At 41.8% G+C, this 144179-nt stretch overlaps 11 protein-coding genes across 11 annotated transcripts; all 11 read right to left on the bottom strand.

Moving 5' to 3' along the window:
* Window positions 1-26435: 26435 nt before the first annotated feature.
* On the bottom strand, window positions 26436-44939 carry ints4 (integrator complex subunit 4). Its single transcript, XM_080731338.1, has 24 exons — window positions 44802-44939; window positions 43495-43689; window positions 42808-42928; window positions 42084-42190; window positions 41827-41941; window positions 41285-41370; window positions 41105-41155; window positions 40884-40972; window positions 40286-40406; window positions 38636-38707; window positions 37587-37761; window positions 37004-37209; window positions 35993-36135; window positions 35251-35366; window positions 34165-34298; window positions 33172-33341; window positions 32234-32327; window positions 31506-31586; window positions 30843-30973; window positions 30589-30648; window positions 30102-30261; window positions 28320-28463; window positions 27803-27923; window positions 26436-26783 (listed from the first exon to the last, which is right to left on the bottom strand). The coding sequence occupies exons 1-24, from the start codon at window positions 44853-44855 to the stop codon at window positions 26596-26598; spliced, it is 2934 nt and encodes a 977-aa protein (XP_080587464.1). The 5' UTR covers window positions 44856-44939; the 3' UTR covers window positions 26436-26595.
* Window positions 44940-47239: 2300 nt separating this feature from the next.
* On the bottom strand, window positions 47240-51619 carry kctd14 (potassium channel tetramerization domain containing 14; the record flags this gene model as incomplete). The annotated part of the gene is made up of 4 exons (XM_080731369.1): window positions 47240-47551; window positions 48652-48786; window positions 49045-49269; window positions 51566-51619. 4 exons carry the CDS (start codon window positions 51617-51619, stop codon window positions 47240-47242), a joined length of 726 nt encoding a protein of 241 aa, XP_080587495.1.
* Window positions 51620-53058: 1439 nt separating this feature from the next.
* Window positions 53059-61078, bottom strand: rps3 (ribosomal protein S3). The gene is made up of 7 exons (XM_080731483.1): window positions 61020-61078; window positions 59659-59789; window positions 58621-58714; window positions 57084-57178; window positions 56272-56459; window positions 54002-54202; window positions 53059-53133 (listed from the first exon to the last, which is right to left on the bottom strand). Exons 1-6 carry the CDS (start codon window positions 61047-61049, stop codon window positions 54006-54008), a joined length of 735 nt encoding a protein of 244 aa, XP_080587609.1. The 5' UTR covers window positions 61050-61078; the 3' UTR covers window positions 53059-53133; window positions 54002-54005.
* Window positions 61079-64288: 3210 nt separating this feature from the next.
* Window positions 64289-66273, bottom strand: LOC308289867 (mth938 domain-containing protein-like; the record flags this gene model as incomplete). Its single annotated transcript, XM_080731636.1, has 3 exons — window positions 64289-64429; window positions 65070-65165; window positions 66142-66273. 3 exons carry the CDS (start codon window positions 66271-66273, stop codon window positions 64289-64291), a joined length of 369 nt encoding a protein of 122 aa, XP_080587762.1.
* A 2308-nt stretch (window positions 66274-68581) lies between these two features.
* On the bottom strand, window positions 68582-75409 carry LOC308290187 (pannexin-1-like; the record flags this gene model as incomplete). Its single annotated transcript, XM_080731962.1, has 6 exons — window positions 68582-68652; window positions 70161-70404; window positions 71275-71497; window positions 72095-72373; window positions 74082-74275; window positions 75404-75409. The coding sequence occupies 6 exons, from the start codon at window positions 75407-75409 to the stop codon at window positions 68582-68584; spliced, it is 1017 nt and encodes a 338-aa protein (XP_080588088.1).
* A 9853-nt stretch (window positions 75410-85262) lies between these two features.
* LOC308289898 (mth938 domain-containing protein-like) lies at window positions 85263-87243 on the bottom strand (the record flags this gene model as incomplete). The annotated part of the gene is made up of 3 exons (XM_080731667.1): window positions 85263-85403; window positions 86044-86139; window positions 87112-87243. The coding sequence occupies 3 exons, from the start codon at window positions 87241-87243 to the stop codon at window positions 85263-85265; spliced, it is 369 nt and encodes a 122-aa protein (XP_080587793.1).
* A 2308-nt stretch (window positions 87244-89551) lies between these two features.
* Window positions 89552-96381, bottom strand: LOC308290185 (pannexin-1-like; the record flags this gene model as incomplete). Its single annotated transcript, XM_080731960.1, has 6 exons — window positions 89552-89622; window positions 91131-91374; window positions 92245-92467; window positions 93065-93343; window positions 95054-95247; window positions 96376-96381. The coding sequence occupies 6 exons, from the start codon at window positions 96379-96381 to the stop codon at window positions 89552-89554; spliced, it is 1017 nt and encodes a 338-aa protein (XP_080588086.1).
* Window positions 96382-106235: 9854 nt separating this feature from the next.
* Window positions 106236-108232, bottom strand: LOC308289914 (mth938 domain-containing protein-like; the record flags this gene model as incomplete). Its single annotated transcript, XM_080731695.1, has 3 exons — window positions 106236-106376; window positions 107017-107112; window positions 108101-108232. The coding sequence occupies 3 exons, from the start codon at window positions 108230-108232 to the stop codon at window positions 106236-106238; spliced, it is 369 nt and encodes a 122-aa protein (XP_080587821.1).
* A 2308-nt stretch (window positions 108233-110540) lies between these two features.
* On the bottom strand, window positions 110541-117370 carry LOC308290184 (pannexin-1-like; the record flags this gene model as incomplete). Its single annotated transcript, XM_080731959.1, has 6 exons — window positions 110541-110611; window positions 112120-112363; window positions 113234-113456; window positions 114054-114332; window positions 116043-116236; window positions 117365-117370. The coding sequence occupies 6 exons, from the start codon at window positions 117368-117370 to the stop codon at window positions 110541-110543; spliced, it is 1017 nt and encodes a 338-aa protein (XP_080588085.1).
* Window positions 117371-127243: 9873 nt separating this feature from the next.
* LOC308290362 (mth938 domain-containing protein-like) lies at window positions 127244-129228 on the bottom strand (the record flags this gene model as incomplete). Its single annotated transcript, XM_080732163.1, has 3 exons — window positions 127244-127384; window positions 128025-128120; window positions 129097-129228. 3 exons carry the CDS (start codon window positions 129226-129228, stop codon window positions 127244-127246), a joined length of 369 nt encoding a protein of 122 aa, XP_080588289.1.
* Window positions 129229-131536: 2308 nt separating this feature from the next.
* On the bottom strand, window positions 131537-138660 carry LOC308290183 (pannexin-1-like; the record flags this gene model as incomplete). The annotated part of the gene is made up of 6 exons (XM_080731958.1): window positions 131537-131607; window positions 133410-133653; window positions 134524-134746; window positions 135344-135622; window positions 137333-137526; window positions 138655-138660. The coding sequence occupies 6 exons, from the start codon at window positions 138658-138660 to the stop codon at window positions 131537-131539; spliced, it is 1017 nt and encodes a 338-aa protein (XP_080588084.1).
* Window positions 138661-144179: the final 5519 nt, after the last annotated feature.

Below are 144179 nucleotides of genomic sequence, written 5' to 3'. Positions count from 1 at the left end.
TCTGAACCCATATTTTTCCAATTTACTGAGGAGGATATCATGATTGATAGTGTCAAATGCCTTCCTCAGGTCCACAAAAACACCTATTGTATACATCCCATTATGGATATTATTTATGATTTCCTCTGTTAATTCGATCAATGCCATTGCAGGTGATCTGTTGGCTCTGAAACCATATTGGTTCTCTGTTAAGAGGTTATTCTTTTCCACAAATAATTTTTCTAATATTTTTGAGAACTGCGATAGTAGTGATATTGGTCTATAGTTTGTAAACTGTTTATCCCCGGCTTTGTGGATTGGGATTACTTTTGCCGTTTTCATATTGTTTGGAAATACACCATTTCTGAATGATAAGTTGTATATGCAAGTAAGAGGTTTTATGATGGCATCTATTTTTTTTTTATAAGCAGCATGCTCACGTCATTGTGGTCAGTGGATGTTTTATTATTGCAATTATTGACGATGTCCATGACCTCTTGTTCCTCCACTGCTTTTAGAAACATGGAATTTTGGTTACTGAAACCCCACTCATCAGCTGGCCTGCTTTCCTCCAATGGAGTTATTATTTCATTTGCCAGAGTGGGTCTTATGTTAACAAAGAAGTTATTGAATCCGGTTGCAATATCATTTAAGTTGGTTATTGTTTTGTCATTGTCTTTGAAATAGTGTGGATAATTTGCAGACAATGATCCCTTCTTTATGATTTTATTTAGAACACTCCATAGACCCTTAGCATTATTTTTATGACTTTCTAATAAGTTATTATAATATTATTTCTGATCATGTGGGTTAATTTATTTTTATATCTTTTATATTTACTTTCTGTTTCTTATGTTCTGTGTCTTATAAAGTCCTTATATAAAAGTGTTCTTTTTCTTACAAGCATTTCTTAGTTTAGGCGAGATCCACGGTTTCTTTATTTCTGTTTTCTTATCTTTACATTTACGAATAGGGCAGTTTTTGTCGTAGTACTGCATAAATATGCTAAGAACTGGTGTCATATGGTGTCATATGCTTTGTTTGTGTCATTTTCTCTATATATTATATTCCAGTTCAGAGCCAACAGATCCTGCACTTACTGCCAATTAAAAATGCCCTCGAGTGGCATTAGTGCCAGCCCTCTCCATAGACTTCCATGTAATTTGTAGTGCACAGATCATGCACACCCATGCACAGATCATGCACCATGTTTGTGCAGGCTGTTCACAGCTTTCAAACAAAAAAAAAAGATTAGAAATCCGTTCAGGCATTCTTGAGATAATAGCCATTATGTTTTCCTAAAATGTAAACAAAGATGGCTGCCATGTTTGATAGATGAGGTTGCTATGGGGGTTAAACATGCAATTTCGCGATTTCTATCATGCCTACTACATTTTTTGGGGTCCAAAACATTTTTTTGAAAAAAAATTTTTTTTGAAAAAAAAAGATTTTTTGGTTTTTTTTCTAAGTAAAAGTCGCCCAAAGTCGCTTGGCAGGGAAGCCCATAGTGAGAAAGTTGCTCTAAAAGTCGCCTGGCACTGTATGAGTTAAGGGCCGCTATATGGACTCTTCGGTTATTAATCTCTTATACCTAGGTCAAGGTCAATGTCAAGGTAAACTTTATTATCCCGTTCAGGGAAATTAATTTGGTCCAAAGGTGCGAGTACAAAAAACATAAAAACATAAAAACAGACAACATCCAACATCCAACATTAAATACTGACAATACAATCTGCTGTACTTACTGTAAAAGTGCTTAAAACATGTTCCTACAGGCTATAACCGCTATCTATCTGCTGACTTTTTTATTTAGAAGACCTAGGTACAGCAGCTGTATTTTTATTATCAAAATCACACTTATATATGACAAACACTGGCAGATGGTCTGTAATGTCTATCACTAGTAATCCACTCTCCAAGTTCTTTCCAATTTCATTGGTATATATATTATCAATTAATGTTGCTGTAGTTCTTGTTATTCTTGTTGGTCGGGTTATTAGCGGGCATAAATTAATACTATACATGGTATCAATGAACTCGTCAATGATTTTAAGTTTATGCGGATTCAATAAGTCTATGTTATTGTCGCCGGCTCGCCGCACACAAAGGTCGTCTTTTGGTAGGACGTTGAGAGTTACTTACTTACTTACTTACTTACTTACTTACTTACTTACTTACTTAACTAGCTATCTGTTCATTCATTCCACCCATTTCTGTTAGCTATCTTCACAAACATGCTTTCACAACAAACATATTTGTGTCTTTTGAGAAATTTGATTATTGTTTGTTTGTTCAGAAAGTCATTTTTCCAATACACATGAATGGTGTGTTAAGTTTAACACCTGTTGTCTATTACTTATAGCCTCTGCCTTGAAATGTTACATGTGCACCCCGGTTGGGCCAGGGACCTGCACTGACACTCAGCAAGTCTGTCCTGCTTCCCTGAAATGTGGTGCAATGGTAGTCAGGACATCTGTGGGTATGTAATAAGAGGTAACAAATAACCTTAAACTGCTGTGCTGCCTCCGGGCAACTGATTTTCCCCCTCGGGATAATAAAGGTATCTATATATCTATTTATACCACAATACAGATATACTAATGTTACAAGTAAAAGTCTGGTAATCAAAATTAGCTTGAGTAAAAGTGCAAAGGTATTGGCTCCAGAATATAGCCTACTTACAGTACCAAAAGTACTAGTTATAAATTGTGTAAAAGTCTTTAATTTGCAATGATCTGCTATAGGCCAATCATTTGCAAAAGTAAAATATCGTACTGTTTTGGCTTTGTATAGTATCTAATTGTTTTAAAATGCGGTAATCGGTATCGAATCGTTTTGCAATGTAGATAATCGATTGTATGGAAACTAAGTATTTGTGCCTTGTATTTGGCAATTTTAATAAGAGAGAAAATGAAAAAGAGGGGTCCAATTACTTTTCCATGCCATATAGCTACTCTTGGTCTATCGATAAATGTGTGTAATCTCTTTGTTCATGTCAAGGTGGGTTTGTCCATATGTGTTGAAATATAATGTCCATGTGTCCATGCTAAATAATCACAGCGTTTACTTCCATAATAATGGATTTTTACACGTTTTACAGAGATTTAATTTCTTTGCTAAATAGTTACTATATCGATTTTAAATCATTGAATCGAATTGTATCGCCATGAATTAACCAATATCGTCCATGTATCGTATCGTTAACCATATCGTTGTTAAAATGTATCGTTAGCCCCTATTATCTAGCGTTGTGGGCTTGTATCAATCTAAAAGAAAATTAATATTATGTAAAAGTTCATTTTCTTCAATATAATTTTAAACTTTCATATATTCTAGATTCATTGTGTATGCAGTGAAATATGCAGTCAAAACCTTTTTTGTTTTAATTTAGATTATTATGGCATACAGCTCATAAAAAACAAAAATACATATCTCAAAATATTAGAATATTACACATGTTAATGTATGCATGCACTGGAATACTCATCAATGGGCGTGGCAGGAAAATGGTCAGCCTGTGGTACTGCTGAGGTGTTATGGAAGCCCAGGTTTGCTTTGATAGAGGCCTTAAGCTCATCTGTGTAGTTGAGTCTGGTGTCTCTCATCTTCCTCTTGACAACACAAGACAGATTCTCTGTGGGGTTCAGGTTAACTGGCCTGACCTGAACAGAGAATCTGGTGCTGAGTGCATAAATTATAATAAAGAAGAAAATGAACATTAATATTTAGATTGATCTGTAGATCGGCTATTTTCAAATAGCCAAGTTTATTTCGGGTTGAAGTGTGGTGAATGTGTTTTATTGTAATCAAAATCTACAAAGTAACTAGTAACTAAAGTTTTCAAATAATTGTAGTGGAGTAAAGGTACGATATTTGCCTCTGAGATTTAGTGGAGTAGAAGTAAAAGTACTGGAAATTGCAAAGCACAAATATCCTCAAAATTGTACAGTTCTTGAGTAAATGTACTTGAGGTACAGTATGAACTCTGCATTTAATTTTTCTGAGGCATTAGCAGAACTTTCTAGTGTGATTAATATGTTAGTTGGCAGTGGATAATATCTTGTTTGTTTTTTAGGTGGGATGAACACAGATGTTAACATGAAGTCTTGCATGACATCTTCTGGATGTGGTCTTAGTGGCTCATGGAACTTGGGAAGTGGCACAACACTTATGAGTAGCATGTGCTGCTCCACTGACCTCTGCAATGACCAATATCCCACACGTAAGTATCTATAGTGTAGCCTTGGCCGGGAGGCGAACCCGGGACCCCGATATCCGATGGCGTCTACGTTACCACTCAACTAAAGAGCCAGGCTCGTTAGCCAAGCTGCAACACACACACCGTATAGTCGTCCCCTCTAACTGGAAGCGCGACCGCACGCGCCGGCCAGGGACTAAGCTCGACTGAAACCGGGGGGGTCCGAGCGCGACCAGCGTTGGGGGACTGTCATCGACTACCAGGCTTAAAGGGGAAGACCACCCATTTTCAATATTGAACTATGTTATTAATATTTCTTAGAGGAGTTGTGTGGAAATAGAAAAAAAGTTCCCCCCCTTCTGTGTTGCCTAAAACTGGAAGATTGATTTTGGGGTTTGTATTGTTAAGTACAACGGTGTGATGTCATCAAGTTGTACTTTACAATACAAACCCCAAAATCCATCCTCCAGTTCCTAGGCAACACAGAAGGGGGGGAACCTTTTTTCTATTTCCACACAACTACTCTAAGGTATATTAATGACATAGTTCAATATTGAAAATGGGTGGTCTTCCCCTTTAAGGTCTACAACGATGAGGAACTTACGGAGTACCCACAGTACCTATTTGTACCGCTGCCACCAATGTAGCCTCGGCCAGGATGCGAACCGATGATATCCGATGGCGCGTGTGCGTTACCACTCAACTAAAGAGTCTCGTTAGCCGAGCTGCAAACATTGAGAAGTGTGTATGTACAGACATAGACGGACAGGAGACAAACAATTAAAACAAGATGCAAATTTGAATACTTCAACTGTCAGTGCTTGTATCATGACATAAGGTATTTAACATGCTATGGAAATGTGTGAGTGTTATTTTGGGGTTCAGGGTTGAAGAAATCATCAATATAACAATTTCAAAATGTTAAACTTACAGCTCCTGCCAGCTCTTCTTCTCCCAATGGTAAGAAGTGCTACACTTGCCAAGGCCAGGATTGCTCCAAGGAACTATCCTGTTCTGGGGATGAGGATCGTTGCATCTCAACAAGAGGTAATACGTCTAGCTTCAGACCACAGCCTCTCCTGTTTACCCAAATATTTCACATTAATCAGCTCTGAAGAACGTTCAATAATTTCTCTAGACAAGGAGCATATTATGTACAGACAATAATATATAGTTTTATTTCTGTTCACAGTGGCAGCCGGAGGCAGTGAGATCATAAAGGGCTGCGTCTCAAAGAGCCTGTGTGTGTCATCGGATATTCCAGGCATGCCAGGTGAAGTGAGCTGCTGTGAGGGTGACTTGTGCAACAGCACCACAAGCACTGCCAACGGCACAGGCACAGGCACTTCCAGCGGCACAGGCACTGCCAGTGGCACAGGCACTGCCAGCGGCACAGGCACTGCCCGCCACACAGGCACTGCTGTTAGCCTCTTGCTCCTGGTAGCAGCAGTGGTCTCTGTTGCTCTTTATCTCTGTATGAGCTCTTACTGCTATACTTTAAAATAGGTTATTTCTCAGACGGCATGGGTCCTTGTTGCTTCGCCTAACCCTAACCATAACCCTAACCCTTTGTCATTGTGTTGTACTTTCAGGTTACAATGAAAATATGACATAAAACAAGCCACAACAATGCATTATCAACTTCACAAATTAATATTTCGGCAGTTGTCCGTTTTTGATATGCACCACTTCTTTAACCTGACTCCGCAAGATCGTGGCGGCATTGAGTTCACAAGTTGAGTTCACAAGTTGAGTTCACAATGAGAAGCTGCATTGTAAACTTGACAATGATTTGTGAACTCAATGCCGCCACCATCTGGTGCAGTCAGATTACCACTTAGGTCATTCAAAAAATATATCTTAGAATGCACTGAAGGCACTGAACAGGCACTGTTTCACAATAATACTTTTTTACTGTACCATTTGAGTACATACCTGCATAAACTGATCGCAGTTATTATGCAATAAAATTGTAATAATTACAATTATTAATTACTGTTAACTTGAATTTGTCTTGAAATTTAGATTGTCTACATGCTGGTACATGGTTCTCAGGTTGTATGCCCATGTTGGTTTACTAGATATCTCCAAATCTTCCTCAGTGTGTTACCAGTGGTTGTGTTATTGTATTGTGTTTTTGTTTTTATTGTTTTTAACATGTAGGTCATTCTGTGTGTGCAGGAACCAATATTAAGCATTTAAGCCGCTGAACCCCGTCGACCCAGTTGGTTTCTTGTTACTAATTTTTGTTAACGATAAAACATTTTGGCTGTGAATAAAGTACTGTTATTGACAAGGAGAAATAAACTGGATCTGTTACGCACAAAGCAACACTTTAAAGGCAACGCATTTATGAAAAAGAAAATAATAATAAAGAATAACATTAAATGAGCCTCGTTTTTTGTCCAGCAACAAATGATAATATTCTCGAGAACACCTGGAGATACAAATTAGACTCAAGCAGTGCATTTATTCTCTGCCAATATGAACCATCATATAGGCCTATGTTCGTTGAAGTGTCACCGCTAGGTATATCAATATTTTGGTTGATAAATTCTATCATTCTGCTCACCATGTGTGCAGCTGCTGCAGCAGAGCTGTGTGCATCTTCTTGCATAATGATGGACAGGCTGACTTTTGATTGATTGATTAAATGTTGATTCTGTCCTCCACAACAATCAGTGACCCTTTAAATGTCCATTGTCTTAACAGTTGTATCCAGATCAACGTATGAAATGTGTCTTCAGAATGTGAACAAAGAACTGACACTTTATTCATGAGGACAGAGTTACATACATAGTGGTTTTACATTTTGAATTGTTTTATTTGGATCTTCAGTTCTTCACAGCAAGCGCAATACAGATACATCCAAACACTGATCAGAAGAATGTTCATTATACGGTCATACCAGATACAACTGCTGAACAATTGCTTATTAACACACAGAGGAAAGATAACACTATGATGACTATACACAGAAATTTGACAGATGATTATTTTTCCTTTAGCTACTCAAGGACAAATGAAACATCGTCTTCTCCAGATAAATAGACTGCATGTGATAGCTGAGACAGAACAGTATTTAGCCAACTTCTTTTGCATTTGTCTTTTGCAATCCTCTTGTGCAGGCCACAGAGCACAAGTTTGCGAATGTGGCCCAGACAATATGTTGACAGTTATATCCCAATTAAGGCCATAATACTGTATGTTCCATCAAAGGATGATATATCATAAGCTTGGGTGTAAAACAAGTGTCCATATACAAATCAAATGGGCAGACTATTTTAAAGATAGTAACAGTTTTTCTATTTTCATGAATGAACACACTTTCTGGGGTATTTGGAATATCTTGCAGTGAGTTGACATGTGTGTCATTGTGATCAAACCAGACCAGTCTAGTTTTACAGTGCTGTGTTAATACTGTTTGTTGTCCTTTCCTGTACTTTTGTTGCACTTAAAACTCCTTATTTTCATTTCTCTATCTCTCTGGGTTCTTGTTGTTTTTATGTTTTAGCCTAGTTTTGTGTTGTCAAGACACACTTGAGTCACTCTCTGCCTTTTACCCTGCCTGTCTGATTGGCTGTTGTGATTCTGTTCTTAACACCCCCCTCATATGCAGAATTGCATTTAAAAATCAAACCTCGGTTCGAAGTGGAGCGGTGAATCTGAGCAGCTATACCGTGTAGTGTGTGTGTGTGTGTGTGTGCGTGTGTGTGTGTGTGTCTAGTCTGCACAATAGTGCCATAGAAGCTGTGTGTGTGTGTGCCTGCACAACAGCGCCCCTCCTTTAACTTGTGTGTTGTGTGTGGCCACTCAAGGTATTGCCAGGCTACAGACATACCCAGCCACCCACCCACCCACAGACATACCTGTCTATTGGGAGCGCTTTCACCGCTCCAAAAGGGCTCTAATTCATGGTTGCATGAAGCACCACTGAGCACTCAACAAACTGGATTGAGACAGGCGATTGTATAAGTGATGCACAGAAGCAGGGATTGAACCTGGGGCTCCCACTCGCCAGACCAATGCACAAACCGTCTTGCCAAACCTCCGTGAAGTTGGCACCCCATATGATGAAAAGATATATAAAAATGGTGTCATTCTTTAGTGCTGGATTTGTGCTGAAATGTGCCATACATTGTATAATTTCAATTTGTGCTGGTATCATTTTTGAGATATTTTAAATTATAGTTTTGCTGAGCCTTGCACCCCAAATTCTTTGTCTCCAAATCAGGGAAAAGGGTATCATTCTTTAGTTCTGGATGTGCTCTAATTTGTGCTGTTGAAATCATCAATTGTGTTTTTATATATGTTTATATATATACATATGTGTATGGATATGAATTAGAAGAATTTAGCAGCAGTACAATGTAGTGACCTACAGAGGGCGGTGTAGAGCAGCAGTACTGTACTTAATAGTAGATCAAAGCCATTATCTTGTGGTTGAAAGTGCTCTACTGACCGAGCTACCAGGCCACGAAAGGTTTGCCAATAGTGTCAAAAGTTAAAATATAACTCATTTTCATATATCCGCCATCTTGGACATATGCAAATTAGGTGTCTCCAGACACACCCAATAATATACCCAATAATAATGTTAAGTATTCCAAAATGTTTCTAATTGTCAAACAACTTGAAATAGGCACAACCTTTGCGTTTGTAGATCATCTAGTTCAAAGGTTATAACCAAAACTGTTTTCAGGTGGCAGCCATATTGGATTTGGCCACTATGGTGACTAACACAAAACTAAAATCAAAGCTAGTAAAATAATGCACTTTAAATATGAACTAAAACTGTAAACTGAAACAGAAATTGAAAGAACATGGAGTAAAAGTGAATGTTTGATTCAACAAATAGTTTCTGAGAATAAAATGCAGTGCATGTGGGTCTATAAGCTTGTACTTATTTCCAGTTATTGGTCTGTTTACAAACAAGAATATTCTTGAATCTTGGCACAAAACATACAGAAGTGAACAACGCAGCTCATTTAGGCTCACTTCAATATGAAGCACCATAACTGTACATTGTACACTAGTACAGTATGTCTCTGCTAGTAGTGACCAAAGAAGCAGTTTGGTGTTTGATAGTATGTTATCTCAGCAGTGACTGACTGTGTAAATAAAGGTTGTAGGTTCTGGGTAGCATTGTTTCTACTTCAGATAAATGAAAGTAAAGAAATTGAAAGAAACACACACACACACACACACACACACACACACACACACACACACACACACACACACACACACACACACACACACACACACACACACACACACACTTACCATTTAGACACCACACCCCCTTTGTACACTTATTAAAAGCTGTACCATTTTTTTCAGTTGAACAACAAGATGCATGTAGTCAGACTCATAGTGATCCTTGGGGTTGTGCTTTTCCCAAAAGGTAATTTTTATTTTATCTATTTATTTATTTTACTGATTTTATTTTCACTTTTTTTTATTCGCCCCTTATAATTATATTTACTAACTAACTAACTAACTAACTAACTTACTTACTTACTTACTTACCAATTTGTTCATTCATTCCAGCCAAATTCTGTTAGCTATCTTCGGAAACATGCTTTCACAACATAACATATTTGTGTCTTTTGAGAAATTTGATTATAACGGTTTGTTTGTTCAGTTATGCTTCCAGTACACAACTTCCAGTTTAACACCTGTTGTCTATACTTATAGCCTCTTCCTTGAAATGTTACATGTGCACCCCGGTCGGGGCAGTGACCTGCACTGACACCAAGCAAGACTGTCCTGCTTCCCTGCAATGTGTTGCAATGGTAGTCAGGATATCTGTGGGTATGTAACAATGGTGGGGGAAGTATACCCCAATGCAGATACTCTGTTACAAGTATAAGTCCGGTAATTAAAATGTGCTTGAGTCAAAGTATTGGCTCCAGAATATAACCTACTTATAGTAAAAAAAAAAAAAAAGTACTAATTATAAATTGTGTAAAAGTCTTTTGAAAATAGCAGATCTACAAATACAGATCAATCTAAAAAAAAAAAGTATGTAAAAGTGAATTTTCTTCTGTAATATAATTTTGAACTTTCATATATTTCATTGTGCATGCAGTGAAATATTCAAAACCTTTTTTAGTTTTAGATTTTTCATAGATTTTTATGGCATACAGCTCATGAAAAACAAAAATCCAGATCTCAAAATATTAGAATATTACACATGACAACTCAAAAGAAGGATGTATAATACAGAAATATCAAACTTGCTCATCTGTGTAGTTGAGTCTGGTGTCTCTCATCTTCCTCAACACAAGACAGATTCTCTGTGGGGTTCAGGTTAACTGGCCTGACCTGAACCCCACAGAGAATTAACATAACCTTTCAGACATTTCTGTATTATACATCCTTCTTTTGAGTGAAAAAATCTAAAAAAGGTTGTTAATATTCACTGCATGCACAATGAATCTAGAATAAATTAAAGTTTTTAAATATATATATACATTACAGACGAAATTTTACTTTTACATATATTTTTTAGATTGATCTGTAGATCGTCTATTTTCAAATAGCCAAGTTTATTAAGTGGTAAATGTGTTTTTTGTAATAATAATCACAATCTACAAAGTAACTAGTACCAAAAGGTTACAAATAATTGTAGTGGAGTAAAGGTACAATATTTGCCTCTGAGATGTAGTGGAGTAGAAGTAAAAGTACTGAAAATTGTTAAGTACAAATATCCTCAAAATGGGGACTGAGCATTGGTTCGACCTCCCGTTGGTCTGACCAGGTTAACATTCACCATGTTAGCATTCACCAGCGACTGCAGGTTAGCATTCACCAGCGACTGCAGGTTAGCATTTCACCAAGTTAGCATTCACCAGTGTTAGTTTTACTGAGGTTAGGGTTAGGTTTAGGTGGTCGGGTCGGAATAATGGGAGATCGGAACTATGACATGGCACCCTCAAAATTGTACAGTAGGCTACTTCAGTAAATATACTTTCTAGTAACTTTCTTGTATGATTAAGACGTTAGTTGGCAGTGGATAATATCTTGTTTGTTTTTTTAGGTGGGAACAACACAGATGTTAAGATGAAGTATTGCATGGCATCTGCTGCGTGTGGTCTTAGTGGCTCAATGAACTTGGGAAGCGTCAGGGCACTTTTAAGTAGCAAATGCTGCTCCACTGACCTCTGCAATGTCCAATATCCCACACGTAAGTATCTATAGTGTAGCCTTGGCCGGGAGGCCAACCTCAACCAGAGCCCTATACGGAGAGTTCTGCCACCTACGTTCACTGCAGCGTTATTTGGATTTGCACATGAGTTCTGGGCGAGTTAGGGTTAGGCATAGTTTTACTGAGGTTAAGGTTAGGGTTAGGGTTAGGCATAGTTTTACTGAGGTTAAGGTTAGGGTTAGGGTTCGGCATAGTTTTACTGAGGTTAAGGTTAGGGTTAGGGTTAGGTTTAAGTGATCGCACCTCCGTGCGGTCCAAGCGAACAAAAAGGAGCGCTCCCTAGCGCCAGTTCAGCCAATCAAAAGCTTCCATGGGCTATTCCAAATAACGATTCACTGCATGGGGCGAGTCCAATGGCGGCTCGGGAGGAGCATCTAAAGTGACAAATCTCTGAACGGAAAGTTTGCAAATTGAATGATAGCAGCTGCTCAAGTTTGAACAAAGATTTGCAAATGATATAATTATATTGACGGCCCGAAAGAGCAAAATAATAGTTTTTGAGCCGACAGTATCGTGAGAATTGCTTAACAAGCTGTTAATAACCGTCAGTCTCGCGATAACAGAGATAACATGCCTTTCATTGCCTTACTTTCACCTGCCACTCCTATTGTACATGTTATCAACGACAACGTTATGACGACACAGTGAATAGCCTGTTACAAGGCAACTGTCCGACTTTAATGATCTTAAACCACAAGACTTTAGTTGTCACTGTACAATATTGAAACAAATGTTATTTAAATCGCCCGCTTGTCACTCTCGAGCTGAAACATGGGTCACGGGATCTCCGAGATGTTCAGTGCCACTCTGCCACGCTGCCACCAATGTAGCCTTGGGCGGGAGGCAAACCCGGGACCCTGTTATCCAATGACGTGTGCGTTACTCAACTAAAGAGCCAGGCTCGGTAGCCGAGCTGCAACTCACACACTGTACTGTATCCACAACTTTCCAACATCCCATCGTGCATTGCGCAGAAGGCAAGCGGCATTTCCGGCGCCGCAACCGTGTGTGATCTACAAGCTCACAACGGTTGCATCTGCGACGCGACGTGAGCTTGTACGTATGTCTGCTGTTAACCGGAAGCGTCCTGCAGATAATTGCGGAAACAGGTGGATAGCCTAGGCTACAGTAGAACTTCTAGTCTTCTAATACAGTGGTTCTCAAGTGTGTGTGTGTGTGTGTGTGTGTGTGTGTGTGTGTGTGTGTGTGTGTGTGTGTGTGTGTGTGTGTGTGTGTGTGTTGCGTGCGTGCGTGCGCGCGTGCGTGCGTGCGTGCGTGCAGACATAGACGGACAGGAGACAAAAAATTAAAACAAGATGCAAATTGAATGCATCATACTTCAACTGCCAGTCCTAGTATCAGAACATGAGACATTTAACATGCTATGGAAATGTGTGAATGTTATTTTGGGGTTGTACATGAGGTTCAGGGTTGAAGAAATCACCAATATAACAATTTCAAAATGTTAAACTTACAGCTCCTGTCAGATCTTCTTCTCCCAATGGTAAGAAGTGCTACACTTGCAAAGGCGAGGATTGCGCCGGCATTCTATCCTGTTCTGGGGATGAGGATCGTTGCTACTCATCAAGAGGTAAGTCTATGCTTCAGACCTCTCATGCTTCAGACCACAGCCTCTCCTGTTTACCCACATTTTTCACATTCTTCAGCTCAGAAGAACGTTCATTACATTTTCTAGACATTGTGCATTAAGTACAGACAATAATATATAATTGTATTTCTGTTCACAGTGGCAGTCGGAGGCAGTGAGATCATCACGAAGGGCTGCGTCTCAAAGAGCCTGTGTGTGTCATCGAATATTGACATGATTCCAGGCATGTCAGGTGAAGTGAGCTGCTGTGAGGGTGACTTGTGCAACAGCGCCACAAGCACTCCTGTTAGCCTCTTGCTCCTGGTAGCAGCAGTGATCTCTGTTGCTCTGTTCAACTGAAGGTTCCAGTGCTTGCTCTGTATGATGTCTTACTGCTATGCTGATGCAGAGTGCTTTTCAATGGGTTATTGTTCAAGCCCAAAGGCATGGGTCCCTTCGCCATTGAAATTTCAGCTTTGTCATTATGTTGTACTCTCAGGTTATAATGAAAATATGACATTAAACAAGCCACTTCAATGCATTATCAGCAAGATACCGCAAGACAGTGGCGGCATTGAGTTCACAAGTTAAGTTCACAATGAGAAGGTGCATTGTGAACTTCACAATGACTTGTGAACTCAATGCCGCCACCATCTGGTGCAGTCAGGTTACCATTTCATAGATCATTGAAAAAAATAATCTTTCAATGCACTGAAGGCAGACTGTTTCACAATTATACTTAGGCCTATGTACTGTATCATTTGAGTACAGGTATTGAATTTGTCTTGAAATTTAGATTGTCTACAGGCTGGTACTAGCCTAGTAAACAACCAACTTCCGTTATCCAGGAGGATTAAGAAACAAATGAAATGGTTTCTGGAAGAGGGGCGGGTACGAGGCTAGGCTGGTACATGGTTCTCAGGTTGTATGTTGCGCATGTGTGGTCTAGATATCTCCAAACTTTCCAGTGGTTGAGGTATTGGATTGGATTGTTGTTTTTATTGTTGTTTTATAGGTCATTCTGTTTCTGCAGGAACCAATATTAAGCATTTAAGCTGCTGAGCCCTGTCGGCACAGTTGGCTTCTTTTTCTATGTTATTTTGTTAATTTTTAATGATAAAACATTTTCAAACTACCAAACAATGCAGGCTGTCAATAAAGTACTGTTATTGACAGGGAGAACGAAACTGGATATGTTACGCACAAAGCAACACTTTAAAGGCAAAGCATTTATGAAAATATTATAATAAAGATTAACATTAAATGAGCCTCATTTTTTGTCCAGCAACAAATGATAATAGGCTATTGTACACCTGGAGATACAAACTAGACTCAAGAAGTGCATTTATTCTCTGCCTCTATGATCCATCATATATAATGTATAAAGTACATTTATTTTCTTTTAGTTTTTGTTCTCTTCAAATGTGAGTGTCTTTTTTTTTTTTTGCACATGCATGCCATAAATTCCATAGGGATACCACACATGGTTTTATGACATCATCAACTTGCGACGGGCATTTCCCCTGTTGAGTGAAACATCCTTTAACCGCCAGTTATATAAATATTTTGGTTGATAAATCATTCTGCTCACCATGTGTGCAGCAGAACTGTGTGCAGCTTCTTGTATAATGATAGGCAGGCAGGCAGACTTTGATTGATTGATTGATTGATGTGACACACATACATGTAGTGGTTTTACATTTGAATTATCTTATTTGGATCTGCACAGAAAGCGCAATACAGATAGATCCAAACACTGATCAGAAGAAGGTTACTTTATAGGGTCATACCAGAACCTTAACTGCTGCACATTTATCAATTAAGATCCAGCACTGAACATGCACAGGAACACACAATTGTCTCTGGAGGGGTAACCTTGCGTCACCGGGGACTGCCCATAAGTCCGAAGGTTCATTAGTCCGAAGGTTCATTAGTCCGAATTTAGTTAGGGTTACTGAGGTTAAGGTTAGGATTAGGGTTAGAGTTAGGCATAGTATTCTTAACAAATTCGGACTAATGAACCTTCGGACTTTCCCATAGAGTTATAATAAGAATAGAGAGGACACCAGATATGCCCGCCCGTCCACTTGCATTGAGTTGCTCACCCAGCGCATGAGGCGTTTTCACCCCTCCTTCCGTGTAGTAAAACCGTGACGTAGTGGGGCCACTGTGACGCATTTTTCGTCATAGTTTGTGTTCATGGACGCGCTGGGGCTCAAATTCATGAACGAGCTCTTCCGGTATGAACACGCGTCAATACAAAGAAGCCTATGCGCGTTCATGTGGTTAGTAGACCCAACTGCAGTACCTCAAAATGGCCACCATGTCCATTTGGTTTCAGGGCGTCCCCAGGGTTCTGGGGGCTTGGTCTTTCCACCTTGGAGGAAAGCCTGGTATTCATTTAAAACAGGCCGTGTGATCTGGTCTAGGCGTGGCCTAAAGCAGAAACAGGCAGAAGAAGTGGCGTTGCTTTGTTTTGGTCCCCCCTGTTTGTTTCCCCAATCCCTATTTAAATGCTAGAGAAGTCTTGCCAGTCGCTGTGAGTTGGACCAAAAGATGGACATGCCAATCAAAAAATAAGCAAAACTACACCGCATCAAGGGTTTTATTGGGTAGGCCCTAAAATGATGTCCTTGAGCGCTGGGAATTGAGAATTTAGATGTCTTCCACAATAGTTGCTTACGCAGAATCTGCAACATCTTCTGGCCAAATAAAATCTCAAATGAGGAACTCTATAAGAAGACCGGTAGCTGGCATATGTCTCTTGAGATAAAGAGACGCAGGTTAAGATGGCTCGGTCATGTATTGAGGATGCCCAACGAACGGTTTCCCAAAGTTGCCTTGAGATGGACCCCGATTGGGAAAAGAAAGAGGGGCAGACCAAAGAACACCTGGCGAAGGACGGTGATGACGGAGCTGAAGGAGAAGCGCAGGCCAAAAGCACGAGACAGGGCTCAGTTGCAGTGTATGATTGCGGCCTTATGTCCCATCCGGGACGAAGAGGATAAGTAAGTAAGTAAGTACTGTACAAAATGGGTATTACCAAAAACACATAAAGAGCTTGCCCTGAATGACCGTAACATATCTGTAACTCTGAGAGTGTACACATTTGGTTCCATTTGTACACTCTCAGAGTTATAATATGGGGTCCTTGAAAAAATAAAACGTTGGAGAACCACTAGTACTATTAGTGGACTCATAATGTGACATAGTGTCATAGTAAATCAGAGTCATACCTATTCTGAAGAAAACCTGGAGACTTGACTTTCAGTAATTCGGTCTTATGATCAAAATAAGAACATTATAATGGTTTGTCAAACAGAAAATCAAAGCTTGCCACGGACAAGCTAGGACAAGTCTTTGCCAGCCACGAACACATTTGTCCGTGAACGTAAAACTATGACGAAATTTGCATTGTCTTTTCTGGGTCTGTGACCTTTCTCCCAGTTGAGGGGGTGTTCCTTCTCTGCCGCTATCAGGGTGTTGACACAAGGTGGGCTCTCTGTTTCTCTGAAGTGTCTTCAGAGAACTTCTTGTTCCAAGACAAAAACAGGCCTTCTACAACTCACAGTGTGTTGTCGGTGTCGATCCCTAACCTCCTGCATCTGAAAAGTCACCTACAGACGGCTGCTACTCAAAACTTGTAAACAACCAAGCTCGTACTCACATTTTCTGCTTTCACCTCTGCTTCTTCTGTTTATTCTAATTACCTTTATTTTTTCTGCTTTTGTAATTGATGTTATCCTATGCAAAGTGTTCTATCCGTCTATCTTTTAATGTTATATGAGATACCTGAAGTGGTTCCTGTATAAATAAGACAAAAATCTTACTCTCCTTTTAGTTGACCTTGTACCAGTGATTTGCACTGTCATGTACTTTTTCCTATGCAACCTTCTAATAAATTCTTCAATCAATCAATCAATCAATCAATCAAAGATCTACAGCGTGTTGATATACAAGCTCACAGCAGGTCGATAAACAAGCTCACAGCATGTCGACATACAAGCTCACAGCATGTCGATATACAGTACAAGCTCACAACGTGTCGATCTACAAGCTCACAGAGTCTCTCTCTACAACAGGGGTATTCAACAATTTTTTTTCAGGGGGCCACATCGCCGGGGCCGGCGCCCAAACTAATTAATTGCCTTATTTGATGCATTAACGAGGATCAGCTGGGCCACAGACACAAACACCTCCAAACTGCAGTGCTCTAAACTGAAATGACTGGAGTCTAATTTCTTTCCAAAAGCTCACATTTCATATCGAACAAACCGTACCTGTAACCAGGCCCCCGCACCCACATTTTTTGAAAATTGATAAATTGCTCCAGGCGCCACAAGCACGTCAATCTACAAGCGAGCGTGTCAGCTTTATTAGGTGTGCGGTTAAAATGCCTTTCAGATGGTTAAAATGCCAATTCAATTCAGTTCAAAGGAGCTTTATTGGCATGAGAAAACATACGTTTACATTGCCAAATCAAGTGTCAAAATATAATAAAAACGGGGGAACGTATATACAGTACAGTTGGAGGGGGTACAGCATTGTGTAAACAGATCTAGAGTTATGTCACATTGTGTCGTTTTATACATGATACTTGAGTTCCACACAAGTACAGTAATACAAAGTGTGTGTGTGTGTGTGTGTGTGTGTGTGTGTGTGTGTGTGTGTGTGTGTGTGTGTGTGTGTGTGTGTGTGTGTGTGAAATAAATTGTTATACATTATTACATGATATTACATTTGTACACACATAAAAGAACAGTCTGTACATTGCTAGGCCGGACATTCCACTAGAAGTGTAATGTGACAGGTCGTCCAGAGCCTCAATTAATGGACATGGTCATTAAGGGCTGCACCGAGCGCACGCGCACACACACACACACACACACACACACACACACACACACACACACACACACACACACACACACACACACACACACACACACACACACACACACACACACACACACACACACACACACTGGGCCCCTACTCCCTGGAGCACAGGGCACACACACACACACACACACACACACACACACACACACACACACACACACACACACACACACACACACACACACACACACACACACACACACACACACACACATTTGTTTAGGTTACTGTAGACAGACGCACACACCTCATGCACAAACTTAGAAGATGCATGCATGTGCATAGACACTGGGTATAAAAGCTAGCCCAAATCTCCGCACTTTGGTCTGTTGTAGTCAGCTCTCTGTCTAGCCATAAATTATAACTACCAGGAGATGTCGCTAATATTCGGACGTTATAACGTCCGAATATTAGCGACATCTCCTGGTAGTTATAATTTATGGCTACTCTCTGTCGGAGCTGGGGTCTGTTGCAGCCAGTTCTGTTGGAGCTTAGTTCTGTTGGAGGGTTCACCATGGAAGCTACATCTGTCTAACCCGTACTCCCCGTCTCTTCAATAAAACCAACTATTTATAGACAAAGGACTGGAATTTTACATTTGTTTCTGTGGGCACAGAGAGCCCCCAGCCCCCACAATACACAACGTGTGTGTGTGTGTGTGTGTGTGTGTGTGTGTGTGTGTGTGTGTGTGTGTGTTTTTCTTTTGAGGGGCTTGATTGACAGCGGCACATTGAAAGGCCCCACAGCCAGTGCACTGACTGGGGGCACTGACGGGCTGTTACGTAAAAAAACAGGAACATCAATCATGCTCAGCTCACAACCACACTGTTGCGTAATCCCTCCGGGAGAGGGGCTGTGTGTGTGTGTGTGTGTGTGTGTGTGTGTGTGTGTGTGTGTGTGTGTGTGTGTGTGTGTGTGTGTGTGTGTGGTTGAGTTGTAGCCCAGCCCACTCTTATACAATCTCTCCTGCTCTCTCCAGCATAAAGACAGTGGCGTAGAGTTGATTCCGTGTCTGGCAGCAAAGCATCTGTGACATTAGTGCCAGAGTGTCTATCTGTCTGTGACGTTATTAGTGCGACTACCACTGTGTCTGTGTCTCTGTGTGTGTGTGTGTGTGTGTGTGACCATGGTTGCTGCACAGATGTTTATTGCAGTTGCTGCCACCCTGCTGGCCCTCCATGCCACCCTGGGTGCCACCCAGTCCCAGTGCAAGGATCTGTTAAAACCTCTGGTGATTGACAGCCAAAGCCCTGTGAGTACTGCTGCTGACACACACACACACACACACACACACACACACACACACACACACACACACACACACACACACACACACACACACACACACACACACACACACACACACACACACACACACACACACACACACACACACACACACACACACACACATAAAAATGCAAACACTGCACAACAACAACACACATACACACTGCACACTAACACACACACATACACACAACAATCAAGGGTTTGAAGCTATGTTTTTCTTTTGTTGAAGAATGTAATCCTGTTTTGTTTGTGTTATGTCAAATGTGTGTGTACCGGTATATATGTTTCGCATACATGGCTGCTGTGTTGCAAGACACATTTCAGTGTAAACGGACACTAAAGGACTATATCATATTATCATATCATATCATATCATGTCATGTCATGTACGGGTAAATTGAAACGCTGGAATGTGGTCTGAGATGTCTGTATAAAAGACACCACTCTGAACCACATGAGCCAAGGAGTTCATAAAAATGTTATCAATTAGAGTAGCTGAAGTAATTGTTTCTCTAGTAGGCTTATATATTAGGATAGAAGCATTTGGAATACATAGTATGAAGAAAATGTCCTGTTTGAGTGTGCTTCTCATTCACAAATAAATTCACATTAACATTCGCCATGCAGATAACATAATTTACCCTCCTTGGTGATCAGATCTAACATGACAGATAAAGCATCAGAGAAGTATCGGGACGATTAATGATTTTATCTGGAGGACCAAATTGTCATGTGAAGCTTGACCAATCCTCAATTCTGCATGCACGGGACATGTACGGGACAGACAAAGCCTGTTCATTCTGGACTGGAATGACCATATATGGACATGTACGGGACACACAAAGCCACTCTTTGGAAGCGGCTTTCACCGCTTCAAAAAGAAAATACACTTTAGCTACTCACCAAAACAAAGACGGTTCTAAGATTTTGAAAGTCTACTTTACTTAGTGGGACTACTCAGAGCCCCCACCTCACGTCTAAAATACACTTTTTGGCCAGAAAAGAAAATATTTCACTGGAAGTTTTAGCTGCTTCACACTGTACTCAGATCTTGTCAATAGAAATGTCCATTGGATCAGATTTTGCCTTCCGGTGAAATATTTGCTTTTCTGGCTATGAGGTGGGGAGCTCAGAGTGTTCCCACTAAGGAAAGTAAGCTTTCAACTCCCTAAAGCCGCCTTTGTTTTGGCGATTGGCAAGTATTCTTTATTTTTACTACAGACGAGAGGGTGCGTAGCCTTTCCTGCAGTGCAAGGGCTCATCGGTGATACAGCGTTAAGGAGAGCTCCTTCTAACGCTATGGACCAGAGCTATAGGTATATGGGTACTCTCTGTGTGTGTTTCCAGATCTATGGTAAGTGGGTGTGGAGTGCGGGAGCGCGGGACAAGCCCGGCCTGAAGAATGCAGTGTCCACAGTGAAGAGCTCCTGGGTTGAGCTGTCACCCACCGCTGACCAGGGAGTGATAACCATCCGCTGGGCTGACCGTCTGTAAGACACACACACACAACGCACACGAACACGCTCACTCTCACTCTCACTCTCACACGCACGCACACACGCACATGCACGCACGCACGCACGCACACACAAACTGTCCGTCTATGACAGACAGTTTCACTATAAATTCAAATATCTGCGATATGATTATTGTAACGATAATTACGATTGCGGTCCCATCCCTCCCATGTAATGTTTGTTGTTTAAAAGGTAAATGGTGCATTTATATAGCGCCTTTATCCAAGGCATTTTACAGAGATTGTGCATTACATTCACCCATTCACACACACATTCATATACCGATGGCGGAGGAAACCAACCTGCTCACCAGGAGCAACTAGGGGTTCAGAGTCTTGCTCAAGGACTCTTCGACACTAACTCTGGGGGAGCCCGGGATCGAACTGGGCACCTTCTGGTTCACAAGCGGCCACTCTACCTCCTGAGCCTCTCCCGCCCCTGTTGTTTGTATTATTATTGTTATTAGTATTGCTGTTATTGTTATTATAATTATTATCATCATCTAATGTTTGCAGGAAGCAGGAGAACAAAGAGGATCTGTGTCTGCCCGGCGGGTCCGATATGAGTGTCTCTGGAAGCTCCTATCAAACAACATGTATGTATTCAATAATATAATATAATATAATAAAAACATGTACAGTATGTATTGAATATTATAATATTATGTGACACATAGTGCCTCTTAGCATTCTTGGGTAGACTCCATCCATGGACCTTTCCTGTTGTGCTGTGAGGCTCAATGCAAAATAAGATCTCCTTATCAGCATGTTGCTAAATCAAAAGGGAAGAGCAATATGTGCTATAGAATACCTTTTGCCATAGAAAACATTAACGCTCAATATAACATTGAAACTCCAAACCTTGGCATAAGCCCAGATTCACTATATGCCTGGTAGAAAGTAGCCCTGACTGCCATAAAGTTCTGATTAAAAATCAGTTCCGACTCCACTGTGAGGGTCCATGTCTCAGCCCCATACCGCAGTACTGACTCCACCATGAGGGTGGGGGAGGAGCCTTATCATCATCATAATATTTATGTTGATGTGTACCCAGTCAACATCATATTTATGTGTAATGTGTGATCATATTTATCTCAATAAATCAACAGTCAACATCATGGGCGAAACCTCCACCCATGAGGGGAGATACTACGAGACGTGTGCTGACTGTCTACTGAATGATGACACCACACTGCTACCTAATGGAGAGATCAAGGAACGCTACCTCCTCCTGTTTAGTAAGACAGTATTATTATTATTATTATTATAATAGCGACCAAAACACCCCTGATGTCCATGGTCCTGGTTTAGCTCCAGACTGAGGTCCATATTGTTTAAGTAACTAACGAGTATTTATTTTTCCTCCACTATTTCTTTGCAGCACGAACAGGACAACTAGACACCGCTGAACTGGAGAAGTTCAAGAAACAAGCAGAGTGTCTCAAGATGTATCCTGAATATCACATCACAGGCACAGGAGGTCAGACTCCACTGCTCACATCCTCACCGTCGAACGGTTGACTACTTGGGACGGAAGTCCCAAATCCCAAGTAGTCAAACGTTTGACTAGGGACGGAAGTCCCAAATCCCAAGTAGTAAATCATTTGACTTGATCTGCTATTTTCCCAATATGTATCTGTGAGAACCAAGTCAAATAAAATGTAATGCCTCAACTCCTACAATTCCAAGTGCTCTTCAGGGTGGGGCGTTGTGAGCTTGTAGATCTGCCATTTAGAGAGTGCAACACCCGAGCGTGCCGCCAAACATAACATGTCTTTTAATTCTACTGGATCTCTTCTAAACTAGTCCCTCCGGAACATTTTTGTTTAGTTTCTCATTTGTTGATGAAATTGTCCGTGAAAAAAGGGAGTCAACGGATTTTTTTTTGTCATAGTGTTAGTCGACGAAATCAACACTGCTGCATTAGCTCAAGTGTGAGTTTACTGTTTTTTTTTTCTTTTAGGACGTTTGGTCACATTTGGTCTCAAGATGTCACAATCATAGATATAAAAAGCTAGATACCTCATTCGCCGCTATCCCTTGGCTCTCAGGGGGCCGTGCGGGCTCTGGGCCGCGTGGTCATCGACAATTTACAAAAATGAAATGTACAGTCTAAGTTAATCAAATATGAAAAGCGTGGGCCCCTTGTCTACAGGTGCTTTCTTGACCCACAGATGACCATCATGGCTTAAAATCCAAGCTGGGTAGTGCGCGTCGGGAGGGAGGGGGGGTTATGGTGTGGGGGCCCTAAAAAATGATCGGCCCCAGGGCCCTCGCAGGGGTTAATCCGTCCCTGCTCCGATTGGCCTAACGAAAGTCCCCTTCTGTGACGCATGTGGAAGCGTGCTTCAGAATTCCGGAAGCATGCCTTGAAAAATTGCCTTTTTTACGAGCGTTGTTGTTTAAAGGAGATTATATGGAGATACAGGGTTTCTACCAAACAGCAACGGTATATTGTTTTTGGTCATTTTTAATAGATATTCATAATTTTTCTTTTTTTCTTTAATAGATGGTGAAATTTCATTTGCAAAATAGTTCAGCATTTTGTTTCACTGTTGTTGTTTATTAATTTATTTTCAGACTTGTGTCCGGATGAAAGAGAGGCGGCCTAGGCAGCGGAGAACCCGGAGCAATAAGCCACGCCCCCACCCATCACGTGTCGTCTTGGTCCCGCACCCTTTGAACAACACGTGGAACCCCTCCTCTCCATCACACCACGGCGTTGCTTAGCGACAGCGTCACTACAGTGTTGATTTGTATGTAGTCGTGTTGTGAGCTTGTATAGATCTGAGCTTGTAGAGCTGCAACCAAACATAAAATTACTTGCCTTTTAGTTCTACTGGGTGTCTTCTCCACTAGTCCATCCCTATCATTTTAGTTTGTTTTTTATTTGACGAAATTGTCAGTATAAATTTAGTCTTAGTTTTAGTCAACGTAGCGTAGTTTTTATTTAGTTTTCATCAGTGAAAAAAGGTAGTCGACAAACATTTTTCGTCATAGTTTTAGTCTATGAAATCATTAGTATACATGTATCCACCGGCTTCCGCCAGAATTTACTGTAGAATTATTTGTGGGACACATGCGGTTAACAGCAGACATAAAAGCTCACATCGCATCGCAGATGCAACTGTTGTGAGCTTATAGATCACACTCGTCTGCGACGCCGGAAATGCCAAAAGCCTTCTGTGCAATGCACGATGGGACGTTGGAAAGTTGTGGATACATTTATGGCTTAACAGTTTGTACTCTGTTACTCAACCGTGGTCAAACCTCATTTATACTTTGTCGGATCGCTTTGTCGAATGCCGAAAATGGCCAGCATGCGTAAAAGGTCGACCGCATGTACGTTGCAGTTTTTTGCAGGTTGCTGGTTTTCACCTTAGCACCACCCACCCACAGCTGTTGGCGTATGATAATAAGGGGAGGGGATGATTTTAGTGTGTCACTAAAGCAGTGTTTTTCGATTGGGCTTTTCGATTTCAGCTTTCAGGAAGAAACCAGGAATACACAGGGAAGACATATTTGCATATTATAACCACACCCGGGGGTCTCTATTAGAGTAATGTTAACTCCATAGACACATGCAAAACTGAAAAAAGTACAAAACTATGGCACCCCATCTTTAAAGCTGTGAGTCGTTCCATGATTCAACACGATGAGAGGTGAAGTCTCTCAACAGCCTGTGGTCGTCTCTCCTGACAGGAAAGAGTTGTAAACAAAGTCCTTGTTCAACTCGTTTTAAGGAGAATGGTTTGACTGAATGCCGAGTTCTGTGGTCTCTACTCTCTATAGACTGGAATAAAACATTACATCAAATCTGCTTCTGTGTTTTGTTTCTGCATGTCTTCTACTCTCCTGCACACTGTTGATTCTGACAGGAAATCTTTTCTTTAGTTTTAGCCGTAGTCTTTTGAATGAAGTCACATTTTAGTCATCTGAATAGTTTTAGATTTAGTCTAGTTTTGGTCGACTAATTCTATAGTTGGTTTTGTCGACTAAAATGTATTATGGCGGTGCCTTGATGGCGTTGTAATGGCTTAATCTACAAGTGGTTGCATGCTGAAAGTAGCCGATCTACAAGCTTTTACAGGTGGTCGTGGATCTGCTACTTCTGATGCTGTATGTGTATAAGTATAAAGTATAAAGTGTATACTTTTACTTCTATTCCACTACATATCAGAGGGAAATATTGTAGGACTGAAGTGGCTTATGAATGTTTTGTAATGACAGTAGTTAACGTCAAATAGTAGTGGATTGGACTGTACTGTAGTGGACTTGGTAGCAGATTTCAACAGGAAAACACACATACAGTAAGTGTGTCATTTGTGTTTCCCGTTCAAATCTGCAGCCGAGCCAATGAAAGGCCCAAGCCCCAATTCTCTCCATTATAGACTCACTTAAGTTAAGGCGCTGAGGGCTGGGCTGTAAATCAGCCTCGATTCGATGCAAACTTTGGTTAAGGGAATTACCCACAGTTCATATAGTTACCAGGGGGAATTAGGGGAATCCTCCAAACATTAAGCATGCAAATTGGTCATGGATCGCATCATGAATCATGTCAACAAACAGATTTCTCACTGTTCTGACAGGGAGATGGATGGGAGGAGAGGAAGGAACACCAGATAAGAAATGAGCATAAATATATATACAATTGTAAATGAATAATATTGCAATCCCTAATCTAAACACAAATTAAAATGCACATAAACATAATAATCTACAATCACAATGTTTAGCACTGACTGTGAATAAGGACAGTAAGAGTTTTAAAAGTTATAAGTGTCATGTCATGAATGAAGAAGGACTAATCTTAAAAGTGCTATCCCATTCCTTTTATACCATTTGGAACTCTCGCCAGCCTTTCACCCTCAACCACTTCACATAAGTGAGGGTGCAGCGCCTTAGGAGTTTGAGGGCTTAGGGCGGACATTGGAATTGGGCCAGCTATGGGACACTGAACCCAAACAGGAAAAGAGTATGCCACCTTCCCATGGATATAAAAACCTCATTCGCCACTGCTGTTCATTAGAGCGACCTGTAAAAACAGTAGGGCGGAAATGCGGAAGGCACGCTGCCACTCAAAGTGACTACTGGCCAATCACAGCGCATCTTTTCCCGGGACGTCAGAATCTTTGCCTTCAATTCCTATATCCAAACGCACCCTGGATTACGAAAATACCCACCCCACCTTCCTCTGATTGGCCTACCTAGATCATGCTAGGCCTACCAAAATTTGTTTCTGTGACTCAAATGGACGCTTGCCCTCCCACCCGTGATACAGACAGCCTCAGAGGCGTCTACCTTTTGTCTGTCATTTAATCTTGTATGAGTTGTAAAACCCCAATTTAAACAAGCCAAAAGCTTTCTTTTTATCATTTTAGTTTACCTGCAAACTGTACTGTCCCGTACCTTTTCCTATGCAAAACTCTAAAAGAAAATCTTCAATTAATCAAACGTTTCTATGTGCACCAATCAATAATGATTGGTGCATGTGAACATAATATTATACGCCACACCTCTACCCTGACCTAACTTACCAAAACCCTGATCTGCAGTTATCACTTTTGTATCACATAATTATCTTCCAGGACCTTTTCTTGTTTCGTTTTGTCATTTTCCATGCATCAAAAAAAGAGATGCTAAACCATTTCATTTAGGAGCCATAGATGCAAAACATCAAAGCAAGCACATTCTTCTCAATAACAGTCAATCCAAAACTGGTTTAATACAACAAAGTGTGATCATTATGTCAAAATGTACTAAAATCATATCAAACTAAGTTTTCTCAAATTTCGCTCACACCCAAATAACATAGGAACTCTGAACATACTGTCGCACGTGGCCACCTAGAGGCAGACTGATGAATAGAAACATAATGTCTTGTTATCCACATTTTGTGTCAATAACTAGCGTCTGGCAGGCTTGGGATGGATGAAGACTTTGACTGCCTTGCTGAAGGGGATGGTGCCCTCTATGGTGCCCTCTGGTGGTGGAAGGCTGTCAGTGCTGTCGCCCCAGGCTGGTTTCGGAGAGGAGGGGGAGGAGGAGGAGGAGCTGTAGGCCAGGAGGAGGCTCACCTCAATCTGACTGGGCTCTGAGGATGTAGCATAGGAGGGAGGCTTTAAGTCACTTAAGCTGGGTTCAAACCTGAAGCTATTCCTTCTATTCTAGTCGCTTCTATCGCTTCACTTTGGTCGTGCAGGTTCGCGTAGGTTAAAAAAATAATGTCCCGTAGGCTCCCGTTGGAATCAAGGCGAAACACCCAGAAAAAAGGGAGTCCCAACTCCAAAAAACAAAATCATGTCCGTGTCTCCGGACAACATCAACCAGCTGATTGGCTGTCAGGACGCGATGGGTGGAGTGGTGGTGAACGAAGGTCGCTTCAGTTGGATTTTTCCAAGTGGGGCGAAGATACCGATGCGACCGTTCGCGTCATTCGCGCCGCCCCTTTCGGATTGTTTGCACCGCCCCCAGTTGCGCGTCGTCTCGTCTTTGCATTCACTTTGTATGTAATCGCGTCGCTCGGACCATCCAGATTTGGACGCAGCTTTATAGTTACTTTACCATGGATGGCCAGAGCTGAACAAGGGCTGCACAAGCCTATATTAATATATTAATGGCTTAAGGGAGGACCGGCTGGCCGGCGGGCAACGTCAGACTCATCATGCTTATGTCACTGTCAACTTTCTTGGAACCTTGGTTCATTCTTGCGAACCGGCCACAAACCGGCTTGCGTTTCCACCAGATTGAACCACAAAAAACAAGGATGTTGTCGAAAAGTGCCCTATGACTCAGCCATAACCATATAAGGAGTTCCCAGTGCGTCAATCCTTTTCCACCAAAGATATACATTGTACCAATAATCAAGTAAACAGAGCAGGTTGCACCAAAAATGCCATCATGATCTACAAGCTCACAACATGCCGCAGCACACGCACAGGTGTGTGTGTGTGTGTGTGTGTGTGTGTGTGTGTGTGTAAGATTGTAGGTGTGTGTGTGTGTGTGTGTGTGTGTGTGTGTGTGTGTGTGTGTGTGTGTGTGTGTGTGTGTGTGTGTGTGTGTGTGTGTGTGTGTGTGTGTGTGAGTGAGTGAGTGAGTGTGTGTTCAACAGACCTGTCCATGCGGTGTGTGACAGGTAGACCTGTGTGATGAGTCTGTGTCTGTTGGGTCCAGGCTTCCTGAAGTCTCCAGGTTTGGGTTGGATAACATGAGACTGACCATCTGGATACAGCACCTACACACACAGAGTAAGTTTTACTTTAAACATGCTGTAAATGAAGGAATTCCACATTATGATGCATGCTTATCTTAGATATAGAAAAGGAGTAGAATAGATAAAAACAAACCTGATTAATTAATAACACTGAAACTGTAACCTTCTCTACCAAATGGAATGACATCAGAGTGTTTAAACTGCAAAAAAAATAAAAAATAAATCTGGGGACCCTTTGAATCCCCTCAACAACCTCTGGGGGTCCCTGGACACCACTTTGAGAACCAGTGCTGTAACAAGTCATACATCCACATATGACTTGCTTGGGATTTTGTTTGGTGTAGAAGTGTGATGGAATAAAAGCCTAGCAGCGGTTTCGGGCCCCCAGTAGTACCAGCGATGAGAACCACAACTGACCTGGACTTTGACTGTATTCTGTGGGTCCTGCACGTGTTCCAGCGTTGCGTCGATGTCTAGCGCCACCACCAGGCCAGTGATGAACTTCAGAGGGTTGTCCGACTCTCCCGTTGGCTCGATGATGGTCGCCGTCGCCCGCTGGATCTGTGGGCATTGGGACACAGTGTAAAGGCCCATTGTGTACCGCAAAGCTTCTCAAACGTTTTTGGCTCGGGTCATCCCTGTAAATAATCTTTTCATCCACAGCACCCTTGGATTATTATGGTTACTTACCTTACATTGATGGAATATTAGGGTACATAAATCTTTCGCAAGATGCCACAAGGACATTTTTGAGGACTATTTTACATTAGGACAGTGGGGCGGCATAGCTCAGGGGTAGAGAAACCGTTATTAGAGCACGAAGGGTTCCCGGAAGGGTTCCCAGTTCGAATCCGGGCTCCCCCTGAGTTAATGTCGAAGGGTCCTTGGGCAAGACTCTGAACCCCACATTGCTCCCGGTGAGCAGGTTGGTGCCTTGCATGGTTTCCTCCGCCACCGGTGTATGAATGTGTGTGTGAATGGGTGAATGTAATGCACAATCTCTGTAAAGCGCTTTGGATAAAAGCGCTATATAAATGCACCATTTACCATTTATTGAAAATAATTTTAACCACTTGAACCCCAGCATCCCTTACCGGGGGTGGGGGGGGGTGGGGGGGGGACATTCACCAGAAATAGAAGATCTACAAGTTTACAACGCGTCACATTGTGATGCGTTGTAAACTTGTGCTGTAGATCGTCTATTTTTGGTGAAGAGATTTGATGTAGATTGACCCACTTTGAGAAACCATGGTGTACTGTGCACTCAGTCAGCACCAAGTATATGTATATGGATGGAACCATAAGTCTGCGTTCATTTTGTCTGTCTCGTTGTGCTCATTTTTCTGAGTGCTCCGGTGGTACCTGCTTGACGCGGAGCAGGCTATATTGCAAATGAGGGCCTGACCCTCAATTACAGGTATATCCCAAAAAAATTGAATATTGTGTAAAAAAGCATTGCAGATGCCATAGCACCCCAAATCATAACTGACTGCAGAAACTTCCCACTGGACTTGAAGCAACTCTGACTTCAGAAGGTTGACATTTCTCTATTATAAATCCTTGTTTAGAGTGGTCTTGTGTAATATTGTAATATTTTGAAATATGGACTTTTGGTATATGAGCTGTATGCCATAAAACAAAAATCTAAATTTTAACGAAAAAGATTTGGAATAATTCAATGAATGTGCAATATATCTAGAATATATGAAAGTTTTAAAAAAAAAGAAAATATGAAGGTTTCAAGAAAATTTTCTTTTACACAATATTACATTTTTTGGGGGATAGATCTGTATACTCAGAGTTTAAATAAAGGTTATGAAATGAAATACCACTGGAACTCCTAGGCGATAATGTGGCCAGTGGAATTGTGCAAGTTGGTCAGAATATATAAAACACACCTCCCCCGACTCATTTGTTGTCAGAACAACCTTTAACTGGGAACTGCCCTCTTGGAAGTATTGCTTGACATCCATGTCATAAAGGACCCATGGAAGTATGTGAGCAGTGAGGGTCGCATAGTTTGAAACTGATTCATTTACTGTGCAGAACATTTTGTTTCATCAATGTATTCATTGAACCCATGCTATCCAGGTAGTTTTAGGTGCAGATGATTCCAGTGACTGTGCAGTGCAACCTTTTAACCATGTATCCAAAATAAACGTTTGCAGCCATTCACGTTCGTTCCTTCATACAACTAACCTGTTGGGGCAGCTGTAGGTGCAGCAGGCCGCTCTGTCTCAGTGTGGTCTGGAGGATCTTGACCTGCTCCACTGGCTTACTGGAAGACAGCCGGGGCATCACCTCCAAAAGCTTCTCCACAAAACTGTCCTGAAGGTAGGGCAGCTCCGTCACAAATGACCTGCGAAAGTGGTTGGACAATGGAAAACAGGACAGTTCTTTAACTAGCGGAGAGACAGAGCTGGTATCCATGGCCTCATCTTACAGACCTGAGAAGAAAGTGTTAGTTTAAGCACAAGTGTTTTCAATGGAGTCAGAACGATAAGTGAAAAAGATAACTATAATGATAAGGATGTGAGCATCCACCATGATGAATGATAACAGCTTGTAAACATGTTGGATTTTATCATTGTTTCTATCATTCATCAAATGGTTCCGACAGTGATCCTAACGATCGTCACCACTGTCATAGTTTTGGTGTGAATGGCCCTTAAGAGAGAGAGATTACCTTTGAAAAGAGTCAACCTCCTGCATAAACCTCTCACAGCTGCTGACGAGAGGGTCCATCCTGAAGAAAAGACAGACAACATGAACATCATTGAAGACCATATTCACATGACCTTCCCCAGTGAAGCTCAAGTTAGGGAAAAAAGTTTGAATCTTCATTTGTAGCCGTTTATTTTTAAGGTGTCGAAAAAGGACACCCGGAGGACTGTGTGTTTTGGAGGTGTGTGTACGTCTGTGTGTATTGTGTATACCAACCCTCGCCTGGTGCGTGCAGTAAGGATCAGCTGCAGTGCCTTGGCCTGGAGACGGACATGATGTATCGTTGCCACCTGTCGGCTCTCCAATCCACCGTACAAAAACTCCAGTTTATACGTCTCTTCCAGGATCTATACACACACACACACACACACACACACACACACAAAGAAATGTACACACAAGTTGATACATAGACACGCTGTGAATACACACACACAAGCTCAAAATGACACCGACAATAGGAATAAATGACACAGTTCAAATAATAATTCGATCACAGGCATCTTGGTGGAAAATTGTAATCACAAGGCCAGCGATCCTTCTGAGGGTTCCAGAGGGTCCACAACAAAATGTGTTACTGTAGCATCTGCTATTTTTCTAAGACTTTTGAAAAGTTTAGAAAATCAAAACTTTCTCTTCTTGATTAATTGAATACATATGACCACAATGGAAACGATCCCACTGGGCTTTTTGTGTCATCCTTTTAGCATCATTGTATAATCGTACCACTGCATAATACTAAAGTATTCAATCAATCTCAAATGGGGGTCCCTGGCAGAAAACATTTTCATATCAGGGATCCCCCGACCCCCGGCCAAATGCATATCAATTTTGGGGGTCCTTGACATGAAAAGGTGTGAGAAGCGCTGCTGCTCTGACCTGTCGTGCTGCTGACGTGGCCGTGGCGTTCTGCTTGAGGCACAGAGGGACGGCCATGTTCCACAGCCTCTCCTGCAAGGCCTGAACACATGTGGAGCAAAAGGTATGAGATCACAAATGTAAGCAAACATTCATAACGATCAACGAATATAACGCCGCCGTCGGGCTGAAGCCTCTTATCTCCATATTTTAACTTGCAGTGTTTTTTCATTGGTTAACGCCCTACTTTTATCATACTACAGTGTCACACAAAAGCTTCAAATGTACCAGATCTACAAGCTCGAAACGCAGCGCAAAGCAACATGTTTTGAGCTTGTAGATCTGCTACTTTAGCTATTTTCTCATTTGAATCCTGATAAGTAACAGTTTTGGACGTATGAGGTTTCCAGCCGTCAGGGACTTTAGCACAAACCAAAATACTAGATCACAGACTGAACACATACATACCAGATCAATATTTAAATTAACTATTAATATACAACACACGTGACGTAAAAATATTGTTGGAACATCAATCTCACTTTGGTTTGAAGGGAAATGTACTGTATGTATGTTTGTATGAATACTTGAGGTTCTCCCGTGGACACCGCACACACGCACGCGCACGCGCACACACACACACACACACACACACACACACACACACACACACACACACACACACACACACACACACACACACACACACACACACACACACACACACACACACCCCCCTCTTCACAAACCTGCATGAGCAGTAGCTGACAGCGGAGGTAAGTGGCACAGAAGTCAGCAGCTCCAGCCAGCTCCGTCTGTAGCTCCCCAAGCCGCTGGAGGTCTCTGACACACAGACAGACAGAAACACAGACGGGTGGCGTTGCAGAGTTACATAGTGCTGGGCCATATATCAAGTTATCCACTGTGATAAGATCAACGTAAAATGCAGCGTCCGCAGGAAGAACATTTATTTAACTGAAGACACAGGTAAAAATCCCACAGAACCAGGAACCAGGAAGAAATGAGAAGAGATAAGGAATGTCTGCCTTTGAGGTGGAGGTGTGGAGTTTCATCGGTGTGTGCGTGCATGAGAGAGACAGTGTGTGTGTGTGTGTGTGTGTGTGTGTGTGTGTGTGTGTGTGTGTGTGTGTGTGTGTGTGTGTGTGTGTGTGTGTGTGTGTCTATTATGTCTGTGTGTACCGTTTTTTATGTCTATTATGTCTGTGTCTATCAGACATAATAGACATGTCTGCAAATCTGGTTTATTGGCTAAATTCACAAACTGTCAACTGAACGAAATAAATAAATCATACAAGAACAAAGTAAATAGCTCAACATAAGTAATATTTGTAGTGCTTTTTTTTATTCAATGCTAAATGCCACTTTCACTTTCAATTATTCAACTTTTAATTATACCTGAAAACATCTGTAATCAACTGCAATCGACTAATCAAGGGCTTATATTTAAGCCTAACTAGAAGTTTGTTGACTGTGATTAGAGCACTTAAAAACATGGCTAAGTCTAAGGAATGGTCAGAAAAGTTCAGAGAAGAGTACGGTTTTGAGCATAGTTCACAAGTTCTAAGTCAAAGGAACAGTGGCTACACTAATAAACCTACATTTCAGAGGGGGTTGAATAATTTCAAGCACAACGGTGTGTCTACAGTACATGGCTGTGTTTCCTTACCGGATGGTGAAGTCCAGCAGCTCCTGTGCTCCAGGTGCCTCCAGGTTCTGGATGGTGCTGACCCGGTTCAGGCTCTGCTGCAGGAACAGCTGGGCGGACTCTACAGAACCCGACTCACTGCTGGAGTCCACCGCCTCCAGACCATGATACACCTGCTTTCTGCCCGGTAACTGCAGGAGGAGGAGGAGGGAGAGACCAGAGCTCAAATCACTGCTTCTAATTTGAACAAAGTGTACAATTAGGAAAAGATTCAGGTTTGGTTTAGAATTAAGAATGTACAGAGTTAGGTTTATGGGTTGGGGTTATGGCTTTGGCCTATGCCTGATTTAGTTGCATATGCATACCGTTGTCGCGTGACGACAACCGCTATTTTTGGAGTGCGACACCAGTGTGCATACTACAACTAAGTATAAGCCAGAATTTCGCCATTGTACTACATCGCTTATTCGAGCTACTGACCCTAGAAATGGATCCCCCCTCCCCACCTCTACCACTGGTTAATGGATTGAATAGTGACTTTTGACGGCTACAGCAGATGATAACGGTAACCGGAAATGATCAGCGCTCGATAGATAAACCTGCCGCCGTCGCCGCCGTCTCTACAACACCAGAAGCTCCCTTCCCACGTAGTGGCTGCAACGTCTGCTGCGTATACGCGTCGCCATGGGAACCAAAGGTTTTGTAAAAGGCGTGGGAGTACCCGTCGCCGACAGCTGGTTGCTTAACGATTTTGACCGCTACGGCGATTACGTCACAGAAGCCGTAGTCCCGCCTCGCGTCGTGGTTGTAGAAACGGGCTGCTTAAACTGCCTAATAACACCAGATTACAGTAAGAAAAGCACTAGTCCGACATTGGATCTTGCTGTTTGTATGTGTGTCCTCACCCTCAGCGGGGGTACCAGGTATGTGTGTATGTGTGTCCTCACCAATGTGGGGGTACCAGGTATGTGTGTGTGTGTGTGTGTGTGTGTGTGTGTGTGTCAGACTCCTCACCCTCAGCGGGGGTACCAGGTGGGACAGGCTGTCTCTGAGGTAGGCGTAGTGTCTGAAGGTGTGGTCAGAGAACAGGGCCGGCATGGTGGGACAGGACTTGGCTGCATTGAACACCAGCACCAACACCGCAATGTCTGGGATCAGCAAGCACGGTCAAGGACGGTTAACACATTGAGATCTACGGACCCATTCCCCCTAGATTCAGCATAAACATGCGGATGAATTCTACCATTATGCCATCAAAAAGAGCCATCAAAAAGAGTGACTCCCTTCTTCAAAACCTCCATTCAAGAGCACCTTGCAACTGGACCTAGACAAGTCCTCTGTCTTGATGAATAGAATACACAGGACCACAATGGAAACAAGCCCTCAGGGATGTTTGTGTTATCCTTTTAGCCTTGTTGTATAAACTGTACATCTTTGCACTTTTTGCAAACTGTTGATTAAGTGTTAGTTGATTTATTTAGTCTACTGGTTAAGTTGCTCAAGTCCAGAACAACATGTACAGCACCCCTCCTGGCCTGGGATCCCAAAAAATAAACCAACCAAAACACTGTTAGGGGTCTACGGATGGCACTCCGTCCAAACAAAACTTTGGTCGCAAACAAGATATCTCAAAATAAACTACTGTCTGGATTACCATGGAAATTTGCAGTGCACCGTCATTCTCCCCAGACGTTGAACCCCACTAGTTTTGGTGACACCATGACCTTTCTTCTAGTGCCACCATAATGCCAAAATTCCCACTTGCACATGATAACATCTCTCAAAATGTATTGGGCGGATTGTCGTGGAATTTGGAGCAGCACAACCTCTCTAGTGGCAGATTGCATGTAATTTCTGTAATTTATTTTGGTACTTATTCAAGCCAATGTTTTCACTTTTATCTAGCTTACGTTGCACATTATTTCCGTAGATAAAATGTTCCTGCATTGTTTTTAACAGCAAAGATTATAACATCGATATAATAGGGGATCCGCACATCAGGAGTATATGGAGACAATGGGTTGTTTTGCGTTTACAATGAACACAAACTAGATCCAAATATTTAAAAATGATAAAGCAAATTAGCTGTGTGTAGGATACAGGCTGGGTCGTCCATGTCGGGTTCTGGTGTGTCAAAGTAGGGGTGTGTGCTGAGCAGCTCTGGGACCAGGGGCAGGACCAGGTTCGGGTGACGCTCTCCCACAAACTTCAGACACCTGGAGGAGAATTAGTACGGTAGTATCAATGTGTCCAGACTAGGGCTGTCACTCTTATGACGTATTACTTGACGATTAATTGTCACACAAATAATGAACAATTGTGTTTTTATCATTGAACATTATGAATAAGGCAGATATGACAAATAACCTAAATATTATGCATGTAACAAATTATCATAAACTGATTAAAAAAAAAAAAATTATTATTGCGATGCAAACAGCAGAGGGTGCAATCGAGACAAAGACAAAAAAAGAAGAGACTACAGGATCTTTGTAAGAGAATTGATTTAAAAATGTGCTACTACCTGTATATTGAAAAGATAAGAGAAAACACAGTATTGTAAAACATATATATATTAAAAAAGTAGAACACACTGGTTTTGTGTAAGATAAATAATCAGCCATTTGTCTGTAAAATAATTTTGTGTTTAAAAAATCGTGGTGCGAGTTGAGTAAATTGTTACAAGCCTACTAAATATACGAAGAAATGACTGACATATTTAATAACTTTATACTAAAAAAAACTATGTGGAAATAGCCGATCTACAGATCCAATATATCTCATATTTCCACATTTACATTTTTAACATGAAAACGATGATTGCAAAATAATCAGCACTTACTTCCAGACGGAGTTGCGGTCGGTGGGATACTTGGTGAGGTTCTTGAGCAGCTCCAGCAGGGCCAGCTGGATGCACTCTTTAGTGGAGACGTTGGTGTAACACAGGAGCTCATGAAGAGCCTCCCTGATGTCACGAGACGAATCCTGGAGACACACAAACCCAGGACACATACTAGGACTGTCAAATACTTCAATATGTAATGCAAATTTAACTTTACAAGTCACTCAAAGCATTTGCAGACTTTGAGTTATGTATGGGCAAGGCGTTCCTACGACTCAGTTACAACACACACACACACACACACACACACACACACACACGGTGCAGCTCCAGTCGTTGTCATTGACAGAGAGAGGTTTTTCTCCGCAGCCGTGAGGCAGGTCATCGCGGGCCTCCAGCGAATGCTCCGCGGATCCCAGGTGTGACCGGTGTAATGTTTCAGTTTGTATACCCAAATACTTTTATTGGTTCTGAATAGTAGGCGTGTATATCACAGTCAATTTGTGTTGGGATGAGTGAAAAGAAAGGTCATGCTGACACCTGTCAGAATGCTCGGAGGCAGCTACTGTAGTGCTAGATAAGCCCATAGCACTTACCGTAGCACTCGCCTATCCTCGATGAACATACATGAAAGCTAGATAGCATTCTTAGGTTTTATATAAAGTTTTTACTGATTAGGTGCTTGGTCTACCTACGTTATTTTTTATAGATTGACGTTTCTATGCATTTGATGTATTGATGTTGATGTATTACCTTGCTTATTAAATGCCTAAATTGTAAATGATAGACAAGATGGACCGAATGGAAGGGGAGTGTTTGTTTTGTTTCACCCTCAACTGAATAAAGAATGGTTTTGTATGACCTTTTTACATCACTTGAAAACAAAGCAGGTGCACTGACAGCGAGGCCAAGCCGGTCAACATGTGTGTGTGTGTGTGTGTGTGTGTGTGTGTGTGTGTGTGTGTGTGTGTGTGTGTGTGTGTGTGTGCGTGCGTGCGTGCGTTTGTATACCTCCAACACAGCCAGCACCGTGTCCAGCTGGTCTTCTCGCAGTGTGATGTGAGTGGAGATCTCTCTCAGCGCGTGGATGGACTGGAGTCTCACCTCCTCGATCTCATCGTTGAACATGTCCACCAGGAAGTCCAGGCACTTCTCAGCAAAGCTGGCCGACGAGCGCGCCAGAAGGCACAGGGCCTCCACCGCCGCGATACGAACCTCTACACGGAAGATGGGAAAAATGTATTTCCTTTTTAGGCATTCAGCTTAAAACAAATCACAATCATGTAGCTGACTAGCATTTGGCTGTGAAAATAAATGTGAAAATATCGGTTTTGCAGGTAGGTCTCTCTGCAAGTCGGCGTCATAAGAAGCTTGCTCCGTCATACAACGACGTTGCAGACCAAAAATAGCTGATCTATAAGCGCTCACTGCAGATTTTTGGGTGTTTTTGGACCTGTACATCGATGTCACAATGAAGGCAGGAATGATCCCAATCGTTCACATGAATCCAACTAGGGACACCATGAACCAGCCTGTAGAGTGGGTTGGTTAAGTTAAGAGTTAAGAGTCTTAGACAAACACATATTAATCGTACCATACATCTCATCCTCGAGGCCGTGGACGAAGGCCCCGCAGGCCCCCGAGGCCATCAGGTTAACATTGTTGGTGTCCACCCTCTCTTTGGGCGCGTCGTCAGCCCACTTCCTGCCCGAGGAGAACTCTCCAGAGGTGTACAGCTCCTTGGCACGCTCATGGGCCGTGCGTTTCCTCTGTGAAGAAGAGCCATGTGCATAATAAACAACCACTGAAAGGTCTGGGTAGACAAGTTTAAGACTAAATGTAGCCTTGCCAGGCTTACTCATCTGCGAAGAGAAAAGCCTGGTGACAATATGAGGCAGAGACAGTTCTAGGAGGTGGGACTGAATTTTCCCGGAAGTTGTCTTTTTTCACAGTGCGTGTTCCTGCAAACGTATTCCCCGCTGGAAAAAAATCTGGTCTATGTCTCCTGCTCCGTCGGTTTCGCAGCACTTCCGCTAGAAATCTTGGAACCAAGCGGAAGACTCATATTGTGACCAGGGTGGACTAAATGCAAGGAAACAAAGAAACTAGGAAGGTGCAATTCTGGTAAACTGCAGGTGTGGTTGCACTGACGCGAGTCACGAGTAATCCGCTGGGAAATTAATTCCCTCTTAACATTTATATTACACATTGTGATGTCATGTGAAGCCTGACCAATCCTGTCTGATTAGACATTATATATTGTCCAATCAGAAAAGGGACAGAATAAGTCCATTGAACACAACAGACTTTGGGGGTTTTGGGGTTACAGAAAATATTACAGAAAACTTCCAATGAACTCAATGTACTTTTGAGATTACAGAAACGTTAAATGAAAACAGGTTTACTTTAAGTTTCATAACATTTCTCTGACTTAGAACAATAGTCTGGTTGCCTATAGCAACCACACTAATTATCAAACACCACAATACCAGCCGGTAACCCTGTAGGGCAAAACAATGCCATTGTCAGCCAATACCAATATTTGTATAATGTGTGCCAACTCTAAATTAACATGTGTATTACTACAACTATCCCTCTCTGTCACCACTGATCTCTGTTTATGTGTGGATCCATCCTACTCACTCTGAGGTCAGACATCAGCTTCTTGTCCAGTGTCTGCTCCAGGAAGTGAGGGCTGACTTGCAGCATGGAGCCCTGCACACAAACACACCTTGTTTTAACTTGTTGTTGTTGTTGCACTGCCTCAAGTATAGTTGTGCCAGTAATTATGCCTATGACAATTATTACATAATCGTCTAATCGCAATTATTTGACATAATCACAATTAATCGCCATAATCGTTTCCATGTTGAAAATTTTCATATATCATATCATATCATATACATTTTCAAAAATAGTGTTAATAGCAGATCGACAAGCTCACCGTGACATGTTGTGAGCTTGTAGATCGTCTATTTCCACTATCAATGTACTTTTTTAAAGTACTTTTTTAAAGTTGTCAAATATGTCAGTCATTTCTTTGTATATTTAGGTTATGTGTCATATCTGCCATGTGCAACTTCAACGCCTACAAACCAAACAGAAATATAATTGTCAACGACAAAAACATAATTAAATCGTTAATCGCAATTATTTGAGTGACAATCAATCACCATGTAAAATGTCATAATCGTGACAGCCCTACCAGTAATAATGTGTGTGTGTGTGTGTGTGTGTGTGTGTGTGTGTGTGTGTGTGTGTGTGTGTGTGTGTGTGTTTGTGTGTGTGTGTGTTAGGGTTGGAGGCGGTAACCGCCGTACCGCCGTACCGCGGTATACCGAGGTCTACCGCGGTGTCAGTGTGCTTACCGCGGTAAAAAGACAAAAAAAAAAGTCTATTTTTTATTGGAAAACAAGCGAGTTTTAAAACGGGGGAGAAGCGAGGACCGCATGCGCTCAATGCCGCTCTGCTCTGGGCCGTGTACCACACGTTGGAAGCCACATACGTCACTCAGTCACAGACCCTGCACACAGTGCACATGCAGGGCAGGAGAGTACGGAGCACAACTCTTATGACGGAGCAGCATAAACTTTCTGTAATCCACTCGACACAAGGATGTTAATACATATCTTGTGTTTTTTTATTCATACGGATTACTGGCTGAGCGCGGGCCGCGTGGACTAAAACCGAAAATTAAACTATTTTACTTTTTCCATCGCGTCGCACGTTGTGCCCCCGTCCGTCGCGTCGGCGATTTTATAACCTTTTCTGTCAAGTCTTGTAACTAAAACCTGTATATAGCAGCACTCAATCACTGCGATTTGAGAGTTGAGACGTGACGTGAGTTTACAGAATCACTGTACACGATCTGACTACCCGTCCTCCTCTGGTTTGTTCACACAGCTGTTTGTGTCTGAAAAGCCCAAGTAGCTAGCCTACGTTACTATGGTAACCCGACAGTGCAGATCTAAAAGCTCAGAACGCGTCGCGGATGCGATGTGTTGTGAGCTTGTAGATCTGCTCCTTTGAAAGCCATACCCGCTGTGCTGTACGGAGAAGTATAACTCGGGCAGTCAGGCTGTGGAGCTATTATACTCTATGCTGTGGAGAGGCGACTTTTGGGAAGATGATTGCAATATTTTGGCTTATCGCCGAACCTTAATTAATAGATACTGGGGTGCGGTAATTACCGCAGTACCGACGGTAAATGGGAAGACGGTAATCGCGGTAACAAAATGTCCATACCGCCCCAGGCCTAGTGTGTGTGTGTGTGTGCGTGCGTTGTCTCCTCACCAGTGTTTTGGCCGCCTGCACCCTGACCATCCAGGAGCCGTCACTGACCATGTGACTGATCTTCCCAAACGAGTCATCCACCATGCGGATCTCCTCATTGGACGATGGGATGGGTACAATGCTGATTGGACAGGGGACACCACAAAGCACCAATCAATACAAGGCAAAGGCAGGATGATGACATGGACAATGTCGGATATGAAACAAAAAAGTAGTATTCCTCGAATAAACGCCCTGGGAAGCAAAGGTCTTCACCACAATACTGATGCTAAGGTTTTAAGTGATTCAGAAAATATCTAGGATTAAGGGCCTTATATCTCTGCAGGATTTGGAAAAACTTGTCCATGCATTAATCTTCGGTTAAAAAGTCTGGGTTGGGTTCCAGAGGCTAATCTTCAGTAGACTCACATAGTTACTTGTAGTGGTTAATACCCATCTTTAATTGTATTCAAATAAATTAAAATATCCCTTTATAATGTTTCTTTTGCACTGTTTTCTCATCGTTTTGGGCAAACTTTTGTATTGACTCGTCGCTGAAATGTGCTACAGAAATAAAGTGTACAATTCACAATCACTGTCAGATGTCTTGTTGGCTTACCTTTCTGGGTAGAGTTGGCTGAGCACCCAAACCATCTGTACTGCTGCAGAACGCACCTGCTCATAGTCATCCTTCAGTAACCTGCAGGCCTAAACACACAAACAAATGTAATATTACCAATTCTCAGTTCAAACCTTTTTCCAACTTTAGCTTAGCTGGTGGCGCTGAATCAGAAACGTGTAGAAGTATGGAACAGTGTGTACGTGAAGGGCTGCGGTTACCTGCTCATAGACAATCTGACTTATCTTCATTCCTCTCTCGTGCACCTGCAGCTGAGAACAACAAAAAAGGCACATAGAGAATGAAACACACTGCTAAGACTGCCTGGATGAATGAAACATTTTAGGGTTTACCAGTTCATGAGAGTTCCAGACACTGTGGGTGGCAAGTAGGCGACCTACCATGGCTTTGATGGCTGCTGTGCGGACTCTGGGATCCTGGTCTCCAAAGTAGTCGCTGATGACACTCTGGACATCCCTCACAATGCCTTACAGAACAAATATAACATATATATATATACAGTATATCGTCACTGTTGGGCAGAAACCTTGTATCTTCAAGTTTCAAATTTGTACTTTTTTTTTCGCAAAGCAAAGCACTGCTTCATCACACAAGGCTGTCGCACAAAAGTAGTGAAAACAGCTGATCTACAAGCACACAACGCCAAGCACACAACGAGGCGTTGTGTGCTTGTAGATCGGCTGTTTTCACTAGTTTAAATCATTTTTAAAATATAAATAAATACAAAACAAACGGTTTTGGACATACAAGGTTTCCACCTGACAACGACGATATATAACATATAATTAACCACACAAAACCTGGCATCTTTATTCTGGGCATCTCATAATAGGTGAAGCTGATCACGGTATGCTTAATGCACGGCAAACTGGGGGGGTCCTTGAAATGAAAAAGGTTTGAGAATCTGTGATCTCCAACTCACCAGTAGATGTGCCTGGCCCCTCGTTGTCTTTGGTTAGAGGTCTGTCCACAGTGCCCAGACACCCCAAGAGCTGCAGGCACTTGTTCCTCACCCCAAAGTATGTGTCTGACAGGTGCTGAGAGAGAAAACCACCAAGAGAATACAATTAAATATAATGGCAATAGACTGATGTGAATTATGTATCGCCCAATCCCTCTATAATTGAACTGTAGCTCAAATTGTGTCCAAAAAGCAGTGCGTGTGTGTTTGTGTCCCACCTTACAGGCCACCTCTATGAGCCTCTGCCTGATGGCAGGACTGTCAGGCAGCTGTGAACCAATGGCCAACAGGGTATCCAGCAGCTGGGCAAGGACCTGGTGGGACTCTGAGGATGACATGACATGTGACCGGAGAATGCATGACTTCAAAAACCTCAAACCTCATCACCATTACATCTGTGAATTAAGTGGAATGCGCATTGAGTGACCTTGACCTTTTTTATCCCCTTCACTTCCGACTTAAGCACATGAAACCAGGCGTCCAATGGGGAGATAGTCGTTGAAAATTGGAGATCTACAAGCTCACAAGCTATCCAGGGGTGAACAACTTTTAAAGGGGATCGACGCCATTGTTGCTCTGCTAATAAGCCTTTCCAACCTATTTAGTACTAGTTCAAAAAAATCAAGACAGAGGGGAAAAACAAGGAAAAAGCTTCATAGTGTTAGTCTATGGGACGAGTGGTGGAAGGAGAGGTGGACACGGAAGCGGCTATCTTTGGAGTGGATCGTTGCGAGCGGGCAGAGATAATCTTTCCAATTCCAGGACACCCGTGGACATCTTTGGAGGGGTCCCATGAGCAAATCGAAGCGACGCTGAATATTCTAAAAACCTCTGAAAGTGTGGCAGGGAACGACTCGAAAAACAATGTTAGCAGTCAAAGAATTAAGCTTTGAATTGTCTGTGGGCTTGTATGTTTCTATTCCCTCTATGCATGTGTCTTACTCTCAGTGCTAAGGGTGTTGTTGATGACGTCATCGACAATGCAGTCGGGGTTGAAGCCCTGGGTCTTGGACAGCCGGCCCAGCAGAGAGGCGATCTTCAGCCTCACAGAGCTGTCTGGCTCCTGGCAGAGAAGGGAAGAGAACAGCTACATCAGTTACATTACCTGTAGACAGTAAATATTCAATCTTAAAACTCAACAGTCAATTCCACTTATGAACTTTTACCACTTAAGCTCTACTCAAAAAACATTGCATTGCGAATCGTTGGTATAGGCTTAACATCAAAGACCAAACCAGAAACCACCAAATTAATTAATTAATCAACAATGGGGGGACAGACAGCAGTCATTATCAAAGTGTGAATAGTACAGTTAAGCTTATACTGAATTTAACTGTCGGACAATTAACACTTAAAAATTAAACAGCACGGGAATAGCTATTTTTTTGTTTTTTAAAGGAGAACACCTACTAACAACCGGTTAAAAAGTTTGAAACAACATGATCTGAAGCAGATCATCAAACTTCTTGAATCAAATCAAATGCTTCCATAATTTAGTTTTACATCATCACCAGTAGGGATGGGATGATAACTTTCATTATCGTATATAATTTTTTTTCTTTAAAGGATGAATTAGCTTTTGTTGAGTTGCCCAGTCTGGGACATAATAAACATGACCATGGTGCTTGCCTTGTAGTAGTGCTCCAGCAGCACCCGCACCACGCCCTCGATGCTGTCTGCCTCCACAGGCTTGCGAGCGAACAGGAGCAGGTACTGGAGGGCGTCCGTGGAGTTGGTGGCCTTGCACAGGTCAATGTGCAGTGCTGCAGACTTACTGGGCTTTGACAGCCGCAGCTTCTTGGCAGGGGCCTCATCGTGGGGTATCTGTGTGTTACATGCACAACACAACAGGCTCAAGAGTTGAGAAATAATCTCTGCAGCAAAACATGATCTTCAGCAGGGGTTGACACAAGGTTGCCCGACTGCCCGTGGCAAGTGAATAAAACGTTCAGGCAGGTGGAGTTTTCTTTCAGGTTGCCCGACGGGCAAGTGCATTTGGGGAAGTGGGGAAGCAACTGCCTTTAGTTTGCTATATCAACACAAGATGTCTGTGGTATTTATATTGTATATTAGCTATTGAGATATTTGGCATAAATGAGGCCATATTGCACAGCCACAGAATTCAGTAAAGTAAAGTAAAACAAAACTAAGTGTTAAGAGGAACGGTAATTCAAATTTTACCTATCTATAACAAATGTAATTTCGGTCAAGTCAGTGGACATGACCTGTACTTGCATGGCCCGACAGGCAAGTGCCTCTGAGACCTTAGTGTCAACCTCTGTTTACCATGTCTTTCCCCTCTATAAACCATAACAATTGGTTACATCATCTACTTTATTACAAAAGGACCCCAATTTAAACAAGCCATTGTGCTTTCTAAGGTTTAAATCCTATTAGTAGACCTTGTATCTGAACTGTGCTTTTCCTATGCCAACTGCTAATAAAGTATTCAACCAAGCAATCAAACAGGTCATGTACTGTACTGTACTGTACTGTACTGTACTGTACTGTACTGTACTGTACAAAGACAACATTTCTGTTGGTAGAAAAATAAGAAATAAAAACCTGGATGGGTGGAAAACTAACAGGACTATTAGATCATCTCATCATAATTAGCATTAACCATTAGATCTAAATGACAGTTAATAATATGTTATTCGATTCCACATCAATAACACTGTGGATTACATAGCTAGGTGACACAACATCCATAATAGCCCTCAAGCAAAACAGGAACGTTGTGTTATTCCTATCATAATAAGATAATAAGTCAAATTGTAGTTGACGTATGTTCCCAAAACACAACACAACACAACACACGTATATTGTTGTTGACATGAATGTTAGTTCATTAGCTAGTAACAACCTTTAGTAAATGTGACAGACAACTAACTACATGCTGTGTGGCTATGAATAAAACTATGTCAGTTACTCACCGTAACAGTTTTGGAGAATTCCTCATAAACTCTCTTTTTCAGATGTGCAGCCATTATTTATGAAATATGTGTCAACAAACAAGTTGCTGCTGCTAGCCTGAAGCTAGCCATGTAGCAGTGGAACTGCGATGAGTGTCCCTCTTGGCTTTCCGTAGTGTTTACGAAACGCGATTGTACCAGTGCACTTGATCTGGGATTCCTCTGGAGTTGCATTGGTTCTCAAAGTGGGGTCCTTGAGGGAGTTCCTCCAGAGGGTCCCCAGCTAAATGATAGTTAGGAACCAAATGAAGCCTTATGGTGCTGTAACTCAGAGTCTACAAATGGAACCATGTGTGTACATTGTACAGTATTTTGGGGTCTCAGAGATAGATATGCCATTAAATGGGGGTCCGTAGCATAGCCTAATGCATGCCAAACTGGGGGTCCCCAATTTTCAATTATGGTTTATTCTGGCCTGAAAGGTTTCCAGTTGCTGTAGTGCAGTGCAGCTCAATCAGTGTCTCTCAAACATTTCCATGTCAAGGAAGGACCCCCAAAACTTGATATGTATTTGGCCGCGGACCCCAATATGAAACAAGTTGGTACAGATACCCCCATAAGAGTAGAATTTAAATTATTTTCAAATTTTTCCCAAGATTTATCAAAAAACATTGTTTGTAACTTGTATATCGGCTATTTTTGAATGAGGATTTAAACGTGTGCGACAATATAAAAGAGGAACGGAATGCAGACATTTAATAACATTTTAATTATGCATTCAGCTACAATTATTAGACGCAACATGTTAGACAATTTTGTTCTGACAAAAATATATAATCGATGGTTATTTGAGCTGTAATGCAAGTAGCCTAGTAAACTGACTCCTCCCATCTTCAGTTCGAGGAAGAGAGACTGGTTTACGAGGCTATAATGCAAGTGCCATTATTCTTCATCATATTATGTACCCTCTCGATATGCTGACCAACCATGCAGATAGTGCACACAGCGCGCACACACACACACACACACACACACACACACACACACACACACACACACACACACACACACACACACACACACACACACACACACACACACACAGCTTAGTTACCTTTTTGACACACACACACACACACAGCTTAGTTACCTTTTTTGTCTACGACAACTTGTATTTTAGAAATCATGGATTGGACATACAGTAGGACACTTATACTAAAGTAAGGATGATCCCATTATGAGCCCTTCAATAAACATATAGTAACAGAATATTACCCAAACACTCAGTACACATGTACTATGTACAGATGCACATACATGCAAGTTTGACTTTTTGACTCTTCCACTGCTTTTTCATCTTGGTCATCATCACCACCAGTTCAATATGAGCTCATGGAAGTATTCATAATGGTTTAAATTAGCAAAATAGAAAACATTCCTCATCTGGAACTCTACTAGATAGTAGATAGGAGTAATATGTTAAGTCTATAATGTATGTTTGTATTGTCCTGCTAGCAAAAGTTGCACTAATGTATTGACCAATAATGCTAAAATTGTAAATAACAGCAAGAAAGTGAAATAAAATAAAGTACCATCTTAAAATGAAAAGCCATGGGGTCCCCTTGACCTTTAGTGCCATTTCCTTTTTGCAACATCATCTCCATACCCCCCAGCCCCATCCCAATGCACTAATTATAATCCTAGATTTGAGTGAAAGCATCAGGCTAATATTCTGAGTGAAATATAACTTGACACAATACCAAAAATACAAACACCATCACCAGGTGAGGCTACTACCGATCCCACTACTACTAGACAGCTGCATATTCTTGTCTGAAGGCTTTAGCAACGCCCACCCCACCAGCCACCACTTCTGAACCAATTTACAGCAGTGCGAACAGTTGGTGGATGCAGTCAAGACTCTCGGCTCGACGCGTTGTGAGCTTGTAGATCTGCCATTTTCAGCGTGCAAAAATACATTTTAGTCTGCTAAATCAACTGTAAATTTAGTCAACTAGAACTAGACTAAAAGTAAAACATTTCAGGTGACTAAAACTAAACACAATTTTATAAAAAAAAAAAAAGACTAACTAAAACTATATCAAAATGTGCTCATTTCAGGTGACTAAAACTAAACACAATTTTATAAAAAAAAAAAAAGACTAACTAAAACTAAATCAAAATTTGCTGTCAAATTTAACACTGTTCACCGGGAGCGTAGCGATATTACGACATAACATTTGTTCGAGGTCACATTAGTTCGACGCTGGCGAATGCTAACCTGGTGAAATGCTAACCTGCCGACGCTGGTGAATGCTAACCTGGTGAATGTTAACATGGTGGATGCTACTATGCCTAAACCTAACCTCAGTAAAACTATGCCTAAACACAACTCTAAAATCTAACCCTAGCCCGTAGTCGAAATAATGGGACGTCGAAAAACCGAGATTTTCCCCTGTTCACCACCAGGTGAATATGACTTTATGGAAGTAGTCGTAGCTCTTGGACAGGAAGCCCCTGTCCGTGACGTGAGGCAGGACGGCCACTGTGTAGCCCTTGCTCTCAATGTCCATCTTTATGCAGTCCAGGAGGTCCCTGGCGCTCGGCGCGGCCTTCCAGGGGCCAAAGGTCACCACCGACTCCTTGTCCGCCTCCAGGCTGTTGATGGCGTTGTCGTAGAGGCCGAGGTCCTCCTCCGTCCGCAGCACGCAGATCAGGATGGTGGACTGGCGCGCGGCGATGGCCTCTGCCCGGGCAATTCGGATCAGCACCTGGAGGTTTTAGTGAGGGAAAAGTAGAGGATAGGGATGGGATGATAAGCGATATTATCGTTTATCGTGATAAAAAACACTCACGATAATGGTATCGTGGAGATTTAATTTATCGCGATATCGTTCTCCATCATGAACTGGGTTCAATTCACCTTTTTATTTGCCGAGCTGCATATCCGGTACCACTTAAAACCCTCTATAATTGGTAAAAGCTACTTATAATATACATACTTGATATAGTCTTCTTTTCACTCTCAATCAAATGTCTTTGCCAAAAAGATATACAAGCTCACAATGCGTCGCAAAAAATGTTCCGCCCCAGTAATGGATTTTGATTATCGCGATTTCTTTTGACACAATTATCTTGATATGAAATTTTCATATTGTCCCATCCCGGCTAGTTGAGGAGTTGGTTGGTATGGCTGAGGAGGAGAAGGTACTATGACAATGTTATCCTTTTAACATAACCTTTGACTGTACTACCTGTACTGTTAACAAACCTGCGAATAAAGTAAATAAAGAAGGCACTGGAGGCTAGGGTTGGGTATCGTCGGCGATACTTTTAATGGTATCGATTCGCTGACTCGATACTATCGAGTATCGGTTCACGTAAAAACAAACGATACCTTGTTTCGATACTTTTGAATGCACCCCTTGCCGGTCGCATCTGTAACATTTGGGCCACTGAAAGTTTAATGACTGCTTTAGTAGGCTACACGCTTTACTGTGAAAATAACCGAGAATAGCCTATAATGTTTATTATTATGATAATGATCCAACGTCTATAAAATAGCCCATAGAAAAAGGAAAATAATAATAATAATAATAATAATAATAAATAAAAAGTATCGGAAATGGTATCGAAAAAGGTATCGTATCGATTCCCAGGTATCGAAAAAGGTATCGTATCGATTAAAAGGTGAACGATACCCATCCCTACTGGAGGCTGGAGCAACTTGTTATTTTGATAACAGAGTGAAAAGGCACAGAAACAAATGAGACAATGAGACAAAGTATTCAATCAATCAGTCAATCATAGGAGGTGGTTAACTCTCCCCTCTGACATTAAACCGTTCAACTCAGGCATTGTTGTACCCTACCTCAATGTTCTCCTTGTAGTGGGGGACTCTGGAGAGGAACTGCTGCCTGGACACTGACTCTCCAAACAACTGGGGGGTCTCCTCCAACTGCTTCACCAGGGGTTTTATGTCAAAGTGCACCGCCTCCCTGTGAACCTGGACAAACACATGACATTCAAATATTACATAGGTGCAACATATATTAATCCCATTAACCCTACTGTCTCTGTAGATCAGCTTTCTTCACCAAACTGTTTAAATCCATGCGTTGTTTTAAAATACCTGCTCATTTTTCTTTCAGGTGTTAAATTTCCTTGGCTATAACGCAGTAGAAAAGAAACTAGCAAGACTCTAAGACTGAAGTTGAAGAACAATGCTATATACCGATTCATATAGCTACTGAAATGTACAAACCTCCAGGACATTAGAAGTGGGAAGGCGCTCTGTGCGCAGGAACTCCAAAATGGCTCCGAAGTGTGTCCCATCCCGGTCGATGAAGTACCGTCCATCTTTGTCCGTGCGTAGTTTGGGCTGTCCACTGAACAGTTCAGCTAGCTTGGAGTCTGGGTGTTTCCTTAACGTGTTCAGAGACGTGCTGAAGAGGTGACCTCCAATGTTAAGCTGGACCACAGGTGATTGCTAAGCAGTAAAAAGAAGGTTAAGACCGACAATGCAGTTTAAGTAAATGGTAAATGTTGCATTTATATAGCGCCTTATCCAATGCGCTTTACAAATATTGTGCATTAGATTCACCCATTCACTCACACATTCATACACCGATGGCGGAGGAAACCATGCAAGGCACCAACCTGCACCAACCTGCTCACCGGGAGAAACTAGGAGTTCAAAGTCTTGCTCAAGGACTCTTCGACAACAACTCTGGCGGAGCCCGGATTCGAACTTGGAACCCTTCGGGAACCCTCTGTGTTCTAATGACGGTTTCTCTACCCCTGAGCCAATGCTGCTGTAGTAGTTCACCCAAAAGATTACTTATTTTCTATCAATTACACTGTGCAATACGGACAAAACGACAAACCTTTCTTTTTACCAATGCCCCAATACCGATAGTGATAAGCTATTTTTGCAAATTCTTATGAAGATGGCAAAACATAATATAAGCCATATCACAATATTACGCTACGATTAAAAAATCACAGTCCATTATCGTCGATATAATTTCAATATATTATTCAGCCCTGCTAAGTAGCAAGATAAGTTTGCGAATGAAGCCAGAGACTGTTCTATACACTATCCTAAATAAGATGGGGGAAATCTCAAGTTCAACTTAAAATTGCATCTAGCAATATACAGACAGACAATGTTCTTGGATCCATAAAATCAAACATACCACTGTCCAAATACTGTCCTAATCTACACAATGGTTTACTCAACCTGATAAAAGAACATTCTTCACTGCAATATCACTGAGCCAGGTGCAACACCCAGGCTGAAGGCGTATATCTAGGCTGTAACCATACTGTATGCCATGCTACTGTATATGAATGCCTGTATTGATCAAAGGCTTGTTGTTATTGTACATGGACTGATATGATATCAGACTCAGAGTAGACTAGACTAGTGGTTCCCAAACAGTGTGCACAGGCACACCTGTGTGCCTAGAGTAGACACCCCAAGGGTGTCCCAATAAAATAAAAATAAATTCATTCATTCATTCAATAAGGTATCCCACGCCTAGACAGGTCCAGGTGTACGTGCATTGATTGTGACAACCACACATATGATATGGTTTTGTTGTTTATTCACTAACTGCACCAGTGCTTACTAACCACATCAGTGCTTAATCTGCTTATAGTGCACACTCGTTTCCCAAAACAGGACAATATTATAACCCTAAATCATTTATATTTAACCACTTTCAAGAGCCAGACCATGAGATTTGGGAACCGTTTCCACCCAGCTACCACTCAAATTATAGAAGCAAAGGAGAAAGGAAATAGACAAAATAGGGCGAGTTACAAGCTCGACACATAGTGTGCTTGTAGATCTGCATGCAGGTCCTTGAGATTCTGACTTGCCCACTGATGTGCCACAAAAATTAGAGTCTAGAGTAGTTTTGTTTTTCAAACTTTTTGTGGCACAGCACCAGTGGACAAGTATCAGACAGACTGAGACTGTTATTTAACTTCAATGTAAGGATCTGTTCTATTTTTTTGATGTATTCTGATTTGAAAATAAATATTGGATATTGTTAGGAGTTAGGACAATATTTACAACCATTTCTAAAATGCACATTTATAAAGGATGTGTTATCTTCAAGACAACTCAATCCCAGTTGTCTTTAGTCTATATTTCTGTTGTCTCATTTGGAACTGCAGGATGAGTGACCCTAGATGACACACCTGTTGCTTGCGGTTTACGTAGTCCATCTATGCTCTCAGACAACATTGTGCCCAGCTAAGCCTGGTAGGCGAGGTTAGTGCCCAGCAGTCGTGGAAAGTAACTAGGTAAATGTGTTTGAGGTATTTACTGTACTTGAGTATTTCCAAAAGTTTTACTTCTGCACTCCACTACAGATAGGCCTATTGTAATTTTACTCCACTATATGTATTTGCAGACTTCATACTTACTATTATAGTAAGCGTTGAGCGTTTTTTGCAGAAATCCTCAAAACATTAAATACCTCAAAAACATTTACCTAGTTACTTTCCACGACTGCTGGGCACTAACCTCGCCTACCAGGCTTAGCTGGGCACAATGTTGTCTGAGAGCGTGTTAAAAGTATGATGTTATGCTTAGATACGCATCAAATAAACATTACTGATAGTCTTGATGCTAAACATTAATGATAGTCTTAATGCAAAGCTACATCTAGATCGTTATCTTGTTCTAGCCATGCCACAGGTGCACCTGTTCACATTTAAAACAACCCGGCGATAAATAAATGTGTTAAACCCCAAATGTTCTTAATTCTTACCGGCGGGACAGGAGAAGACTGCTTCCCAGGTGCTCTGTAGTCTGGAAGACTCATGTCGTCTTGGATCAGATGATCAGTTGACTTTATGTAAACTTTACTTGGGAAACAGATTGTTTCAACGAAGTAGTCAGGTATGGAGTGGGCGTGGCGTAACCCGGACGTGCTGCTGCAAGCGTCGTGTCGTCATGCAAGTGGGCGGGGCAACTTTCTCATTCATAAATCTGCCATATTTATAGCTTGCCAATACGACTATAACTCCATTATGGAATGTGTTCTTCGTTTTGATAATCTACTTGTTTAAGTCAATAGATCAATGTGGGAGCGAAACAAGATTCCTAAATAGCTTTGTTTGTTGTTTTACTCTTTGTATTACTATAGGTCAAGGGTCTTAAACAGGGGTCCTCAGATTTACTACAGGGGGGCCACCAAATCCTTGTGTGATAGGATAATTATTTTTAATTAAAAAACTTGAACCCTCACATCCCTAATCTGAGGAGAACTTTAGCCAAAAATAGCAGATCAAGCTTGTAGATCGGCTATTTTCAGCAAATACCTGTAGGTTTGGTGTAGAGGTAAAATTGAGCAGACCAAGTACAGAGTGAAAGGCGAAGTTTATCAAGTATTGACGATTTAGTGGCTAATTGTATGAAACACAAAACATCTAGCATAGACTAATTAATGACAGTGCTGTCAAACAAGTCGATCGAAATCTGCATAACGCATTTACAGAGGGGGTCCCTGCTTTATCTCTCTGAGGGGTCCTTGGCATGAAAATGTTGAAAACCCCTCATATACTGTAAGTGTCTGATTATATGTATGATTTTTTTGTTTGTTTTGTATGCATGTCTTGTATGTAAGTCTGAGTCTGTTGTAGTCATGACTAATTGTTGAAAACAAAAAACTTAAGTTGACAAAATGTCAATATAAATTAGGTTAACGGAGCTCTGCGTCTGCATTCAGATTTAGAAAATCCCAGAACGTATATCTAGCAGTTTAGAATAGGTCTCAGGTCATCTAGTACTAGGATGTAAACACTATTCCCCTTTAGCGATGCCCAATGAAAAACATTTATACATATATTAAAACGGGCTTGGTGACATCACAGACTTGATTAATAACTTATGACCTGTATTAAATCATCATCTAATTTAGTCGACTCGAATAGAAAATGTGTTGATATAAAGACGAGTTACTGGTGTGACCAACACACCAGTAACTCGTCTTTATATCAACACATTTTCTATAACAGGGATCTGTTTGTTTTGCCCACTAATGACCAAGTTATTCTAAATTCACAATAAAGTTGAAATGTACAACATCAATTTATAGCCATCTTTACTGTACACAAACTGAGTTTATTTTCATCTTCAAAATGGAATCTAAACTGAGAGAGACTAGGCACCAAAATGCTGCCTCAGGCCTAAACCATGGCCTAAACACAGTAGCTGCACATTACTTAACAGAACACAAACAAAGTAATCAAGACAACAGGGTCATCTTCCACATTTTTTTATTTTTGTACACAAAAAGAAAATGGTCTTGCTTCCATCTGGGGGAATGGAGAGAACCTGGAACACAGGAAAACTTCACAAATGAATTTTGCAACCTTTTGTCAAACAGACCTTCAGGCATCAAAGATGATGGTGTGTGCGGGTCATTTTGTTTTATTAGACAAACAAGTTCACTGAAATAGCTAAATCCGCTATATATATATAAAATAAAATAAAAAGGTTTTTGTTTCCAAATTTAAGCAGTGACAACATGCAACATACTCTGCCCAGTTAGAGTTCTTTAGCTTCACAAACCGTTGACATTTAACAACCCTTCTCAGACAAATGCCTCAATTGTCTTCAACTGAGAAAGACACACGGCTCTGAGGAACTGAACCAGAACCACAGAACGTGACCCTGATCCAGAGACCCCCAGAACCAGACTGCATCCCGTTCCGACTCGTCATCGTATCATCACTGAAGGGAGGAGAATGGACTAAATAAACAGCTTCACCCTTTGAGTAAATGGGTCGGGTTTCAAAAGTGGACCATGTCTACTATACATTCAGCGCCACCTTTTACAGCCCGAAATAGCAAACAAGACTTGCCCCTTGGTCTCCACATTCCTTTTTTTAAGTTCACAATGACATTATGACCCATAGGTCCAGTGGGGGAATTAATTTGGGAATTCTTTCCTAGTGGATGATCATGCCAACCATCTGCCACAATATTTATTCCAATTACTCAGTTTCAGAGTAGAGACACATTTTAACTTCAAAAGCCAGATATATGTTAGCATACAGCAAACAAACTACGTCCACATTCCACAACGCATTGCAGTTGATATTTGTGAAAGATTTTCACCTATGATGACATGTCCAAAATCGTGACACCATGTTTAAAAATGTTCTGTTTTACTCGATCCCTGTGCTCTACCATCCCTTACCCTTTTATGCAGTGGGTACAGGTGTTGGGGGCATGACGGGCGCGTCAGGCTTGACCCCCTTCTGCTCAGAGATGGGTGTGGTGGGCAGAGTCTCCTCCTTGGGCTCCACGATGCTGACATGGTCGGGCAGGGGCTTCTTGGGACCCATCTTGCCGCTGGGGTCCCATGGGAGCATGATCTTGACCTTGATGCCGAGCACACCTGAAGAACAGAGATGCACCATTTACGAACTTTTCGAGAGACATCAAGTTGAAACACTGCCCAGAGGAATACACAGGTCTGTTATCACATTCACATCTGGGAGTGGCTCAGTACAAACTATTGGTTACAGAGCTAGAAGGGAGAAAAGTGGAGGATAGAGTACATCGCTATTCGCTCCAGGGCATATAATTAGTACTGCAGGATGAAGCAGTGATCACTTCCTCCACAAGAGGTCCTCCAAGACAATCCTGACTTCATAACATAATTTTAGACTCGACCGTTAAGACTAGATGCATGTCCGTCTAGAATAATAAAATGTCACATAAAATTATGTTATTTTACTGTCAACATTTGTATCCAATATCAGCTGGTTGAAGTCACTTTGTCGTTTCAACTTCTAGTTTCCTTTCCGAGCAGTGCCATGCTTGATCGAGTGTCTGTATGCAGTACACGCATACGCTTGTATGAGTAGCAACAGTTGCAATACCGCTGTGTGGCTTCAGCACTGAGCAGGGCACTGACATGCAAGTTAAGGATGCATCAGGCATCACACATGCATGCGGAGAAAATACATATTAGTTATTAGTCTGCACCGTGCTGCCCTACGCACAGGTGCTGTGTGTGCCTATAGTGGTGGTCTGTTTAACACTGCTCAAAGGCACCGCTCACTTCACACTGGGTGTGATTTTTTTAAATAAAGTACATTATTTCACTGCATCTGCAATTCCTTAGCCCTTCTCAGACAAATGCCTCAATGTCTTCAAACTAAAAGGACACGCTGCTCTGAGGAACTGAACCAGAACCACAGAACGTGACCCTGACCCAGAGACCCCCAAAGCAGACACTGTCCTGTTCCGACTCGTCATCGTATCATCACTGAAGGGAGAAGGTGGCTTTGAGGAGCCATTCTATAAAGTCTTGCCTGCAGTCTAGTAATTCTGAGGGTTGAAGTGCAGTATATGTGCTAGTAAGCCAATACCTACATAGAGGGAAGGAACGCACTCACACACAGTAGTGCTCATTGAGGTAGTAGTGGTTTAAGTCTCTAGCAAGCATCCACGTTCTTCATGCTGGACAAACTTATCACTCCCTCGCCAAATCTCAGTGTCCGATTATAAATTTAATAATCCAAAGAAAGCCCTAAGCAGTGGCATCCATCAGTTTTAATCCACAATAAAAGAAATGTATAATAAAAATCACACCCGTGTGAAGTGGAGCTGTGTGTGTGTGTGTGTGTGTGTGTGTGTGGATCATGTGTGTGTGTGTGTGTGTGGATCATGTGTACCGATTTTTGTGACATTTGAAGAAAATATGTAGGAAAAGGAGCAAAAAGTGTGTTTTGGAGAAAATTCAAGATGGCGGAAATCTATCATGGCGCAAATGGGCGTGGCCTATATGGGGAGATGCGTCATGACCCAAGGAATCCAGGGAAAAAATATTTTTAATTTTCCGACCTACGGTTCAAGAGTTACGGGCCAAAACGTAAAGTGGGGTGTTATGGCGCCACCATGCGGCCAAATGACACAATTATTTTTTATTTAATCCTTGAAACCATTATGAACCTCCTCTCCAAGTCTTGAAACTCTAGCCACAATGGTTTGCGAGAGACAAATAATTGAATGTGAGTTTTTGCGATTCCCATTATAAGTCAATGGGGAAAATTAATTCACTAATAAATTAATATCAATTAAACTATTGAACCTTTCTCTTAGCAAGTTACTAGCCCACGATTCCCGAGTAAGCCGGTCGATTTGACATATGGCGCGAGTGTGTGGTGGCAAAACTGTGGGACTAGTAGCGTGCCGAAGTTTAGGAAGTTCAGGCTACATACAGACACACACAGACCCACACGGCCACGTATAGGGAGCCTGTTCTTCACACAGCTCCAAAAAGCATTCCTCTATATTGAGGATCAGTAACCACACACAACTAACATTACCTGACAGCATTCACTCCTTTGACTCCATCATCTTTCTAAAGTCTGACATATACCATGGCTTTGATCGACACAAACGTTTCTCAAACTGTAGGTGAAAGGAAAGCAAGTTTAACATTTGGTTTGTACTGACCCTGTCTCAGCAGGACGTGACGGACGGCTGTGTCGACGTAGTAGTTGACGGGGTCTCCACTGTGGATCATCAGGCCATCCACAAACTTCATGGACTTGGCCCTCTGGCCCCTCAGCTTACCAGACACCACCACCTCACAGCCCTTGGCTCCACTCTCCATGATGAACCTCAGAACACCATAGCAAGCCCTGCAAAGCGGGAGAAGATGATGAATAAGGGAAGGCGAAGAGGGGGGTAGAAGATAGAAGCCTTTACAGTACTGGTTTTCAAAGTGGGGTCCAGGGATCCCCAAGGGTCCTTGAGGGGGTTCCAGGGGGTACCCACTACCCAGTAAAATTAGTAACAGTATAAATATAACAATGTCTTAACTTCCTCAGCCCTTCTCAGACAAATGCCTCAATGTCTTCAAACTAAAAGGACACGCTGCTCTGAGGAACTGAACCAGAACCACAGAACGTGACCCTGATCCAGCGACCCCCAGAAGCAGATTGTGTCCTGTTCCGACTCGTCATCGTATCATCACTGAAGGGAGAAGGTGGCTTTGAGGAGATATTCTATAAACCTTTATCTACAGTCTAGTTATGCTGAGGGTTGAAGTGCTGTATGTGCTAGCTAGTTAACAAACACATACATTTTATTTTTCCGTTATTCTAAAATGTATGAAATGTTTTAGACCCACTGCTTTACCGGAAATAAAGGCTGGTGGACTTCAAAAACAGAATCTTCGTTTCAAATGTGTGGTAGTTTCATTAAAAAAGTATAAAAACACCAACTATTTGGAAAAGGTACAAATCATGAGTGAATATATTTACCTACGCACGGCCAGACCACCCAGCAGCTTGTAACGCAGAGACTCAGCCTGAGCGATGGCGCACAGTCCACGGGTAGCAACTTTCTCAGCATAGAGCTGTGAGAGGGGAAGAGCAGAAGGAAATTCAAATAGTAGTTTGAACTGCATGGCCAAATGTCAACCACCTTGAACGGTCTCCTCAAAAGTAAACCAATCACAAAACGTGCTGCCAACCTGTGCCAGGAAATGCCCAGTCAAAGTTATTAAAGGGATATTTCCCTTGCTCAAAAAAACGTTGTCATTTTATCATCTAATCAAGCTTTTGGCAACAGCACAGACAGTTTCAAGTTGCTTGATTCAGCATTTAGATATTTGACATTCATTTTATCAGACACTCCATGTTAACCATGATAGATTAGATTCATCATAGTAATGCATTTTATTTATAACACTTTACATTCTTGCGAATCTTTAAGTGCTACAGGGTTAAAAGCAAGGCATAAAAACAGCGTTATAGGCAACCAAACAATTACATGGGACCCAACTAGGCTAGACTAAAGGGTCAACTTAAAACTATGTCAAAACAAGGCAAAGACAAAAAGAAAGAAAACAAAGGCCCAGGAATAATTAAATAACGCTTTAATGCTACAACCCTTCTCAGACAAATGCCTCAATGTCTTCAAACTAAAAGGACACTCTGCTCTGAGGAACTGACCCAGAACCACAGAACATGACACTGAGCAGAGACCCCCAGAACCAGACCGTGTCCCGTTCCGACTCGTCATCGTATCATCACTGAAGGGAGACGGCACATTGTACCCAACGCACACATTTGAACTACTCGACATATCTTAAACATAACATTATCCCTACACTCCCTCGCTCCAGATTGACAGATTTCATGGATTAAAGCTGTGACCCCACAAAAGAATCATTTGAACTGGGGACCCCCCACGCTGACAAGTACTTGAAATTGCAGGAGATGAGGCATTCAAACTTTTCTCTTTCGTGATGTATTAAAGGTCATCTGGGGACACCCCCCAAACTCATGTGAGGGCCCCCCAGGGGGTCTGGACCCACAGGTTGAGAACCACTGTGTTACAGCACAAGAAATCAATGACTATGCTAGTTTACATATACGGAAAAATGGCTGGAGATAATGTCGGCTCCCTTTTGAAAATTACCAACACATGTTGAACTCTTCTGCCTAGTCAACAGCAAATCCGGATTTGACTCCTTTCATGCTCTAGATTTGAAACACTGCCCCAGCATACGTCGATTGACACACGTAATGATGGTAGACTCAATTGAATTTGCAAAGGCCTGACGGATAACGTGGAATATATACAATTTTCCCCCCCCATCTCACACAGTATGGGATGCAATGATCATATAAGATGGCCAAAATCATACAGTGTTTACGCCATCATCCCCGACAGTCTCTAGCCATGCAGGCAGGACAGAATGGTTATAAGACGCAAAAAAGATACAACTATGTAAAAATGTACCAAACTGAGCATTAAGACTTTCTCTACAGTCATCCATCCGAGCATTCTCACCTCCACGCTGCCCTCAGGGAAGCCAAACCTCTTCTGGACGACAGCAGTCAACTCTCTGATGCGACGGCCCTTCTCTCCCAGCACGTTCTGGGTCCTGGAGAGAAAAGCACAAATAAATGAGTACAATTGCATCCAAAGAAATAAAGGACGAGTGTCATTTGTCCCTTAGCCCTTCTCAGACAAATGCCTCAATGTCTTCAAACGAAAAGGACACGCTGCTCTGAGGAACTGAACCAGAACCACAGAACGTGACCCTGACCCAGAGACCCCCAAAGCAGACTGTGTCCTGTTCCGACTCGTCATCGTATCATCACTGAAGGGAGAAGGAATCTTGCGTGCTGCAGACTAGTAATTCTGAGGGTTGAAGTGCAATATGCGCTAGTAAATAGAAAACTACACAATGGGAACCCTCACACAATAAGTAGTACGCATTGAGACAGTGTTTTTTAAGACTGCAGCTGGTCTAGCATCCCAGAGGGTAATAATATGACAAGGTAGACATTGATGTGGGAGGTGAGAACCGTCTTTGGACTTTTTAATATATACGTGAATGGATTTGATGCCGGCACAAGCTGCGATAGATTCGATTCTACTTTTAGACTAGGTCAATTTTCCCTCCACTCAGATAACTGAACGATGGACACCATAAGCAACAAGGCATGTGCATGTTTCGGGGACATGATAGTCAGATGGCCAGGAGGTTAGGTAATCCATTACTTCATGTTGTGCAAAATGAATCATTTAGTCATATGTCTCACAGCTTGAGCTTTTAAAGACAGCCCTCATCTCCATATTCAAGCTTTTCGTTTTTCCGTAAATTAATGCCTCTACGCGATCATACTACAGCATCACATCGCAGATCCATAAGCTTGAAACACGGCACGAAATGGCACGTTTTAAGCTTTCAAATCCGCTACTTTTGCCATCTTTGACTTTGAATTTGTTTGTCCTGATAAGTTATTTTGGATAAGTAAGAGACTGACCATTTAGATTAGGTTTCACTCAACAACAATTAATCAGTGTGGTAGTCGTGCTAACCTTGTAGCCAGAATGATGATCTCAGTCCTGGTTGGGGTCACACGCACCTCCACACCGGAGTAGCCATCCTCGGCAAGCTCACGAGTCAAGAACTCGTTCAGCTCGGCCTTGAAGATACCGTCTGCGACGAACTATGTGGGGGGGGAAAAAACACGCATCAATATAACATCTTCTTAACAGCTTATGTGTCTATCATCACTGTAGAAGTTGTCCTTGAGCATAATATCAAACCATGGTTAAAGCGTTATTTTATACTTTGGCTATTACAAAATAACTGATAGGCAAGCTCATAGCGCGTCACTTTTTGGCACGCTACGAGCTTGTAGATCTGCCACTTCTGAAAAATCATGAAAATGTGGTCAACTCTTCAAATATACTATTAAACATTTAAAGCAGAATTATTTAACTCAAATCTTTTCTTCTAGGGTCCCTTGTAATACCACATTTTCAGACGGGGGTCAAAAGCCAAATACATATCATTTTGGGGGTTCCTGACATGAAAATGTTTGAGCAGAAAACGGTTCATCACATATGTAAGAATCAGGCTCAGGTCTTAATGGGTTTATGTGCAGAATCATGGATGTAATCATGTATTCTTATGGTGAGCATATTATTCATTACTTGTGATTCCTCTGAACTATGTCAACTAATAATGTCAGTACTGTAGCTCCAACCAAATAGTCATTCTGGCTAACAGTTGACAGGAGATTCAACATAACCACTGTCACCCACTTTCTACAGAGATGCTCACTTTAGCTTGATGTGTGCCGTAAGCTACCCTACTGGCTGTATGATCAGTCCAACCAACATAACATGGAAAGGATAGACAAATAGCACAACTGGAAGCAGTGACAATATGACGAAAACACGTGTCAAGAACTTAATTAATGAATGAATACAGAACTCTGTATACAACGACACTTCGCAATTTCGCATGAACTCCTCTCACCCTGGGATGGCTAGCCTGCATTAGCAGTTAGCTATCTGGCTAGATACATGACAAGAAAGTGGTTACCCCAACAGCCCCCGTCAATGGATATGGACCCAGGCAACACCGGTACAACCAAATAAACTCTACGGGACCATGTGAATGGTAACGCGGCGTTTATGTGACCACCAGCGGGTCAGTATGAGGTGTACTGCGGCCCCCGGCAAGCAGACACACACAGACTGAGATGCCATGTTTGCGACGTGAGGAGAGACCAGTGTGTGCATCTGACACAATCCTAAACGGGAGAGCGTCGAACACGTTCATCCGACAGTCAACTGGACGCAGGACACTTGTATCTAACGTGAGATTATGGCATTTTCGGGAAACTGGGTGTCTGTTAGGGTTAATTTATCATAAAAAGGGTGCTAACCTTCCTCTTCTTGGAGATTTGCACCGCCATCTTCCAATAGGCCGTAGACAGGAAAGGACCTGCGATGGAGCCGGAAATGAATTTATACTAACGCGTACTACTTCCGTTGAACTCCGGGCACACCGCGTTGCTGGGATTTGTAGTTCATGCAAATGTTACAGAACTACAATCCGGTAAAGATAGGATTGAAACAAGTAGGCCTAGTTGTTGTTGTTGTTGTTGTTGTTGTTGTTGTTGTTGTTGTTGTTGTTGTTGTTGTTGTTGTTCAAGCAATAAAAAGGTATTGCAAGTAAGAAATGACAGAACAATATGTCATGGTGTGAAAGAAAAAGACTGGGTGCTCAGAAGATTAAAAAAAATGTGATGAAGGTGCTCTTTGGTAGAGAATTGAAGATGCTAAAGGAAAAAAAGGAAACCAAGGCACTCTTCTTTAAAAATTAAAAAGCCTTTATTATTTTGTGGCTAATTAGTAATTCATATTTCAAAATGAATGGTGGGATAACCCACTCTTTTAGGATGACAACAGCCTTCCTCAGGGTATGTCATGGTGTATTGAAGAATGTTATGTGTAGACTTGTGGAGTCAAAGAATATAGCCTATTCGTCCCCATTTCTTTCCTCAACATTGGAGGCAATGTTTGTTTTTAATTCAATGAAAACAGTCTGGCTATCTGTGTTGTGGTTGTCTGTTTTTATAGGCCTACATGTTTCTTTTTATATGGACCTATTCATTTGTGTCTGAAATAAAGTGGATCAATATATAATATTAAAGCAGTTATGTAAAAGAAAATGCACTACTTTATTTATTATGGGCAAGTAGCCTAAACATAATAATAAAGAAGTGAGCAATATACCAGGAAGTTAATTATACACCTTATCAGGTAAAAAAGAGAATGTACAAACCCATGGGGTGAATAAAACATGTAAAACAAATAGTTCTTTAAGTTACAGAGACATAACTCAAATCTGCAAACATTACAATGGTTTGTTGTACTTTTTTTGAATAACTTGAATTAAGCCCTGCTGCCCTGAGGTGTTGAAGGCTGACAGATCACTGACTGTGCAGTGTGCACAAAAGAAACACATTTGATTTTGATAGATAAAACTGTCCCGTAGATTACATTATACTGCCACCTCGTGGCCAAAATTGGTTACTTTTTTCAACTGTGTAAAGTGCAGAAGAGTGAAAATAAGGACACATTATACTGCATGAAAACAGCTTGTTGCAGTTCACAGACTTTATTTGTATGACAGTTTTGTATGTCAAAGCTTTTAGTAATAAAACCCTGTAAACATATGTTCTATATACATTCACGCATCTCTGATTCTCTGAACAGAAATGTACCCTCTTAAACAAGAAAAATAAGATCATTCATAATTGGAAAACATTTCCACATGATTAAAACCAGACAACTATTCCACAAAATGAAATTCACATTCTTCTTATTTTTGGAGCGGCTCCCCCCATAGTGGAGCTGGAGCAGATGTTTTTAGTGTGAGCACAGATGCAAACCAAGGACTTTGTAAAATTGTATGGCATGGCAAGATTCTCCTTTCAGAAAGCTTGGGGGAGCACTCTGTCTGGATAATATCCTGCATAAAGACTGTAATAAAGAAAGCAACATGGTTTCCTATTCCTACTGGAACACTACAAATACATACTCAGGGAAATGTCACATCTCATATCATGTCCCCTGCACAGTCTGGCACGAGTGACTAGATTGGCCAAAGTTGCTCCATCTCCAAACTGCACTCAAGTCTTCCTTAGTTGGCCTGTATCTTTAAACATGTCTGAGACAACTGACTCTCAAACTCTTATGACACCAAATTTACATTTTCTTTATTCTTAGACTTTTTTCATATTTCCTGACCTCTCAACTTTCAGTGCTTTTTCTGTAATCTGTAGTTTTATGAATAATTAGGCTCAGAAAGGTGAGTTCATTTGTCTCTGGATGTACGCATCATCATCCAGGGGAGGGTGTGGTTGTAGGGGAGGTTGTATCACTTGCTGTTACTTTACATTGTGCTTGCATCGGTCCAATGCACCATTTACCATTCACCACTTTAGTTTTGATAGTGAGCATTAGATACCTTTTATTACTTGACCACAAAAAAGCTATGGGATTGTATGTTGTTGTGCAGTTAAGTGAAAATGAAAATAAACACACAACATGAGCAGTTATAATGTAATAAACATTGAATGTATGTGTGATCAGAGCCACAGGTGGTACAGGGTAAATATCCACCCTGCACATGTGAGCAACAGGGAGCCATTGATTATGACTGACAGAGATACCATGATTCTGGTCCCACGAAATGATTTCTTTGCGACGATCCACTGTTCCAGTCCTTCTCTCACTGGTATGGTATGGCATGAGCATAGACATAAAAAGTAAGGCTGGGACTTTAACTGATTAATTGCGATTAATTAATTACAGAAAATTAACGTGATTAAAAAAATTAACTCATTTTAATCGCACATAGTTTTCGCACCACAGAACCTTCAGTTTCGGGCATACCGATCATAGCGATGCACCAACCAAGAAGAGACAACAAACGCAAAGGGAGAAGTAGCCGATCAGAGCGCTTTGCTTGGCCCAGTGGATGCAAAATTTAGATTAAAAAACCTCACTCGTTGATTCACTCGTACAACAAAAAGTGTTTTACTTGAAAACAATGCTTCTCAGGTCAAATATCGATGTGCGATTAAAATGTGATTAATTGCGATTAATTAATCACAGAGCCTGTAATTAATTAGATTAAAACTTTTAATCGCATCCCAGCCCTAATAAAAAGGTACGGTAGATGCCTCCTCAGACTCTGGGGCGTCTGTATCGCGTGCGCCATTTTAGGGAAGTCAAGCTTCCGAGTGTGTCACAGAAGGGGACTTTCTGTCGGCCAATAAGAGGCAGGTGGGGGTGGGTCTTTTCGTAAACCCAGGTTCGGAGACAGCCAGCAAGTGCAATGCTGTGCCCTCTGGTCTTTTGTTTATTCGAACGCACCCTAGATTCTGAGAAGTCCCGGAAAAGTGGTGCGCTGTGATTGGCCAGTAGTCACTTTGCGTGGCTGCGTGTCTTCCACTGGGATGGCAGCTGCGATATATCTTTTCGTATGCAGTCAGCCTCTAAGAACAGCTGAGCCACCCAATGCTGTGATTTGCCAGTAGTAAGTTTGACTGGCTTGGAGTTGTTGCACGTCGCTCCAATGAACTGCAGCGGCGGATGAGGTATCTAGCTTTTTATATCTATGATGAGAACCATGATATGATCATCAGCAGGTGGAGTGGAAGACCCCGCCCACCTTGACTCCCTGGCCGACAAGGTCGTTGTATTCGGCCACAGCCTTCTCAGTCTGCAGGACCCGGACCTCCACGCCTTTCTGTCTTACAAAGTCCAGAGTGAAGGAGGGGACCTGGAAGATCAGCAGACAGACCATTTCATTTCAATGAAACAATGTAGCTGAGGTAAAGATATTGGTATTTGTGGGAAGGTCAATGCCTCAACATCAATATTAACATAAGACCTCAATGTCATCACAGCAGCCAGTAACGACAGAATATGATTCAACATTTAAGTCTACACAGTTAATCAAAAATGCTTGTCTTAAAGGTGATACACCATGAAATTTCACTTTTCCTATTTTAAAACCTTTTTTTGGGGTCCCACTAGCACCTTCTATCCTCACAAAGTCCCATTTCTGACGGTTGTGTCTTTCTCTGGTTTTGAGAAGGCGAAGGTTAAAAGTATCCCACGGGTTCTCAAAACAGGCTATCCAGATTTGATGCCGATTGTGGCATCATCATTTTTTCAAAAAGATTTTGGGGGGGTGGCGCAGTTCAGGCCAAAGGTGGTACTGCAGCTGAAATGCTCTGAGAGCCATTCAAAAATGAGAGAGGCTCTCTATTCAGGAGTGGTAATTTAGCCTCAAACCTTTTGAAAAACGTTTTTGGGACATAAACAATATGACATAAATACTTTTTAAATGCATGGTGTATCACCTTTAAAGAATATAGAGCAAAACCCCCAAAGAGTGAAGAGATGAATTCCATTACCTGAAGCACCTCGTTCATTCCTCTGCCAATAACCAGTGTGTCGATTCCCTTCTGTAGAATCTCCTCCACATCAGTTGGCTGCACTCCTGGGGTATGCTGGGAGTGTGGGATAAAAATAAAAATGATTTATTTCATTATTCTTTTAATAATACCATATTTACTTATATAAATATTTTACACTTTGTCTATCAGTGTCATGCAACAACAATACAATAGATTAGCTATTAAGTCACACTTTTTTTTATGATTTCTGCCTATGACATCCATCCATCTTCAACCACTTATCCGGAGTCACCATGACCCGCCAGGAGTTCACTTCTGTTGTACCGGCTCATCCACCATAGTCCTTTAATTCTATTGCACATTTATGATTATGTACACAGAAAAAACCTGGAGTTACAACACAGGAGGAGATGCTAAAGTACTGTAAAATAACTGTTACATAACTGACAACATAACTGCCCAGAAGGTAATTAAGCAATATTATGATGTTGTCTAACCCTCATCACATTTCGTATTCCTCATTAATTCCGTACAATTTAAATGTGTGTTTCTTTTAGAGCTATGCTCCTGAAAGGAGCTAAGTTCCAATATCTGGCTTTGTCCGAGACGCGAAGCTTGGCCTAGATCTTTGCACAAAGCACCCAAAGTTTGTTGTACGCCCAGGGTCACAATTGCCAAGCTTTGCGGGATGCTTAATGAAATTAACTCATAAATAGCACCGCTCACTTCACACTAGGTGCGATTTTTTATTCCTTTTTTTCTCCTTTGTGATGTGTGAGCAAATGTAATGCCAATAGAACACCATTCATTCACATCCCTTTGAAATAGCTATTTATTTGTTGTAAAGACACAAAATAAATAATAATAAATAACCTTAAAACATTTAGCTAATGGGAAAAGGTTTTGAAAAATAATTTAGAAATTAGAAAATAGAATTTCACAAGGCAAATGAGAAAATACACAGCCAATAATCCATGTTCAGTTGGGAATCTGTGTGTATCCATCCTCTTTTGTGTCTGTCTGTCTGTCTGTCTGTCTGTCTGTCTGTCTGTCTGTCTGACTCACTCACCCGAGTTCCAGTCTCTCTCCAGTCCCATGCACGGCTGCCTCCAGGCCACAGCTTACAGTCCTTGTAGGTGGAGGAGCATCCCTTCACCTTCATCTGGCCCCAGGACAGAGACAAGATCTCTGGCGAGGACATGGTCCAGTTGCACCACCTGCTGGACAGATACGGCGAATAGAGTTGTAGCCAGGTTGTACTTTGTTGTTGTAGCCTCGTTTTGAGCTGACTAGGAACACTGACCATTGATAAAAACCCCTGGCATACAAACAGATTTCAAGCCAAATAGTCAGCTCAAACCCAAAACCATATGCAAAACTGATCAATCGCTTCACTTATTGTCACTTGATCAGTGATCATCATGGCTAGGCTACGTAAATGTTAGCTGGTTGGCTAAACAAGTTACAACCCTGGTGGTAATCAAAATGGAAATGGCCCATATTTAACAAATGTATTTGTGTCAGCCAGGCACCGAAAATAATAAAGTATTAAAAACACTTCAGACTTCAATAAGCACCATAGCTGGATTCAAAAAATCTGGACAGAAGAAAATGCAAGTTACTCACCTCAACAATGACGTCGCTGGTGTCTAGCCACGCCCCCCACAATTAATAACTCAACTCAAGTTATTTCAAATATTTTATTTATATAATATTCAAAGATGAAGACTGACAGTGTACGCAAAAGGTAAAGTAATATCATTTTATCACAAACACATCAAGCAGCCGTTTCGTACAAATATCCAGTTAGCTGTTTCTTACAAATATTGTTTTTAGAAATTCACATATGTCCACAAAAAGTAAATACAACAAACACAACGCTTTTTTTTGTTTGAGATGTTAGCTTAAACAAATGCACAAAAGGAGACCCCACAATATTCGACATCAACCATCATATTTGGAAAATACATGATGCAAGCATGGAAAACTGGTCTCTCTCACACACACATACAGTATACCAATGTAAAGAGTGCACCACATTAGATTGAGTATAAAACGTAGTCATGTAACATGTATTTCACACACAGGGCAACTGGAGTCTACAGCAGGTATTTTAAATGCATTGATATGTTATAAATCTCCCTGAGATTCCCAAGTAAACATCTATGTACAAGTGATAATATGTTAGTAGTTTGACATGAGAAAGAATACAGGCCTCAATACTGTAGGGCCTTTCCACAGCACCATAGAACGGCTAATAAAAGTGTGAAATTGTGTTTCCATTTGTGCACCAACCCCGCATTTATGGATTTACAGTATGGTGCTCAAAACATAGTGTGCCTGTTGGCGAGCTTAATGACATAAGTATTCAATAACCAAATAAAATCAAAGGGCATCCTCAGCATCAGACACCAATGCTACCTGACTAAGCAGCAAACTATGGTTGACTAATCTCTCACTTTTCTCTCTCCATCTCATGGATATTCTCTTGCACACACACACAGACACACGTCTCTTTCCTAGCACTACTTTCGTCATTCAAAAACTCAGGTTCACAGGAAATACCACACACAAAAAGAAAACAGTTGGAAATCTCACCCTGCATGCCAATATAGTACAGAGGATTTAACAGTGTAAAGTACCATGAATTAATTGTTACATTTTGTGGTATTCCCCTTTAACATGGTTTGAAAAATGGCAAAAAATTACATTTTCACAAATAACTAGTAGTGCAACTTGATGTTAGTACCTAGAAAAGTTCTATACAACGTATTAGCTCATGCAGAGTTTTTGCTTGTGCAACTAGTTTAGACAGCAGTTCAGAATCACACCCAGTATCACTGGGTTGTATTGGGGGCAAGTCCCTGTGACATACTAGCATCATGTCCAGGCCAGGGTGTACTAGCATACAAAGCTGCCTCAAGCTAAGGACCAGACACATGGCTTGTATACGGTTGGTTCCTTGGGCTAGTCAACTTCAGTGGATCACTTAGATTTTGACCAAATAGTTGCAAAACAGTGCCAATAACTTAACATTCTGCAGAATGCAGAATCATGGATCTATTCAGAGAACAAATTAAAGCAAAAAAAAAAGAAAGAAATCAGGCAAACTATCTCCCAACACAAAAAGGGTGGAAAATAAAATAAACATCCATAGCAATAACTGTGCAAAAATATTTAAATCCTAAGAATATTTTAGGATAAAAGAAAAAGAGAAAAACAATACATGCTGAAATGCATTTAACATTGTATGACAAAATATTTGGTTTCTGGATATCTCCCCATGTGGGCAACTGCCATCACATATACTGCAATGATTAAGGACAATGGGCAAATCAATCCGTTAATCTCTTCTATTAGTGCTCTGTTATCGGTCCGAGTCCGGTCTTCCTCTAAGGTGGATGTTGCGCTATGCAACATTCACAGAGTCAAGACAGGTCTGTGTCCAACGCTTGGCCAGCAGCCAATCAGACCACTCGATGGCGGACCTCTCCTCCTACTGCAGCCAATCAGACCACTCGATGGCGGACCTCTCCTCCACCTGTAACGTCACTGTTTCCTGGCAACAGAGGAGATAATTCTGGGGGCGAAAAGAAAAAAGATTTTTACACACAATTAGTCTTTGTTTTGAACTATATTATATTATATAAACCCTAATTAGGGCTGTCACAATTATTACATTATCGTCTAATCGTGATTTTTTTTTGACATAATCGTGATTATTTTTCATAATCGTCATAATCGTTTCCATGTTGAAAAATGTTCATATATTTTAAAAAAAGGTAAAAAATAGTGGAAATAGCAGATCTACAAGCTCACAACGCGTCGCATCGCGACGCGTTGTGAGCTTGTAGATCGGCTATTTCCACTATCAATGTTCTTTTTTAAAGTTATACTATGTAACTTTTTTTATAAAACATATCTTAAAATTGTCCTAACTATTAAATCGCTAAAGTTTTAGAACCCCCACTCTGTTAATTTCAGCTCCCAAAGCCTTTTCTTTATATGTGTTCTACTGAGCCCTGGTGGCCGTGACCGGGGCTGTTTTTCCCGGCAAAATTACGTCATATGCATCATTCTGTACACGTGTCTCCCTACCGGCCAATCAAAGCCCAGATCATACACTGCTGAGCTCTTCAGGAAGTACACTGCAGTGTTTACACTGGGCTAGGAGTCTAGCATATAACTCCCCAACCGAGGCTCGTAGAGGGACACGAAAGACCTCTATGGATAGGTCTCGGCGAGGCGAGGCGGACGCGGTGGTCTGAATGCCCGGTCCGCGGCGAAAAACGTCCGAAAAAAGCAGACGCGACCGCGGTTTGCTCTACTGCTACTGACCACTAGTTGAGCAACTTACACAGTATAGCTTTAAGTATAAAGTTGTCAAATATGTCTTCAATTTCTTTGTATATTTAGGTTATGTGTCATCTACCATGTACAACTTCAAAGCCTAAAAGCCAAACAGAAATGTAATTATCAATGACAAAAACACAATTAAATCGTTAATCGCCAATTATTTGAGTGACAATTAATCGTCTTGTAAAATGTCATATCGTGACAGCCCTAACCCTAATGTTCCTATTCTGGGCATGTTATAGTAAATAAGCCAGAAATCTGCAAATATAGGCAGACGTTCTGTGAAAATAGCAGATCTACAAGCACGCATTGTAAATTGGATTCCATAATGAGCCAAGACAGAGGCCAGTGTCTTAAGCAAAGTTTAGACCAAAGATTTTACAATTCTTATAATTTTAAGCTCAATTTATACTTTGTTGTACGACAGTCTAAGTACATAATATTCATAAATAAAAGGTTACATAGTGCCGCTTTAAGCATCTAAACAATGTTGCAAAGACAAAGTCCGATTTACCCCTTAAATACTGTGCCATCAACAGATACTCACTCCAAAACAAAAGCACAGATTTTCTGGGAAACTTCAACAAACATGAATATGATGAAATATAAATTATGTTGCATCATGCCTGTGCTTAGCAGAACATGTAATGATCCATGATGAGTTTTGTAAACCACATATTCAATATAAGTTCCTATTATAATTAAGTTATTACTGTCCTTCTCCACACTCACCCCTCGTCATCATCAAGCTTGTATCCGCCAGAGAAGGTGGCTTTGCACCATCGCTGCCATCTTTTGCAGCTCCAGTGTGGGCAGTGGTAGGACTCCCATTGGGGTTGGCAGGTTTAGCTTTAGACGGTGTCCGTTTCTTCCCATCCACAGTGTCAACCTTCACCTGGCAGAGGTTCTGCAGCAGCCCCATGAAGTCAAACTCCTCTCCTGAACACTCGCCTTGCCTTTTCAGCAACTCAAGCACCTGTTGTACACAACACAGAACAGTAGTTCACAACTGGGTTCCACACTGGGACACACGTTTAACTGTGGCTACAAGATGTAAAATATGCATGTATTCTTTTTGTAGAAAAGAATTGACATTAGAGCAGCTTGGACAATTAAATATTTGTTATTCTACAACTGCTGTTGTCCTGCTCCTGTGATGCACCAGGCTTGCCCTGTTTTGCTGAGGTGAAGCAGTAGACTCCCTTTCTTCTCATGTATTGCTTTTGTGTTTCTCTCTTAATCATTGTGAAATAGAGCCACTTGTGACAACACATAAAAAGAAACGTGGCCCGGGTGGGAAATCATCACTATCTACTTAAAACGTGGCTGACGATGTGTCTATTGAACCAGCCACACTGGCAGTCAACCATCATTCATTGGGCGGTCCTGCTGTAAATCCCATTTGGTATGTAAAACGTTGTAAGCGTGTGTGGTGAACTGTAAAGTCATACGAGCCACTGTGGCCTGTGTACACAGTAACGCCTGGATTTCTGCCCTGAAAGCGACACTGAGTAATTACGCGTGTTTCCTAAACCCACCAGGCTTGAGCTAAGACCCTCCTCGCGGAAACGCCTCTCTCAATAAGTTTCCGCGAGGCGGGACTTAACTCAAGCCTGGTGGGTTTAGGAAACACGCAGTAATTACACAGCCCATGTGTCCTGATTTTTAATCACTTTTAATCTGGTGTCCGTATTTTTGAGCATGTCATTATAAGTCGGTGACGTTTTTCAAATTTTATATTTTTTATTCATTTGTTTGCTTATAATCTGAGTGTTCTCGAATAAAGATTTAATCAAATCTATGTTTTTGGCGTGAAGATTTTGCACGTGGATACACAGACACACACCTTCATGTACTTGTAGGACTTGAGTTCGCTGAGGTTCTCCTGCAGGTAGAGCACGTACATGGCGAGGTCGTCCCATTGGCCGCCAGGGTGGGGCAGAACGTCCACAGTGGGCAGCAATTCGTACATTTTCAGGAAACTTGCGTAAGAATGGCAAAAGAGTGGACGGAAGCTGGCATAGATGACCACAGGGACGAGCGTAAGGTACACCACCAAGTTGACCAGGCTGAACATCAGAATCAAACAAAAGAGAAAGATCATAATTTCAACATCACCGTATATATCATATTGTTTGATTTTTAAACACTTTCAATCTTTTTCCTTTTCAATTTATTTTTTCAACATGTTTAATTAAAGTAGTAGTTCACCCCCAAAATTACCTTTTTTCTATTGATTAGTCACGCCATGGAGAGTAGAGTTATTTTTTGGTTTTTGTCACATTCCTAAGACAAAAATTTAATTCGAGTAGATTTACCCCCATTGATTCCGGATGGGGACCCGTTTCGAAACGGGTCCCCATCTGGAACGAATGGGGGTATATGTATTGTTATCATCACATTTTTGTCTTAGGAATGCGACAAAAAACTAAAAAATATTATTGAACTCTACTCTCCATGGCGTGACTAATCAATAGAAAAAAAGTCATTTTGGGGGTGAACTACTCCTTTAAAACTAATTTTGGGAGGGTGACTTGAAATATCACATGAGCAAGAAGACCCCAGACGAAAATGTTCAAACATTTGCAAAAATGCGCTAAAAGAACTAGCCTTAAAATGAGCAATTCTTCGCATTTTCCAAAAATGATAAAATAGGTCTCAAGTACCTGAGCAATGAGAAGACCCCGACAGCGATGAGCTTGCACTGGACCTTTTCGGGAACGGTGGAGTCGTTGACGAGCAGTCCGGTGCGCAGCGTGCATCCAAACTCATCGGTGACTGAGGCCAACTGGAGGTAGTAGCCCAGGTAGACACAGGCACACAGGAGGGTCAGCAGGGTCAGGCCACGACACAGCAGGTATCGAACCAGCAACACCCGCGAAAAACGCTTGGTCTTCAGGTAGTTCTCCATCAGGGGGTACATGAAGCAACCCTCAGTAGGGTCACTGGCCACAAGAGGGCAGGAGGGAGATGGAGTAAATTGTAAATGGTAAATGGTGCATTTATATAGAGCCTTTATCAAAGGCGCTTTACAGAGCTTGTGCATTACATTCACCCATTCACACACACACACATTCATACACCGATGGCTGAGGAAACCATGCAAGGCACCAACCTGGTCACCGGGAGCAACTAGGGCTCACTCTTCGACACTAACTCTGGTGGAGCCCGGGATCGAACTCTGTGTTCTAATGTTTATCTACCCCTGAGCCACTGCCACCCGTGTATTTGAAGAAAACACAATTTGGCATTCTCTGTCATATTTCTGTTATGACTAACTTTACAAATACAATGTTCTTTTAAACAATAGAATATAGAAAGTGTGAAAAGCGAAACACAAAAAGTGTGATTCAGGGGTCTTACCTAGGGCTGTCACGATTATGATATTTTACATGACGATTAATTGTCACTAAAATAATTGCGATTAACGATTTAATTGTCTTTTTGATGTTGACAATCACGTTTCTGTTTGGCTTTTAGGCTTTGAAGTTGCACATGGTAGATATGACACATAACCTAAATATAGAAAGAAATTACTGACATATTTGACAACTTTATACTTAAAATCACACCCGTGTGAACTGAGCGGTGGTCGTGGAGGCTGTGCAACAGCACTACTGAGTGGGTGCAGCGGGGTTAGTGTGCTTTACAATGCTGTAGTTTCTTCACACACTCTAATTTATTTGACCCTAAAACATTCAGTTTGTTAATAATAATACTTGACCACACATGCTGACCCACCCTTCCCCCCTGTGTGTGTGTGTGTGTGTGTGTGTGTGTGTGTGTGTGTGTGTGTGTGTGTGTGTGTGTGTGTGTGTGTGTGAGAACAACAGCGCCCCTCCCTTAACATGTGTGGTCAGAAAAGGTACTGCAGGCTTGAGGCTACATACACGGCCGGACGGCCGGACGGACGGACGCATACACACACGGCCACGTATAGGAGACGGTGTGACCACCGCTCAAAAAAGAACATTGATAGTGGAAATAGCCGATCTACAAGCTCACAAAATGCGACGCGTTGTGAGCTTGTAGATCTGCTATTTCCACTATTTTTGACATTTTTCTTAGACATGAACGTTTTTCCAACATGGAAACGATTATGACGATTATGAAAGATAATCGCGATCATGTCAGATAATCGCGATTAGACGATTATGTAATAATTGTGACAGCCCTAGTCTTACCTGTCTAAGTGCGAGCTTGTAGATCTGCTATTTTTGAAAAATCGTGAAAATGAGTGCAAGTCTTTGAATATCTTTGACCCGATCTTTGACCCGACTTCTAAATCCTTCCTCTAAATCATGCTGTTCTCAAACCTTTTCTTGTCAAGGACCCCCAAAATTACAGGTATTTGGCCACGGACCCCCCATCTCAAAATATGTTGTCCCAGGGACCACCCAGAAGTAAATATTTGAGTTACAAATGTTCGCTTTTAAGTAGATATATTGAAAGACTTGGCAAAAAAAATCATGATTTTTCAAAAAATAGCAGATCTACAAGCTCGCAGCGTGGCACTCGGTGCCGCGCTGTGAGCTTGTATATCTGCTATTTTTCAATAGTTAAAGCAGTCAATAATCCTAGGCCTAAATGGGCCAATAGATATAGAAAGTGTGAAAAGCGAAACACACAAAAAGTGTGATTCAGGGGTCTTACCTGTCTAAAGAGGCAGTGGACAGGCTTGTGGTGGCCATGCGTTTGGCCAGGTTGACGGCCCGGTTGTAGCAGCAGTCCAGTTGTTCCATGATGAAGCCCAGGTCAGACTGCAGGATAGGAGCGGTGGAGAACCTCCAGAACAGAGCCGGGCCGTACATCATCACCGCCACCAGAAGCAGGATGTAGGGAAAGAACTGACAGGATAGTGGGGCCGAGGAAAGAGGGGTAGGCTGGGATTACTGGGGGAATTCAATACTGTACGTGATCAGGGTTCCCCAAAATTAGTTTTCCCCCAAGGGCCGAATCATGTCTAGGGTACCAAGCCGAGGGCCACAACATTGCTGGGGGGCGACGGTGGCGTTCCCACGACAGTTCAGATATCGTCGTTGTCGGGTGAAAATCTTGTATATCCAAAAAACGTTCGTTTTGCATTTATCATTTTAAAAATGATTTAAACTAGTGAAAACAGCCGATCTACAAGCACACAACGCCCGTTGTATGCTTGTAGATCTGCTGTTTTCACTACTTTTGTGCAACGGCCTTGTATGATTTGCGAAAGAACGTACACAACTACACATTTGGAGATACGAGATTTCCACCCAACAACGACTATATACTAGTGTTGTTGCTGCTCTTATACCACCATTATTACTGGGGTTGGTGGGGGCCAGACAGTAGCCCCCCGCGGGCCGCAAATGGCCCGCGGACCGCCTATTTGGGAACCCTGGTTTACTGTTTCTGATCATTTACTTCTGTCCCACCTTGAGATTCTGTTGGCAGATTATAAAGTTACACCTTGTCAGTGTTACTGAGTTTCTGTTTCAAGGAACAGGTTGTGGTCTCTTCATTTCCTGTCACAATGCTGATGTTCACAGACACCGCAACGGGAAATAAACATTACTAATTTAAGACTAATTTTATTTTGTCAAGTGTGGAAAAAGTCTACACCACCTCCTTCACTACAGCACACTATCAAGCATTGTAAAAAAAAAAAAAAAAAAAAAAAACCCTACCTGATTAACATGCCTGAAATATGTAAGAATTGTGAAATTTCATTTTGTCAAAAACTGTTACTTTTCAGGAGTTAAATTCCTAAGATAACCTGATGAAGGTCTAAACCAGGGGTGCCCAAAATGTAGATTGTGATCTACCAGTAGATCACAAAGGCTGTGCAGGTAGATCACATGAGATGCCCCTAAAATAGAATTTAAATATAAAGAAACAAATTTATAAACAAAAATCACAAAACCCCTATTTTTTGCAACTACCACTTGAATTAAGGTGACATGATTGATTGACATCAAAAATGACCTGTCAGTTACCTTCATGGTTTCTAAAGGCTACTAAAAGTAGCTCTCAAGTCAAAAAAGTGTGGGGACCCCTGGTCTAAACAGACCGGAACGTTGTTATTCCCATTGAAGCTTTATTCATTGCATTTGAAGACAGTATGAAGGAGCTTTCTCTTTCAGGATTCAAATGCCAAAATAGCAAACGAGGCAGATCAAAAAGCTCAAAACGCGGCGCGGCGCAAACTTTTTATGCTTTTGTGCAACGCTTTAGTATGATTAGGGCGTTAATTCACAAAAAAAAAGACAAAAGGTTAGAATATAGAGAAAGGAGGTTTCTGCCCGAACAGTGACTATATTACTGTATTGCATTAAAGAGGTGGTGCCATAGTTTTGTACTTTTTCTGTTTTTCATGTGTCTAGGAGGTTGAAAGTACTTCATTAGACCCCCTGATGTGTTTTTTTTTTTTTTTTTTTGGGAGAAATTATGTATTCTCTTAGTATTTGTTTGTTTTCTCTTGGAGGCTGCCTTGTGGCCAAAAGTGTCAGTTAAAAAACACAGATACTAAGGGTGTCACAGTATCAACTCCTCCCCAGTTGCCATTCACCCAACACTGTGGGGTGTGGCTATATCAGCTGGGTCACCACCCACCATGCCATCCATGCATACTTAATGAACTGGGGGTGTGGCCACATAAAAACCCAATTTTAACTCTTTCTGTATACTTTTTTGGAAAAAATCTTCCTCCTAGTATAATCATAATACCTGATAATCATGTTTTAGAGGGGGGGGGGGAAATCATGGCACCACCTCTTTAATTCTGTATGAAGGCCACAGATCTGTGTCACTCAGTATCTTGTGGATGAGCAGATTGTTTTGGAACAGATTATAGGATGACGCAGGGTTTCATACAGGAGGAATAAGCCCCGTCATCCCAGCTCACAGGTGACTTTGCAGTATAATTACTCAACCTTGCGCAAGATGGACAGCAAAGTGCTCACTGCTAGCTGGAAGTACTGAGGCGCTCATCCAGAATTCATAGAGAGCACATTTATATTGCTGTTGGGCAAAAAACCTTTTATCTCCACATTGAAACTTTTCATGATTTTTTCCTGTGAATGAATGCCCTATACTTTGTCATACATTACAAAAGGGTCATGCAAAAGTAGCCCAGAGGTGAAAAAAGAAACTTCTGGGGATTAGATAAGAGGTAGTAGATCTGCCATTTTCTGAACATGTTTGAAAGTGGAAGTAAAAGGTGTTGTCTGTGATTGTCTGTATTATTTAAAATCTTGTGACTACATAAGAAATACATTGGAACACAAGTTCTTACTTCCATTTCCAAAGTCAAAGTTTGGACATGGTTTCCACCCTACAATTACTTGTTTTCCCTACAGATAACGTTTACAGGTTGCAAGAGGCCTGTCTCATATGATATCAAAGACCACAACATTACAGAAACACTACAAAAATATGTTTTAAAACGGACAAAAGATGACAGAAAAATAACTTTATTCAACAAAAACAATGACAAATATCATCATATCTTTCCTACATGGAAAATCCTTTGATAACTTAGTTTGCGGGTTGGGAGCAGATCAGTGAAAGTTGTATCGTACAGCATCACCTGGTAACTATGGTAACATTCCTCCCCTGGTCGCTATGGTTACTGGCTGTTTAACTGGGAGAGGGCGACAGAATTGCTCTGCACACACACACACACACACACACACACACACACACACACACACACACACACACACACACACACACACACACACACACACACACACACACACACACACACACACACACACACACACACACACACACAGGTCCCCCCCTCTTTCTTCCCAGGCTTTAAACAGCCATAACTTCAGTTCCCAACATGCTACTGGTCTCAGTAAAATGAAAGAGAGCATTGCCTGGGACCTTGACACTTTTACTATTATTTTTTGGGGTTGGAAGCGAGCCCACACTGTTTCGAAGGAACAGTATTTCTAGTAGGACTTGTTATTGCATTGGGTTCCGCCCTCTGTTCAACTCAGTGAGTTGAGAATGGAAACACTGCCCTCATGTGGATTCTTTCATATCACACTGTAACACTGTTAGTGAACAAAGACTCGGTGGGAACGATTCCTGTCACAATATAGAGCCGTTTAACACTGTTACTGAACAAACACTCTATAGCAATGATTACTGTGACAACGTGGAGCAGTTTAACCCTGTTAGTGAACACACATACTGTATATAGATGAGTGATTCCTACCTCGAGGCAGCAGCAGCGCACACAGACTGGTGCACTGCACTTCCTGGTGTGTCAGGTGAGTGACTGGGGGAGAATTCCTTGGCTACAGCGCCGTCTATGGATGGGGACCTACTGATAGGTTCTAGAGGCATGCAGTCTACCGCACTTCCAGGGGGTTGGGGGGGGCAGCGGCCTTTGGCCGCTGCCTGGGCTCGCAAGTCCGGCTTGGTGCCGTCCCCCCACCTCGGCGCCTGACTCTGGCTGGAGCTTTACAAAAAAAAAAAGCCAGCTGCTGAGCTGACCTGCGCAGCGTGCGTGCGTTCGTTCAGTGCAATGTGAATGCATGTGACTTAGGAAGATAGATAGATAGATACGTAATAAACATGATTTGGTACAAGCTCAACTAAAAGGAGATCCTAGTAATGTTTTTGGCTTATTTCCACAGGGAAGTCATTCACGAATGAACTAATTATAGATATAGGACTGTCATAGGTATACAGTGTCATTGACAGTACAGTTCACTGGTACAAGCTCAACTAAAAGGTGATCCTAGAAAAGACTAAGTCAGGGGGAAAAAAGGGGGAAACAATTTAAAAACTAAAACAATAAAAACAGCCGATCTACAAGGCTGCATGTGGGCTTGTGGATCAGCTGTTTTGGGTAAATGTGGGTTATTTATCTAATGCGATAGGCAATATCTATTTATTTATTTACTTCCCGACTATGTTTCCGAGACTGATTATTTATTTATTTATTTATTTATTTATTTATAAATAGCTCAGGGGGTCCCCGGGACCTCCAGAGAACCAGGGACCACCTTTTGCATCCCAAACCCGAGTAGAGACACCCATCTGGGCCACTTTCCGCCCAGCACCAGCATACTCGACCACCTCCGGAGCTCCATGGCCGGGGGGGCAGCGCCGTCGCCGGCCTGCCCCACCGAGAGTGCCCCCCAGGTCGGCCTCGAGCGGCGAGGGGCCGCGCCGGCCCCTGGGCCCTGGAGCTCCGAGCTCCAGGCTCGTCATAGGGGGTGGATTGAGATTCCAGGGGGCGGATTGAGTCATTCTCATACTATCCAATAGCATCCCTCACACAATCCGCCCCCCTAATCTGTGGTCTGCAGACAAACCCACTTGTAAAATCACGCAAATCGCTACGCAGTCAGTATATATTAGGGAGTCTTACTGGTTTAATTATTTATTTATCTATTTATTTATTTACTTCCCGACTATGTTTCCGAGACTGATTATTTATTTATTTATTTCCCGACTGTTTCCGAGACTGATTATTTATGTAATTAATTATTTATTTATTTCCGCCCTGGACTCCGCCCCCCCCCCCCCCCCCCAGGCGTCTGCCTATCGATCGGCTGGGCTTTAAAGAGCCATAACTCCGCTTTGCAGCGTGCTACCGTCTCCAAACTCGCTGTCTGGCTTCTCGTGTTACTGGTATTAAATAACACATACAAGCTCACGGAAGCTCCATCCAACTTCTGCGCAATGCATTATGGGATGTTGGAAAGTTGTGGATACTAGCAACAGAGTATTTATTTAAATAAATAAATAAATAAATAAATAAATAATGAATGAACGAACACATGAATAAATAAATAAAAAAAGAAAGTGTGTGTGCATGTGTGCGTAACTACTGCCTCCTCGTTAAGAACCCCACACATTTAGGCAAATTCTTTCTTTCTTTCTTTCTTTCTTTCTGTCTTTCTTTCTTTCTTTCTTTCTTTCTTTCTTTCTTTCCTTCCTTCCTTCCTTCCTTCCTTCCTGCCTGTAAATGAGGCCGCATGACAAGCGTTCTCGTCACCGCGCTGACGTGCTAATTACACGCAAATACAAGGGGTGGAGTCGAACTTAACGAGTGGGCGTGGTTTCAACTACAAGCTCACAACGCGTCGCATCAAGACGCGTTGTGAGCTTGTAGATCTGCTATTAACGAGTGGGCGTGGTTTCAACAAGAGGGAGGAGTCTGACTTAACGAGGGGCCTAACGTAATGAGTTTTGTGGGCGTCGCACGCATTAATTATGTAAATTAAGCCGACTTATGCAAATGGGGGGGGCAGGGCATGGTTTGGAAATGCGTGTGGGTGTGTGGGCGTGGTGCGTGCGTGCGTGCGTGCGTGCGTGCGTGCCTCAATTAATTAATTAATTAATTAATTAATTGCCTCCTTGTTAAGAACCCCGTAAATTTAGGCAAATTCTTTCTTTCTTTCTTTCTTTCTTTCTTTCTTTCTTTCTTTCTTTCTTTCTTTCTTTCTTTCTTTCTCTTCCTTCCTTCCTTCCTTCCTTCCTTCCTTCCTTCCTTCCTTCCTTCAATAAATAAATAAATAATTATGTTAATGAGGTTGGGGGCGTGGTCTGCGGTAATTATGTTATTGAGGGGCGTGGTCTGCGTTAATTATGTTAATGAGCAAAAAAAAGGAAAAGTAGTGGTCTGCGTTAATTATGTTAATGAGACTGCACAACATGCATTTGACGCACGTGTCTTGTTGCTAATTACACACGAATGCAGGGGGCGGAGCTAATTAGCCTAATTATTCAAAGTGGGGGGCGTGGTCTGCATTAATTATGCAAATGAGACGCACGCGTCTCATTTACATATTATTATGTAAATGAGGCTGCATTAATTATGTAAATGAGGCTGTTAAGTGGCGTTTCCCAGCGCGTAAAAAATGCAGACGGCCGTATGTAAATGAAGGGGAGGAGCTTAGTCGAAGTATGCAAATTGGGGGCGGTGCATGGTTTGGAAATGCGTGTGGGCGTGGTTTGCATACATTATGCTCGCATACATTATGCTAATGAGGGTGTTAAGGTAGGTTCCCCAGCGCGTAAAAAATGCAGACGACCGTATGTAAATGAAGGGGAGGAGCTTAGTCGACATATGCAAATTGGGGGCGGGGCATGGTTTGGAAATGCGTGTGGGCGTGGTTTGCATACATTATGCTCGCATACATTATGCTAATGAGGGCGTTAAGGTGGGTTTTCCAGCGCGTAAAAAATGCAGACGACCGTATGTAAATGAAGGGGAGGAGCTTAGTCGACGTATGAAAATTGGGGGCGGTGCATGGTTTGGAAATGTGTGTGGGTGTTGTTCGCATAAATTATGCTAATGAGGCTGTTAAGTGGCGTTTCCCAGCGCGTAAAAAATGCAGACGACCGTATGTAAATGAAGGGGAGGAGCTTAGTCGACGTATGCAAATTGGGGGCGGGGCATGGTTTGGAAATGCGTGTGGGCGTGGTTTGCATACATTATGCTCGCATACATTATGCTAATGAGGGTGTTAAGGTGGGTTTTCCAGCGCGTAAAAAATGCAGACGACCGTATGTAAATGAAGGGGAGGAGCTTAGTCGACGTATGAAAATTGGGGGCGGTGCATGGTTTGGAAATGTGTGTGGGTGTGGTTTGCATAAATTATGCTAATGAGGCTGTTAAGTGGCGTTTCCCAGCGCGTAAAAAATGCAGACGACCGTATGTAAATGAAGGGGAGGAGCTTAGTCGACGTATGCAAATTGGGGGTGGGGCATGGTTTGGAAATGCGTGTGGGCGTGGTTTGCATACATTATGCTCGCATACATTATGCTAATGAGGGCGTTAAGGTGGGTTTTCCAGCGCGTAAAAAATGCAGACGACCGTATGTAAATGAAGGGGAGGAGCTTAGTCGACATATGCAAATTGGGGGCGGGGCATGGTTTGGAAATGTGTGTGGGCGTGGTTTGCATACATTATGCTCGCATACATTATGCTAATGAGGGTGTTAAGGTAGGTTTCCCAGCGCGTAAAAAATTCAGACGACCGTATGTAAATGAAGGGGAGGAGCTTAGTCGAAGTATGCAAATTGGGGGCGGGCATGGTTTGGAAATGCGTTTGGGTGTGGTTCGCATACATTATGCTCGCATACATTATGCTAATGAGGGTGTTAAGGTAGGTTCCCCAGCGCGTAAAAAATGCAGACGACCGTATGTAAATGAAGGGGAGGAGCTTAGTCGACATATGCAAATTGGGGGCGGGGCATGGTTTGGAAATGCGTGTGGGCGTGGTTTGCATAGATTATGCTCGCATACATCATGCTAATGAGGGTGTTAAGGTGGGTTTCCCAGGGCTTAAAAAATACAGACGACCGTAGTGAGCATTCGTTCCACGAACGCATTCATTCAATGAATGAATGAATAAATAAATAAAGTGCAAACGAACGAGCGAACGAACGAACGCACGTGCACGCACGCACACTTTATTATTTATTCATTCATTCACGCACGCACGCACGCACGCACGCACGCACGCACGCACGCACGCACGCACGCACACTTTATTTTTTAATTAATTCATGAATACAGCCTGCGATATGCGTGAAATCTTGCAAGCACATTCCCACTAGGTCAAGGAACAGATGCCTCCCTTCTCACATTGGCCTGTTATAGCGCCACCAGCGGGTCAACTTTTGCATAACACATTTTTGGAACAAAATGCCTCAAATCATGCATGCAGCTAATTTCAGTAACGTCAAAGAGAGCACTGCCTGCGATCTTGACATTTTGTACTTTTATAGACATTGTTTTCTGGCTTGAAGCGAGCCCACAATTGTTTCGAAGGAACAATATTTTCTAGTTGTTGTTGTTGTTGTTGTTGTTGTTGTTCAAGCAATAAAAAGGTATTGCAAGTAAGAAATGACAGAACAATATGTCATGGTGTGAAAGAAAAAGACTGGGTGCTCAGAAGATTAAACAAAATGTGATGAAGGTGCTCTTTGGTAGAGAATTGAAGATGCTAAAGGAAAAAAAGGAAACCAAGGCACTCTTCTTTAAAAATTAAAAAGCCTTTATTATTTTGTGGCTAATTAGTAATTCATATTTCAAAATGAATGGTGGGATAACCCACTCTTTTAGGATGACAACAGCCTTCCTCAGGGTATGTCATGGTGTATTGAAGAATGTTATGTGTAGACTTGTGGAGTCAAAGAATATAGCCTATTCGTCCCCATTTCTTTCCTCAACATTGGAGGCAATGTTTGTTTTTAATTCAATGAAAACAGTCTGGCTATCTGTGTTGTGGTTGTCTGTTTTTATAGGCCTACATGTTTCTTTTTATATGGACCTATTCATTTGTGTCTGAAATAAAGTGGATCAATATATAATATTAAAGCAGTTATGTAAAAGAAAATGCACTACTTTATTTATTATGGGCAAGTAGCCTAAACATAATAATAAAGAAGTGAGCAATATACCAGGAAGTTAATTATACACCTTATCAGGTAAAAAAGAGAATGTACAAACCCATGGGGTGAATAAAACATGTAAAACAAATAGTTCTTTAAGTTACAGAGACATAACTCAAATCTGCAAACATTACAATGGTTTGTTGTACTTTTTTTGAATAACTTGAATTAAGCCCTGCTGCCCTGAGGTGTTGAAGGCTGACAGATCACTGACTGTGCAGTGTGCACAAAAGAAACACATTTGATTTTGATAGATAAAACTGTCCCGTAGATTACATTATACTGCCACCTCGTGGCCAAAATTGGTTACTTTTTTCAACTGTGTAAAGTGCAGAAGAGTGAAAATAAGGACACATTATACTGCATGAAAACAGCTTGTTGCAGTTCACAGACTTTATTTGTATGACAGTTTTGTATGTCAAAGCTTTTAGTAATAAAACCCTGTAAACATATGTTCTATATACATTCACGCATCTCTGATTCTCTGAACAGAAATGTACCCTCTTAAACAAGAAAAATAAGATCATTCATAATTGGAAAACATTTCCACATGATTAAAACCAGACAACTATTCCACAAAATGAAATTCACATTCTTCTTATTTTTGGAGCGGCTCCCCCCATAGTGGAGCTGGAGCAGATGTTTTTAGTGTGAGCACAGATGCAAACCAAGGACTTTGTAAAATTGTATGGCATGGCAAGATTCTCCTTTCAGAAAGCTTGGGGGAGCACTCTGTCTGGATAATATCCTGCATAAAGACTGTAATAAAGAAAGCAACATGGTTTCCTATTCCTACTGGAACACTACAAATACATACTCAGGGAAATGTCACATCTCATATCATGTCCCCTGCACAGTCTGGCACGAGTGACTAGATTGGCCAAAGTTGCTCCATCTCCAAACTGCACTCAAGTCTTCCTTAGTTGGCCTGTATCTTTAAACATGTCTGAGACAACTGACTCTCAAACTCTTATGACACCAAATTTACATTTTCTTTATTCTTAGACTTTTTTCATATTTCCTGACCTCTCAACTTTCAGTGCTTTTTCTGTAATCTGTAGTTTTATGAATAATTAGGCTCAGAAAGGTGAGTTCATTTGTCTCTGGATGTACGCATCATCATCCAGGGGAGGGTGTGGTTGTAGGGGAGGTTGTATCACTTGCTGTTACTTTACATTGTGCTTGCATCGGTCCAATGCACCATTTACCATTCACCACTTTAGTTTTGATAGTGAGCATTAGATACCTTTTATTACTTGACCACAAAAAAGCTATGGGATTGTATGTTGTTGTGCAGTTAAGTGAAAATGAAAATAAACACACAACATGAGCAGTTATAATGTAATAAACATTGAATGTATGTGTGATCAGAGCCACAGGTGGTACAGGGTAAATATCCACCCTGCACATGTGAGCAACAGGGAGCCATTGATTATGACTGACAGAGATACCATGATTCTGGTCCCACGAAATGATTTCTTTGCGACGATCCACTGTTCCAGTCCTTCTCTCACTGGTATGGTATGGCATGAGCATAGACATAAAAAGTAAGGCTGGGACTTTAACTGATTAATTGCGATTAATTAATTACAGAAAATTAACGTGATTAAAAAAATTAACTCATTTTAATCGCACATAGTTTTCGCACCACAGAACCTTCAGTTTCGGGCATACCGATCATAGCGATGCACCAACCAAGAAGAGACAACAAACGCAAAGGGAGAAGTAGCCGATCAGAGCGCTTTGCTTGGCCCAGTGGATGCAAAATTTAGATTAAAAAACCTCACTCGTTGATTCACTCGTACAACAAAAAGTGTTTTACTTGAAAACAATGCTTCTCAGGTCAAATATCGATGTGCGATTAAAATGTGATTAATTGCGATTAATTAATCACAGAGCCTGTAATTAATTAGATTAAAACTTTTAATCGCATCCCAGCCCTAATAAAAAGGTACGGTAGATGCCTCCTCAGACTCTGGGGCGTCTGTATCGCGTGCGCCATTTTAGGGAAGTCAAGCTTCCGAGTGTGTCACAGAAGGGGACTTTCTGTCGGCCAATAAGAGGCAGGTGGGGGTGGGTCTTTTCGTAAACCCAGGTTCGGAGACAGCCAGCAAGTGCAATGCTGTGCCCTCTGGTCTTTTGTTTATTCGAACGCACCCTAGATTCTGAGAAGTCCCGGAAAAGTGGTGCGCTGTGATTGGCCAGTAGTCACTTTGCGTGGCTGCGTGTCTTCCACTGGGATGGCAGCTGCGATATATCTTTTCGTATGCAGTCAGCCTCTAAGAACAGCTGAGCCACCCAATGCTGTGATTTGCCAGTAGTAAGTTTGACTGGCTTGGAGTTGTTGCACGTCGCTCCAATGAACTGCAGCGGCGGATGAGGTATCTAGCTTTTTATATCTATGATGAGAACCATGATATGATCATCAGCAGGTGGAGTGGAAGACCCCGCCCACCTTGACTCCCTGGCCGACAAGGTCGTTGTATTCGGCCACAGCCTTCTCAGTCTGCAGGACCCGGACCTCCACGCCTTTCTGTCTTACAAAGTCCAGAGTGAAGGAGGGGACCTGGAAGATCAGCAGACAGACCATTTCATTTCAATGAAACAATGTAGCTGAGGTAAAGATATTGGTATTTGTGGGAAGGTCAATGCCTCAACATCAATATTAACATAAGACCTCAATGTCATCACAGCAGCCAGTAACGACAGAATATGATTCAACATTTAAGTCTACACAGTTAATCAAAAATGCTTGTCTTAAAGGTGATACACCATGAAATTTCACTTTTCCTATTTTAAAACCTTTTTTTGGGGTCCCACTAGCACCTTCTATCCTCACAAAGTCCCATTTCTGACGGTTGTGTCTTTCTCTGGTTTTGAGAAGGCGAAGGTTAAAAGTATCCCACGGGTTCTCAAAACAGGCTATCCAGATTTGATGCCGATTGTGGCATCATCATTTTTTCAAAAAGATTTTGGGGGGGTGGCGCAGTTCAGGCCAAAGGTGGTACTGCAGCTGAAATGCTCTGAGAGCCATTCAAAAATGAGAGAGGCTCTCTATTCAGGAGTGGTAATTTAGCCTCAAACCTTTTGAAAAACGTTTTTGGGACATAAACAATATGACATAAATACTTTTTAAATGCATGGTGTATCACCTTTAAAGAATATAGAGCAAAACCCCCAAAGAGTGAAGAGATGAATTCCATTACCTGAAGCACCTCGTTCATTCCTCTGCCAATAACCAGTGTGTCGATTCCCTTCTGTAGAATCTCCTCCACATCAGTTGGCTGCACTCCTGGGGTATGCTGGGAGTGTGGGATAAAAATAAAAATGATTTATTTCATTATTCTTTTAATAATACCATATTTACTTATATAAATATTTTACACTTTGTCTATCAGTGTCATGCAACAACAATACAATAGATTAGCTATTAAGTCACACTTTTTTTTATGATTTCTGCCTATGACATCCATCCATCTTCAACCACTTATCCGGAGTCACCATGACCCGCCAGGAGTTCACTTCTGTTGTACCGGCTCATCCACCATAGTCCTTTAATTCTATTGCACATTTATGATTATGTACACAGAAAAAACCTGGAGTTACAACACAGGAGGAGATGCTAAAGTACTGTAAAATAACTGTTACATAACTGACAACATAACTGCCCAGAAGGTAATTAAGCAATATTATGATGTTGTCTAACCCTCATCACATTTCGTATTCCTCATTAATTCCGTACAATTTAAATGTGTGTTTCTTTTAGAGCTATGCTCCTGAAAGGAGCTAAGTTCCAATATCTGGCTTTGTCCGAGACGCGAAGCTTGGCCTAGATCTTTGCACAAAGCACCCAAAGTTTGTTGTACGCCCAGGGTCACAATTGCCAAGCTTTGCGGGATGCTTAATGAAATTAACTCATAAATAGCACCGCTCACTTCACACTAGGTGCGATTTTTTATTCCTTTTTTTCTCCTTTGTGATGTGTGAGCAAATGTAATGCCAATAGAACACCATTCATTCATATCCCTTTGAAATAGCTATTTATTTGTTGTAAAGACACAAAATAAATAATAATAAATAACCTTAAAACATTTAGCTAATGGGAAAAGGTTTTGAAAAATAATTTAGAAATTAGAAAATAGAATTTCACAAGGCAAATGAGAAAATACACAGCCAATAATCCATGTTCAGTTGGGAATCTGTGTGTATCCATCCTCTTTTGTGTCTGTCTGTCTGTCTGTCTGTCTGTCTGTCTGTCTGTCTGACTCACTCACCCGAGTTCCAGTCTCTCTCCAGTCCCATGCACGGCTGCCTCCAGGCCACAGCTTACAGTCCTTGTAGGTGGAGGAGCATCCCTTCACCTTCATCTGGCCCCAGGACAGAGACAAGATCTCTGGCGAGGACATGGTCCAGTTGCACCACCTGCTGGACAGATACGGCGAATAGAGTTGTAGCCAGGTTGTACTTTGTTGTTGTAGCCTCGTTTTGAGCTGACTAGGAACACTGACCATTGATAAAAACCCCTGGCATACAAACAGATTTCAAGCCAAATAGTCAGCTCAAACCCAAAACCATATGCAAAACTGATCAATCGCTTCACTTATTGTCACTTGATCAGTGATCATCATGGCTAGGCTACGTAAATGTTAGCTGGTTGGCTAAACAAGTTACAACCCTGGTGGTAATCAAAATGGAAATGGCCCATATTTAACAAATGTATTTGTGTCAGCCAGGCACCGAAAATAATAAAGTATTAAAAACACTTCAGACTTCAATAAGCACCATAGCTGGATTCAAAAAATCTGGACAGAAGAAAATGCAAGTTACTCACCTCAACAATGACGTCGCTGGTGTCTAGCCACGCCCCCCACAATTAATAACTCAACTCAAGTTATTTCAAATATTTTATTTATATAATATTCAAAGATGAAGACTGACAGTGTACGCAAAAGGTAAAGTAATATCATTTTATCACAAACACATCAAGCAGCCGTTTCGTACAAATATCCAGTTAGCTGTTTCTTACAAATATTGTTTTTAGAAATTCACATATGTCCACAAAAAGTAAATACAACAAACACAACGCTTTTTTTTGTTTGAGATGTTAGCTTAAACAAATGCACAAAAGGAGACCCCACAATATTCGACATCAACCATCATATTTGGAAAATACATGATGCAAGCATGGAAAACTGGTCTCTCTCACACACACATACAGTATACCAATGTAAAGAGTGCACCACATTAGATTGAGTATAAAACGTAGTCATGTAACATGTATTTCACACACAGGGCAACTGGAGTCTACAGCAGGTATTTTAAATGCATTGATATGTTATAAATCTCCCTGAGATTCCCAAGTAAACATCTATGTACAAGTGATAATATGTTAGTAGTTTGACATGAGAAAGAATACAGGCCTCAATACTGTAGGGCCTTTCCACAGCACCATAGAACGGCTAATAAAAGTGTGAAATTGTGTTTCCATTTGTGCACCAACCCCGCATTTATGGATTTACAGTATGGTGCTCAAAACATAGTGTGCCTGTTGGCGAGCTTAATGACATAAGTATTCAATAACCAAATAAAATCAAAGGGCATCCTCAGCATCAGACACCAATGCTACCTGACTAAGCAGCAAACTATGGTTGACTAATCTCTCACTTTTCTCTCTCCATCTCATGGATATTCTCTTGCACACACACACAGACACACGTCTCTTTCCTAGCACTACTTTCGTCATTCAAAAACTCAGGTTCACAGGAAATACCACACACAAAAAGAAAACAGTTGGAAATCTCACCCTGCATGCCAATATAGTACAGAGGATTTAACAGTGTAAAGTACCATGAATTAATTGTTACATTTTGTGGTATTCCCCTTTAACATGGTTTGAAAAATGGCAAAAAATTACATTTTCACAAATAACTAGTAGTGCAACTTGATGTTAGTACCTAGAAAAGTTCTATACAACGTATTAGCTCATGCAGAGTTTTTGCTTGTGCAACTAGTTTAGACAGCAGTTCAGAATCACACCCAGTATCACTGGGTTGTATTGGGGGCAAGTCCCTGTGACATACTAGCATCATGTCCAGGCCAGGGTGTACTAGCATACAAAGCTGCCTCAAGCTAAGGACCAGACACATGGCTTGTATACGGTTGGTTCCTTGGGCTAGTCAACTTCAGTGGATCACTTAGATTTTGACCAAATAGTTGCAAAACAGTGCCAATAACTTAACATTCTGCAGAATGCAGAATCATGGATCTATTCAGAGAACAAATTAAAGCAAAAAAAAAAGAAAGAAATCAGGCAAACTATCTCCCAACACAAAAAGGGTGGAAAATAAAATAAACATCCATAGCAATAACTGTGCAAAAATATTTAAATCCTAAGAATATTTTAGGATAAAAGAAAAAGAGAAAAACAATACATGCTGAAATGCATTTAACATTGTATGACAAAATATTTGGTTTCTGGATATCTCCCCATGTGGGCAACTGCCATCACATATACTGCAATGATTAAGGACAATGGGCAAATCAATCCGTTAATCTCTTCTATTAGTGCTCTGTTATCGGTCCGAGTCCGGTCTTCCTCTAAGGTGGATGTTGCGCTATGCAACATTCACAGAGTCAAGACAGGTCTGTGTCCAACGCTTGGCCAGCAGCCAATCAGACCACTCGATGGCGGACCTCTCCTCCTACTGCAGCCAATCAGACCACTCGATGGCGGACCTCTCCTCCACCTGTAACGTCACTGTTTCCTGGCAACAGAGGAGATAATTCTGGGGGCGAAAAGAAAAAAGATTTTTACACACAATTAGTCTTTGTTTTGAACTATATTATATTATATAAACCCTAATTAGGGCTGTCACAATTATTACATTATCGTCTAATCGTGATTTTTTTTTGACATAATCGTGATTATTTTTCATAATCGTCATAATCGTTTCCATGTTGAAAAATGTTCATATATTTTAAAAAAAGGTAAAAAATAGTGGAAATAGCAGATCTACAAGCTCACAACGCGTCGCATCGCGACGCGTTGTGAGCTTGTAGATCGGCTATTTCCACTATCAATGTTCTTTTTTAAAGTTATACTATGTAACTTTTTTTATAAAACATATCTTAAAATTGTCCTAACTATTAAATCGCTAAAGTTTTAGAACCCCCACTCTGTTAATTTCAGCTCCCAAAGCCTTTTCTTTATATGTGTTCTACTGAGCCCTGGTGGCCGTGACCGGGGCTGTTTTTCCCGGCAAAATTACGTCATATGCATCATTCTGTACACGTGTCTCCCTACCGGCCAATCAAAGCCCAGATCATACACTGCTGAGCTCTTCAGGAAGTACACTGCAGTGTTTACACTGGGCTAGGAGTCTAGCATATAACTCCCCAACCGAGGCTCGTAGAGGGACACGAAAGACCTCTATGGATAGGTCTCGGCGAGGCGAGGCGGACGCGGTGGTCTGAATGCCCGGTCCGCGGCGAAAAACGTCCGAAAAAAGCAGACGCGACCGCGGTTTGCTCTACTGCTACTGACCACTAGTTGAGCAACTTACACAGTATAGCTTTAAGTATAAAGTTGTCAAATATGTCTTCAATTTCTTTGTATATTTAGGTTATGTGTCATCTACCATGTACAACTTCAAAGCCTAAAAGCCAAACAGAAATGTAATTATCAATGACAAAAACACAATTAAATCGTTAATCGCCAATTATTTGAGTGACAATTAATCGTCTTGTAAAATGTCATATCGTGACAGCCCTAACCCTAATGTTCCTATTCTGGGCATGTTATAGTAAATAAGCCAGAAATCTGCAAATATAGGCAGACGTTCTGTGAAAATAGCAGATCTACAAGCACGCATTGTAAATTGGATTCCATAATGAGCCAAGACAGAGGCCAGTGTCTTAAGCAAAGTTTAGACCAAAGATTTTACAATTCTTATAATTTTAAGCTCAATTTATACTTTGTTGTACGACAGTCTAAGTACATAATATTCATAAATAAAAGGTTACATAGTGCCGCTTTAAGCATCTAAACAATGTTGCAAAGACAAAGTCCGATTTACCCCTTAAATACTGTGCCATCAACAGATACTCACTCCAAAACAAAAGCACAGATTTTCTGGGAAACTTCAACAAACATGAATATGATGAAATATAAATTATGTTGCATCATGCCTGTGCTTAGCAGAACATGTAATGATCCATGATGAGTTTTGTAAACCACATATTCAATATAAGTTCCTATTATAATTAAGTTATTACTGTCCTTCTCCACACTCACCCCTCGTCATCATCAAGCTTGTATCCGCCAGAGAAGGTGGCTTTGCACCATCGCTGCCATCTTTTGCAGCTCCAGTGTGGGCAGTGGTAGGACTCCCATTGGGGTTGGCAGGTTTAGCTTTAGACGGCGTCCGTTTCTTCCCATCCACAGTGTCAACCTTCACCTGGCAGAGGTTCTGCAGCAGCCCCATGAAGTCAAACTCCTCTCCTGAACACTCGCCTTGCCTTTTCAGCAACTCAAGCACCTGTTGTACACAACACAGAACAGTAGTTCACAACTGGGTTCCACACTGGGACACACGTTTAACTGTGGCTACAAGATGTAAAATATGCATGTATTCTTTTTGTAGAAAAGAATTGACATTAGAGCAGCTTGGACAATTAAATATTTGTTATTCTACAACTGCTGTTGTCCTGCTCCTGTGATGCACCAGGCTTGCCCTGTTTTGCTGAGGTGAAGCAGTAGACTCCCTTTCTTCTCATGTATTGCTTTTGTGTTTCTCTCTTAATCATTGTGAAATAGAGCCACTTGTGACAACACATAAAAAGAAACGTGGCCCGGGTGGGAAATCATCACTATCTACTTAAAACGTGGCTGACGATGTGTCTATTGAACCAGCCACACTGGCAGTCAACCATCATTCATTGGGCGGTCCTGCTGTAAATCCCATTTGGTATGTAAAACGTTGTAAGCGTGTGTGGTGAACTGTAAAGTCATACGAGCCACTGTGGCCTGTGTACACAGTAACGCCTGGATTTCTGCCCTGAAAGCGACACTGAGTAATTACGCGTGTTTCCTAAACCCACCAGGCTTGAGCTAAGACCCTCCTCGCGGAAACGCCTCTCTCAATAAGTTTCCGCGAGGCGGGACTTAACTCAAGCCTGGTGGGTTTAGGAAACACGCAGTAATTACACAGCCCATGTGTCCTGATTTTTAATCACTTTTAATCTGGTGTCCGTATTTTTGAGCATGTCATTATAAGTCGGTGACGTTTTTCAAATTTTATATTTTTTATTCATTTGTTTGCTTATAATCTGAGTGTTCTCGAATAAAGATTTAATCAAATCTATGTTTTTGGCGTGAAGATTTTGCACGTGGATACACAGACACACACCTTCATGTACTTGTAGGACTTGAGTTCGCTGAGGTTCTCCTGCAGGTAGAGCACGTACATGGCGAGGTCGTCCCATTGGCCGCCAGGGTGGGGCAGAACGTCCACAGTGGGCAGCAATTCGTACATTTTCAGGAAACTTGCGTAAGAATGGCAAAAGAGTGGACGGAAGCTGGCATAGATGACCACAGGGACGAGCGTAAGGTACACCACCAAGTTGACCAGGCTGAACATCAGAATCAAACAAAAGAGAAAGATCATAATTTCAACATCACCGTATATATCATATTGTTTGATTTTTAAACACTTTCAATCTTTTTCCTTTTCAATTTATTTTTTCAACATGTTTAATTAAAGTAGTAGTTCACCCCCAAAATTACCTTTTTTCTATTGATTAGTCACGCCATGGAGAGTAGAGTTATTTTTTGGTTTTTGTCACATTCCTAAGACAAAAATTTAATTCGAGTAGATTTACCCCCATTGATTCCGGATGGGGACCCGTTTCGAAACGGGTCCCCATCTGGAACGAATGGGGGTATATGTATTGTTATCATCACATTTTTGTCTTAGGAATGCGACAAAAAACTAAAAAATATTATTGAACTCTACTCTCCATGGCGTGACTAATCAATAGAAAAAAAGTCATTTTGGGGGTGAACTACTCCTTTAAAACTAATTTTGGGAGGGTGACTTGAAATATCACATGAGCAAGAAGACCCCAGACGAAAATGTTCAAACATTTGCAAAAATGCGCTAAAAGAACTAGCCTTAAAATGAGCAATTCTTCGCATTTTCCAAAAATGATAAAATAGGTCTCAAGTACCTGAGCAATGAGAAGACCCCGACAGCGATGAGCTTGCACTGGACCTTTTCGGGAACGGTGGAGTCGTTGACGAGCAGTCCGGTGCGCAGCGTGCATCCAAACTCATCGGTGACTGAGGCCAACTGGAGGTAGTAGCCCAGGTAGACACAGGCACACAGGAGGGTCAGCAGGGTCAGGCCACGACACAGCAGGTATCGAACCAGCAACACCCGCGAAAAACGCTTGGTCTTCAGGTAGTTCTCCATCAGGGGGTACATGAAGCAACCCTCAGTAGGGTCACTGGCCACAAGAGGGCAGGAGGGAGATGGAGTAAATTGTAAATGGTAAATGGTGCATTTATATAGAGCCTTTATCAAAGGCGCTTTACAGAGCTTGTGCATTACATTCACCCATTCACACACACACACATTCATACACCGATGGCTGAGGAAACCATGCAAGGCACCAACCTGGTCACCGGGAGCAACTAGGGCTCACTCTTCGACACTAACTCTGGTGGAGCCCGGGATCGAACTCTGTGTTCTAATGTTTATCTACCCCTGAGCCACTGCCACCCGTGTATTTGAAGAAAACACAATTTGGCATTCTCTGTCATATTTCTGTTATGACTAACTTTACAAATACAATGTTCTTTTAAACAATAGAATATAGAAAGTGTGAAAAGCGAAACACAAAAAGTGTGATTCAGGGGTCTTACCTAGGGCTGTCACGATTATGATATTTTACATGACGATTAATTGTCACTAAAATAATTGCGATTAACGATTTAATTGTCTTTTTGATGTTGACAATCACGTTTCTGTTTGGCTTTTAGGCTTTGAAGTTGCACATGGTAGATATGACACATAACCTAAATATAGAAAGAAATTACTGACATATTTGACAACTTTATACTTAAAATCACACCCGTGTGAACTGAGCGGTGGTCGTGGAGGCTGTGCAACAGCACTACTGAGTGGGTGCAGCGGGGTTAGTGTGCTTTACAATGCTGTAGTTTCTTCACACACTCTAATTTATTTGACCCTAAAACATTCAGTTTGTTAATAATAATACTTGACCACACATGCTGACCCACCCTTCCCCCCTGTGTGTGTGTGTGTGTGTGTGTGTGTGTGTGTGTGTGTGTGTGTGTGTGTGTGTGTGTGTGTGTGTGTGTGTGAGAACAACAGCGCCCCTCCCTTAACATGTGTGGTCAGAAAAGGTACTGCAGGCTTGAGGCTACATACACGGCCGGACGGCCGGACGGACGGACGCATACACACACGGCCACGTATAGGAGACGGTGTGACCACCGCTCAAAAAAGAACATTGATAGTGGAAATAGCCGATCTACAAGCTCACAAAATGCGACGCGTTGTGAGCTTGTAGATCTGCTATTTCCACTATTTTTGACATTTTTCTTAGACATGAACGTTTTTCCAACATGGAAACGATTATGACGATTATGAAAGATAATCGCGATCATGTCAGATAATCGCGATTAGACGATTATGTAATAATTGTGACAGCCCTAGTCTTACCTGTCTAAGTGCGAGCTTGTAGATCTGCTATTTTTGAAAAATCGTGAAAATGAGTGCAAGTCTTTGAATATCTTTGACCCGATCTTTGACCCGACTTCTAAATCCTTCCTCTAAATCATGCTGTTCTCAAACCTTTTCTTGTCAAGGACCCCCAAAATTACAGGTATTTGGCCACGGACCCCCCATCTCAAAATATGTTGTCCCAGGGACCACCCAGAAGTAAATATTTGAGTTACAAATGTTCGCTTTTAAGTAGATATATTGAAAGACTTGGCAAAAAAAATCATGATTTTTCAAAAAATAGCAGATCTACAAGCTCGCAGCGCGGCACTCGGTGCCGCGCTGTGAGCTTGTATATCTGCTATTTTTCAATAGTTAAAGCAGTCAATAATCCTAGGCCTAAATGGGCCAATAGATATAGAAAGTGTGAAAAGCGAAACACACAAAAAGTGTGATTCAGGGGTCTTACCTGTCTAAAGAGGCAGTGGACAGGCTTGTGGTGGCCATGCGTTTGGCCAGGTTGACGGCCCGGGTGTAGCAGCAGTCCAGTTGTTCCATGATGAAGCCCAGGTCAGACTGCAGGATAGGAGCGGTGGAGAACCTCCAGAACAGAGCCGGGCCGTACATCATCACCGCCACCAGAAGCAGGATGTAGGGAAAGAACTGACAGGATAGTGGGGCCGAGGAAAGAGGGGTAGGCTGGGATTACTGGGGGAATTCAATACTGTACGTGATCAGGGTTCCCCAAAATTAGTTTTCCCCCAAGGGCCGAATCATGTCTAGGGTACCAAGCCGAGGGCCACAACATTGCTGGGGGGCGACGGTGGCGTTCCCACGACAGTTCAGATATCGTCGTTGTCGGGTGAAAATCTTGTATATCCAAAAAACGTTCGTTTTGCATTTATCATTTTAAAAATGATTTAAACTAGTGAAAACAGCCGATCTACAAGCACACAACGCCCGTTGTATGCTTGTAGATCTGCTGTTTTCACTACTTTTGTGCAACGGCCTTGTATGATTTGCGAAAGAACGTACACAACTACACATTTGGAGATACGAGATTTCCACCCAACAACGACTATATACTAGTGTTGTTGCTGCTCTTATACCACCATTATTACTGGGGTTGGTGGGGGCCAGACAGTAGCCCCCCGCGGGCCGCAAATGGCCCGCGGACCGCCTATTTGGGAACCCTGGTTTACTGTTTCTGATCATTTACTTCTGTCCCACCTTGAGATTCTGTTGGCAGATTATAAAGTTACACCTTGTCAGTGTTACTGAGTTTCTGTTTCAAGGAACAGGTTGTGGTCTCTTCATTTCCTGTCACAATGCTGATGTTCACAGACACCGCAACGGGAAATAAACATTACTAATTTAAGACTAATTTTATTTTGTCAAGTGTGGAAAAAGTCTACACCACCTCCTTCACTACAGCACACTATCAAGCATTGTAAAAAAAAAAAAAAAAAAAAAAAACCCTACCTGATTAACATGCCTGAAATATGTAAGAATTGTGAAATTTCATTTTGTCAAAAACTGTTACTTTTCAGGAGTTAAATTCCTAAGATAACCTGATGAAGGTCTAAACCAGGGGTGCCCAAAATGTAGATTGTGATCTACCAGTAGATCACAAAGGCTGTGCAGGTAGATCACATGAGATGCCCCTAAAATAGAATTTAAATATAAAGAAACAAATTTATAAACAAAAATCACAAAACCCCTATTTTTTGCAACTACCACTTGAATTAAGGTGACATGATTGATTGACATCAAAAATGACCTGTCAGTTACCTTCATGGTTTCTAAAGGCTACTAAAAGTAGCTCTCAAGTCAAAAAAGTGTGGGGACCCCTGGTCTAAACAGACCGGAACGTTGTTATTCCCATTGAAGCTTTATTCATTGCATTTGAAGACAGTATGAAGGAGCTTTCTCTTTCAGGATTCAAATGCCAAAATAGCAAACGAGGCAGATCAAAAAGCTCAAAACGCGGCGCGGCGCAAACTTTTTATGCTTTTGTGCAACGCTTTAGTATGATTAGGGCGTTAATTCACAAAAAAAAAGACAAAAGGTTAGAATATAGAGAAAGGAGGTTTCTGCCCGAACAGTGACTATATTACTGTATTGCATTAAAGAGGTGGTGCCATAGTTTTGTACTTTTTCTGTTTTTCATGTGTCTAGGAGGTTGAAAGTACTTCATTAGACCCCCTGATGTGTTTTTTTTTTTTTTTTTTTGGGAGAAATTATGTATTCTCTTAGTATTTGTTTGTTTTCTCTTGGAGGCTGCCTTGTGGCCAAAAGTGTCAGTTAAAAAACACAGATACTAAGGGTGTCACAGTATCAACTCCTCCCCAGTTGCCATTCACCCAACACTGTGGGGTGTGGCTATATCAGCTGGGTCACCACCCACCATGCCATCCATGCATACTTAATGAACTGGGGGTGTGGCCACATAAAAACCCAATTTTAACTCTTTCTGTATACTTTTTTGGAAAAAATCTTCCTCCTAGTATAATCATAATACCTGATAATCATGTTTTAGAGGGGGGGGGGGAAATCATGGCACCACCTCTTTAATTCTGTATGAAGGCCACAGATCTGTGTCACTCAGTATCTTGTGGATGAGCAGATTGTTTTGGAACAGATTATAGGATGACGCAGGGTTTCATACAGGAGGAATAAGCCCCGTCATCCCAGCTCACAGGTGACTTTGCAGTATAATTACTCAACCTTGCGCAAGATGGACAGCAAAGTGCTCACTGCTAGCTGGAAGTACTGAGGCGCTCATCCAGAATTCATAGAGAGCACATTTATATTGCTGTTGGGCAAAAAACCTTTTATCTCCACATTGAAACTTTTCATGATTTTTTCCTGTGAATGAATGCCCTATACTTTGTCATACATTACAAAAGGGTCATGCAAAAGTAGCCCAGAGGTGAAAAAAGAAACTTCTGGGGATTAGATAAGAGGTAGTAGATCTGCCATTTTCTGAACATGTTTGAAAGTGGAAGTAAAAGGTGTTGTCTGTGATTGTCTGTATTATTTAAAATCTTGTGACTACATAAGAAATACATTGGAACACAAGTTCTTACTTCCATTTCCAAAGTCAAAGTTTGGACATGGTTTCCACCCTACAATTACTTGTTTTCCCTACAGATAACGTTTACAGGTTGCAAGAGGCCTGTCTCATATGATATCAAAGACCACAACATTACAGAAACACTACAAAAATATGTTTTAAAACGGACAAAAGATGACAGAAAAATAACTTTATTCAACAAAAACAATGACAAATATCATCATATCTTTCCTACATGGAAAATCCTTTGATAACTTAGTTTGCGGGTTGGGAGCAGATCAGTGAAAGTTGTATCGTACAGCATCACCTGGTAACTATGGTAACATTCCTCCCCTGGTCGCTATGGTTACTGGCTGTTTAACTGGGAGAGGGCGACAGAATTGCTCTGCACACACACACACACACACACACACACACACACACACACACACACACACACACACACACACACACACACACACACACACACACACACACACACACACACACACACACACACACACACACACACACACAGGTCCCCCCCTCTTTCTTCCCAGGCTTTAAACAGCCATAACTTCAGTTCCCAACATGCTACTGGTCTCAGTAAAATGAAAGAGAGCATTGCCTGGGACCTTGACACTTTTACTATTATTTTTTGGGGTTGGAAGCGAGCCCACACTGTTTCGAAGGAACAGTATTTCTAGTAGGACTTGTTATTGCATTGGGTTCCGCCCTCTGTTCAACTCAGTGAGTTGAGAATGGAAACACTGCCCTCATGTGGATTCTTTCATATCACACTGTAACACTGTTAGTGAACAAAGACTCGGTGGGAACGATTCCTGTCACAATATAGAGCCGTTTAACACTGTTACTGAACAAACACTCTATAGCAATGATTACTGTGACAACGTGGAGCAGTTTAACCCTGTTAGTGAACACACATACTGTATATAGATGAGTGATTCCTACCTCGAGGCAGCAGCAGCGCACACAGACTGGTGCACTGCACTTCCTGGTGTGTCAGGTGAGTGACTGGGGGAGAATTCCTTGGCTACAGCGCCGTCTATGGATGGGGACCTACTGATAGGTTCTAGAGGCATGCAGTCTACCGCACTTCCAGGGGGTTGGGGGGGGCAGCGGCCTTTGGCCGCTGCCTGGGCTCGCAAGTCCGGCTTGGTGCCGTCCCCCCACCTCGGCGCCTGACTCTGGCTGGAGCTTTACAAAAAAAAAAAGCCAGCTGCTGAGCTGACCTGCGCAGCGTGCGTGCGTTCGTTCAGTGCAATGTGAATGCATGTGACTTAGGAAGATAGATAGATAGATACGTAATAAACATGATTTGGTACAAGCTCAACTAAAAGGAGATCCTAGTAATGTTTTTGGCTTATTTCCACAGGGAAGTCATTCACGAATGAACTAATTATAGATATAGGACTGTCATAGGTATACAGTGTCATTGACAGTACAGTTCACTGGTACAAGCTCAACTAAAAGGTGATCCTAGAAAAGACTAAGTCAGGGGGAAAAAAGGGGGAAACAATTTAAAAACTAAAACAATAAAAACAGCCGATCTACAAGGCTGCATGTGGGCTTGTGGATCAGCTGTTTTGGGTAAATGTGGGTTATTTATCTAATGCGATAGGCAATATCTATTTATTTATTTACTTCCCGACTATGTTTCCGAGACTGATTATTTATTTATTTATTTATTTATTTATTTATAAATAGCTCAGGGGGTCCCCGGGACCTCCAGAGAACCAGGGACCACCTTTTGCATCCCAAACCCGAGTAGAGACACCCATCTGGGCCACTTTCCGCCCAGCACCAGCATACTCGACCACCTCCGGAGCTCCATGGCCGGGGGGGCAGCGCCGTCGCCGGCCTGCCCCACCGAGAGTGCCCCCCAGGTCGGCCTCGAGCGGCGAGGGGCCGCGCCGGCCCCTGGGCCCTGGAGCTCCGAGCTCCAGGCTCGTCATAGGGGGTGGATTGAGATTCCAGGGGGCGGATTGAGTCATTCTCATACTATCCAATAGCATCCCTCACACAATCCGCCCCCCTAATCTGTGGTCTGCAGACAAACCCACTTGTAAAATCACGCAAATCGCTACGCAGTCAGTATATATTAGGGAGTCTTACTGGTTTAATTATTTATTTATCTATTTATTTATTTACTTCCCGACTATGTTTCCGAGACTGATTATTTATTTATTTATTTCCCGACTGTTTCCGAGACTGATTATTTATGTAATTAATTATTTATTTATTTCCGCCCTGGACTCCGCCCCCCCCCCCCCCCCCCAGGCGTCTGCCTATCGATCGGCTGGGCTTTAAAGAGCCATAACTCCGCTTTGCAGCGTGCTACCGTCTCCAAACTCGCTGTCTGGCTTCTCGTGTTACTGGTATTAAATAACACATACAAGCTCACGGAAGCTCCATCCAACTTCTGCGCAATGCATTATGGGATGTTGGAAAGTTGTGGATACTAGCAACAGAGTATTTATTTAAATAAATAAATAAATAAATAAATAAATAATGAATGAACGAACACATGAATAAATAAATAAAAAAAGAAAGTGTGTGTGCATGTGTGCGTAACTACTGCCTCCTCGTTAAGAACCCCACACATTTAGGCAAATTCTTTCTTTCTTTCTTTCTTTCTTTCTGTCTTTCTTTCTTTCTTTCTTTCTTTCTTTCTTTCTTTCCTTCCTTCCTTCCTTCCTTCCTTCCTGCCTGTAAATGAGGCCGCATGACAAGCGTTCTCGTCACCGCGCTGACGTGCTAATTACACGCAAATACAAGGGGTGGAGTCGAACTTAACGAGTGGGCGTGGTTTCAACTACAAGCTCACAACGCGTCGCATCAAGACGCGTTGTGAGCTTGTAGATCTGCTATTAACGAGTGGGCGTGGTTTCAACAAGAGGGAGGAGTCTGACTTAACGAGGGGCCTAACGTAATGAGTTTTGTGGGCGTCGCACGCATTAATTATGTAAATTAAGCCGACTTATGCAAATGGGGGGGGCAGGGCATGGTTTGGAAATGCGTGTGGGTGTGTGGGCGTGGTGCGTGCGTGCGTGCGTGCGTGCGTGCGTGCCTCAATTAATTAATTAATTAATTAATTAATTGCCTCCTTGTTAAGAACCCCGTAAATTTAGGCAAATTCTTTCTTTCTTTCTTTCTTTCTTTCTTTCTTTCTTTCTTTCTTTCTTTCTTTCTTTCTTTCTTTCCTTCCTTCCTTCCTTCCTTCCTTCCTTCCTTCCTTCCTTCCTTCCTTCAATAAATAAATAAATAATTATGTTAATGAGGTTGGGGGCGTGGTCTGCGGTAATTATGTTATTGAGGGGCGTGGTCTGCGTTAATTATGTTAATGAGCAAAAAAAAGGAAAAGTAGTGGTCTGCGTTAATTATGTTAATGAGACTGCACAACATGCATTTGACGCACGTGTCTTGTTGCTAATTACACACGAATGCAGGGGGCGGAGCTAATTAGCCTAATTATTCAAAGTGGGGGGCGTGGTCTGCATTAATTATGCAAATGAGACGCACGCGTCTCATTTACATATTATTATGTAAATGAGGCTGCATTAATTATGTAAATGAGGCTGTTAAGTGGCGTTTCCCAGCGCGTAAAAAATGCAGACGGCCGTATGTAAATGAAGGGGAGGAGCTTAGTCGAAGTATGCAAATTGGGGGCGGTGCATGGTTTGGAAATGCGTGTGGGCGTGGTTTGCATACATTATGCTCGCATACATTATGCTAATGAGGGTGTTAAGGTAGGTTCCCCAGCGCGTAAAAAATGCAGACGACCGTATGTAAATGAAGGGGAGGAGCTTAGTCGACATATGCAAATTGGGGGCGGGGCATGGTTTGGAAATGCGTGTGGGCGTGGTTTGCATACATTATGCTCGCATACATTATGCTAATGAGGGCGTTAAGGTGGGTTTTCCAGCGCGTAAAAAATGCAGACGACCGTATGTAAATGAAGGGGAGGAGCTTAGTCGACGTATGAAAATTGGGGGCGGTGCATGGTTTGGAAATGTGTGTGGGTGTTGTTCGCATAAATTATGCTAATGAGGCTGTTAAGTGGCGTTTCCCAGCGCGTAAAAAATGCAGACGACCGTATGTAAATGAAGGGGAGGAGCTTAGTCGACGTATGCAAATTGGGGGCGGGGCATGGTTTGGAAATGCGTGTGGGCGTGGTTTGCATACATTATGCTCGCATACATTATGCTAATGAGGGTGTTAAGGTGGGTTTTCCAGCGCGTAAAAAATGCAGACGACCGTATGTAAATGAAGGGGAGGAGCTTAGTCGACGTATGAAAATTGGGGGCGGTGCATGGTTTGGAAATGTGTGTGGGTGTGGTTTGCATAAATTATGCTAATGAGGCTGTTAAGTGGCGTTTCCCAGCGCGTAAAAAATGCAGACGACCGTATGTAAATGAAGGGGAGGAGCTTAGTCGACGTATGCAAATTGGGGGTGGGGCATGGTTTGGAAATGCGTGTGGGCGTGGTTTGCATACATTATGCTCGCATACATTATGCTAATGAGGGCGTTAAGGTGGGTTTTCCAGCGCGTAAAAAATGCAGACGACCGTATGTAAATGAAGGGGAGGAGCTTAGTCGACATATGCAAATTGGGGGCGGGGCATGGTTTGGAAATGTGTGTGGGCGTGGTTTGCATACATTATGCTCGCATACATTATGCTAATGAGGGTGTTAAGGTAGGTTTCCCAGCGCGTAAAAAATTCAGACGACCGTATGTAAATGAAGGGGAGGAGCTTAGTCGAAGTATGCAAATTGGGGGCGGGCATGGTTTGGAAATGCGTTTGGGTGTGGTTCGCATACATTATGCTCGCATACATTATGCTAATGAGGGTGTTAAGGTAGGTTCCCCAGCGCGTAAAAAATGCAGACGACCGTATGTAAATGAAGGGGAGGAGCTTAGTCGACATATGCAAATTGGGGGCGGGGCATGGTTTGGAAATGCGTGTGGGCGTGGTTTGCATAGATTATGCTCGCATACATCATGCTAATGAGGGTGTTAAGGTGGGTTTCCCAGGGCTTAAAAAATACAGACGACCGTAGTGAGCATTCGTTCCACGAACGCATTCATTCAATGAATGAATGAATAAATAAATAAAGTGCAAACGAACGAGCGAACGAACGAACGCACGTGCACGCACGCACACTTTATTATTTATTCATTCATTCACGCACGCACGCACGCACGCACGCACGCACGCACGCACGCACGCACGCACGCACACTTTATTTTTTAATTAATTCATGAATACAGCCTGCGATATGCGTGAAATCTTGCAAGCACATTCCCACTAGGTCAAGGAACAGATGCCTCCCTTCTCACATTGGCCTGTTATAGCGCCACCAGCGGGTCAACTTTTGCATAACACATTTTTGGAACAAAATGCCTCAAATCATGCATGCAGCTAATTTCAGTAACGTCAAAGAGAGCACTGCCTGCGATCTTGACATTTTGTACTTTTATAGACATTGTTTTCTGGCTTGAAGCGAGCCCACAATTGTTTCGAAGGAACAATATTTTCTAGTTGTTGTTGTTGTTGTTGTTGTTGTTGTTCAAGCAATAAAAAGGTATTGCAAGTAAGAAATGACAGAACAATATGTCATGGTGTGAAAGAAAAAGACTGGGTGCTCAGAAGATTAAACAAAATGTGATGAAGGTGCTCTTTGGTAGAGAATTGAAGATGCTAAAGGAAAAAAAGGAAACCAAGGCACTCTTCTTTAAAAATTAAAAAGCCTTTATTATTTTGTGGCTAATTAGTAATTCATATTTCAAAATGAATGGTGGGATAACCCACTCTTTTAGGATGACAACAGCCTTCCTCAGGGTATGTCATGGTGTATTGAAGAATGTTATGTGTAGACTTGTGGAGTCAAAGAATATAGCCTATTCGTCCCCATTTCTTTCCTCAACATTGGAGGCAATGTTTGTTTTTAATTCAATGAAAACAGTCTGGCTATCTGTGTTGTGGTTGTCTGTTTTTATAGGCCTACATGTTTCTTTTTATATGGACCTATTCATTTGTGTCTGAAATAAAGTGGATCAATATATAATATTAAAGCAGTTATGTAAAAGAAAATGCACTACTTTATTTATTATGGGCAAGTAGCCTAAACATAATAATAAAGAAGTGAGCAATATACCAGGAAGTTAATTATACACCTTATCAGGTAAAAAAGAGAATGTACAAACCCATGGGGTGAATAAAACATGTAAAACAAATAGTTCTTTAAGTTACAGAGACATAACTCAAATCTGCAAACATTACAATGGTTTGTTGTACTTTTTTTGAATAACTTGAATTAAGCCCTGCTGCCCTGAGGTGTTGAAGGCTGACAGATCACTGACTGTGCAGTGTGCACAAAAGAAACACATTTGATTTTGATAGATAAAACTGTCCCGTAGATTACATTATACTGCCACCTCGTGGCCAAAATTGGTTACTTTTTTCAACTGTGTAAAGTGCAGAAGAGTGAAAATAAGGACACATTATACTGCATGAAAACAGCTTGTTGCAGTTCACAGACTTTATTTGTATGACAGTTTTGTATGTCAAAGCTTTTAGTAATAAAACCCTGTAAACATATGTTCTATATACATTCACGCATCTCTGATTCTCTGAACAGAAATGTACCCTCTTAAACAAGAAAAATAAGATCATTCATAATTGGAAAACATTTCCACATGATTAAAACCAGACAACTATTCCACAAAATGAAATTCACATTCTTCTTATTTTTGGAGCGGCTCCCCCCATAGTGGAGCTGGAGCAGATGTTTTTAGTGTGAGCACAGATGCAAACCAAGGACTTTGTAAAATTGTATGGCATGGCAAGATTCTCCTTTCAGAAAGCTTGGGGGAGCACTCTGTCTGGATAATATCCTGCATAAAGACTGTAATAAAGAAAGCAACATGGTTTCCTATTCCTACTGGAACACTACAAATACATACTCAGGGAAATGTCACATCTCATATCATGTCCCCTGCACAGTCTGGCACGAGTGACTAGATTGGCCAAAGTTGCTCCATCTCCAAACTGCACTCAAGTCTTCCTTAGTTGGCCTGTATCTTTAAACATGTCTGAGACAACTGACTCTCAAACTCTTATGACACCAAATTTACATTTTCTTTATTCTTAGACTTTTTTCATATTTCCTGACCTCTCAACTTTCAGTGCTTTTTCTGTAATCTGTAGTTTTATGAATAATTAGGCTCAGAAAGGTGAGTTCATTTGTCTCTGGATGTACGCATCATCATCCAGGGGAGGGTGTGGTTGTAGGGGAGGTTGTATCACTTGCTGTTACTTTACATTGTGCTTGCATCGGTCCAATGCACCATTTACCATTCACCACTTTAGTTTTGATAGTGAGCATTAGATACCTTTTATTACTTGACCACAAAAAAGCTATGGGATTGTATGTTGTTGTGCAGTTAAGTGAAAATGAAAATAAACACACAACATGAGCAGTTATAATGTAATAAACATTGAATGTATGTGTGATCAGAGCCACAGGTGGTACAGGGTAAATATCCACCCTGCACATGTGAGCAACAGGGAGCCATTGATTATGACTGACAGAGATACCATGATTCTGGTCCCACGAAATGATTTCTTTGCGACGATCCACTGTTCCAGTCCTTCTCTCACTGGTATGGTATGGCATGAGCATAGACATAAAAAGTAAGGCTGGGACTTTAACTGATTAATTGCGATTAATTAATTACAGAAAATTAACGTGATTAAAAAAATTAACTCATTTTAATCGCACATAGTTTTCGCACCACAGAACCTTCAGTTTCGGGCATACCGATCATAGCGATGCACCAACCAAGAAGAGACAACAAACGCAAAGGGAGAAGTAGCCGATCAGAGCGCTTTGCTTGGCCCAGTGGATGCAAAATTTAGATTAAAAAACCTCACTCGTTGATTCACTCGTACAACAAAAAGTGTTTTACTTGAAAACAATGCTTCTCAGGTCAAATATCGATGTGCGATTAAAATGTGATTAATTGCGATTAATTAATCACAGAGCCTGTAATTAATTAGATTAAAACTTTTAATCGCATCCCAGCCCTAATAAAAAGGTACGGTAGATGCCTCCTCAGACTCTGGGGCGTCTGTATCGCGTGCGCCATTTTAGGGAAGTCAAGCTTCCGAGTGTGTCACAGAAGGGGACTTTCTGTCGGCCAATAAGAGGCAGGTGGGGGTGGGTCTTTTCGTAAACCCAGGTTCGGAGACAGCCAGCAAGTGCAATGCTGTGCCCTCTGGTCTTTTGTTTATTCGAACGCACCCTAGATTCTGAGAAGTCCCGGAAAAGTGGTGCGCTGTGATTGGCCAGTAGTCACTTTGCGTGGCTGCGTGTCTTCCACTGGGATGGCAGCTGCGATATATCTTTTCGTATGCAGTCAGCCTCTAAGAACAGCTGAGCCACCCAATGCTGTGATTTGCCAGTAGTAAGTTTGACTGGCTTGGAGTTGTTGCACGTCGCTCCAATGAACTGCAGCGGCGGATGAGGTATCTAGCTTTTTATATCTATGATGAGAACCATGATATGATCATCAGCAGGTGGAGTGGAAGACCCCGCCCACCTTGACTCCCTGGCCGACAAGGTCGTTGTATTCGGCCACAGCCTTCTCAGTCTGCAGGACCCGGACCTCCACGCCTTTCTGTCTTACAAAGTCCAGAGTGAAGGAGGGGACCTGGAAGATCAGCAGACAGACCATTTCATTTCAATGAAACAATGTAGCTGAGGTAAAGATATTGGTATTTGTGGGAAGGTCAATGCCTCAACATCAATATTAACATAAGACCTCAATGTCATCACAGCAGCCAGTAACGACAGAATATGATTCAACATTTAAGTCTACACAGTTAATCAAAAATGCTTGTCTTAAAGGTGATACACCATGAAATTTCACTTTTCCTATTTTAAAACCTTTTTTTGGGGTCCCACTAGCACCTTCTATCCTCACAAAGTCCCATTTCTGACGGTTGTGTCTTTCTCTGGTTTTGAGAAGGCGAAGGTTAAAAGTATCCCACGGGTTCTCAAAACAGGCTATCCAGATTTGATGCCGATTGTGGCATCATCATTTTTTCAAAAAGATTTTGGGGGGGTGGCGCAGTTCAGGCCAAAGGTGGTACTGCAGCTGAAATGCTCTGAGAGCCATTCAAAAATGAGAGAGGCTCTCTATTCAGGAGTGGTAATTTAGCCTCAAACCTTTTGAAAAACGTTTTTGGGACATAAACAATATGACATAAATACTTTTTAAATGCATGGTGTATCACCTTTAAAGAATATAGAGCAAAACCCCCAAAGAGTGAAGAGATGAATTCCATTACCTGAAGCACCTCGTTCATTCCTCTGCCAATAACCAGTGTGTCGATTCCCTTCTGTAGAATCTCCTCCACATCAGTTGGCTGCACTCCTGGGGTATGCTGGGAGTGTGGGATAAAAATAAAAATGATTTATTTCATTATTCTTTTAATAATACCATATTTACTTATATAAATATTTTACACTTTGTCTATCAGTGTCATGCAACAACAATACAATAGATTAGCTATTAAGTCACACTTTTTTTTATGATTTCTGCCTATGACATCCATCCATCTTCAACCACTTATCCGGAGTCACCATGACCCGCCAGGAGTTCACTTCTGTTGTACCGGCTCATCCACCATAGTCCTTTAATTCTATTGCACATTTATGATTATGTACACAGAAAAAACCTGGAGTTACAACACAGGAGGAGATGCTAAAGTACTGTAAAATAACTGTTACATAACTGACAACATAACTGCCCAGAAGGTAATTAAGCAATATTATGATGTTGTCTAACCCTCATCACATTTCGTATTCCTCATTAATTCCGTACAATTTAAATGTGTGTTTCTTTTAGAGCTATGCTCCTGAAAGGAGCTAAGTTCCAATATCTGGCTTTGTCCGAGACGCGAAGCTTGGCCTAGATCTTTGCACAAAGCACCCAAAGTTTGTTGTACGCCCAGGGTCACAATTGCCAAGCTTTGCGGGATGCTTAATGAAATTAACTCATAAATAGCACCGCTCACTTCACACTAGGTGCGATTTTTTATTCCTTTTTTTCTCCTTTGTGATGTGTGAGCAAATGTAATGCCAATAGAACACCATTCATTCACATCCCTTTGAAATAGCTATTTATTTGTTGTAAAGACACAAAATAAATAATAATAAATAACCTTAAAACATTTAGCTAATGGGAAAAGGTTTTGAAAAATAATTTAGAAATTAGAAAATAGAATTTCACAAGGCAAATGAGAAAATACACAGCCAATAATCCATGTTCAGTTGGGAATCTGTGTGTATCCATCCTCTTTTGTGTCTGTCTGTCTGTCTGTCTGTCTGTCTGTCTGTCTGTCTGTCTGTCTGTCTGTCTGACTCACTCACCCGAGTTCCAGTCTCTCTCCAGTCCCATGCACGGCTGCCTCCAGGCCACAGCTTACAGTCCTTGTAGGTGGAGGAGCATCCCTTCACCTTCATCTGGCCCCAGGACAGAGACAAGATCTCTGGCGAGGACATGGTCCAGTTGCACCACCTGCTGGACAGATACGGCGAATAGAGTTGTAGCCAGGTTGTACTTTGTTGTTGTAGCCTCGTTTTGAGCTGACTAGGAACACTGACCATTGATAAAAACCCCTGGCATACAAACAGATTTCAAGCCAAATAGTCAGCTCAAACCCAAAACCATATGCAAAACTGATCAATCGCTTCACTTATTGTCACTTGATCAGTGATCATCATGGCTAGGCTACGTAAATGTTAGCTGGTTGGCTAAACAAGTTACAACCCTGGTGGTAATCAAAATGGAAATGGCCCATATTTAACAAATGTATTTGTGTCAGCCAGGCACCGAAAATAATAAAGTATTAAAAACACTTCAGACTTCAATAAGCACCATAGCTGGATTCAAAAAATCTGGACAGAAGAAAATGCAAGTTACTCACCTCAACAATGACGTCGCTGGTGTCTAGCCACGCCCCCCACAATTAATAACTCAACTCAAGTTATTTCAAATATTTTATTTATATAATATTCAAAGATGAAGACTGACAGTGTACGCAAAAGGTAAAGTAATATCATTTTATCACAAACACATCAAGCAGCCGTTTCGTACAAATATCCAGTTAGCTGTTTCTTACAAATATTGTTTTTAGAAATTCACATATGTCCACAAAAAGTAAATACAACAAACACAACGCTTTTTTTTGTTTGAGATGTTAGCTTAAACAAATGCACAAAAGGAGACCCCACAATATTCGACATCAACCATCATATTTGGAAAATACATGATGCAAGCATGGAAAACTGGTCTCTCTCACACACACATACAGTATACCAATGTAAAGAGTGCACCACATTAGATTGAGTATAAAACGTAGTCATGTAACATGTATTTCACACACAGGGCAACTGGAGTCTACAGCAGGTATTTTAAATGCATTGATATGTTATAAATCTCCCTGAGATTCCCAAGTAAACATCTATGTACAAGTGATAATATGTTAGTAGTTTGACATGAGAAAGAATACAGGCCTCAATACTGTAGGGCCTTTCCACAGCACCATAGAACGGCTAATAAAAGTGTGAAATTGTGTTTCCATTTGTGCACCAACCCCGCATTTATGGATTTACAGTATGGTGCTCAAAACATAGTGTGCCTGTTGGCGAGCTTAATGACATAAGTATTCAATAACCAAATAAAATCAAAGGGCATCCTCAGCATCAGACACCAATGCTACCTGACTAAGCAGCAAACTATGGTTGACTAATCTCTCACTTTTCTCTCTCCATCTCATGGATATTCTCTTGCACACACACACAGACACACGTCTCTTTCCTAGCACTACTTTCGTCATTCAAAAACTCAGGTTCACAGGAAATACCACACACAAAAAGAAAACAGTTGGAAATCTCACCCTGCATGCCAATATAGTACAGAGGATTTAACAGTGTAAAGTACCATGAATTAATTGTTACATTTTGTGGTATTCCCCTTTAACATGGTTTGAAAAATGGCAAAAAATTACATTTTCACAAATAACTAGTAGTGCAACTTGATGTTAGTACCTAGAAAAGTTCTATACAACGTATTAGCTCATGCAGAGTTTTTGCTTGTGCAACTAGTTTAGACAGCAGTTCAGAATCACACCCAGTATCACTGGGTTGTATTGGGGGCAAGTCCCTGTGACATACTAGCATCATGTCCAGGCCAGGGTGTACTAGCATACAAAGCTGCCTCAAGCTAAGGACCAGACACATGGCTTGTATACGGTTGGTTCCTTGGGCTAGTCAACTTCAGTGGATCACTTAGATTTTGACCAAATAGTTGCAAAACAGTGCCAATAACTTAACATTCTGCAGAATGCAGAATCATGGATCTATTCAGAGAACAAATTAAAGCAAAAAAAAAAGAAAGAAATCAGGCAAACTATCTCCCAACACAAAAAGGGTGGAAAATAAAATAAACATCCATAGCAATAACTGTGCAAAAATATTTAAATCCTAAGAATATTTTAGGATAAAAGAAAAAGAGAAAAACAATACATGCTGAAATGCATTTAACATTGTATGACAAAATATTTGGTTTCTGGATATCTCCCCATGTGGGCAACTGCCATCACATATACTGCAATGATTAAGGACAATGGGCAAATCAATCCGTTAATCTCTTCTATTAGTGCTCTGTTATCGGTCCGAGTCCGGTCTTCCTCTAAGGTGGATGTTGCGCTATGCAACATTCACAGAGTCAAGACAGGTCTGTGTCCAACGCTTGGCCAGCAGCCAATCAGACCACTCGATGGCGGACCTCTCCTCCTACTGCAGCCAATCAGACCACTCGATGGCGGACCTCTCCTCCACCTGTAACGTCACTGTTTCCTGGCAACAGAGGAGATAATTCTGGGGGCGAAAAGAAAAAAGATTTTTACACACAATTAGTCTTTGTTTTGAACTATATTATATTATATAAACCCTAATTAGGGCTGTCACAATTATTACATTATCGTCTAATCGTGATTTTTTTTTGACATAATCGTGATTATTTTTCATAATCGTCATAATCGTTTCCATGTTGAAAAATGTTCATATATTTTAAAAAAAGGTAAAAAATAGTGGAAATAGCAGATCTACAAGCTCACAACGCGTCGCATCGCGACGCGTTGTGAGCTTGTAGATCGGCTATTTCCACTATCAATGTTCTTTTTTAAAGTTATACTATGTAACTTTTTTTATAAAACATATCTTAAAATTGTCCTAACTATTAAATCGCTAAAGTTTTAGAACCCCCACTCTGTTAATTTCAGCTCCCAAAGCCTTTTCTTTATATGTGTTCTACTGAGCCCTGGTGGCCGTGACCGGGGCTGTTTTTCCCGGCAAAATTACGTCATATGCATCATTCTGTACACGTGTCTCCCTACCGGCCAATCAAAGCCCAGATCATACACTGCTGAGCTCTTCAGGAAGTACACTGCAGTGTTTACACTGGGCTAGGAGTCTAGCATATAACTCCCCAACCGAGGCTCGTAGAGGGACACGAAAGACCTCTATGGATAGGTCTCGGCGAGGCGAGGCGGACGCGGTGGTCTGAATGCCCGGTCCGCGGCGAAAAACGTCCGAAAAAAGCAGACGCGACCGCGGTTTGCTCTACTGCTACTGACCACTAGTTGAGCAACTTACACAGTATAGCTTTAAGTATAAAGTTGTCAAATATGTCTTCAATTTCTTTGTATATTTAGGTTATGTGTCATCTACCATGTACAACTTCAAAGCCTAAAAGCCAAACAGAAATGTAATTATCAATGACAAAAACACAATTAAATCGTTAATCGCCAATTATTTGAGTGACAATTAATCGTCTTGTAAAATGTCATATCGTGACAGCCCTAACCCTAATGTTCCTATTCTGGGCATGTTATAGTAAATAAGCCAGAAATCTGCAAATATAGGCAGACGTTCTGTGAAAATAGCAGATCTACAAGCACGCATTGTAAATTGGATTCCATAATGAGCCAAGACAGAGGCCAGTGTCTTAAGCAAAGTTTAGACCAAAGATTTTACAATTCTTATAATTTTAAGCTCAATTTATACTTTGTTGTACGACAGTCTAAGTACATAATATTCATAAATAAAAGGTTACATAGTGCCGCTTTAAGCATCTAAACAATGTTGCAAAGACAAAGTCCGATTTACCCCTTAAATACTGTGCCATCAACAGATACTCACTCCAAAACAAAAGCACAGATTTTCTGGGAAACTTCAACAAACATGAATATGATGAAATATAAATTATGTTGCATCATGCCTGTGCTTAGCAGAACATGTAATGATCCATGATGAGTTTTGTAAACCACATATTCAATATAAGTTCCTATTATAATTAAGTTATTACTGTCCTTCTCCACACTCACCCCTCGTCATCATCAAGCTTGTATCCGCCAGAGAAGGTGGCTTTGCACCATCGCTGCCATCTTTTGCAGCTCCAGTGTGGGCAGTGGTAGGACTCCCATTGGGGTTGGCAGGTTTAGCTTTAGACGGCGTCCGTTTCTTCCCATCCACAGTGTCAACCTTCACCTGGCAGAGGTTCTGCAGCAGCCCCATGAAGTCAAACTCCTCTCCTGAACACTCGCCTTGCCTTTTCAGCAACTCAAGCACCTGTTGTACACAACACAGAACAGTAGTTCACAACTGGGTTCCACACTGGGACACACGTTTAACTGTGGCTACAAGATGTAAAATATGCATGTATTCTTTTTGTAGAAAAGAATTGACATTAGAGCAGCTTGGACAATTAAATATTTGTTATTCTACAACTGCTGTTGTCCTGCTCCTGTGATGCACCAGGCTTGCCCTGTTTTGCTGAGGTGAAGCAGTAGACTCCCTTTCTTCTCATGTATTGCTTTTGTGTTTCTCTCTTAATCATTGTGAAATAGAGCCACTTGTGACAACACATAAAAAGAAACGTGGCCCGGGTGGGAAATCATCACTATCTACTTAAAACGTGGCTGACGATGTGTCTATTGAACCAGCCACACTGGCAGTCAACCATCATTCATTGGGCGGTCCTGCTGTAAATCCCATTTGGTATGTAAAACGTTGTAAGCGTGTGTGGTGAACTGTAAAGTCATACGAGCCACTGTGGCCTGTGTACACAGTAACGCCTGGATTTCTGCCCTGAAAGCGACACTGAGTAATTACGCGTGTTTCCTAAACCCACCAGGCTTGAGCTAAGACCCTCCTCGCGGAAACGCCTCTCTCAATAAGTTTCCGCGAGGCGGGACTTAACTCAAGCCTGGTGGGTTTAGGAAACACGCAGTAATTACACAGCCCATGTGTCCTGATTTTTAATCACTTTTAATCTGGTGTCCGTATTTTTGAGCATGTCATTATAAGTCGGTGACGTTTTTCAAATTTTATATTTTTTATTCATTTGTTTGCTTATAATCTGAGTGTTCTCGAATAAAGATTTAATCAAATCTATGTTTTTGGCGTGAAGATTTTGCACGTGGATACACAGACACACACCTTCATGTACTTGTAGGACTTGAGTTCGCTGAGGTTCTCCTGCAGGTAGAGCACGTACATGGCGAGGTCGTCCCATTGGCCGCCAGGGTGGGGCAGAACGTCCACAGTGGGCAGCAATTCGTACATTTTCAGGAAACTTGCGTAAGAATGGCAAAAGAGTGGACGGAAGCTGGCATAGATGACCACAGGGACGAGCGTAAGGTACACCACCAAGTTGACCAGGCTGAACATCAGAATCAAACAAAAGAGAAAGATCATAATTTCAACATCACCGTATATATCATATTGTTTGATTTTTAAACACTTTCAATCTTTTTCCTTTTCAATTTATTTTTTCAACATGTTTAATTAAAGTAGTAGTTCACCCCCAAAATTACCTTTTTTCTATTGATTAGTCACGCCATGGAGAGTAGAGTTATTTTTTGGTTTTTGTCACATTCCTAAGACAAAAATTTAATTCGAGTAGATTTACCCCCATTGATTCCGGATGGGGACCCGTTTCGAAACGGGTCCCCATCTGGAACGAATGGGGGTATATGTATTGTTATCATCACATTTTTGTCTTAGGAATGCGACAAAAAACTAAAAAATATTATTGAACTCTACTCTCCATGGCGTGACTAATCAATAGAAAAAAAGTCATTTTGGGGGTGAACTACTCCTTTAAAACTAATTTTGGGAGGGTGACTTGAAATATCACATGAGCAAGAAGACCCCAGACGAAAATGTTCAAACATTTGCAAAAATGCGCTAAAAGAACTAGCCTTAAAATGAGCAATTCTTCGCATTTTCCAAAAATGATAAAATAGGTCTCAAGTACCTGAGCAATGAGAAGACCCCGACAGCGATGAGCTTGCACTGGACCTTTTCGGGAACGGTGGAGTCGTTGACGAGCAGTCCGGTGCGCAGCGTGCATCCAAACTCATCGGTGACTGAGGCCAACTGGAGGTAGTAGCCCAGGTAGACACAGGCACACAGGAGGGTCAGCAGGGTCAGGCCACGACACAGCAGGTATCGAACCAGCAACACCCGCGAAAAACGCTTGGTCTTCAGGTAGTTCTCCATCAGGGGGTACATGAAGCAACCCTCAGTAGGGTCACTGGCCACAAGAGGGCAGGAGGGAGATGGAGTAAATTGTAAATGGTAAATGGTGCATTTATATAGAGCCTTTATCAAAGGCGCTTTACAGAGCTTGTGCATTACATTCACCCATTCACACACACACACATTCATACACCGATGGCTGAGGAAACCATGCAAGGCACCAACCTGGTCACCGGGAGCAACTAGGGCTCACTCTTCGACACTAACTCTGGTGGAGCCCGGGATCGAACTCTGTGTTCTAATGTTTATCTACCCCTGAGCCACTGCCACCCGTGTATTTGAAGAAAACACAATTTGGCATTCTCTGTCATATTTCTGTTATGACTAACTTTACAAATACAATGTTCTTTTAAACAATAGAATATAGAAAGTGTGAAAAGCGAAACACAAAAAGTGTGATTCAGGGGTCTTACCTAGGGCTGTCACGATTATGATATTTTACATGACGATTAATTGTCACTAAAATAATTGCGATTAACGATTTAATTGTCTTTTTGATGTTGACAATCACGTTTCTGTTTGGCTTTTAGGCTTTGAAGTTGCACATGGTAGATATGACACATAACCTAAATATAGAAAGAAATTACTGACATATTTGACAACTTTATACTTAAAATCACACCCGTGTGAACTGAGCGGTGGTCGTGGAGGCTGTGCAACAGCACTACTGAGTGGGTGCAGCGGGGTTAGTGTGCTTTACAATGCTGTAGTTTCTTCACACACTCTAATTTATTTGACCCTAAAACATTCAGTTTGTTAATAATAATACTTGACCACACATGCTGACCCACCCTTCCCCCCTGTGTGTGTGTGTGTGTGTGTGTGTGTGTGTGTGTGTGTGTGTGTGTGTGTGTGTGTGTGTGTGTGTGTGTGTGAGAACAACAGCGCCCCTCCCTTAACATGTGTGGTCAGAAAAGGTACTGCAGGCTTGAGGCTACATACACGGCCGGACGGCCGGACGGACGGACGCATACACACACGGCCACGTATAGGAGACGGTGTGACCACCGCTCAAAAAAGAACATTGATAGTGGAAATAGCCGATCTACAAGCTCACAAAATGCGACGCGTTGTGAGCTTGTAGATCTGCTATTTCCACTATTTTTGACATTTTTCTTAGACATGAACGTTTTTCCAACATGGAAACGATTATGACGATTATGAAAGATAATCGCGATCATGTCAGATAATCGCGATTAGACGATTATGTAATAATTGTGACAGCCCTAGTCTTACCTGTCTAAGTGCGAGCTTGTAGATCTGCTATTTTTGAAAAATCGTGAAAATGAGTGCAAGTCTTTGAATATCTTTGACCCGATCTTTGACCCGACTTCTAAATCCTTCCTCTAAATCATGCTGTTCTCAAACCTTTTCTTGTCAAGGACCCCCAAAATTACAGGTATTTGGCCACGGACCCCCCATCTCAAAATATGTTGTCCCAGGGACCACCCAGAAGTAAATATTTGAGTTACAAATGTTCGCTTTTAAGTAGATATATTGAAAGACTTGGCAAAAAAAATCATGATTTTTCAAAAAATAGCAGATCTACAAGCTCGCAGCGCGGCACTCGGTGCCGCGCTGTGAGCTTGTATATCTGCTATTTTTCAATAGTTAAAGCAGTCAATAATCCTAGGCCTAAATGGGCCAATAGATATAGAAAGTGTGAAAAGCGAAACACACAAAAAGTGTGATTCAGGGGTCTTACCTGTCTAAAGAGGCAGTGGACAGGCTTGTGGTGGCCATGCGTTTGGCCAGGTTGACGGCCCGGTTGTAGCAGCAGTCCAGTTGTTCCATGATGAAGCCCAGGTCAGACTGCAGGATAGGAGCGGTGGAGAACCTCCAGAACAGAGCCGGGCCGTACATCATCACCGCCACCAGAAGCAGGATGTAGGGAAAGAACTGACAGGATAGTGGGGCCGAGGAAAGAGGGGTAGGCTGGGATTACTGGGGGAATTCAATACTGTACGTGATCAGGGTTCCCCAAAATTAGTTTTCCCCCAAGGGCCGAATCATGTCTAGGGTACCAAGCCGAGGGCCACAACATTGCTGGGGGGCGACGGTGGCGTTCCCACGACAGTTCAGATATCGTCGTTGTCGGGTGAAAATCTTGTATATCCAAAAAACGTTCGTTTTGCATTTATCATTTTAAAAATGATTTAAACTAGTGAAAACAGCCGATCTACAAGCACACAACGCCCGTTGTATGCTTGTAGATCTGCTGTTTTCACTACTTTTGTGCAACGGCCTTGTATGATTTGCGAAAGAACGTACACAACTACACATTTGGAGATACGAGATTTCCACCCAACAACGACTATATACTAGTGTTGTTGCTGCTCTTATACCACCATTATTACTGGGGTTGGTGGGGGCCAGACAGTAGCCCCCCGCGGGCCGCAAATGGCCCGCGGACCGCCTATTTGGGAACCCTGGTTTACTGTTTCTGATCATTTACTTCTGTCCCACCTTGAGATTCTGTTGGCAGATTATAAAGTTACACCTTGTCAGTGTTACTGAGTTTCTGTTTCAAGGAACAGGTTGTGGTCTCTTCATTTCCTGTCACAATGCTGATGTTCACAGACACCGCAACGGGAAATAAACATTACTAATTTAAGACTAATTTTATTTTGTCAAGTGTGGAAAAAGTCTACACCACCTCCTTCACTACAGCACACTATCAAGCATTGTAAAAAAAAAAAAAAAAAAAAAAAACCCTACCTGATTAACATGCCTGAAATATGTAAGAATTGTGAAATTTCATTTTGTCAAAAACTGTTACTTTTCAGGAGTTAAATTCCTAAGATAACCTGATGAAGGTCTAAACCAGGGGTGCCCAAAATGTAGATTGTGATCTACCAGTAGATCACAAAGGCTGTGCAGGTAGATCACATGAGATGCCCCTAAAATAGAATTTAAATATAAAGAAACAAATTTATAAACAAAAATCACAAAACCCCTATTTTTTGCAACTACCACTTGAATTAAGGTGACATGATTGATTGACATCAAAAATGACCTGTCAGTTACCTTCATGGTTTCTAAAGGCTACTAAAAGTAGCTCTCAAGTCAAAAAAGTGTGGGGACCCCTGGTCTAAACAGACCGGAACGTTGTTATTCCCATTGAAGCTTTATTCATTGCATTTGAAGACAGTATGAAGGAGCTTTCTCTTTCAGGATTCAAATGCCAAAATAGCAAACGAGGCAGATCAAAAAGCTCAAAACGCGGCGCGGCGCAAACTTTTTATGCTTTTGTGCAACGCTTTAGTATGATTAGGGCGTTAATTCACAAAAAAAAAGACAAAAGGTTAGAATATAGAGAAAGGAGGTTTCTGCCCGAACAGTGACTATATTACTGTATTGCATTAAAGAGGTGGTGCCATAGTTTTGTACTTTTTCTGTTTTTCATGTGTCTAGGAGGTTGAAAGTACTTCATTAGACCCCCTGATGTGTTTTTTTTTTTTTTTTTTTGGGAGAAATTATGTATTCTCTTAGTATTTGTTTGTTTTCTCTTGGAGGCTGCCTTGTGGCCAAAAGTGTCAGTTAAAAAACACAGATACTAAGGGTGTCACAGTATCAACTCCTCCCCAGTTGCCATTCACCCAACACTGTGGGGTGTGGCTATATCAGCTGGGTCACCACCCACCATGCCATCCATGCATACTTAATGAACTGGGGGTGTGGCCACATAAAAACCCAATTTTAACTCTTTCTGTATACTTTTTTGGAAAAAATCTTCCTCCTAGTATAATCATAATACCTGATAATCATGTTTTAGAGGGGGGGGGGGAAATCATGGCACCACCTCTTTAATTCTGTATGAAGGCCACAGATCTGTGTCACTCAGTATCTTGTGGATGAGCAGATTGTTTTGGAACAGATTATAGGATGACGCAGGGTTTCATACAGGAGGAATAAGCCCCGTCATCCCAGCTCACAGGTGACTTTGCAGTATAATTACTCAACCTTGCGCAAGATGGACAGCAAAGTGCTCACTGCTAGCTGGAAGTACTGAGGCGCTCATCCAGAATTCATAGAGAGCACATTTATATTGCTGTTGGGCAAAAAACCTTTTATCTCCACATTGAAACTTTTCATGATTTTTTCCTGTGAATGAATGCCCTATACTTTGTCATACATTACAAAAGGGTCATGCAAAAGTAGCCCAGAGGTGAAAAAAGAAACTTCTGGGGATTAGATAAGAGGTAGTAGATCTGCCATTTTCTGAACATGTTTGAAAGTGGAAGTAAAAGGTGTTGTCTGTGATTGTCTGTATTATTTAAAATCTTGTGACTACATAAGAAATACATTGGAACACAAGTTCTTACTTCCATTTCCAAAGTCAAAGTTTGGACATGGTTTCCACCCTACAATTACTTGTTTTCCCTACAGATAACGTTTACAGGTTGCAAGAGGCCTGTCTCATATGATATCAAAGACCACAACATTACAGAAACACTACAAAAATATGTTTTAAAACGGACAAAAGATGACAGAAAAATAACTTTATTCAACAAAAACAATGACAAATATCATCATATCTTTCCTACATGGAAAATCCTTTGATAACTTAGTTTGCGGGTTGGGAGCAGATCAGTGAAAGTTGTATCGTACAGCATCACCTGGTAACTATGGTAACATTCCTCCCCTGGTCGCTATGGTTACTGGCTGTTTAACTGGGAGAGGGCGACAGAATTGCTCTGCACACACACACACACACACACACACACACACACACACACACACACACACACACACACACACACACACACACACACACACACACACACACACACACACACACACACACACACACACACACACACACAGGTCCCCCCCTCTTTCTTCCCAGGCTTTAAACAGCCATAACTTCAGTTCCCAACATGCTACTGGTCTCAGTAAAATGAAAGAGAGCATTGCCTGGGACCTTGACACTTTTACTATTATTTTTTGGGGTTGGAAGCGAGCCCACACTGTTTCGAAGGAACAGTATTTCTAGTAGGACTTGTTATTGCATTGGGTTCCGCCCTCTGTTCAACTCAGTGAGTTGAGAATGGAAACACTGCCCTCATGTGGATTCTTTCATATCACACTGTAACACTGTTAGTGAACAAAGACTCGGTGGGAACGATTCCTGTCACAATATAGAGCCGTTTAACACTGTTACTGAACAAACACTCTATAGCAATGATTACTGTGACAACGTGGAGCAGTTTAACCCTGTTAGTGAACACACATACTGTATATAGATGAGTGATTCCTACCTCGAGGCAGCAGCAGCGCACACAGACTGGTGCACTGCACTTCCTGGTGTGTCAGGTGAGTGACTGGGGGAGAATTCCTTGGCTACAGCGCCGTCTATGGATGGGGACCTACTGATAGGTTCTAGAGGCATGCAGTCTACCGCACTTCCAGGGGGTTGGGGGGGGCAGCGGCCTTTGGCCGCTGCCTGGGCTCGCAAGTCCGGCTTGGTGCCGTCCCCCCACCTCGGCGCCTGACTCTGGCTGGAGCTTTACAAAAAAAAAAAGCCAGCTGCTGAGCTGACCTGCGCAGCGTGCGTGCGTTCGTTCAGTGCAATGTGAATGCATGTGACTTAGGAAGATAGATAGATAGATACGTAATAAACATGATTTGGTACAAGCTCAACTAAAAGGAGATCCTAGTAATGTTTTTGGCTTATTTCCACAGGGAAGTCATTCACGAATGAACTAATTATAGATATAGGACTGTCATAGGTATACAGTGTCATTGACAGTACAGTTCACTGGTACAAGCTCAACTAAAAGGTGATCCTAGAAAAGACTAAGTCAGGGGGAAAAAAGGGGGAAACAATTTAAAAACTAAAACAATAAAAACAGCCGATCTACAAGGCTGCATGTGGGCTTGTGGATCAGCTGTTTTGGGTAAATGTGGGTTATTTATCTAATGCGATAGGCAATATCTATTTATTTATTTACTTCCCGACTATGTTTCCGAGACTGATTATTTATTTATTTATTTATTTATTTATTTATAAATAGCTCAGGGGGTCCCCGGGACCTCCAGAGAACCAGGGACCACCTTTTGCATCCCAAACCCGAGTAGAGACACCCATCTGGGCCACTTTCCGCCCAGCACCAGCATACTCGACCACCTCCGGAGCTCCATGGCCGGGGGGGCAGCGCCGTCGCCGGCCTGCCCCACCGAGAGTGCCCCCCAGGTCGGCCTCGAGCGGCGAGGGGCCGCGCCGGCCCCTGGGCCCTGGAGCTCCGAGCTCCAGGCTCGTCATAGGGGGTGGATTGAGATTCCAGGGGGCGGATTGAGTCATTCTCATACTATCCAATAGCATCCCTCACACAATCCGCCCCCCTAATCTGTGGTCTGCAGACAAACCCACTTGTAAAATCACGCAAATCGCTACGCAGTCAGTATATATTAGGGAGTCTTACTGGTTTAATTATTTATTTATCTATTTATTTATTTACTTCCCGACTATGTTTCCGAGACTGATTATTTATTTATTTATTTCCCGACTGTTTCCGAGACTGATTATTTATGTAATTAATTATTTATTTATTTCCGCCCTGGACTCCGCCCCCCCCCCCCCCCCCCAGGCGTCTGCCTATCGATCGGCTGGGCTTTAAAGAGCCATAACTCCGCTTTGCAGCGTGCTACCGTCTCCAAACTCGCTGTCTGGCTTCTCGTGTTACTGGTATTAAATAACACATACAAGCTCACGGAAGCTCCATCCAACTTCTGCGCAATGCATTATGGGATGTTGGAAAGTTGTGGATACTAGCAACAGAGTATTTATTTAAATAAATAAATAAATAAATAAATAAATAATGAATGAACGAACACATGAATAAATAAATAAAAAAAGAAAGTGTGTGTGCATGTGTGCGTAACTACTGCCTCCTCGTTAAGAACCCCACACATTTAGGCAAATTCTTTCTTTCTTTCTTTCTTTCTTTCTGTCTTTCTTTCTTTCTTTCTTTCTTTCTTTCTTTCTTTCTTTCCTTCCTTCCTTCCTTCCTTCCTTCCTGCCTGTAAATGAGGCCGCATGACAAGCGTTCTCGTCACCGCGCTGACGTGCTAATTACACGCAAATACAAGGGGTGGAGTCGAACTTAACGAGTGGGCGTGGTTTCAACTACAAGCTCACAACGCGTCGCATCAAGACGCGTTGTGAGCTTGTAGATCTGCTATTAACGAGTGGGCGTGGTTTCAACAAGAGGGAGGAGTCTGACTTAACGAGGGGCCTAACGTAATGAGTTTTGTGGGCGTCGCACGCATTAATTATGTAAATTAAGCCGACTTATGCAAATGGGGGGGGCAGGGCATGGTTTGGAAATGCGTGTGGGTGTGTGGGCGTGGTGCGTGCGTGCGTGCGTGCGTGCGTGCGTGCCTCAATTAATTAATTAATTAATTAATTAATTGCCTCCTTGTTAAGAACCCCGTAAATTTAGGCAAATTTCTTTCTTTCTTTCTTTCTTTCTTTCTTTCTTTCTTTCTTTCTTTCTTTCTTTCTTTCTTTCTTTCTTTCTTTCTTTCCTTCCTTCCTTCCTTCCTTCCTTCCTTCCTTCCTTCCTTCCTTCCTTCAATAAATAAATAAATAATTATGTTAATGAGGTTGGGGGCGTGGTCTGCGGTAATTATGTTATTGAGGGGCGTGGTCTGCGTTAATTATGTTAATGAGCAAAAAAAAGGAAAAGTAGTGGTCTGCGTTAATTATGTTAATGAGACTGCACAACATGCATTTGACGCACGTGTCTTGTTGCTAATTACACACGAATGCAGGGGGCGGAGCTAATTAGCCTAATTATTCAAAGTGGGGGGCGTGGTCTGCATTAATTATGCAAATGAGACGCACGCGTCTCATTTACATATTATTATGTAAATGAGGCTGCATTAATTATGTAAATGAGGCTGTTAAGTGGCGTTTCCCAGCGCGTAAAAAATGCAGACGGCCGTATGTAAATGAAGGGGAGGAGCTTAGTCGAAGTATGCAAATTGGGGGCGGTGCATGGTTTGGAAATGCGTGTGGGCGTGGTTTGCATACATTATGCTCGCATACATTATGCTAATGAGGGTGTTAAGGTAGGTTCCCCAGCGCGTAAAAAATGCAGACGACCGTATGTAAATGAAGGGGAGGAGCTTAGTCGACATATGCAAATTGGGGGCGGGGCATGGTTTGGAAATGCGTGTGGGCGTGGTTTGCATACATTATGCTCGCATACATTATGCTAATGAGGGCGTTAAGGTGGGTTTTCCAGCGCGTAAAAAATGCAGACGACCGTATGTAAATGAAGGGGAGGAGCTTAGTCGACGTATGAAAATTGGGGGCGGTGCATGGTTTGGAAATGTGTGTGGGTGTTGTTCGCATAAATTATGCTAATGAGGCTGTTAAGTGGCGTTTCCCAGCGCGTAAAAAATGCAGACGACCGTATGTAAATGAAGGGGAGGAGCTTAGTCGACGTATGCAAATTGGGGGCGGGGCATGGTTTGGAAATGCGTGTGGGCGTGGTTTGCATACATTATGCTCGCATACATTATGCTAATGAGGGTGTTAAGGTGGGTTTTCCAGCGCGTAAAAAATGCAGACGACCGTATGTAAATGAAGGGGAGGAGCTTAGTCGACGTATGAAAATTGGGGGCGGTGCATGGTTTGGAAATGTGTGTGGGTGTGGTTTGCATAAATTATGCTAATGAGGCTGTTAAGTGGCGTTTCCCAGCGCGTAAAAAATGCAGACGACCGTATGTAAATGAAGGGGAGGAGCTTAGTCGACGTATGCAAATTGGGGGTGGGGCATGGTTTGGAAATGCGTGTGGGCGTGGTTTGCATACATTATGCTCGCATACATTATGCTAATGAGGGCGTTAAGGTGGGTTTTCCAGCGCGTAAAAAATGCAGACGACCGTATGTAAATGAAGGGGAGGAGCTTAGTCGACATATGCAAATTGGGGGCGGGGCATGGTTTGGAAATGTGTGTGGGCGTGGTTTGCATACATTATGCTCGCATACATTATGCTAATGAGGGTGTTAAGGTAGGTTTCCCAGCGCGTAAAAAATTCAGACGACCGTATGTAAATGAAGGGGAGGAGCTTAGTCGAAGTATGCAAATTGGGGGCGGGCATGGTTTGGAAATGCGTTTGGGTGTGGTTCGCATACATTATGCTCGCATACATTATGCTAATGAGGGTGTTAAGGTAGGTTCCCCAGCGCGTAAAAAATGCAGACGACCGTATGTAAATGAAGGGGAGGAGCTTAGTCGACATATGCAAATTGGGGGCGGGGCATGGTTTGGAAATGCGTGTGGGCGTGGTTTGCATAGATTATGCTCGCATACATCATGCTAATGAGGGTGTTAAGGTGGGTTTCCCAGGGCTTAAAAAATACAGACGACCGTAGTGAGCATTCGTTCCACGAACGCATTCATTCAATGAATGAATGAATAAATAAATAAAGTGCAAACGAACGAGCGAACGAACGAACGCACGTGCACGCACGCACACTTTATTATTTATTCATTCATTCACGCACGCACGCACGCACGCACGCACGCACGCACGCACGCACGCACGCACGCACGCACACTTTATTTTTTAATTAATTCATGAATACAGCCTGCGATATGCGTGAAATCTTGCAAGCACATTCCCACTAGGTCAAGGAACAGATGCCTCCCTTCTCACATTGGCCTGTTATAGCGCCACCAGCGGGTCAACTTTTGCATAACACATTTTTGGAACAAAATGCCTCAAATCATGCATGCAGCTAATTTCAGTAACGTCAAAGAGAGCACTGCCTGCGATCTTGACATTTTGTACTTTTATAGACATTGTTTTCTGGCTTGATGCGAGCCCACAATTGTTTCGAAGGAACAATATTTTCTAGTTGTTGTTGTTGTTGTTGTTGTTGTTGTTCAAGCAATAAAAAGGTATTGCAAGTAAGAAATGACAGAACAATATGTCATGGTGTGAAAGAAAAAGACTGGGTGCTCAGAAGATTAAACAAAATGTGATGAAGGTGCTCTTTGGTAGAGAATTGAAGATGCTAAAGGAAAAAAAGGAAACCAAGGCACTCTTCTTTAAAAATTAAAAAGCCTTTATTATTTTGTGGCTAATTAGTAATTCATATTTCAAAATGAATGGTGGGATAACCCACTCTTTTAGGATGACAACAGCCTTCCTCAGGGTATGTCATGGTGTATTGAAGAATGTTATGTGTAGACTTGTGGAGTCAAAGAATATAGCCTATTCGTCCCCATTTCTTTCCTCAACATTGGAGGCAATGTTTGTTTTTAATTCAATGAAAACAGTCTGGCTATCTGTGTTGTGGTTGTCTGTTTTTATAGGCCTACATGTTTCTTTTTATATGGACCTATTCATTTGTGTCTGAAATAAAGTGGATCAATATATAATATTAAAGCAGTTATGTAAAAGAAAATGCACTACTTTATTTATTATGGGCAAGTAGCCTAAACATAATAATAAAGAAGTGAGCAATATACCAGGAAGTTAATTATACACCTTATCAGGTAAAAAAGAGAATGTACAAACCCATGGGGTGAATAAAACATGTAAAACAAATAGTTCTTTAAGTTACAGAGACATAACTCAAATCTGCAAACATTACAATGGTTTGTTGTACTTTTTTTGAATAACTTGAATTAAGCCCTGCTGCCCTGAGGTGTTGAAGGCTGACAGATCACTGACTGTGCAGTGTGCACAAAAGAAACACATTTGATTTTGATAGATAAAACTGTCCCGTAGATTACATTATACTGCCACCTCGTGGCCAAAATTGGTTACTTTTTTCAACTGTGTAAAGTGCAGAAGAGTGAAAATAAGGACACATTATACTGCATGAAAACAGCTTGTTGCAGTTCACAGACTTTATTTGTATGACAGTTTTGTATGTCAAAGCTTTTAGTAATAAAACCCTGTAAACATATGTTCTATATACATTCACGCATCTCTGATTCTCTGAACAGAAATGTACCCTCTTAAACAAGAAAAATAAGATCATTCATAATTGGAAAACATTTCCACATGATTAAAACCAGACAACTATTCTATTTTCAAAATGTCTGCCTCTAATATTTGACAATTTTACCAATGTTTGACCAGAGGTACTAAAAAAATCTTTAAAGTCACTTTAGAAATGTGCAGATACCATGTATTCACTTTACAGTTGAGTGAGAGAACAATGTTAACATTTAGCTAAACATCTGGGGACCCCCCCCCCCCCCAAAATAATTTGGGGACCCCCCTGGCCTGGGTGTCCCGACCCACAGGTTGAGAACCACTGTTCTAGAGCCATAGAGAATCGTGACCTTGGAATCACAATAGCTCAAAAGTCAACCTCACACAATGTCGCCTCATATTCGTTCTTTTTTTTTTTACACGGTTTGATTTGTTCGGTAGTTAGATAATTGAAAATGTTTATGTGTGGAAGAAGAAGAAAATATATAACCATTCTTAGTTAATGGATGTGGGAACATCTGTGGGAATGGTTACAAACGAATGATTCCAAGGCCATGATGTACTGAAGACTGACAGCGCTGTCAAGAAGTATAATTAAGCAATGATTTTTCAGAGCTAGTGCTCTTGCTCACAAGACGATGATGTTAGGGTGTGGTTGTAGGGGAGGTTGTATCACTTGCTGTTACTTTACATTGTGCTTGCATCGGTCCAATGCACCATTTACCATTCACCACTTTAGTTTTGATAGTGAGCATTAGATACCTTTTATTACTTGACCACAAAAAAGCTATGGGATTGTATGTTGTTGTGCAGTTAAGTGAAAATGAAAATAAACACACAACATGAGCAGTTATAATGTAATAAACATTGAATGTATGTGTGATCAGAGCCACAGGTGGTACAGGGTAAATATCCACCCTGCACATGTGAGCAACAGGGAGCCATTGATTATGACTGACAGAGATACCATGATTCTGGTCCCACGAAATGATTTCTTTGCGACGATCCACTGTTCCAGTCCTTCTCTCACTGGTATGGTATGGCATGAGCATAGACATAAAAAGTAAGGCTGGGACTTTAACTGATTAATTGCGATTAATTAATTACAGAAAATTAACGTGATTAAAAAAATTAACTCATTTTAATCGCACATAGTTTTCGCACCACAGAACCTTCAGTTTCGGGCATACCGATCATAGCGATGCACCAACCAAGAAGAGACAACAAACGCAAAGGGAGAAGTAGCCGATCAGAGCGCTTTGCTTGGCCCAGTGGATGCAAAATTTAGATTAAAAAACCTCACTCGTTGATTCACTCGTACAACAAAAAGTGTTTTACTTGAAAACAATGCTTCTCAGGTCAAATATCGATGTGCGATTAAAATGTGATTAATTGCGATTAATTAATCACAGAGCCTGTAATTAATTAGATTAAAACTTTTAATCGCATCCCAGCCCTAATAAAAAGGTACGGTAGATGCCTCCTCAGACTCTGGGGCGTCTGTATCGCGTGCGCCATTTTAGGGAAGTCAAGCTTCCGAGTGTGTCACAGAAGGGGACTTTCTGTCGGCCAATAAGAGGCAGGTGGGGGTGGGTCTTTTCGTAAACCCAGGTTCGGAGACAGCCAGCAAGTGCAATGCTGTGCCCTCTGGTCTTTTGTTTATTCGAACGCACCCTAGATTCTGAGAAGTCCCGGAAAAGTGGTGCGCTGTGATTGGCCAGTAGTCACTTTGCGTGGCTGCGTGTCTTCCACTGGGATGGCAGCTGCGATATATCTTTTCGTATGCAGTCAGCCTCTAAGAACAGCTGAGCCACCCAATGCTGTGATTTGCCAGTAGTAAGTTTGACTGGCTTGGAGTTGTTGCACGTCGCTCCAATGAACTGCAGCGGCGGATGAGGTATCTAGCTTTTTATATCTATGATGAGAACCATGATATGATCATCAGCAGGTGGAGTGGAAGACCCCGCCCACCTTGACTCCCTGGCCGACAAGGTCGTTGTATTCGGCCACAGCCTTCTCAGTCTGCAGGACCCGGACCTCCACGCCTTTCTGTCTTACAAAGTCCAGAGTGAAGGAGGGGACCTGGAAGATCAGCAGACAGACCATTTCATTTCAATGAAACAATGTAGCTGAGGTAAAGATATTGGTATTTGTGGGAAGGTCAATGCCTCAACATCAATATTAACATAAGACCTCAATGTCATCACAGCAGCCAGTAACGACAGAATATGATTCAACATTTAAGTCTACACAGTTAATCAAAAATGCTTGTCTTAAAGGTGATACACCATGAAATTTCACTTTTCCTATTTTAAAACCTTTTTTTGGGGTCCCACTAGCACCTTCTATCCTCACAAAGTCCCATTTCTGACGGTTGTGTCTTTCTCTGGTTTTGAGAAGGCGAAGGTTAAAAGTATCCCACGGGTTCTCAAAACAGGCTATCCAGATTTGATGCCGATTGTGGCATCATCATTTTTTCAAAAAGATTTTGGGGGGGTGGCGCAGTTCAGGCCAAAGGTGGTACTGCAGCTGAAATGCTCTGAGAGCCATTCAAAAATGAGAGAGGCTCTCTATTCAGGAGTGGTAATTTAGCCTCAAACCTTTTGAAAAACGTTTTTGGGACATAAACAATATGACATAAATACTTTTTAAATGCATGGTGTATCACCTTTAAAGAATATAGAGCAAAACCCCCAAAGAGTGAAGAGATGAATTCCATTACCTGAAGCACCTCGTTCATTCCTCTGCCAATAACCAGTGTGTCGATTCCCTTCTGTAGAATCTCCTCCACATCAGTTGGCTGCACTCCTGGGGTATGCTGGGAGTGTGGGATAAAAATAAAAATGATTTATTTCATTATTCTTTTAATAATACCATATTTACTTATATAAATATTTTACACTTTGTCTATCAGTGTCATGCAACAACAATACAATAGATTAGCTATTAAGTCACACTTTTTTTTATGATTTCTGCCTATGACATCCATCCATCTTCAACCACTTATCCGGAGTCACCATGACCCGCCAGGAGTTCACTTCTGTTGTACCGGCTCATCCACCATAGTCCTTTAATTCTATTGCACATTTATGATTATGTACACAGAAAAAACCTGGAGTTACAACACAGGAGGAGATGCTAAAGTACTGTAAAATAACTGTTACATAACTGACAACATAACTGCCCAGAAGGTAATTAAGCAATATTATGATGTTGTCTAACCCTCATCACATTTCGTATTCCTCATTAATTCCGTACAATTTAAATGTGTGTTTCTTTTAGAGCTATGCTCCTGAAAGGAGCTAAGTTCCAATATCTGGCTTTGTCCGAGACGCGAAGCTTGGCCTAGATCTTTGCACAAAGCACCCAAAGTTTGTTGTACGCCCAGGGTCACAATTGCCAAGCTTTGCGGGATGCTTAATGAAATTAACTCATAAATAGCACCGCTCACTTCACACTAGGTGCGATTTTTTATTCCTTTTTTTCTCCTTTGTGATATGTGAGCAAATGTAATGCCAATAGAACACCATTCATTCACATCCCTTTGAAATAGCTATTTATTTGTTGTAAAGACACAAAATAAATAATAATAAATAACCTTAAAACATTTAGCTAATGGGAAAAGGTTTTGAAAAATAATTTAGAAATTAGAAAATAGAATTTCACAAGGCAAATGAGAAAATACACAGCCAATAATCCATGTTCAGTTGGGAATCTGTGTGTATCCATCCTCTTTTGTGTCTGTCTGTCTGTCTGTCTGTCTGTCTGTCTGTCTGTCTGTCTGACTCACTCACCCGAGTTCCAGTCTCTCTCCAGTCCCATGCACGGCTGCCTCCAGGCCACAGCTTACAGTCCTTGTAGGTGGAGGAGCATCCCTTCACCTTCATCTGGCCCCAGGACAGAGACAAGATCTCTGGCGAGGACATGGTCCAGTTGCACCACCTGCTGGACAGATACGGCGAATAGAGTTGTAGCCAGGTTGTACTTTGTTGTTGTAGCCTCGTTTTGAGCTGACTAGGAACACTGACCATTGATAAAAACCCCTGGCATACAAACAGATTTCAAGCCAAATAGTCAGCTCAAACCCAAAACCATATGCAAAACTGATCAATCGCTTCACTTATTGTCACTTGATCAGTGATCATCATGGCTAGGCTACGTAAATGTTAGCTGGTTGGCTAAACAAGTTACAACCCTGGTGGTAATCAAAATGGAAATGGCCCATATTTAACAAATGTATTTGTGTCAGCCAGGCACCGAAAATAATAAAGTATTAAAAACACTTCAGACTTCAATAAGCACCATAGCTGGATTCAAAAAATCTGGACAGAAGAAAATGCAAGTTACTCACCTCAACAATGACGTCGCTGGTGTCTAGCCACGCCCCCCACAATTAATAACTCAACTCAAGTTATTTCAAATATTTTATTTATATAATATTCAAAGATGAAGACTGACAGTGTACGCAAAAGGTAAAGTAATATCATTTTATCACAAACACATCAAGCAGCCGTTTCGTACAAATATCCAGTTAGCTGTTTCTTACAAATATTGTTTTTAGAAATTCACATATGTCCACAAAAAGTAAATACAACAAACACAACGCTTTTTTTTGTTTGAGATGTTAGCTTAAACAAATGCACAAAAGGAGACCCCACAATATTCGACATCAACCATCATATTTGGAAAATACATGATGCAAGCATGGAAAACTGGTCTCTCTCACACACACATACAGTATACCAATGTAAAGAGTGCACCACATTAGATTGAGTATAAAACGTAGTCATGTAACATGTATTTCACACACAGGGCAACTGGAGTCTACAGCAGGTATTTTAAATGCATTGATATGTTATAAATCTCCCTGAGATTCCCAAGTAAACATCTATGTACAAGTGATAATATGTTAGTAGTTTGACATGAGAAAGAATACAGGCCTCAATACTGTAGGGCCTTTCCACAGCACCATAGAACGGCTAATAAAAGTGTGAAATTGTGTTTCCATTTGTGCACCAACCCCGCATTTATGGATTTACAGTATGGTGCTCAAAACATAGTGTGCCTGTTGGCGAGCTTAATGACATAAGTATTCAATAACCAAATAAAATCAAAGGGCATCCTCAGCATCAGACACCAATGCTACCTGACTAAGCAGCAAACTATGGTTGACTAATCTCTCACTTTTCTCTCTCCATCTCATGGATATTCTCTTGCACACACACACAGACACACGTCTCTTTCCTAGCACTACTTTCGTCATTCAAAAACTCAGGTTCACAGGAAATACCACACACAAAAAGAAAACAGTTGGAAATCTCACCCTGCATGCCAATATAGTACAGAGGATTTAACAGTGTAAAGTACCATGAATTAATTGTTACATTTTGTGGTATTCCCCTTTAACATGGTTTGAAAAATGGCAAAAAATTACATTTTCACAAATAACTAGTAGTGCAACTTGATGTTAGTACCTAGAAAAGTTCTATACAACGTATTAGCTCATGCAGAGTTTTTGCTTGTGCAACTAGTTTAGACAGCAGTTCAGAATCACACCCAGTATCACTGGGTTGTATTGGGGGCAAGTCCCTGTGACATACTAGCATCATGTCCAGGCCAGGGTGTACTAGCATACAAAGCTGCCTCAAGCTAAGGACCAGACACATGGCTTGTATACGGTTGGTTCCTTGGGCTAGTCAACTTCAGTGGATCACTTAGATTTTGACCAAATAGTTGCAAAACAGTGCCAATAACTTAACATTCTGCAGAATGCAGAATCATGGATCTATTCAGAGAACAAATTAAAGCAAAAAAAAAAGAAAGAAATCAGGCAAACTATCTCCCAACACAAAAAGGGTGGAAAATAAAATAAACATCCATAGCAATAACTGTGCAAAAATATTTAAATCCTAAGAATATTTTAGGATAAAAGAAAAAGAGAAAAACAATACATGCTGAAATGCATTTAACATTGTATGACAAAATATTTGGTTTCTGGATATCTCCCCATGTGGGCAACTGCCATCACATATACTGCAATGATTAAGGACAATGGGCAAATCAATCCGTTAATCTCTTCTATTAGTGCTCTGTTATCGGTCCGAGTCCGGTCTTCCTCTAAGGTGGATGTTGCGCTATGCAACATTCACAGAGTCAAGACAGGTCTGTGTCCAACGCTTGGCCAGCAGCCAATCAGACCACTCGATGGCGGACCTCTCCTCCTACTGCAGCCAATCAGACCACTCGATGGCGGACCTCTCCTCCACCTGTAACGTCACTGTTTCCTGGCAACAGAGGAGATAATTCTGGGGGCGAAAAGAAAAAAGATTTTTACACACAATTAGTCTTTGTTTTGAACTATATTATATTATATAAACCCTAATTAGGGCTGTCACAATTATTACATTATCGTCTAATCGTGATTTTTTTTTGACATAATCGTGATTATTTTTCATAATCGTCATAATCGTTTCCATGTTGAAAAATGTTCATATATTTTAAAAAAAGGTAAAAAATAGTGGAAATAGCAGATCTACAAGCTCACAACGCGTCGCATCGCGACGCGTTGTGAGCTTGTAGATCGGCTATTTCCACTATCAATGTTCTTTTTTAAAGTTATACTATGTAACTTTTTTTATAAAACATATCTTAAAATTGTCCTAACTATAAATGGTAAAATGGTAAATGGTGCATTTATATAGCGCTTTTAATCCAAAGCGCTTTACATAGATTGTGCATTACATTCACCCATTCACACACACATTCATACACCGGTGGCGGAGGAAGCCATGCAAGGCACCAACCTACTCACCGGAGGCAACTAGGGGTTCAGAGTCTTGCCCAAGGACCCTTCGACATTAACTCAGGGGGAGCCCGGATTCGAACTGGGAACCCTTCAGGATTTATACCCTTTGTGCTCTAATACCAGTTTCTCTACCCCTGAGCTATGCCGCCCCACTATTAAATCGCTAAAGTTTTAGAACCCCCACTCTGTTAATTTCAGCTCCCAAAGCCTTTTCTTTATATGTGTTCTACTGAGCCCTGGTGGCCGTGACCGGGGCTGTTTTTCCCGGCAAAATTACGTCATATGCATCATTCTGTACACGTGTCTCCCTACCGGCCAATCAAAGCCCAGATCATACACTGCTGAGCTCTTCAGGAAGTACACTGCAGTGTTTACACTGGGCTAGGAGTCTAGCATATAACTCCCCAACCGAGGCTCGTAGAGGGACACGAAAGACCTCTATGGATAGGTCTCGGCGAGGCGAGGCGGACGCGGTGGTCTGAATGCCCGGTCCGCGGCGAAAAACGTCCGAAAAAAGCAGACGCGACCGCGGTTTGCTCTACTGCTACTGACCACTAGTTGAGCAACTTACACAGTATAGCTTTAAGTATAAAGTTGTCAAATATGTCTTCAATTTCTTTGTATATTTAGGTTATGTGTCATCTACCATGTACAACTTCAAAGCCTAAAAGCCAAACAGAAATGTAATTATCAATGACAAAAACACAATTAAATCGTTAATCGCCAATTATTTGAGTGACAATTAATCGTCTTGTAAAATGTCATATCGTGACAGCCCTAACCCTAATGTTCCTATTCTGGGCATGTTATAGTAAATAAGCCAGAAATCTGCAAATATAGGCAGACGTTCTGTGAAAATAGCAGATCTACAAGCACGCATTGTAAATTGGATTCCATAATGAGCCAAGACAGAGGCCAGTGTCTTAAGCAAAGTTTAGACCAAAGATTTTACAATTCTTATAATTTTAAGCTCAATTTATACTTTGTTGTACGACAGTCTAAGTACATAATATTCATAAATAAAAGGTTACATAGTGCCGCTTTAAGCATCTAAACAATGTTGCAAAGACAAAGTCCGATTTACCCCTTAAATACTGTGCCATCAACAGATACTCACTCCAAAACAAAAGCACAGATTTTCTGGGAAACTTCAACAAACATGAATATGATGAAATATAAATTATGTTGCATCATGCCTGTGCTTAGCAGAACATGTAATGATCCATGATGAGTTTTGTAAACCACATATTCAATATAAGTTCCTATTATAATTAAGTTATTACTGTCCTTCTCCACACTCACCCCTCGTCATCATCAAGCTTGTATCCGCCAGAGAAGGTGGCTTTGCACCATCGCTGCCATCTTTTGCAGCTCCAGTGTGGGCAGTGGTAGGACTCCCATTGGGGTTGGCAGGTTTAGCTTTAGACGGCGTCCGTTTCTTCCCATCCACAGTGTCAACCTTCACCTGGCAGAGGTTCTGCAGCAGCCCCATGAAGTCAAACTCCTCTCCTGAACACTCGCCTTGCCTTTTCAGCAACTCAAGCACCTGTTGTACACAACACAGAACAGTAGTTCACAACTGGGTTCCACACTGGGACACACGTTTAACTGTGGCTACAAGATGTAAAATATGCATGTATTCTTTTTGTAGAAAAGAATTGACATTAGAGCAGCTTGGACAATTAAATATTTGTTATTCTACAACTGCTGTTGTCCTGCTCCTGTGATGCACCAGGCTTGCCCTGTTTTGCTGAGGTGAAGCAGTAGACTCCCTTTCTTCTCATGTATTGCTTTTGTGTTTCTCTCTTAATCATTGTGAAATAGAGCCACTTGTGACAACACATAAAAAGAAACGTGGCCCGGGTGGGAAATCATCACTATCTACTTAAAACGTGGCTGACGATGTGTCTATTGAACCAGCCACACTGGCAGTCAACCATCATTCATTGGGCGGTCCTGCTGTAAATCCCATTTGGTATGTAAAACGTTGTAAGCGTGTGTGGTGAACTGTAAAGTCATACGAGCCACTGTGGCCTGTGTACACAGTAACGCCTGGATTTCTGCCCTGAAAGCGACACTGAGTAATTACGCGTGTTTCCTAAACCCACCAGGCTTGAGCTAAGACCCTCCTCGCGGAAACGCCTCTCTCAATAAGTTTCCGCGAGGCGGGACTTAACTCAAGCCTGGTGGGTTTAGGAAACACGCAGTAATTACACAGCCCATGTGTCCTGATTTTTAATCACTTTTAATCTGGTGTCCGTATTTTTGAGCATGTCATTATAAGTCGGTGACGTTTTTCAAATTTTATATTTTTTATTCATTTGTTTGCTTATAATCTGAGTGTTCTCGAATAAAGATTTAATCAAATCTATGTTTTTGGCGTGAAGATTTTGCACGTGGATACACAGACACACACCTTCATGTACTTGTAGGACTTGAGTTCGCTGAGGTTCTCCTGCAGGTAGAGCACGTACATGGCGAGGTCGTCCCATTGGCCGCCAGGGTGGGGCAGAACGTCCACAGTGGGCAGCAATTCGTACATTTTCAGGAAACTTGCGTAAGAATGGCAAAAGAGTGGACGGAAGCTGGCATAGATGACCACAGGGACGAGCGTAAGGTACACCACCAAGTTGACCAGGCTGAACATCAGAATCAAACAAAAGAGAAAGATCATAATTTCAACATCACCGTATATATCATATTGTTTGATTTTTAAACACTTTCAATCTTTTTCCTTTTCAATTTATTTTTTCAACATGTTTAATTAAAGTAGTAGTTCACCCCCAAAATTACCTTTTTTCTATTGATTAGTCACGCCATGGAGAGTAGAGTTATTTTTTGGTTTTTGTCACATTCCTAAGACAAAAATTTAATTCGAGTAGATTTACCCCCATTGATTCCGGATGGGGACCCGTTTCGAAACGGGTCCCCATCTGGAACGAATGGGGGTATATGTATTGTTATCATCACATTTTTGTCTTAGGAATGCGACAAAAAACTAAAAAATATTATTGAACTCTACTCTCCATGGCGTGACTAATCAATAGAAAAAAAGTCATTTTGGGGGTGAACTACTCCTTTAAAACTAATTTTGGGAGGGTGACTTGAAATATCACATGAGCAAGAAGACCCCAGACGAAAATGTTCAAACATTTGCAAAAATGCGCTAAAAGAACTAGCCTTAAAATGAGCAATTCTTCGCATTTTCCAAAAATGATAAAATAGGTCTCAAGTACCTGAGCAATGAGAAGACCCCGACAGCGATGAGCTTGCACTGGACCTTTTCGGGAACGGTGGAGTCGTTGACGAGCAGTCCGGTGCGCAGCGTGCATCCAAACTCATCGGTGACTGAGGCCAACTGGAGGTAGTAGCCCAGGTAGACACAGGCACACAGGAGGGTCAGCAGGGTCAGGCCACGACACAGCAGGTATCGAACCAGCAACACCCGCGAAAAACGCTTGGTCTTCAGGTAGTTCTCCATCAGGGGGTACATGAAGCAACCCTCAGTAGGGTCACTGGCCACAAGAGGGCAGGAGGGAGATGGAGTAAATTGTAAATGGTAAATGGTGCATTTATATAGAGCCTTTATCAAAGGCGCTTTACAGAGCTTGTGCATTACATTCACCCATTCACACACACACACATTCATACACCGATGGCTGAGGAAACCATGCAAGGCACCAACCTGGTCACCGGGAGCAACTAGGGCTCACTCTTCGACACTAACTCTGGTGGAGCCCGGGATCGAACTCTGTGTTCTAATGTTTATCTACCCCTGAGCCACTGCCACCCGTGTATTTGAAGAAAACACAATTTGGCATTCTCTGTCATATTTCTGTTATGACTAACTTTACAAATACAATGTTCTTTTAAACAATAGAATATAGAAAGTGTGAAAAGCGAAACACAAAAAGTGTGATTCAGGGGTCTTACCTAGGGCTGTCACGATTATGATATTTTACATGACGATTAATTGTCACTAAAATAATTGCGATTAACGATTTAATTGTCTTTTTGATGTTGACAATCACGTTTCTGTTTGGCTTTTAGGCTTTGAAGTTGCACATGGTAGATATGACACATAACCTAAATATAGAAAGAAATTACTGACATATTTGACAACTTTATACTTAAAATCACACCCGTGTGAACTGAGCGGTGGTCGTGGAGGCTGTGCAACAGCACTACTGAGTGGGTGCAGCGGGGTTAGTGTGCTTTACAATGCTGTAGTTTCTTCACACACTCTAATTTATTTGACCCTAAAACATTCAGTTTGTTAATAATAATACTTGACCACACATGCTGACCCACCCTTCCCCCCTGTGTGTGTGTGTGTGTGTGTGTGTGTGTGTGTGTGTGTGTGTGTGTGTGTGTGTGTGTGTGTGTGTGTGTGTGAGAACAACAGCGCCCCTCCCTTAACATGTGTGGTCAGAAAAGGTACTGCAGGCTTGAGGCTACATACACGGCCGGACGGCCGGACGGACGGACGCATACACACACGGCCACGTATAGGAGACGGTGTGACCACCGCTCAAAAAAGAACATTGATAGTGGAAATAGCCGATCTACAAGCTCACAAAATGCGACGCGTTGTGAGCTTGTAGATCTGCTATTTCCACTATTTTTGACATTTTTCTTAGACATGAACGTTTTTCCAACATGGAAACGATTATGACGATTATGAAAGATAATCGCGATCATGTCAGATAATCGCGATTAGACGATTATGTAATAATTGTGACAGCCCTAGTCTTACCTGTCTAAGTGCGAGCTTGTAGATCTGCTATTTTTGAAAAATCGTGAAAATGAGTGCAAGTCTTTGAATATCTTTGACCCGATCTTTGACCCGACTTCTAAATCCTTCCTCTAAATCATGCTGTTCTCAAACCTTTTCTTGTCAAGGACCCCCAAAATTACAGGTATTTGGCCACGGACCCCCCATCTCAAAATATGTTGTCCCAGGGACCACCCAGAAGTAAATATTTGAGTTACAAATGTTCGCTTTTAAGTAGATATATTGAAAGACTTGGCAAAAAAAATCATGATTTTTCAAAAAATAGCAGATCTACAAGCTCGCAGCGCGGCACTCGGTGCCGCGCTGTGAGCTTGTATATCTGCTATTTTTCAATAGTTAAAGCAGTCAATAATCCTAGGCCTAAATGGGCCAATAGATATAGAAAGTGTGAAAAGCGAAACACACAAAAAGTGTGATTCAGGGGTCTTACCTGTCTAAAGAGGCAGTGGACAGGCTTGTGGTGGCCATGCGTTTGGCCAGGTTGACGGCCCGGTTGTAGCAGCAGTCCAGTTGTTCCATGATGAAGCCCAGGTCAGACTGCAGGATAGGAGCGGTGGAGAACCTCCAGAACAGAGCCGGGCCGTACATCATCACCGCCACCAGAAGCAGGATGTAGGGAAAGAACTGACAGGATAGTGGGGCCGAGGAAAGAGGGGTAGGCTGGGATTACTGGGGGAATTCAATACTGTACGTGATCAGGGTTCCCCAAAATTAGTTTTCCCCCAAGGGCCGAATCATGTCTAGGGTACCAAGCCGAGGGCCACAACATTGCTGGGGGGCGACGGTGGCGTTCCCACGACAGTTCAGATATCGTCGTTGTCGGGTGAAAATCTTGTATATCCAAAAAACGTTCGTTTTGCATTTATCATTTTAAAAATGATTTAAACTAGTGAAAACAGCCGATCTACAAGCACACAACGCCCGTTGTATGCTTGTAGATCTGCTGTTTTCACTACTTTTGTGCAACGGCCTTGTATGATTTGCGAAAGAACGTACACAACTACACATTTGGAGATACGAGATTTCCACCCAACAACGACTATATACTAGTGTTGTTGCTGCTCTTATACCACCATTATTACTGGGGTTGGTGGGGGCCAGACAGTAGCCCCCCGCGGGCCGCAAATGGCCCGCGGACCGCCTATTTGGGAACCCTGGTTTACTGTTTCTGATCATTTACTTCTGTCCCACCTTGAGATTCTGTTGGCAGATTATAAAGTTACACCTTGTCAGTGTTACTGAGTTTCTGTTTCAAGGAACAGGTTGTGGTCTCTTCATTTCCTGTCACAATGCTGATGTTCACAGACACCGCAACGGGAAATAAACATTACTAATTTAAGACTAATTTTATTTTGTCAAGTGTGGAAAAAGTCTACACCACCTCCTTCACTACAGCACACTATCAAGCATTGTAAAAAAAAAAAAAAAAAAAAAAAACCCTACCTGATTAACATGCCTGAAATATGTAAGAATTGTGAAATTTCATTTTGTCAAAAACTGTTACTTTTCAGGAGTTAAATTCCTAAGATAACCTGATGAAGGTCTAAACCAGGGGTGCCCAAAATGTAGATTGTGATCTACCAGTAGATCACAAAGGCTGTGCAGGTAGATCACATGAGATGCCCCTAAAATAGAATTTAAATATAAAGAAACAAATTTATAAACAAAAATCACAAAACCCCTATTTTTTGCAACTACCACTTGAATTAAGGTGACATGATTGATTGACATCAAAAATGACCTGTCAGTTACCTTCATGGTTTCTAAAGGCTACTAAAAGTAGCTCTCAAGTCAAAAAAGTGTGGGGACCCCTGGTCTAAACAGACCGGAACGTTGTTATTCCCATTGAAGCTTTATTCATTGCATTTGAAGACAGTATGAAGGAGCTTTCTCTTTCAGGATTCAAATGCCAAAATAGCAAACGAGGCAGATCAAAAAGCTCAAAACGCGGCGCGGCGCAAACTTTTTATGCTTTTGTGCAACGCTTTAGTATGATTAGGGCGTTAATTCACAAAAAAAAAGACAAAAGGTTAGAATATAGAGAAAGGAGGTTTCTGCCCGAACAGTGACTATATTACTGTATTGCATTAAAGAGGTGGTGCCATAGTTTTGTACTTTTTCTGTTTTTCATGTGTCTAGGAGGTTGAAAGTACTTCATTAGACCCCCTGATGTGTTTTTTTTTTTTTTTTTTTGGGAGAAATTATGTATTCTCTTAGTATTTGTTTGTTTTCTCTTGGAGGCTGCCTTGTGGCCAAAAGTGTCAGTTAAAAAACACAGATACTAAGGGTGTCACAGTATCAACTCCTCCCCAGTTGCCATTCACCCAACACTGTGGGGTGTGGCTATATCAGCTGGGTCACCACCCACCATGCCATCCATGCATACTTAATGAACTGGGGGTGTGGCCACATAAAAACCCAATTTTAACTCTTTCTGTATACTTTTTTGGAAAAAATCTTCCTCCTAGTATAATCATAATACCTGATAATCATGTTTTAGAGGGGGGGGGGGAAATCATGGCACCACCTCTTTAATTCTGTATGAAGGCCACAGATCTGTGTCACTCAGTATCTTGTGGATGAGCAGATTGTTTTGGAACAGATTATAGGATGACGCAGGGTTTCATACAGGAGGAATAAGCCCCGTCATCCCAGCTCACAGGTGACTTTGCAGTATAATTACTCAACCTTGCGCAAGATGGACAGCAAAGTGCTCACTGCTAGCTGGAAGTACTGAGGCGCTCATCCAGAATTCATAGAGAGCACATTTATATTGCTGTTGGGCAAAAAACCTTTTATCTCCACATTGAAACTTTTCATGATTTTTTCCTGTGAATGAATGCCCTATACTTTGTCATACATTACAAAAGGGTCATGCAAAAGTAGCCCAGAGGTGAAAAAAGAAACTTCTGGGGATTAGATAAGAGGTAGTAGATCTGCCATTTTCTGAACATGTTTGAAAGTGGAAGTAAAAGGTGTTGTCTGTGATTGTCTGTATTATTTAAAATCTTGTGACTACATAAGAAATACATTGGAACACAAGTTCTTACTTCCATTTCCAAAGTCAAAGTTTGGACATGGTTTCCACCCTACAATTACTTGTTTTCCCTACAGATAACGTTTACAGGTTGCAAGAGGCCTGTCTCATATGATATCAAAGACCACAACATTACAGAAACACTACAAAAATATGTTTTAAAACGGACAAAAGATGACAGAAAAATAACTTTATTCAACAAAAACAATGACAAATATCATCATATCTTTCCTACATGGAAAATCCTTTGATAACTTAGTTTGCGGGTTGGGAGCAGATCAGTGAAAGTTGTATCGTACAGCATCACCTGGTAACTATGGTAACATTCCTCCCCTGGTCGCTATGGTTACTGGCTGTTTAACTGGGAGAGGGCGACAGAATTGCTCTGCACACACACACACACACACACACACACACACACACACACACACACACACACACACACACACACACACACACACACACACACACACACACACACACACACACACACACACACACACACACACACACACAGGTCCCCCCCTCTTTCTTCCCAGGCTTTAAACAGCCATAACTTCAGTTCCCAACATGCTACTGGTCTCAGTAAAATGAAAGAGAGCATTGCCTGGGACCTTGACACTTTTACTATTATTTTTTGGGGTTGGAAGCGAGCCCACACTGTTTCGAAGGAACAGTATTTCTAGTAGGACTTGTTATTGCATTGGGTTCCGCCCTCTGTTCAACTCAGTGAGTTGAGAATGGAAACACTGCCCTCATGTGGATTCTTTCATATCACACTGTAACACTGTTAGTGAACAAAGACTCGGTGGGAACGATTCCTGTCACAATATAGAGCCGTTTAACACTGTTACTGAACAAACACTCTATAGCAATGATTACTGTGACAACGTGGAGCAGTTTAACCCTGTTAGTGAACACACATACTGTATATAGATGAGTGATTCCTACCTCGAGGCAGCAGCAGCGCACACAGACTGGTGCACTGCACTTCCTGGTGTGTCAGGTGAGTGACTGGGGGAGAATTCCTTGGCTACAGCGCCGTCTATGGATGGGGACCTACTGATAGGTTCTAGAGGCATGCAGTCTACCGCACTTCCAGGGGGTTGGGGGGGGCAGCGGCCTTTGGCCGCTGCCTGGGCTCGCAAGTCCGGCTTGGTGCCGTCCCCCCACCTCGGCGCCTGACTCTGGCTGGAGCTTTACAAAAAAAAAAAGCCAGCTGCTGAGCTGACCTGCGCAGCGTGCGTGCGTTCGTTCAGTGCAATGTGAATGCATGTGACTTAGGAAGATAGATAGATAGATACGTAATAAACATGATTTGGTACAAGCTCAACTAAAAGGAGATCCTAGTAATGTTTTTGGCTTATTTCCACAGGGAAGTCATTCACGAATGAACTAATTATAGATATAGGACTGTCATAGGTATACAGTGTCATTGACAGTACAGTTCACTGGTACAAGCTCAACTAAAAGGTGATCCTAGAAAAGACTAAGTCAGGGGGAAAAAAGGGGGAAACAATTTAAAAACTAAAACAATAAAAACAGCCGATCTACAAGGCTGCATGTGGGCTTGTGGATCAGCTGTTTTGGGTAAATGTGGGTTATTTATCTAATGCGATAGGCAATATCTATTTATTTATTTACTTCCCGACTATGTTTCCGAGACTGATTATTTATTTATTTATTTATTTATTTATTTATAAATAGCTCAGGGGGTCCCCGGGACCTCCAGAGAACCAGGGACCACCTTTTGCATCCCAAACCCGAGTAGAGACACCCATCTGGGCCACTTTCCGCCCAGCACCAGCATACTCGACCACCTCCGGAGCTCCATGGCCGGGGGGGCAGCGCCGTCGCCGGCCTGCCCCACCGAGAGTGCCCCCCAGGTCGGCCTCGAGCGGCGAGGGGCCGCGCCGGCCCCTGGGCCCTGGAGCTCCGAGCTCCAGGCTCGTCATAGGGGGTGGATTGAGATTCCAGGGGGCGGATTGAGTCATTCTCATACTATCCAATAGCATCCCTCACACAATCCGCCCCCCTAATCTGTGGTCTGCAGACAAACCCACTTGTAAAATCACGCAAATCGCTACGCAGTCAGTATATATTAGGGAGTCTTACTGGTTTAATTATTTATTTATCTATTTATTTATTTACTTCCCGACTATGTTTCCGAGACTGATTATTTATTTATTTATTTCCCGACTGTTTCCGAGACTGATTATTTATGTAATTAATTATTTATTTATTTCCGCCCTGGACTCCGCCCCCCCCCCCCCCCCCCAGGCGTCTGCCTATCGATCGGCTGGGCTTTAAAGAGCCATAACTCCGCTTTGCAGCGTGCTACCGTCTCCAAACTCGCTGTCTGGCTTCTCGTGTTACTGGTATTAAATAACACATACAAGCTCACGGAAGCTCCATCCAACTTCTGCGCAATGCATTATGGGATGTTGGAAAGTTGTGGATACTAGCAACAGAGTATTTATTTAAATAAATAAATAAATAAATAAATAAATAATGAATGAACGAACACATGAATAAATAAATAAAAAAAGAAAGTGTGTGTGCATGTGTGCGTAACTACTGCCTCCTCGTTAAGAACCCCACACATTTAGGCAAATTCTTTCTTTCTTTCTTTCTTTCTTTCTGTCTTTCTTTCTTTCTTTCTTTCTTTCTTTCTTTCTTTCCTTCCTTCCTTCCTTCCTTCCTTCCTGCCTGTAAATGAGGCCGCATGACAAGCGTTCTCGTCACCGCGCTGACGTGCTAATTACACGCAAATACAAGGGGTGGAGTCGAACTTAACGAGTGGGCGTGGTTTCAACTACAAGCTCACAACGCGTCGCATCAAGACGCGTTGTGAGCTTGTAGATCTGCTATTAACGAGTGGGCGTGGTTTCAACAAGAGGGAGGAGTCTGACTTAACGAGGGGCCTAACGTAATGAGTTTTGTGGGCGTCGCACGCATTAATTATGTAAATTAAGCCGACTTATGCAAATGGGGGGGGCAGGGCATGGTTTGGAAATGCGTGTGGGTGTGTGGGCGTGGTGCGTGCGTGCGTGCGTGCGTGCGTGCGTGCCTCAATTAATTAATTAATTAATTAATTAATTGCCTCCTTGTTAAGAACCCCGTAAATTTAGGCAAATTCTTTCTTTCTTTCTTTCTTTCTTTCTTTCTTTCTTTCTTTCTTTCTTTCTTTCTTTCTTTCTTCTTCCTTCCTTCCTTCCTTCCTTCCTTCCTTCCTTCCTTCCTTCCTTCCTTCAATAAATAAATAAATAATTATGTTAATGAGGTTGGGGGCGTGGTCTGCGGTAATTATGTTATTGAGGGGCGTGGTCTGCGTTAATTATGTTAATGAGCAAAAAAAAGGAAAAGTAGTGGTCTGCGTTAATTATGTTAATGAGACTGCACAACATGCATTTGACGCACGTGTCTTGTTGCTAATTACACACGAATGCAGGGGGCGGAGCTAATTAGCCTAATTATTCAAAGTGGGGGGCGTGGTCTGCATTAATTATGCAAATGAGACGCACGCGTCTCATTTACATATTATTATGTAAATGAGGCTGCATTAATTATGTAAATGAGGCTGTTAAGTGGCGTTTCCCAGCGCGTAAAAAATGCAGACGGCCGTATGTAAATGAAGGGGAGGAGCTTAGTCGAAGTATGCAAATTGGGGGCGGTGCATGGTTTGGAAATGCGTGTGGGCGTGGTTTGCATACATTATGCTCGCATACATTATGCTAATGAGGGTGTTAAGGTAGGTTCCCCAGCGCGTAAAAAATGCAGACGACCGTATGTAAATGAAGGGGAGGAGCTTAGTCGACATATGCAAATTGGGGGCGGGGCATGGTTTGGAAATGCGTGTGGGCGTGGTTTGCATACATTATGCTCGCATACATTATGCTAATGAGGGCGTTAAGGTGGGTTTTCCAGCGCGTAAAAAATGCAGACGACCGTATGTAAATGAAGGGGAGGAGCTTAGTCGACGTATGAAAATTGGGGGCGGTGCATGGTTTGGAAATGTGTGTGGGTGTTGTTCGCATAAATTATGCTAATGAGGCTGTTAAGTGGCGTTTCCCAGCGCGTAAAAAATGCAGACGACCGTATGTAAATGAAGGGGAGGAGCTTAGTCGACGTATGCAAATTGGGGGCGGGGCATGGTTTGGAAATGCGTGTGGGCGTGGTTTGCATACATTATGCTCGCATACATTATGCTAATGAGGGTGTTAAGGTGGGTTTTCCAGCG

The sequence above is a fragment of the Nannobrachium achirus genome (genome assembly GCF_963921795.1).
Source record: "Nannobrachium achirus genome assembly, chromosome: 8".
Lineage (NCBI taxonomy): Eukaryota > Metazoa > Chordata > Actinopteri > Myctophiformes > Myctophidae > Nannobrachium > Nannobrachium achirus.
Note: the sequence above shows the minus strand (reverse complement) of the source record. Positions and strands in the feature narration are given on the sequence as shown.

Excerpts from the sequence above, each read along its gene's own strand:
- rps3 (XM_080731483.1), bottom strand. The coding sequence starts at position 61,049 with ATGGCGGTGCAAATCTCCAAGAAGAGGAAG. Across the intron at positions 59,790-61,019 it reads AAATCTCCAAGAAGAGGAAG|TTCGTCGCAGACGGTATCTT; the intron begins GTTAGCACCCTT and ends CCCCCCACATAG. Across the intron at positions 54,203-56,271 it reads TCACGTCCTGCTGAGACAGG|GTGTGCTCGGCATCAAGGTC; the intron begins GTCAGTACAAAC and ends TCTGTTCTTCAG.
- ints4 (XM_080731338.1), bottom strand. The coding sequence starts at position 44,855 with ATGGCTGCACATCTGAAAAAGAGAGTTTATGAGGAATTCTCCAAAACT. Across the intron at positions 38,708-40,285 it reads TGCAGGCGGCCAAAACACTG|GGCTCCATGCTGCAAGTCAG; the intron begins GTGAGGAGACAA and ends GTTTGTGTGCAG. Across the intron at positions 32,328-33,171 it reads CTGCTGGACTTCACCATCCG|AGACCTCCAGCGGCTTGGGG; the intron begins GTAAGGAAACAC and ends TCTGTGTGTCAG.